This window comes from Phoca vitulina, unplaced genomic scaffold, assembly GCF_004348235.1.
Source record: "Phoca vitulina isolate PV1807 unplaced genomic scaffold, GSC_HSeal_1.0 scaffold3, whole genome shotgun sequence".
Classification (NCBI taxonomy): domain Eukaryota; kingdom Metazoa; phylum Chordata; class Mammalia; order Carnivora; family Phocidae; genus Phoca; species Phoca vitulina.
The window spans coordinates 4,903,505-5,047,683 of NW_022589706.1; the positions used below are offsets into that span (position 1 = coordinate 4,903,505).

General features: G+C 39.1%; 1 protein-coding gene across 3 annotated transcripts; it reads right to left on the reverse strand.

The window, feature by feature from the left end:
- Positions 1-2,183: 2,183 nt before the first annotated feature.
- Positions 2,184-95,878, reverse strand: RAB28 (RAB28, member RAS oncogene family). Of its 3 annotated transcripts, XM_032399931.1 has the most exons (8): positions 95,594-95,878; positions 90,914-91,010; positions 85,270-85,358; positions 72,812-72,941; positions 19,494-19,597; positions 14,569-14,646; positions 5,472-5,566; positions 4,109-4,195 (listed from the first exon to the last, which is right to left on the reverse strand). In XM_032399931.1, the coding sequence occupies exons 1-7, from the start codon at positions 95,666-95,668 to the stop codon at positions 5,477-5,479; spliced, it is 663 nt and encodes a 220-aa protein (XP_032255822.1). In that variant the 5' UTR covers positions 95,669-95,878; the 3' UTR covers positions 4,109-4,195; positions 5,472-5,476. The 3 variants fall into 3 exon arrangements, with proteins under 3 accessions (XP_032255814.1, XP_032255822.1, XP_032255829.1); XM_032399923.1 differs by lacking the exon at positions 5,472-5,566 and having other exon boundaries at positions 2,184-4,195; XM_032399938.1 differs by lacking the exons at positions 4,109-4,195; positions 5,472-5,566; positions 14,569-14,646; positions 19,494-19,597 and adding an exon at positions 41,783-44,921.
- Positions 95,879-144,179: the final 48,301 nt, after the last annotated feature.

Here is a 144,179-nt window from a genome sequence, read left to right on the forward strand (position 1 = left end):
GAAATTGAGTCACGCTATTAAAACAATTTGTGACATGGCTTGCTTGCTCTGGGTCTAGGTTTCAGGGACTGGGCTTCTCTCACTTCTTACCTCTGCCCCCTTGGCATCAGCTTTGGGACCTGGGCAGCCCCTCCCTTGGTGTCCTCAAGATGGCGCCCAATGTTGCTGAGAGCCATAGCCTTTCTCATTCAAGGCCAGTGGGCAAAGAGTAATCTGGAAACTTCAGGGGGTAGAAGCTTTTTTCTTTTTTTTCTTTTTCAGCAAACGTCCCCTCTAGTTTCATTAGCTTTCATGGAGTTACCCCCTCATTTCTGAGCCAATCCCTGAAGCCAGGAGAAATTAATATCCTCAGGGGTTCAAGCCAATGAGGATCCAGTCTTAGAGCTCTTCCAGCTCTGGCTGGAAACGGAGGGGGCGGGGCTCCACCAGGCAGTGAGGAAAAGCTGCTGGGAGAAGTGGTGGCATGGATGCCGGGGAGACAGCGAACAGACGTCTACCATGGTGCTCAGTAGGTCTGCATTTCCATTGCCTTTGAATCTTGCAATTGTCCTCCAGGAGGTCCAACATTATAGCAATCACTAGCATTGGCTATGGCCAGAAAACTTTTCTATTTTTAAATGACACACAAATTATTATGCTCCGTTGCATTGTTTCAGTGATCGACTTTAAAGGGCCCTGGCTTACCTCCTCCTGGAATAATAAAGCAGTCACAGGAGTTCTTCGGGCCACTCCAAAAACCACTCCAGAGCGGTTTGCCACACATAATAGAGGGTGCACTTGAAAGGCAGCATCCAATGACCAGTTCTGGCTGAAAACTTTTGCGTTTTTTGAAAGTTCAATAAGCACCAGAAGTGACCACAATGTGTTTGAAACTTTATAGCATGTGTCTTCAGGAGACAAAGTGCCTAAAACTAGATGGAAAGACTTGTAATTTTTTAAATTAAAAACTGTAGACAGGAGAGGTAACAGTCAAAGTAAAATAAGCATGAATCCTACATTTTTGTTTCAAAAATAAAACCCGAGGTATGGGGAAAATTGTAATATGGAATTCAGAAATCTGCTTTGGCCATATGCTCTATTGCATGTTCACTGTGCTGGCTCTCCTGGCCCAAAAGGCTCTCAATGATGGGTCAAGCTTAGCTGGGAAAGACATAAAACCGATGGGACCAAAGGCACAGGGTGGGAAGGGGGGCACATTTTCTATCCTCACCTTGGTGATCAGAGGGGAAACTTACCACCCCCGGCCTCTCTGGACTACACTACTGGTCTAGGTGGTCATGTGAGAAGATGGAAGGACCAACACTGACCATCACTACCGCCAGAAACACTCAGGCCTGGTCAACTCCCAGGAAGGAGGGCAGGTGTGTGATCTTCACAAATGGAAGGCAGCCTAAATCGGGACCCGGCCTTGTCCATCCTATCTCAGAAATGGTTTGTGTGGATCCTGGCTCTACCGCCTACTCAAGGAGGGAATTGGTGCACTCACTCACTCACTCTCAGCTTCGGCGTCCTCATGTGTAAAATGAGGGCAATGATACACCTGTCATAGATTGATGTGAGAAAAAAAAAACAGCTCATGTGACAAGTGCCTGAAAATGTCCAGGAAAAGCAACCCTACAAAGGCCATTCTCCCTCCTGCCCCTGCTCAGTCCCATTCAGTGCTCCAACCGCGTCAACACACAGCTGAGGCGCTTTGGTGTGATCACAGGCCTCTCGTAATTTCTCTGCTTCCTCCAGAATGCCCTGTAGCACTTAGCTCGTACAATCATATATATGTGATAAGTCATACCTGCAGTAATTGGATTAAGAAAAAGATCTGAAAATCTTCCAGTTTTCACATAGATGTAAAAACAACACAAAATGACCACAAGAGCATGGCCTCATCTCTTACTGAACATAAAATCTAGGGAAAGTTTAGTTTAATAGTAGACTTAATCAGAGCTTTTAAAATAGCAGCAACAGGGGCACCTGGGTGGCTCAGTCGGTTAAGCCTCTGGCCTTCAGCTCAGGTCATGATCTCGGGGGTCCTGGGATCTCAAGCCCACGGCAGGCTCCCTGCTCAGCAGGGAGCCTGCTTCTCCCTCTGCCCCTCCCCCTACTTGTGCTCTCTCTCTGTCAAATAAATAAAATCTTTTTAAAAATAATAAAATTAAATAAAATAGCAACAACAAATATTTCTCCTATTAGACTGTAAGGTCCTTGAGAGTTGAGTTCTCTTTTATTCAAATTTATATTCTCCTGAGGAACACGGGGAGAATATGCTTTCCCTAGAAGACGGGCCATCCTGTTAGGAGATGCCAAAAGGAAGGATAAAATGAAATACTTTGAAGGGCTTATCACTTTGAAAGGCATAAAAGGCTGCTTAATTGCTATAAAATAAAAAACACAGAAATCACAGTTAAAATTAAGATTAGACTTGCTACCTGATGACTACAGAAGTCACAATCTTTAAAATTTCTTCAACCTCAGATCACTCTCGAGAACTGGTGACCCCTGGCCTTGAGACAGAAGATTTCCTATCGGGTCTAGCTTTGATTCCATGTCCTCTGTCAAGTTCCTTTTTCTCTCCAAACTTCAGTTTCCCTAGCCACACAGGATATTAAATAACAAGTTTTCTAAAATCCCTTACAGCTGTAAAATTAGGTGTCCAAAATTTCTGCACATACTTGTGGCGAGTCTTCTCTGAGAAAGGCACGCTGCTAGGTGCTCCAGAGAGGCATGAAACAGAACAGACCCGGACTGTTCTCAGTAGACTCGTGGCTTGTTAAGTAATAAAACACGAGGACACAAATAACTGTGATTTGAGGCAAGAAGGGGTAATGACCATCCAAGAGGTACTCACAGGGAACTTGCACCATATAGACGAGGACTGGCTTTGTGGAGGGATGGCATTCATTCCTGCTTTGATGTGGCAAGGCCAAGCACAACTATGACCAAGATACACAGAGCCCTGCCCTCAGAGTGCCTAAAGGCTGGCTGGCAGAAGAGAGAATTCAGAGCGGGAGGAATTCCAGGCAGAGGGACCCATGCGTTAAGACAGGAAGGCAGAGCATCATAAAGCACACAGGAGTGAGTCCAGGCTCTGTGCAGAGGCAGACAGTGCACAGGAGATCAGGATGAGGAAGGGTAGAGAGGTAGGGTGCACCTCACGTGGCATCCCTGACACGCCAGGCTACAGACTTAAATCAGTCCAACAAAATCACCTACAACTCTAAGAGACTGAAAGCTTACTAATCGTCATGTGATCCCTCACTTTGCATCCAAATACACTTTGTTTACTGTAACTAAAAGGAAGACACCTGAAAGAAAATTCCCCCAAAAAAGTAACTGAGATAAGTTTATTTGCAGAAGAACATCTGAACATCAGGTACAGTGTGATCCACAATGATCCAACAACAGCCGTGACTCGTTCTGGGGGTGCTCTTATGCAGTTTGGAGGAAACATCAGCTGAACACTTACCAAACCTCAAAAAGCCGTCTAACCTGAGTATTACACAATACATAATGACCATGACACAGTAATAAAAATACAATAGCAAATACTCACTACTTTGTGAGCTACAGCAACAATATAAACAATTTAGGCCCTTTTTTAAAAAATGAAAAAAATAGATTACAGCTTTATTTCAAGCATTTTCAGTTGAATACAACTTTATATATTTTCACTCACAATAGACAGCAAAAGAATGCCTTCTGAAGTATCTGTAGATAAAATATATTACTTGTTTAAATGTTTGCACTCGGAAGTGCACTTTACCAGGTAGGAGTTCAGATAAGAGAATGAAACTGTGCTGGGCCAAAATCCTGGCTGCTGATCAAGACTTGTATAGTTTTCGTATCTGTCTAAAAAAGTTTACGTCGGAGAAAAAAGAAGGAGAACGTAAAGAGAACCAACATTATTCTTTTTCAGTGAAGCAGTCTAATGGATTCCAAGTGTGTCGTCCCGAAGTTGGATCCCATCCAGGCCGAGGAGCCAAGGGAGCTGGGAGGAAAGTGCTAACTGGACACTACAGAGATGGCCACTGATAACAGAGCTTCTAGAGGCCCCGGGCCACACGGGCTGAAGGGCCGCCAGGACCACTGGTACAAAGGTAAAGTGCGCTCACTGAACTGCACACATAGAGCTCCTAGGAGGGTTAACAGTTCTCGACAGAGGTTCCTGGTTGTAGTTTACAATATCTGCCTTCACCACCCTCTGTCATAAAAGAAAACAGAGTTATTATCAGCACATCAGAACATTTAGAAAGAGCTTGTTAAAGTATATTTTTATTTTCTGAACTGTGGTGAACTCCTGATGATAGACATCATAAATGAAGCCAGAGCTGATATTAAAAGAATCAATCAGAACAAACTGATGTAGAGCTGAGATGTTGGGGAGTGAGGGGCTTCAGTTTGTTTTTTGTTTTTGTTTTGTTTTTTTGTTTTTTAAGGATGGAAGAGCAATTCCTTTACTGAGTCTTCCCTGGTTTTATGACATTAACTTGATGTTACCACAAGTCTAACACAAAATTGACACATCAATAAGAAAAATTAAAGCCTAGTTATAATTTAAAGCAAATGAATGAGAATTAATCATTCACATACAATAATTCATAGGCAAGACTTCATAATTTCAAAGTAAAATATGTCATTATTTATTAATATTTAAATAAACCATTATACCCAGCCATAACTTTTTTAGAATGTCTGCAGCAATTTGTGAGTTAGTCAGAAAATGTGTAAATGTTAAATAGGAGCCACATATAAAGGAGAAATGTTTTGAGCAAACCAATTTTTAAAACTTTTCCAATTTTTAAAACTTTCCTCCCAAATCCCTAATTTACTTCCAGAGAGCTCACTATTGGGTTATGAATAATGACTCTAACAAAATACAGAATGAAAAATTTAGAAAATTACCTCATATTCATGTTTTTAAAATAATTTAAACCAAAAGACACTTCTAACTCTTCTTTCCATCCCTCTAACCCACACTTCAAGGAATATCTTCAATGATGAATTTAGCAATATGCCCTAAGTAATAATTTAAATTAAAACAGCTCCTTCACTGTTCTCAACTCTATTACTAAGTCTGCACACAGAAGCAGACAAAGAAAGGTAATTCAAGGCAAATTTTAAAAATACCCTTTCAATTACCATGCTATTTCAGGAAAAATGGGAAGGACTGAATAATGAAATAACTGTCTCAACTCTCCACTCCACTGCACATGTGATAAACACAACCATAAAGACAAATATGTTTGAAAGCAACTGAAATGTTATTTTAATTTGCTCCAATTCCTTGTTTGTCAGTCTCCTGGCAAAGAATCAATTTTTCAAAGTTCTAAAACAGGCCTTACAATTAACAATATTAACTCCCAATCATGTACAATAATCATTTGAACTTCTCTACTCATAAGGAATAAAGAGCAAGATAGCATCCACTATTCCCCCGCCCTCCTCCCCCAAATTGCAATCAATTTACCCATTAATACCTGCACTACTGTACTGAACAGATTCTACTCTGAGCAGAGTTGGTATGTCGATTATCTTCTTCCGGGTACTTCACTATTTCTGCCCTGACAATATGCTGCCAATTCCGTACAACATAAACAAGATGAAGAAGAAAGTGGGCAGGGGGGGAAGAAAAGAAAGAAAAAAAGGAAAGTATGTTCAATGACTGAAAATAGAAGGGAACATCAAAGCAGAAAAAGAAACAAACACATAAATTTAAACATGTCACAGAAAAAAACAGCAGAATATATGCATATAAAAGGAAAGAAAATGAATGAAGATCCATGAAACGTTATGCTTTGCAACTCTATTTAATTATTGAAATAGACATGTCTACTGAACCTTCCAGACAAGATGGGAGTTCTACTTTTGGTATCACAATTACACATTATACCTATAACACCCAGAATTTCAGAGGACAACAAAGAATTACAGGGATTTTCTATACTAAAGTGCAGTAAAAGTATTTAATTCCATCTTCTTCAACAAACATTACTAAAGATCTATGTGCCAGTCACTCTACACTGGGAATGCACGGTTGAATTACACAATCTCTGTTCACAAGGTGCTCTGGACTAAATGGGGAGAGAAACATGCACACAGCTAATTGCCATACAAGATAAGAGCTTTACTAGTGGACTCATAATATCTTGTGGGAAGAGAGGGGAAGGAGTAATTAATTTTCTCTGAAGGTGGGGAGTGGATGCATAAATCTGAGGAAGCCATGTGCCACTTACAATCTTTACACTTAATATCTATTACTTGTCAAAGACTTCTTTTTGATGCTCATTCCCTTGTCCCACATAACCCTCACCTCCATGCTTCCAAATTCCATATAGAAATGAACAAATCCAAAACACATTTTCTATCATTTAAGAAAAAGTCCTGACATACAGTATTTAAGCACAATAGCTACTGTTTCAAATATCTAAAGGAGTTTTGCTAAATAAAAAATCAAAACTACTTTGATAGGTTTTGGATTGCTATAACCCTTAGGATGAAAAGAGCATGTACAACAAGTATGTATGATAGCGATAACGTGCTCCCCTCAAATTTCTTAGACTTAAAATTATCCTCATTTTTTTTATGATTTCAAATATCTTATTTCAGAAAATCTTTCTTCATATTAGTATCTATTAATTAACACATATAGAAACACATATTAACATGGGCAGTTTTTTGTGATAGTATTTATAACGATTGGATAAACAACTGAGAGTAAATGAAGAGGATTCTATGGTATATTAGCCTTGGATGGGCTCTGCTCCAATTCTCTAGCAAGCAGCATTAACTTCTGGACAAGACTCATGATTTACTAGGCATTCAGCCTGATGCTATCAACAGAAGCATTACCAACTGCCACATGAGGTATTAACGTTGAACACCATTATCTGACCTCCCCAAACCTAACTGTTTCATGCCAAACTATGGGTTACAATAAAGAAAAGGGATTTTCATAATCAGTAAGCAACTCATTAATCCTCCACAATGTTGGTTTAAACCCTATCCTATAAACACAACCAGGTTACTGACCTGTGGTCAAGACATTTTGGTTGAAGTATTGACTAACATAAATGACTTGGATTTTCACCATTAATTTTCATCAAATTAATGAAGAACTAACAAGGCAACATCTTTCTTGGAGGCCTTGGCTGTGGTGACATAAAGCTTTGTACAAAGTTTCTGAACTGGAAGCCAGACTAATAAGGCTCTGCAGATTCAAAACTTTGCTTTCTATGAGGAGAAAAACATGATTTCCATGCCATAAACTTCATGGTGGTTTCATAGTAGTCAGCTTGTTTACAAGCCATTCATTGATGTTTTCAGAGAAAATGTTACCTACAAAACACCAACTTTTACTTGTGGAGCCACAAAGTACACTCTGCTATTATTCTCTGCTATTAGTTAATGGAGTGAAAATAAAGAAATGGCCCTAAGGGCAAAGAAGCCGTGTGGCTGAACACCGGCTTAACCCTTATTTTGTCAGAGTATTTATTTGTGAGTGGATACTGGAAATGGAAGCGGCAGCTATGCAGAGGGTAAGCAAGAAAGCAACCTGGGCGCTGGGGCAGGAAGGTGTAAAGAGTATAGAGATGGGCTCTCGGGAGGACACTAAAGATCAATTTGGCCAATTCTGCAACTGTGTCTTAATCCAGACAGTAGTAACACATTTGCCATTGCAAAAGTTGCAGTTTGTCATGTTCAGGATATGGAGTAAACATACCTTGAAGGCTTAAACACTCGTCAGTATCACTCATTCAAAGCTAATCACTGTTCTAGATATTGAAGACATTCAGATAAATAATACATAATCTCTGTTTCTGAGATGTGTAAGAGTCTAGCATGGAATACAGAGATGTAGACTATTAAAGAATATTATGGTTGATATATATTCAAACTGCAACAAAATTAGAGATTACCACTTAAAGCATGGTTATAGCATTTTTTTGAAGCATGGAACTTTGTACATAGTAGGAACTTAAAAGAAACTTCTTTTTCTTCCATATAATGTGTCCTTACATGCTGCCAGTAACTTTCATAACTTTGGGTGCATGTTACTTTAACACTTTGGTGTTCACAACCTCCTGATCTTTTTAAAAACACAAGGTTTATCTACATGGTCTCTAAAGCCCCACATTTAGATCTTGAAACTATATAAAAAAATAACTTTAAAATGTGAGGAGGAAAAGAAAAATATGGGATATGATATGGAAATCCATTAAGCAATGTTCAGTATCTGAGGATTAGAATAGTTTGTACAAAGCAAGTATGTTCTACAAGGAAGACAAGTGATGTTTAGGATAAGAAAGGAATCTCAGTGCAGTTTTCGTAAACAGATTGGCAAAAATGATAACGATTAACATCTAGGTAAGAAGAATCTAAGTTCCTTGTGGCTCCTTAAGGAAGGTCAATATTCAGATAAAGCTAAAGAGAGGGACCCTAGGATCGGGGGTTAAATGGGCACCTGAGCTGTACAGTTATGTGCATGCCTAATACACACCAGGCCCTGTGCTAGATGTGTTCATATACAGTATGAAAATATTCAGAGGGGACCTCAGGAATAATATATATATATATGTACACACACACACACACACACACACACACACATATTTTTTTTTTTTTAGCAAGTTTAGTATCTCAGACAGGAGAGAAATTTTTGTTTTGAGGAAACTAATGCTTACCAAGTTCAAACCAAACAGAAATTCATAGTTTATTAACTGACAAGTGAAAATGTCAAGGCTTAAAAATGCTTAAGAACTCTTGGGGCGCCTGGGTGGCTCAGTCAGTTAAGCATCTGCCTTCAGCTCAGGTCATGATCCCAGGGTCCTGGGATTGAGTCCCGCATCAGGCTCCTTGCTCAGGAGGGAGCCTGCTTCTCCCTCCGCCGGCCACTCCCCCCTGCTTGTATGCTCTCTCGCTCGCTCTCTCTCTGATGAATGAATGAATGAATGAATGAATGAATAAAACCCTTACCATCAAGTATATATGGCAAAACCTCCTTGCAATTCAGACTGAAAGAGACAAGACACAGGAGTATGCATTTTCTCCTTGGATTATCTGATGTATTACTGAAAAGCTGAACGCTACACCTCTGAGAGCATAGCAATTGGAAATTCATTTTTTTCCCTAAAGGTTTGACGACTTTGTAAACAAACAAAAAAACATGAACAATACGAGAAATGAGGACATTTGTTAACAACTAGTCCCAGCTTTTACACTATCTTAGAGGAGAACAGCTGGGGGAGAAAAGAGAACAGATAAATGATACAAATGCAACTACTGCTTAAATCGGGGACTCTGGACAAGGCATCTAGAGTGTACATAAGGAACAAACTAGGTTAGACTAAAATAGCAGAATCTCTTTATATAATCACTGAATGGAACCAAGACTATAACCTGATTATAAATACCTATGTCACAAACTGAATTACTATAGCATCAGTTTCCATGTGACTGGTGAGTCTACCAACTAGCTCCTTCTCCAGAAAATAATACAAACACTTTCAAATGTTACACCAAATTCCCTCAGGAATCTTTCAAAAAACACAGAAAACAAGTGTGCATTCTCTTTCCCTCTTTGCCTTGCGTCCCTGCCCCACTTCTTTTTCTCTCCCACTCTCTCACCAGTTAGAATGGCCATCATCAAGAAGAAGGCGATAAATGTTGGGGAGGATGTAGAGAAAAGGGAACCCTTTTGCACTTCTGGGGGGAACACACATTGGAGCAGCCACTATGGAAAACAGTGTGGAGGTTCCCCCCCCAAATTAAAAACAGAACTACCATATGATCTTACAATTCTACTTCTGAGTATTTAGCCAAAGAAAATAAAAACACTAACTTGAAGATATATGCACCCCCATATTCATTGCAACATTAGTTACAATAGCCCAAGATATACAAACCACCTAAGTGTCCATCAATAGATGAATGGATTAAAAAAAATGTAGTACATATATGGGGCACCTGGGTGGCTCAGTCTGTTGAGCGTCCGACTCTTGGTTTCAGCTCAGATTGTGATCTAATAGGTCGTGATCTAATGGATCATGGGATCGAGCCCCAAGCCAGGGTCTGCACTCAGCATGGAGCCTGCGTAAGACTCCCTCCGCCTCTCCTTCTGCCCTTCTCCCCACACACCACACATGTGCTCTCCCTCTAAAATGAATAAATAAATCTTTTTAAAAAGTGTAGTACATATATATACAATGGAGTATTATTCAGCCATGAGAAAGGAAGACATTCTGTCATTTGTGACAACATGGATGGACCTCAAGCATGTTTTGCTAAGTGACAGATGTCAGACAAAGACAAGCACTGTGTGATATCACTTATATGTGGAATTTTAAAAGGCCAAACTTGTGAAAACAGAGTAAAATGGTACGTGCCAGGGATCGGGGGTAAGGAGGACAAAGAGATGTTGTTTAAGGGTACAAATTTTTTTTTTTTTTTTTTTTTTTTTTTTAAGATTTTATTTATCCATCAGAGAGAGAGAGACAGAGGCAGAAGCAGGCTCCTTGCTGAGCAAGGAGCCCGATGTGGGACTCGATCCCAGGACCCCGGGATCATGACCTGAGCTGAAGGCAGAGGCTCAACCGACTGAGCCACCCAGGCGTCCCTAAGGGTACAAATTTAAAACGAATAGTAAATAAACCCTATAGATATAATGCACAGCACAGTGAAGACAGACAACAATATTGTATGATAATCATCAAACGTGTTAAGACATTAGAACTTATTATTCCAACTGCTAAAGAGAAAAGATAATTATGGAATGTGATAGAGGTGCTATCACTACAATGACAATCACATTACAATCAAAGTAACATGTCATATACCTTAAGTCTATCCAATGTTATATGTCAAATATATTTCAATTGAAAAAAGAACTGTGCTCAACACGGCTTGCTGGCTTGCATGTAGGTTCTTAGAAACCTCTTTTTATTTATTTTATTTTATTTTTTTTTAAAGATTTTATTTATTTATTTGACAGAGACACAGCGCGAGAGAGAACATAAGCAGGGGGGGTGGGAGAGGGAGAAGCAGGCTCCCCGCTGAGCAGGGAGCCCGATGTGGGGCTCGATCCCAGGACCCTGGGATCATGACCTGAGCTGAAGGCAGACACTTAATGACTGAGCCACCCAGGCACCCCAGAAACCTCTTTTTAAAATCTGAACTTTTGAAAATGTTTCCACTGAGAAATGTTGTTAATTGTGAAATCAGTAATTTAATTGGCAAAGGCACCAAATTCATCAGATTCGGGAAAGAAGAAGAGGCTTCCCTACACAAAGGATTCTGATAAACATAAGAAAAGAGGGCTTTTGTAATGTGAATTCATCTTCAAATGAATGAATTCAAAGTAAACTCCACCAACAAACTGAAGATTGAGTTAAGTGTCAGTCACATAATAAACAAGATGGGATGCACTGAAAAGGTAATGTGTACAGGGAGGGTAGAGGGCTATGAGGTTAACACATCTGATACCTCTTTAGTTAAAATATGCCTAGATGTTAAGTCCATCCCTAAAGTCAAGATAGTAGCTTTCTGGCTCTTGTGACTAAGAGTGACTAAGAGTGAGCTAAGAACATTAATCAAGCCTCCCTAAAATTTTGCCTTTTAAAAGTATCCAAGTTAGTCCATCTCTCTGGTGTTATTCCTGAACCTGAGCACAGTGGAGACGACGCAGTATACAGAATGCTTTCCCGGGGTGGCTGCCTGTGACCTACCAGCCACCTTCACCTCTAGGAGGGCCCACCAATCACAAGGGTTCCCCTTTCTCCATTCCTCTAGGAGAGAAATCTCAAAGTAATCTTGGACTTCTCTCTTTTATCCAGTCATTCCACAAGCCCTGTTGATTCTGCTCTCTTACATCCATTGTTTCCCTTCCGCCTTGATTCTGATCCTTATCACATGAAGGCAGTGTAATCTCCTTGTTTCCATCTCTTTCCCAACCAACCAACCACAAACACACACACACACACACACACACACACACACACACAACCATTTGATTAATCTTACCTAAAAACTGTTTTCATTTATTTCTCTGCTTAAAAAATTATTTCCCATTATCAATATGTTAAATAAAATTTATCAACTTGGTATTCATAAATCTCCATAATCTTTTTTCAGATTCCCTTCACACTACAATACAATGGTCATTTATTTTAACCAAACTGCTCTTCTGCTTCCAAAAAATAACCTAAGCTTTTCAGCTTGTTCATGCCAGCTTGTCTTTCTGCTATTCTCTTCCTCCCACTTCAAACTGCCCAGTAAATCTGCCCCTAACAGAGCAGAGTGGGAACACGAGGGGCACTGCTGTCACAAGCCTGAGTTCAAGTCCTGCCTCCACCACCGCCTAACCATACGTCAGTGGATCAAGTTACTTAACCTCCCAACAGTTTCAGTTTCCTGCCCATAAAATGATGAATTACCACCTGCCCCACAGAGTTATGAAGAAAGTTCAGGGGCGCCTGGGTGGCTCAGTCGGTTAAGCGTCTGCCTTCGGCTCAGGTCATGATCCCAGGGTCCTGGGATCGAGCCTCGCATCGGGCTCCCTGCCCAGCGGGAAGCCTGCTTCTCCCTCTCCCACTCTCCCTGCTTGTGTTCCCTCTCTCGCTGTGTCTCTCTCTGTCAAATAAATAAACAAAATCTTAAAAAAAAAAAAAGAATTTAAAAAAAAAAAAAAAAAAAAAAGAAAGTTCAATGAGATAACACAGTGCCTGGCACATATTTTCTTCACTTAAGGTAGTAACTACGCATCTTAAACTCCTTTAAATCTTCTTTAGACCCATCACTATGCCACATATATATGATCAATAAATTGTTTATTGTTTGAGAATCACTCATTAACTCTCTAATTAACCAGAGACAAACATCATTTAGAAAGAGAAACTAAAAAGCAGAGGAATCACTTGACCTCTGGAGTCTGCCAAGTTCTGTGCCATCAAGCAAGTCATGGTGATTTCTCTTTCTTGTAGACATCCTCTTAGGCCAAAGCCAAGCACAGCTCACCTTTGAACAACACAGGTTTGAAATGCACCAGTCCACTTATATGTGGATTTTTTTTTTATAAATACCACACTATAAATGTATTTCCTCTTATGATTTTTCTTTTAAGTAAGCTCACGTAGAGCCCAACATGGGACTTGAACTCACAAACCTGAGATCGAGACCTGAGCTGAGACCAAGAGTCAGAAGCTCAAACAAATGAGCCACCCAAATGCCCCTCCTAAGATTTTCTTAAAAACATTTTGTCTCTACCTTACTTTTTCGAAGGAATACAGTATATAATACATATAACATATAAAATATGTGTTAATCAACTGTTTATGTTATCAGTAAGGCTTCCAATCAACAGTAGGCTATAGTAGTTAAGTTTTGGGAGCATCAAATGTTACATGTGGATTTTTAACTGTGCGGCGGGCGGGGGCGGTGGAGGGGGAGGCTCAGTGCCCCCAACTCCTGTGTTTATCAAGAGTCAACTGTAACTATTTTTATTTGTCTGGGAGTAATTTATATGGCATAAGATATCTTAACACTGCCTGACCATAATAAGTGCTGAAATAAATGTCTTTTGAAAAATGAGAAATAAAAAGAGATTTCCAGAGTTTCAAATATTGTAATCAAGTCCTAGAAACAGTCACATCAGCATAAAAATTTTCAATTGATATTTGCTCTGTTTTAAAACACACACACACACACACGCACACACACAGTGACCATGAAAATAAGACACAGAACACTGAAAAAATTAAAGAAAATATAGGGATAGGAAAAGACAATTATATCTTTTTAGCTATATGGGATGGACATAGAGTGGATGGGATTGCGGAAAAATTTATTTATTTGTTGCTTCTCAGCAAACCAAAGCTTAACTTTAAACTCTAGGCTCTTACTCTGATTTTTCATTCTATCAAACATGTGAATTGGTGTACTATTATGGTGGTATTTTTAAATGCTTGATTGTTGGTATTCACATTTATTTGTCTAAGAATTATCTAGAAATAGTGAGAGAATTCAGAAATCTTCAATAGTTAATACCATTATCAAACTGTGTACTAAATTAACAATAAAAGAACATCAAAAATTAATATCATTACAGTGAGGGATGTTTTAGAGAACAGAGAACACAGACTTAAAGAAAAAATAATGTTTTACCAAAGTAAACATGGAGGATGCCAAATGGAATAAACTCTAAGATTAAACCTAGATAAATTGTTGGGATTTTGTATGAAATATAAAAAGAATATTGTGGTACAGTAATCCTGGAAGAACTTAAATAAGTAGGTACAAAACAATATGGTCAGCATCTTAACCCATTATTTAACCACTGATGAAATGTGTATTATATTAATCTCAATTTCAGGACAAAATGAAGTTTCAATGGTATCATAATTGGGCAAAAAGTTAACGTCCTCCATCTTCCACAATAAACACTGATTCATTCATACAATTCATTCCTAAGGCTTTTAGGGATATGTACATAGAATGCATAAATGTGAAAGGAGTCCATGGTGAAAATTAATGTCTTTTAGGAAATAAATTGTTTTTTAAAAATATAAAGTTCAATATAATCACCTGTGACTGTTCTATTTCTGCTTTGTTTAATTTGATTCCAAGGATTTCAGCAGCAACTTTCTGAAAACACAGGAAGACCTACATAACAAAAATAGGTTTAAATGATTTAGAATAGGCATGCTTAAGTTACTTTCAAATAAATTGAACTTTCTAAAAAATGACAAACATCAAGAATTGTGAAAATATGATGTACCAGGTTATTCCAAAAATAGCTTTGTCAAATACAGTAACATTTTAAGTGTAATAATTTTTAAATGATTAAACCATAATTTGAAAATCATGCAATTCACTAAATTGGTCTAAACATAAAGACATTTATCCCTAAAAATTTACATTTTAAATATTTTATTATATTTTATTAAAGATTTTATTTATTTGAGAGAGAGATCATGAGCAGGAGGAGGGACAGAGAAAGAGGGAGAAGCAGACTCCCCACTGAGCAGGGAGCCCAACAATGCAGAGCTGGATCCCAGGACCTGGGGATCATGAACTGAGCTGAAGGTAGCCGCTTAACTGACTAAGCCACCCAGGTGCCCCTACATTTAAAAAATTTTAACATAAGAGAATTAATTACAGATACCACATTTAAAAAAAAAAAAAAAAAAAAAGGCTACTAGCATAACAAACTCCTGAAAGTCCTGGGGAAAATAAATTAGTCTGTACTTTAGTACCAGGTTTTTCAGTGCCAATTCTATATTGGTCTTTTGATCTGGCTTTAGCCTATCTTAAAAGATCTTACCTTCCAACCCTTTAATAATCTTTGTGGCTTTTATCAATTTCAATAAATTCTCCACATCTCTTGAGCAAAACAACTTAGTAATCTTTATTTTATAGGTTCAGAATAAAGGAGCAGTATCCTGTTATTATTAAACAGAAATCAACAGTACTTTTCTATAAACAGCCTTTCATACATACTTAGCTTATACTGGGCCCACTAGGATTCCCAGGACTCCAAACCAGACACTGACTGTAATGTTATACTTACCTTTGCTTCATAAGTGTCTTAGCATATTGTTACCCCTACTTAGCTCATGATTACTTACTGAATATTTGCTGCAATTAATTTTGATTTCTTAAAAAAAAAATACATATCTCCAAAAGGCTTATGTCATTTATATCCTAAAAAACATTACATATGATAGTTCACTGATGGTCAACATTCAAGAAAAATAAGAAAGCTAGCATGGTGGAAAGGAGAGAAAGTGGGGGATTGTGAAGGAAAATAAGCAAAGAGATTAAAAAGGAGTGCAAATCACATACGATCTGGTAGGCTATGGAAGGACTTTGGCTTTTACTCTGAGTTAAATGGGAGCCATGGGAAGGTGGCTTGATGTGACTTCTATTTTAACAGGGTCAGTCTGATTGTTGTATTGAGTATTCTCACTACAGAAGATTAAGGGTACAAAAAGAGAAGCCAGCAAGGACACTAATGTAAGAGATAATGGAGGCTTGAAACAAAGTGGTAGCAGTGGAGAGGGTAACAAATAGTAACCAGATTCTGATATATCATGAAAGTAGAACCAACAGGACTTGGCAATAGACAGATGTGGGTATAAAAGAAAGAGAGGAGTCAAGAATAATTCTAAAATTTTCTCCACCTTAGCAATTAGTAGAAGATCTGCCAATTACTGAACTGGGGAAGACTACGGGAGATTTCAGGAGAGACTATCAAGAGTTCAGTTCTGAACCTGAATAAAATTGGGGCTGCTTATTAGGCATCCAAGTGGAGGTGCTGGGCAGGCAGTTGGAATATATGAGTCTGGAGTTCAGGGAAGAGGTCTGGTCAGAGCCCTGAGGCTAAATGAGGTCACTAAGGGAATAAGTTTAGAAAAAGATATCCAAGGGCTGAGCCCTAAGGCACTCCAATATTAAGAAGTTGGAGTGAGAGGGAATCAGCAAAAGGAACTGAGAGAGCTAGTGAGATAAAAGTAAACCAGGAGGTGTAGTATCCTAGAAGGTAAGTGAGGGAAGTATTTCAAAGAAGAGAGAGCGATTAACTATTTTATATGCTTCAACTAAGTCAAGTAAGATGAGGACTAAGAATTGACCACCGCGGGCGCCTGGGTGGCTCAGTTGGTTAAGCGACTGCCTTCGGCTCAGGTCATGATCCTGGAGTCCCGGGATCGAGTCCCACATCGGGCTCCCTGCTCAGCAGGGAGTCTGCTTCTCCCTCTAACCCTACCCCCTCTTGTGCTCTCTCTCTCACTCTCTCTCTCTCTCAAATAAATAAATTAAAAAAAAAAAAAAAGTTAAAAAAAAAAAAAAGAATTGACCACCGCATTTAGCAAAAACTAGGTCACTAGTGACTTTAATAACAGTAGTACGGGTTAAATACTGGGTGAAAAAGTCCAGGTGAAACTATTCAAGAGAAACTGCAAAGAGAAAACTGGAGACAACTCTTTCAAAACACATTCCACTGGAACTAGGGGAAAGAAAGAAGGCAGCAGCTAGAGAAGAATGTGGGATCAAGAGTTTCTTGTTTTTAAGATAAGGGAAGTCACAATATTTTGTATGCTGAGAGAATAATCCAGTAGACAAAAAAAAAGTGATGATGCAGGAAGGTGAGAGAATTGCTGAGCAATCAATGTTCATTACTAGGCCAAGAGAAATGGGACTAATGCACAGTGGAGGAGTGGGCCCTAGCCAGGAGCACAGAAGGTTTGTCCCACAGTAACCGTACAAAAGATATGGGAACACAGGCAGGGAATGAGGCGAGTGGGGGTAAATGTGGTGGCAAGAGTATGCAGTTATCTTCTGCTGACTTCAAATTTCTATAGAATAGGAAACAAGGTCATCAGCTGGGAGAATGAATGAGGAAATGATGAAGATCTGAGGAGAAAAGAGAAGCTATGAAAACAGTCATCTAGGTGAGAGGGAGTGATGATGGCCTAGGGACATGTGGTATAATTACTGAGCAGCATTAAGGGCCCACTTCAGGCTAGTAATTGTGAATTTTAAGTGAAACCTCCAGCATGCCTCTGCTTCTCTCTGATCATGTTCAAATGCCTGGGTGCCACCACAAAATAGTGGGGGCTTGGTTTAAACCAGAGTTAAGCTTTAGCCAAGTGAGTTTTATAAAGTCAAAGAGAGGAATGGGAATTGAGGGCATACGCATGGCAATGATTTTGAATGGCCATGAATTTAAGTTAGGAAAAGAGGAAAATGTGGACATGAAAGGAGGTTAGGGACATTAAAAAGGTGTTAAGATCAGCTTCTAGCAGGTCCTGCCAGGACTGCAGATTGACTGGATTAGGGCATTCAGGGGTATGAGCTGGAAAGACAGGAGGGTGGTCAGTGATTAGGATGGCTGACTGAGATAGGAGGTAACAGAAGAGTGATATAGTGATTTGTAATGACAAAGCCTGGGAGTGAGTGGCTGAGGTAGGGTGGAGGACAAACAAAGATACTGAAATCACTAAGAATCATAACAAAGGTAATATTAGAGAAAGTACAGTCAGGAGCTCAACTCCCCAGGTGATGAGGAAAATAACCTGAAGATGGAGATGACTAAAGTCTCAGAGTGATTCCACAAGAACAAACCACTTCAAAGCTGCATTTCAAAAGAAAATAACGAGGATTTTTAAGGATGGCTCAACATTAAGTACACAAAAAATATGGGGTGGTTAAAACACAAGCTAAAATACTGGAAGTTAAAATAATTTTAGGGGAACCTGGGTGGCTCAGTCGGTTAAGCTTCCAACTCTTGATTTCGGCTCAGGTCATGATCTCAGGGTTGTGAGATTGAGCCCTGCATCAGGCTCCGCACTGTCCGTGAAGCCTGCTTAAGCTGCTTAAGATTCTCTCTCTCCCTCTCCCTCTGCCCCTCCCTGGCCCGCTCACACGCTCGCTCGCTCTCTCCCTCTCAAAAAAATAAATAAATAAAATAAAATAATTCTAAATTGACAGTAGACCCCTAGGAAGATAAGTGACAACAGAAGCCCAATCTGCGGACTTATCAAGAGTATTGATTTTATGTATTTTTAAATGGCATGTGTGGGTATGTGCTCATGTTTGCATTACCTTGGGGGAAAGGGTTCTGATAATAATCAGAAAATAAATATTAAATTTGTAAAAGTTCAACCTTGATAGCAATCAAAGAAAGTCAAGCAGCAAGATACCTTTTTTTTTTTTTTTTGGCTTACCAAATTGACAAAGATTTAAAAGTAAATAAATAAATCCTGGATGTTAAAAAAAAAACACAGTGAAATGGCACAAATACAATGTTGGCGGTAGTATGGATTATTAAATCTAATTAAATCTGATGGATTATTAAATCTATTTAATAATATTAAATGATATGGCCAAATTTTCTGCACAAAAATATATTAAATAAAATTAAAACACCAAATTATTTCTATATTATGATCTTTATTTTTTAAATAAATATTTAGTGCAGTTAATAACCCTGGAGTGTCACTACTTAGGTTTACAAATCCTATCCCCACCACTCATTAGCTGTGCACCCTGGACCCCATTACATAATCTCTCTAGGACTCATCTACGGCACAGAGATAATGGGAGAAGCACAACGGAAGTCACAAAGCAAGCATTCAGTGAACGCAATCCGCTAGCAGCAGCAGCAATGGCATGAGTATTTGTGAGCATCAGAAAACCATAAGGATCATATGAGGTTGTGAATGGTCATCTCTGGATGCTGAGATAATGGGTGATTTTTATGTTCTTTCTTTTTTTTTTTAATTTATGTTCTTTTTAACTCTTGTACTTTTAAGTTCTCTAAAATAACCATAAGCCTATGTTAAATGAATTATAAATGTAATATAAACAGAATAAATATTATATCTATTTTATGTCTTCAATAGGAATTAATTTGTTCCAAAAGTTAAGCCTAGGAAGTGTACTTCCTATGAATATTATTATTAAACAAAAGATCACTCATAATATTCAGTATTCATTATTTTACTTACAGAGTCTCCTGTCTTTGCTGAGACAAAGTGGCTACTAAAACCATTTTCCTGGCAAAACCTTAAGTGTTTTTCAGGTTTTACTGTTCGCATATGCTCCAAATCAACTAGAAAAGTGAACAAAAACAGAGAACAAAACTTGATATCAGAGTCAATCAATACATTGTTAACATGTTTAAATTTGACTTACTTTATTATCCCAGCTTAGACACTAGCTGTGTCACCTTGAGCAATTTCTTTAACCTTTTTATGCTTGAGTCTATAAATCTAAAAACTGAGACTAACAAATATACCTACCTCATGGAAAGTTATTTGAGAGTGAATCCATGGACGGTGCACAATGACCAGCACATGAAAAGTGGTTGAAAAATGAAAGCTATCATTCTTATTACCTACAGCTTCAGGTATGCTGATGAGACCCAAAAAAGGTCTACTTAGCATAACATGCTTAAACATAATGATTATAGTTGACCCTTGAACATCGTGGGTTTGAACTCAGATGTGGATTTTTACAGTACAGTACTGTAAAGTACTGTAAGTACTCTTCCTTATAATTTTCTTAATAGCATTCTTTTCCCTGCCTTACTTTATTGTAAGAATATAGTATATAAAACACATAGCAAACAAAACATGTGTTAATTGACTGTTTATGCTATCGGTAAGTCTTCCAGGCAATAGTAGGCTGTTTGTGGTTACATTTTGGGGAGCCAAATGTTATACATGGATTTGACTATGCAAGGGATCAGCACCCCTAACCCCCATGTTGTTCAAGGGTCAACTGTAACTGAAAGTTAAGATGCACTTACCCAAGCATATTTAGCTTGAAACAATTTAATTACTTTAATAATTACAATAGTTCTGCAATCTTTATAAACTTTAATGTTAACACAAATACAGAATTAATTTTGTGCCAAAAGGTAGCTTTATTCTGTTGCATGTTTACTTTATTTGAAACCATGGTTTAATTTCACAAAGATACATCTCAGTTGCTTTCCAAACCTAAAGTATACATTTTGAAAGCACTGGGTAAGGGAATATTTCCTTGAATAGGTGTAGGTGCTTTAAAGCAAAGCATGGTACTCATGGCCAATACTGGTTTTATCCAGCACAGTCTATTTTTTTCAAATGTGATACTCTATTGGACAGTTTCTCTTTTTACAACACTACAAACCCTATAAGGGTGTTGACTCAATGCCGTCAAATTATAAGGCAAATATATTTGCAGGATTTAAGGACAACTAGGCTCTTTGAGTCAATATAGGAAAAAAAAACTTAAACTGATTTCCTGAGGAAGGGACCCAACTGACTTGTAAAAACTTGTAAATTTGCAAATCTACTAAGCCTACATAATAGTGGCAATTGATTATCAACTAAAAAATGTTCTCATACTACATAAAAGGCTTTATTTAAAATTATATTGAAGGTCTTTAGTTTGTAGGCTCAAGAGATCTTTCCCTAGGAGATTTTTGATCCAGTGGGAGATTTCTGAGTCTCATTTATATTGCTTAGCCTGGATAATATGGAGCTTTTTTCTTTTCTGGCCACAAGTTGCTGTTCCTTAAACATCACTGAGACCTTATTTACAAGAACAAGCCAAAAAATGTCCAGATACCACAGGCATCAATTTGTAGAAGACTAAAATAAAATACTAAGCTATTAGCACTGACATTTATACATCTAGTTTATCATAATATTGAGGCTAAAATGCTTTCCTAATTCAACATGAGTAAGAACAAATCATGTCACTAAGAAAATTACCCAATGAAATCACTATTCAATTAAAAATAATAACAAACACGAAGTTTGTCATTTAATACGTGTGCATTCATCTTTTCGAATGGAACAGACTGTCATTGTTGTGCTTTTTTCTTTCTTGTTTTTCCTCCTTCCCTCTGTCCACCAACAACCTAATTACTGCATACACTTATGTAAAGCAGTGGGGAATTTACTACCCAAGCAAAAGGTTTTTCCTAATAAAGATAACCATGATGGGGCACCTGGGTGGCTCAGTCAGCTGAGTGTCCGACTCTTGGTTTCAGCTCAGGTCATGATCTCAGGGTCATGAGATCAAGCCCCATGTCGGGCTCCATGCTCAGCAGGGAGTCTGACTGAGATTCTCTCCCTCTCCCTCTGCCCCTTCCCCCAGCTCACACACTCTGTGTCTAAAATAAATAAATAAATCTTAAAAAAAAAAAAAAAAAGATAACCATGAGAAACTAGTACTACCACTGGTCAACTGAAAACAACAACATTTATCCATCACACACTTATTGAGTACCTATTATATACCAAGCACTGTGGTAGGCAGTAAGAACCCAAAGATGAAAAAGATACAATCCAGGTCCTAAAAAAGCCACCACCTGTATTTTAGGAACATAAAAGACCCATCAGCAATCAGAAAAGTTATTTTAAGTAACTGAGATTCTGACAAAGGAGACAGCAGACATAGAATAGGCCCTCCCAGAACTTCACCACAAAGTTTCCCTCTGCTCTGTTAAAATTTAGTGAGCAATGTTTAAGAGGACTCAGTTACTAGAATACTTAAATCTAAATGATCCAGAAATATACATTCTGAAGATAAAGTTATAGTGAGACATTGGTAAAATCTTTCCTTTCTTCACCTTTAAGATCATCCTTAAAATTATTATCCAGTGATAAACAAACTGAGGGTTGCTGGAGTGGGGGGTGGGGTGGGAGGGATGGGGTGACTGGGTGATGGACACTGGGGAGGGTATGTGTTCTGGTAAGCGCTGTGAATTGTGCAAGACTGTTGAATCTCAGATCTGTACCTCTGAAACAAATAATGCAATATATGTTAAGAAAGAAAAAAAGAAGAAGAAGAATGTAGCAGGAGGGGAAGAATGAAGGGGGGGAAATCGGAGGGGGAGAAGAACCATGAGAGACGATGGACTCTGAAAAACAAACTGAGGGTTCTAGAGGGGAGGGGGGTGGGAGGATGGGTTATCCTGGTGATGGGTATTGAGGAGGGCACGTTCTGCATGGAGCACTGGGTGTTATGCACAAACAATGAATCATGGAACACTATATCTAAAACTAATGATGTAATGTATGGGGATTAACATAACAATAAAAAATTTAAAAAAATTAAAAGAAATTATTATCCAGTGATAATACATACATGTGATAACACTCTCATACATATGATAACACTCTATTATACATGTGATAACACTCTCACTGCTTTGATTTAATTTCCTTGTGTCCTTCAGTGAACCACATCATCTTTCTAGTTCTCATATTTTGTTTTTGAAAATGGAATAAAAATTTCCTAATAATGGTAATACATATTCAGACAACTACTGATAACACTTTCGTGCATATCCTTCCAATATCTAAACAACTGAAGGACAGAGGCATTAACATTGTACATAGCTGCAATTTCTTTTACCTCAAGCATACTACAACCCTGCTTAAACATGTCCTTAACAATTTCGAAGGATAACCACTTTACAGGTCATTCATTCATTCAGTTAACAAATATTTGAGTGCCTATTTGGCCAGGCACTGTCCTGGGTGCTGCAGATAACAAGGAGCTTACATCTTAATAAAGGCAAGAGACTAACAGGTAAAATACATAGTCAGAGACAACTGTAAGTGCAAAGACCCTAAAGGAAGATTATGTTTAGCAGTAAGAGAAAAGCAGGAGGCCAGGGTGGCTGAAATGAGTTAGCAAGAAAGGGAAACAGTGGGAAATGAGGTTTAAAAAGCCAGGAACCAGATCATACAGGGTGCATTAGCCACTGTAAGAGAGATGGGAAGTTATTGGGGGGGTTATGACAAAAAAAAAAAAAAGATGTAATCTGGCATTTTAAAAGGTTCATTTGGGCTGCTTTGCGGGGGATAAACTACAGAATCAAATGTAAAGCAGAGAAGCCACTGAGGAAGCTACTGTAAAAATCTAAGGAAAAAAAAAAAAACCCCATCAGAGAAGAAAGCAGAGCCAAGAGAGACTGGGTTGCAGTGATATATACATATTTTTTAAGTCCCTGGATCACACCACAGCTAAAGATAAAATAGTTATTGGGTTTTTCAGTTATGTGACACTATAAAATTCCCTCCATTTTTGGTAAAAAAAAAAAAAATCTGAAGAAAGAGAAGATGATAGTTTGGACAATACTCGGTAGCAGTAGAGATGGTAAAAAGTAGGGCAGATTCTCAATAGATTTCTGGAATAAAAAGTAAATTCAAAATGCTAACGGATTTGACGTGGGATGTGAAGGATTCAGAGAAATCACTTGAAGACAGTTAACCTGGATTTAAAAGGAGACACACTATGTTACAGGTTTTGTTCTAACCACACTCAGCTGCATGGGTAGAGGTGCTGAGCAGATAAATGTTTGCATTCAAGCAGAGAAATTACTTAAGTAATTAAGCAGAGAAACTGTACGATGTAAATTACTGAAAAGAGGGGCAGGTAAGTTGAAGATAGTAAACGTAAGGAAGTGATTATACTGATGGAGCATGAAATCTAAGTTGAGTAAGGAGGGGTTCAGGAAATTGAAAATTGTTAAGATATAATTGGTAACTGATGTTAAGGTTTTGTGTGGGTCTAAAAATTACTGGAGTTGAGTTACTAAAGCAGCTAAGCTGGAAAGACAGGAGACAATGGATAGACTGGGATACATGAAATTAATATCGGTATTACAGAGAGGGCACAGAAACTGATACTGACTAGCTCTTCAGACTAAGTATATTAGTGTAAGTTGGGGACAAGATGACTAGAGGTAAAGGACTCAAGGAACATGAGAGAGCAAGGACACTCCAGGTGGACACCGCACTTACCAGGAATGGTGACAGCAACAGTAATGGAGTGACTGTGACCCAGGAGAAATCTCTTTGAGAAATTCACAGAGTTCAGGCAGAGGTTGGCTGACAACACCAACATACACAAGTAGCTAGCTGGAGGGACATATAATCATTTGGCTTGATAATCAAATCTAAGGGTTTTAGGGAAGACAAGGATCATGGTCTGGAAAGAACAACATGGAACAAGGTCACCTATCCCACCTCCAGTCCTGACTGATAAGGTAGATACAATAGGGGAAAATCAACATTTGAAAGAGCTTCAGGAGGGGTGTTTGGCTGGCTTAGGTGGTAGACCATGAGACCAGGCGACGCTTGATCGCAGGGTCGTGAGTTCAAGCCCCACTTTGTGGGTAGAGTTTACTTAAAAAATAATAATAATAAAATAGAATCTAAGAAGAAAAAAAAGGAGCTTCAGGAGAAGACAGCATCATCCTTATAGGAGACAGACTATTCCAATAGAAAAGACAAGTGAGTATACGCATTAAATGGCAGAAGTTTTAAAACTTTTGTTCAAGGAAGATATTAAAAATACAGGAATTTTATTGATGTGGAAGGGCCTCAGAAATTAAGAAAGGATGGAAACTAGGGTCTGAAAATGGGAGGTCAGGGCTGTATAGGATAAGAACGCAGGAGATAAACCAATGATATCCATGTCCTAGGCTTTCTTGTGAAGCTAACATAAATGGGGATAAAAAGCACAAAGATGAAAAAATTCTAAGTCTATATTAGACAAGAAAATCCAAATTTTTTTATTGTCAAAACCAACTATGCAAAAAAAAAAAAAAATTACTTGGCTCATTCATCCTGATCTGTATATTAAAATGGAAAAGGAAAAAAAAAAAGTTGTCAAGATACTAAGTCTATCTGTCATGTTCCTAAAATCACATGATACATGAAATAGAAGTCGTATGAGAAGGCTAATTTTGGTTAACAACCTTAATTTTGATAAAACTTAGGAAGCTGTTAGAAAGAACAACCTGTACAATTTTTCATGTATTTTTAAAGGGGTGCCTGGGTGGCTCAGTTGGTTAAGCATCTGTCCTCGGCTCAGGTCATGATCCTGAAGTCCTGGGATCGAGCACCGCACTGAGTTCCCTATTCAGAGGGGAGCCTGCTTCTCCCTCTCCCACTCCCCCTGCTTGTGTTCCCTCTCTCGCTGTGTCTCTGTCAAATAAATGAATAAAATCTTTAAAAAAAAAAAAAAAAAAATCCCGCTTCTGGGTATATAACCAACGGGAACGAAAACAGGATCTCAAAAAGGCATCTGCACTCCCATGTTCACTGCATCATTATTCACAATAGCCAAGACATGGAAACAACCTAAGTGTCCATTAACAAATGAATGGATAAATATGTGGTATAGGGGCACTTGGATGGCTCAGTTGGTTAAGCATCCAACTCTTGATTTCAGCTCAAGTCATGATCTCACAGTTGTGAGATCAAGTCCAGTGTGTCGGGCTCCAGGCTGGGTGTGGACCCTGCTTAAGATTCTCTCTCTCCCTCTCCCCCTGCCACCACCCCCACTAAAAGAAAAAAAAAAAAAAAAAAAAAAAAAGATGTGGTGTGTATATATATACAATGGAATATTATTCAGCCATGAGAAAGAAGAGAATCTTACCATTTGCAAAAACATGGATGAAACCTGTGGGCATTGTGCTAAGTGAAATAAGACAGAGAAAGACAAATACTATATGATATAACTTATATGTGGAATCTAAAAAAGCTGAACTCAGAAAAATAGCAAAATGATGGTTACCAGCAGCTGAGGGTTGGGGGAAATGGGAAGATGTTGGTCAAAGGGTACAAACTTCCAGTTAAAAGATGGGTAAGTTCTGGGATTCTAATATAAAGCATCAAGCTGCTAAGAAAGCAAATCTTAAATGTTACCACCACAACAAAAGAAATGGTAATTATGTGAGGTGATGGACGTGTCAGCTCATGCCATGGTGGTAATCATTTATGCAGTATGTAAGTGTATCAAATCAACATGTTGTACACCTTAAGTCTATACCATGTTACACATTAATTATATCCCAATAAAGGTGAAGAGAAAAGACTCTAAGTGAAATAAACAATAGTATAGGATGTTAAATTTAAAAGTAGGGTATAAAATTGCCCATTTAATAAAATTCCTATTTTGTAAACATATTATAGATATATGTGCATAAATAAATAACGAAAAATACACTAGAAATTGTTAAATAACTTCTGAAAGATTTTATTTATTTATTTCACAAGCAGGGGTAGGGGCAAAGGCAGAGGAAGAGAGAGAGAATCACAGGCAGACTCCGCAGTGCAGCCCGACGCCAGGCTCAATCCCACGACCCTGAAATCATGACCCGAGCCGAAATCCAGAGTCAGACCCTCAACCGACTGAGCCACCCGGGTGCCCCTGTTACACCAATTTTTAAAAATTAGAATTGGGAAGAGTAATATTTTTAAATGACAGCTTTTATTTTGGACTATTTTTTCAAAGATGTTTTTACGGCAAGCAGCCTACACAGAGATAGTGCCTTCCTTGGGGATAAAGTATAAGTCTATCCACTGTTTGGTATAATAAAGACAGTACCTCCCTCCAGAGCAAAGCTGAGGCTTATTTGTAACCCATTATAAAGGATTTAGGTTTCCTAAGCTCAGGGTTCCTCAGCTGTGATAAAAACCCCTGCATGCATATCATCTATGTAGGCCCCCTCACACTGCCCTAGTGGAACTTAGGAGCAAGAAGAACCAGTGCAAACAGGGAGCTGACCTTGCTTGCTTGCTATGGTATGAGTAGAAGTCCTTTATCTCTGACCCAGGATCTCCTGCCTTTTGCCAGTGTCCACAGTGGTAGCAGCTAACTTGTTAGCTTGCAAGTAAGGTAAAATCTAAGATCCTTCACTGTTCTTAACACAAAGAAGAGTAAAATAGATATATAATGATAAGGTGGCCAGAGTAGATAGCCGTTCATCAACCTACACTGCATTTCTCAGCTTGGCTTGCAGTTTGGTATGGCCATAACACTAACTTCTGATTGATGTAATGAAGAAAGACGTGTGACATGCATCACTACTAGGCTTGACCCATATAAACCTTCCAGGTGTGGGTGCCTGGGTGGCTTAGTCGGTTAAGCGTCTGCCTCCAGCTTGGGTCATGATCTCAGGGTCCTGGGATCGAGCCCCACATCAGGCTCTCTGCTCAACAGGGAGTCTGCTTCTCCCTCTCACTCTCCCTCTGTGCTCTCTCTCTCAAATAAATAAATAAAATCTTTTTTATAAATAAATAAATAAATAAATACACCTTCCAGGTGTGGTAGTCCTTATTCTCCTTCTTCATGGTAACCCATGAAGCCATCTGTTGAAAATGGTGGTTCCAGAAAATCAAAGGAGTTTGTATCTGAAAGGAGGATGAGCCACTAATGATAAGTATTACCTGGTTTTGGTCTTTACATAAACAAGAAATAAATTTCTATTGTACTAAGATGGTGAAACTTTAGGAATTGTCTGTTTATAGCATCTAGCATTACCTTAACTAATACAGATTACCTAACTAACATAAAATATAGATCTACATCATTCTTGTCAACAATGAACCTCTTCCTGAGTATACACTGGGTCTTGAGTTATTAACTAATGATAACTTAAAGTTATAATTAGCAAGATAATAAAAATCTAAGCATTATATTGTCTCTTTGTCGTTATGTCATATTCAAATCAGTCACAAAATTAAATTACATTAAACAACCATAAATTGAAAAGCCTCTTTTGCATTTTTTTACTTACTAGGGAAAAATAAAAACAAAACATGAAATATTGGAGAAATGTCCTTTCTTTTGCCATTAAATGGCTCAAGTAATACATGGAAAGTTGTATGAAAACAAAAATGATTCTTCAACAATTATCAAGTCATGACCAATCTTGTTTTATTCATATCCCCACTCTCGGATTATTTTAAGAAAATCAAACACATTATATATTACTTCATCCACAAATATTTTAGTATCATGTATTCTTATCTTGTTTTGATTTTATTGAGGTTCATAGCTTTGATTTAGAAGCAACAAGTCAGAATTTTGAATCTAAAGTTGTCACTTTCATCGTTCATTTGGCCGTGCTAATTCCAATGGAATACTAACTCTACAAATTGATGTGATCGTTCAAAATTTATTCACCGGGTAACTTCCAGGATAAAGTGGCCTATATAAAGTATGTACAGACAGAGTTTATGAGTAACAGTAAGTAAATTATGTTTAATAAACAAGAATTCTAATAAAAGTCACATCATATCAAATATCATCATAAAGTTATTACAAAAAATTTATTCATACCCCAATAGATGATCTTCATTACTATTTTATTGATATAGATGACAGATTACATATGAGAAATCTCATACAAGAAATAACTTTTCTGTACTTCTCAACTGTTTGCAATAAGGCAAATATAGAAAAAAAAAAAAAAACTATGGTTCAATAATTCACCGATTTATGTGAAGAGGAAGTAAGACATGGTAAGTAAAGAATGCAGTTTCCAGAGCCAGACTGCCTGGGTTTGACTTCCTGTTCTATTACCACTTGTGGAATTTTGAACAAATCAATCTCTCTTTATCTTAGTTTTCTCATCTATAAAAGGGGACAACAACAGTACCTACCTCATAATGTTATTACGATAGATAAAATAAGTAAATATGTATAAAGCACATACAACGATGACTGGTAAATGATAAGGCACATAGTATGTGATTGGCACATACTCAATAAGTATTAGCTAGTGTTATTGTGGTTTGTCTATCCATTCATTTATTCATGAACTATTTACCCAGCACCACCTAAGTGCTAAATGCTAGGAAGGCTAAGAGAAACACATGTAGAGAAATATACAATGGAATTCTGAGACCAAGAGAACAACCGTGTTCTACATAAGACAAGGTACAACAGGAGAATAGAGAAAGGAAATTTCTAGAACTGCTTAGAGGGACAGGAAAGATCTCACAGAGAAGATGATGCTTCAGCTAACTACTGAAAGATGAGGAAAAAACCAGTCAGACAACCTTGGGGGTTAAGAGGATGTACATTCTTCAACAAAGGAAAATGTGCAAAAGCATCTGGAAGAACCTGGCTTCCAAGAGCTGGTGAAATCAGCAGGGCTGAGGCATGAGGGTCTTATATTGGGTGCTAAAAAGTTCATATGCATATAAGTAACATCTGCACAGCTCCACTTTTTTTTTTTTAAGATTTTATTTATTGGGGCGCCTGGGTGGCTCAGCCGTTAAGTGTCTGCCTTCGGCTCAGGTCATGATCCCAGGGTCCTGGGATCGAGCCCCGCATCGGGCTCCCTGCCCTGCGGGAAGCCTGCTTCTCCCTCTCCCACGCCCCCTGCTTCTGTTCCTGCTCTCACTAACTCTCTCTCTGTCAAATAAATAAAATCTTTAAAAAAAAAAAAAAAAAGATTTTATTTATTTGAGAGAGAGAGAGTGAATGGGAGGGAAAGGGAAAGAGAATCTGAAGCCGACTCCATGCTGAGCGCAGAGCCCAACACAGGGCCCAACCTCACAACCGTAAGATCATGACCTGAGCCGGAACCAAGAGTTGGACACTCAACCAACTGCGCCACAGCTACAATTTTCACCCATCTTACTTTACATATTCCAGTCCACGTGAGCAAAAATACAGGCACAAAAAGGAAATCCTTGTGAGTGACATACATTAAAAAACCTTCAGCCTTCCCCAGTTGGATTCAAAGCACTTCCATTCACTATACAGTAACAACTCCTTGTTTCTAAATTCAGAGACCATTCAAAAGAAAATTACAAATGATAAAAAAGGTTACACTCCTACAGATTTCATGAATATGGCATTTTTTTCTGTTCAGCCATTTTGTATAACTAGTTACCATAATCTATATAACTTTAAAAATAAAAGATGACAAGTTTTACACTTACACATGCAGCTGATTCTTTTTCCTCCCAAAAGCTGTTACAGTCCTACACATTAATCAACCTAAAGATGACTCAGATGAACTGTGTATTTACAAAAAATCACAGGTTACAAAAAAAGAAAAAAGTTCACGTACTTCTTTAAAAGAGGTAAAACAATACCTTAAGATTCATTTATTAAATAAATATAAACACCCATTATGTGTCAGGTACCGTACTAAGCACAAGCAATAAAGAACAAAATAGACACTATCCTTACTCTCACATTAACAAGGGAGAAAAACTGATAAACAAGTAAACACATAAATAATCAAGGCAATGAAACAATTTTCATAATCTGAAACTGGGGGGGCAGATGGAGAGTGACAGGAACCAAGACAGTAATAATGCCAGTTTTATATGGTAGCTATGGAAGACCTCTTTGATCTGAGATCTAAAGGATGAGGATAAGCCAACCAGGCTTAGAGGAGACTGGAGGAGAACAATGTTTCAGTCGCTGGAACAGGTGGGACAAAACCTAACAGAGGAAAATGACTGAGTACCACTGAGAAAAACCAAGAAGCATAGTGAGCAAGAGTAGGGATATGTAACATGAGGTATAACATGAGGATATTACCCAAATTCAGCACTGTGAAGCCCTTGCAGGGTTGTACCAATGGCACAATGTGATCTTGCATTTTGAAAAAACTACATTGGCAACTATGAGGAAGAAGGATGGGAAAGGGCAAAAACAGAGAGAAACCATTCCAGGAGACTTGGGAAGCAATCTAAACTCTGTTTCAAAATTTGCAAAACACTTTGGGACCACGTAACACTCCTGGCAAATAGGTAAAGCACTCATCTAATTCACACCTAAAAAACCAAGGCTCAGAGTGACTTAACCAAAGTCCCAATGCTAGTCATCAATAGCACCAGAATTAGAACCGAGCCATCTAATTCCAAATCCAGCTAGTGTCTTACAAAGAAGAATGAGCATCAGCTTTGGGCATGATCACTTAACAGTCTAACTTTTATTGAGAGTTTTAGTTAAAAGAATAAAGACATAAAAACTTGAAATGCTCACCATTATAAAAAAGTGAACTATTATATACCTGGTTATTACTTATTAGTACTTTAAAAGTATTCATTAATAACAATAAATCATAAAACTGAGCCCATCAGCATTATAAACTAAGATATTCTTTGCCTTAACACTTGATTATATAAAGTTCTTTACAAAGTACTTGCAGCTGTGCAAATTGTGAAATTACATAATGTTTAAAAATGATCCATCATGATTAGCCCAAATATGACAAGTAAAATACCCTTAATAATGTACTAAATTTGATTTATATGTGCTTAAAATATGTATATATTTTGACTTCTAAAACACACACACTAATACTAATTAGCCAAGTATATGACAACTTCCTTTTTTAAGTCCAGTTTGTTTACTGGCATTCAGGCATACTTATTCAGGAGCTCCACTGCATCTACCTACAGAATTACTGATATAATCAACAGAACAGCCTTCAAAGTTATAGTACAAATGTAATAAATAGCTTAAAAACTAGGTATATCAAATGTGTAATAATCAGACCTACTGATCAGACTTAAGTGATGAAAAATCTTAAGATTTTTAAAATCTGAAATACATTGCAATAGTATTTTTTTTTTTTTTTGGTCTGAGACTTTACGATATTCCTATTTTCCTAAATATTCATTTTCAACATGCTATAAAAACATATTCTACAACGAATATGACTTTTTCATCAAAACCAGAATGTATTAATATACGTTTTTACAAAAAGGGAAAGTGCTGTATGATGCTAATCATTATTAATGTCTATTCCCTATCAATGGAAAGAAAGCATTAAAAGGATATTTTGCTCTTCAGTTCATATATGATGGGAGAAACAGAATATTCTCTGTGAAATGACTGTAAAATATGTCTCTGTCTAACTTAAAGAAGTAAAAGCAAAATACAAATACAGCACTTGTACAGATTTTCACAGTAATTTTTAGGGTATCAAGGAAACATCTAGAGTGTTGATCTGGTTATACTCAATTCAAACAAACTACTTGTCACATTAACTACCTCCAGGAAGTTACTCCAAACACAAAATAAACTGTTTATGCCCCTACTCAGATAGATAACATGACAGATTGTTATTAGTTGAAGACAGATGAAATACATTAATTTGATTGTGAGCATGTGTTTAATTTTACCCTGCCATGCACACTCTCTAATGCTGTCTTTCCCTGATGACATAGTAAATCATACTGTATTAGAAGAATTGCTAATGCCACAAAATAAGTGACCAGAACTTGACTTTGACTCTGTAGATTCTTAAACCAACCTTCTTAAAAAATAGAGCTGCCTGAAAATCACTGGTCCACAGATAAAGAAAAAGGTATCATCAAAGAAACTACTTTCTAGTATAAATTTTAAAACCTCAGTGAAGTTTAACATTTTTCCTGTATATTAGTTTTTATATTTATTTATCATATGTCTCTTCCTTCCTTTTCTATTTTCTACTGTGTTTTATGTGTTTTGCCTTATCAATGTGTATAAGCACTTTCTCTAATAAGGACATTTGCCAGATTTGTTCCAAATATTCCCCTCAGGTTAGGATTTTCTTTTTAAATGTTTCATGATGCTTTAGAGACATAGAAATTAGGATTTTATGAAACCAAATACACTGATGTAATCAGCTCATTATTTAAGCCATGCTTATTTGGTTCTTTTGTTACACGCAGCTAAAAACAAAAGCAGGTAAGCACAAAAAAGCACATAATAGCCACTCACAAAGAATGTGTTGAATAAAGACAAAAATATTTTTAAGTTTTTAAAAGAAATACAGAGCATCAACTGTGTCTAAAATAATATACAGCTGACCCTTAAACAACACTGGGTTGAAACTACAGGTCCACTTACACGTTGGCCTTAATAAATATTTATTTATTTTGAGTTCCAGTTCTACTTCCTTTTTATTTAAGTAACCAAAGCAATTGACTTGGCACAGCAGAGGGAAGCTGGACTGGAGTGTGTAAGAGGCGGCAGTAGTGTGGCCTAACTGGGGGGGCTGGAGGGGAAGCAATGACTGGTCACAGTGGGCTCTCCAGACCCTAAATCAGGTTCAGCAGTCATGGCTGTGGGATTGGGGGCGCTAGAGAGGAGACCTCATGTAGTGATGTCTCGCCAAGTCCCAGAGACCTCAGGGATGGGGGCTAAGTCAGCTCCCTCCAGGGGCAGAGCCAGGGCGTCCCAGTCAGGGTCACGAGGCCTGGAAGGCATTTTTGAGCCCCAGTGGCTGCCCTGGCAGCTACAGTTTGCACCCCCAAACTGAAGCCACCAGAAGCCAATTCTTGCCGGGCCTCCTGAAAGCCGGCATCCGTGCCAGGGCAAGGAGTGGATCTGCCTGAGCGTCCCTATTCCCAGGACAGTGACGCTAGTGAAGAACAGGGCAGGCAGCAGCATGAGCACAGCTACAGCCGTGCTGGCCTTCAGCACCATCAGAACGGAGATCCAGCCACTGAACCCCCAACCTGGAATGCCTATTGTCCGGAGGACAAAAAACATCTTGAACGAAGAAAATAAAGAAAACAAAGAAACTGAATGAACTCCAGAAAGCCTTATACATGGGGCAGTACCAGCACACAGAGGAGCATGGAGTGAATAGGAGGACCCAGAGGACAGACAGCCCAAGCCTGGGCCACTGCTGGTCTCTGCAAAGCTGGGCAGGCGAGGACATTCAGGAGAAGAGCCAGAGTACTGCACATGCAGGGGTAGTAACGGTGGATACGGTCTTCGGAAATTCCTGGAGGATCTCCATGGAGATGTCCTGGACAAAGTAGGGCTAAGCTGGGCCAAAAAAAGGGCCAACCATTCTGTCAAGTAGCTGTGTTCCCTAAGGCAGCATGCTACAGCCCTCACTCTCTCTGGTCCAACTCCTCTGCCTTCCAGCTGAGCTGCTTCTGCCTCTTTGGTAGCGCAGCCGTGACTGCCGCAGGGGACGCCTGGTTGCTGGAGGAGTCCTAGATCTGACCTTGTGAGCTTCCAGGAGGACCGCAAGGAGGGAGCAAGGGTGAAGGCGACAGGGCAGGAGCAGGAGGCTCTTAGGCTAGCGGCAGCTCCCAGGGCTCAAAGAGTTGTAGACGTCAAGCGTGGCACACCGTGGGCTAGGTCGCCGCTGAGTTACACAACTGGGACCTAAGAGGGGTTGTGAAGCTCGCTTTGAGCCCTGTTGGCCACTGCAGCCGGGCTGCCCCCTACTGTCCACACCCTGCCACAGCGGTGGCAGCCACAGTAGCTCTTGGAGCTCCCTCCTATGTGTCGAGTTTTTTGGATAAATACAGTACAGTACTGTAAATGTATTTTATCTTCCTTACGATTTTAATAACATTGTCTTTTCTCTAGCTTACTTTATTGTAAGAATACAGCATATAATACATATAACATACAGAATATGTGTTAACCAATAGCTTCTGTTATCCATAAGGCTTCCTGTCAGCAGTAAGCTACAAGTAGTTAAGTTTTTGGTCAAAAGTTATATTCGGATTTTCAACTGCATGGGGGTCATACCCCTAACCCCCACATTGTTCAAGAATCAACTGTACATCCTTTCTTATTTTGCAGGAATACTATATAGGACTGAAAAATTAATAGAGTCTCACTTCACAGGAAGAATGAATATCACAAACGTGAGCAAGAGAAGCAAGACAAAAAGGAATACACATAAATGACAGCATTCATATGAAATTTAAAAAATGGCCAAAATAAATATTATTTAGTGAGGTATATACAGCTGATAAAACTGAAAACAACAGCAAGGAAAAGATCAGGACAAAGGATAATAGTTACCCCTAAAGTTAGCAAAATGATTGAGAAAGGCACTTCGTAGGCCTCTGGGGTGCTTGGCAATGCTCTATTTCCTAACCCAGGAAGAGCTATTCTACATCTTACATATTCTTATGTATGTATATCTCACTATATTAAAACTTCCTATTAAAATTATAATGATGACAATCTTCACTTCAAACCTAATTTTTCATATGCTCATAAAGAAGGGTCACTGTTGCAAAAATACTGATAGTGTTTTTCCCAAGGACCGCTATTAATTCTTTATCAGATCATATTCTTTTGACCTCCTGTATGTGCCATGAGCCTCGTGGATTTAATTATTTATCACCTGACTCTGCCAGATCCTTATTTGTTAATTACTTTGCTTCTAATAATTCTCCAACACTTTTACAGATTCTCCACATTATTACAAAATTTTCCTAATCACTTTGCACTGCATTTCCATTGTAGTCACATATATATCACAAACCCACATATAAGGATTCTGAAGCAATAATGAATATGAACTCTGTAGAGTCACCAGAGCAACACCTTGTAATTCAGGAGCATAGTGACTATTCTTGGCCTTTATCCTTCTATATACATTTTAGATATGGTTTGTTTAAACACCACACACAAAAACACCATCAGACTTTTATTGAAATTATGCTGAATCCATAAATCAATTTGAGAAGAACCTACATTTTTATAATATTCAGTCTTTGTATCCTTTAATGTATTATTTGTCTTATTTTATTTGGGTCTTCTTATGCTTGTACAATTTTCTCAACACAGGGATTTTCAACATAATTAATCATATCTGAGAATTTGGTCATTTTGTTTCTTCATTTTTAACCTATATGTTTTATATATATTTTTCTTACTGCCTTACAATAGCCGGGACCTCAAGAAGATTGTTGAACACAAGAATCGTGAGAGTAGACATCCTTGCCTTGTACATGATCTCAGGAGGAAAGCATTCATGCTGTGATACTCAATATGATATTAACTATGGGTTTTTCATAGATGCCATTTATCAGGTTGAAGAAGTTCCCTCTCATTCCTAGTTTGCTGAGAGTTTTCTTAAATCATGAATTAATGTTGAATTTAGTCAAACGCTTTTTATACATCTATTGAGATCATTAAATCGGTTTTCTTCTTCAGCCTACTGATATAGTAAATTATACTAATTGATTTTGAATACTGAATGAACCTTGCATTTCCAGGATAAACCCCACTTGGACATGATGTAGTATCTTTTTTATACTGTATATTGCTGAATTCATTGTTAGTATTTTGTTAAGGATTTTTTTGTGTGTGCATCTATGTTCATGAGGGATATTGGTCTGTAGTTTCCTTACAGTGTCTTCATCTGATTTTAGTTATCAGATTAATGCTGTTGCTGTGAACTGGGAAGTGTCATATCCTCTTTGGTTTTCTGGGAAAGTTTAAATACAATTGGAATTATTTCTTCCATACATGTTTATACGGTAGAATTCAAAACCATCTGGGTCTATAGTTCCCCTTGTTGAAAAGATTTTAAATTATAAATTAAATTTTTTTCATAAATATAGCAGTATTCAGTTTATCTATTTTCTCTTGAATGAACTCTGGTAGTTTGTATCTTTACAGGAATTTGTTTATTTAAGCTAAGTTGTCAAATTTATGGAAGTAAAATTTTTCTTAATATTCCCTTATTCTCCTTTTCATACCTGCAGGATATATGGTAAATTCCCCTCTGTAATTTATGTCTTTTTTTTTTTCATGCTCAATTTGGCTAGAGTTTTATCAATTTTATTGCTCTTTTTAAAGGACTAGTTTTTGGTTTCATTGATTTCTCTACTGGTTTTTTGGTTTTGTTTTTGCTTTTTTTTTTTTTTTTTTTTTTTTGAGAGTAAGGGGGTGGGGACAGAGAGAGAGAGAGAGAGAGAATCTTAAGCAGCTTCCACACCCAGCACAGAGCCCAATGCGGGGCTCGATCTCACAACCCTGAGATCATTACCTGAGCCGAAATCAAGAGTTGGATGCCTAAACAACTGAGCCACCCAGGCGCCCCGATTTCTCCATTGTTTTTGATTTCTACTTTTGCCTTACTTTTTCCTTTCCTCTCCTTGCTTTAGGTTTAATTTGCCCTTCATTTTCTAGTTTCTTACGCGGTGGAGGCTTAGATCATTGATTTTGAGAATTCTTTTTCTTTTCAAATATAAGCATTTAATAATGCTAACCACTTCTCTCTAAACACTGATATTTTAGCTGCATCCTATAAATTTTGATAAGCAGTGGTTTCGTTTTTGTTCAATTCAAAATCTTTGACCCACTGGTTACTTAGAAGTAAGCTGTTTAATTTCCAAATATTTTGGGATATTACAAATATCTCCATGCTACTAATTTCTAGTTTCATTCCATTATTGACAGAGCACATATTCAATTCTTTTAAATGTGTTAAGGCTTTTCTCATAGGCCAGAATATGGTCTATCTTGTTCAATGTGCACTTGAAAGCACACTTACTCAGCGGTTGTTGGATGGAATGTTCCATAAATGTCAATCAGGTCCAGCTCGTCGATGCTGTTCATGTCGTCTATATCCTGACTATTTATCTATAAACCTTACCAGTATTGAGAGAAGTACTGAAGTCTCAGCTGCAATGGTCTATTTCTCACTTCTGTTCTATCAGTTTTTGCTTTAAGTATTTTGAAGTTCTCTTTGTGGGTTTATAGACATTAAGGATTGTGGTGGCTTTTTTGTGAATTAACCCTCTGAATATTGTATTTTCTTTTTTTTTTTTAAGATTTTATTTATTTATTTGACAGAGACACAGCGAGACAGGGAACACAAGCAGGGAAAGTGGGAGAGGGAGAAGCAGGCTTCCCGCTGAGCAGGGAGCCCAATGTGGGGCTCAATCCCAGGACCCTGGGATCATGACCTGAGCCGAAGGCAGACACTTAACGACTGAGCCACCCAGGTGCCCCTGCTTTCTTTTTTATTTATTTTCTTTTTTAATCCCTGCACTAAATTCTTTGTTTATATTATTATTATTATTGCTACTCCAACTTTCTTTTGATTAGTGTTTGCAGAATATCTTTTTCATTCCCTTTGCTTTTAACCTAACTGAATCTTCATATTTAAAGTGGGTTTTTGATAGACAGCTTAAAAGGGGGTCTTGCTTTTTTATCCACTCTGACTACCTTTATATTTTAATTGGTGTATTTAGACAAGGTTTCGGCAAACTTTTCTCTGTAAAGGGTCAGATAGTAAGTCTATTACAGATTGTGGGTCATATGTTCTTCATATGACTCAACTCTGCCATTGTTGCGAAAAAACAGCCACAGACACAATGTAAAAGATGAGTGTGGCTCTCTTCCAATAAAACTATTTATGGACGATTTTCACATAACTTTCGGAATATCCTTCTTTTGATGTTTTTCCAACCATTTAAAAATGTAAAAACCATTCTTAGATAGTGGACTATACAAAAAGAGGACCCTTGCTCTACACTACTGGTCAAATCACTCCTCTGTCTAAAAACCTTTAGAGGTTTTCTATAGCTCTTTGGAGAAAATCTAAACTCCTTAAAACATTATCTCTGTTTCTCAACTCTCTTTGCCTTACACCCTAACCTTCAGCTGGGACAAATATAAATTTCCATTATATTTCAGACTGTTTCCTAGCTTCTAAGGTTTTACTTCAACTTGGACTGCTCTTTCTTGCCCTTTTCTGTATAGTACGTTCGTGCATATCCTTTAAGATTCTGTTTAGGTATTTACTTCTGCTGTCAAGTCCCCCAGTGTACTAAGCACATCACTCTATGACAACACCATCATACTGTCTCCCCCACCATTGTGCTTGGTACAGCAAAGGTACTCATGAATGAATGAATGGGTACTTTTGAATATGAGAGGAAATTGAATGTGTGCAAATATTTACAATAATAACAAATTCTAACACACAGTTGTTTTTAATGGTTATCCAAACTGATTTTAGAAAAAAAAATTTTAACCAAACTGATTTTAGAAAAAAAAATTTCTAATTCTCATAAAAACTGAAAGCATTTTCTTAATTATAAAATGCCCCTTAGACTTTGATATTAAACTATTATATAACAAACTCAGAAGATGGTGCTAGCCCAATATGTCAATAAGCAAGAAATAAATAATAAGACAACTATCAAAGAAAACACTTCCTCTAAAAAAAAAGTTTCTACTTAAGGAAAAGGCACAAATATAGATAATTCCTAACAGAAAACTTCCTTTGAAAGAGAAAAACTTTGGGCACCTGGATGGCTCAGTCAGTTAAGTGTCTGCCTTCAGCTCAGGTCATGATCCCAGGGTCCTGGGATTGAGCCTCACATCGGGCTCCCTGCTCAGTGGGGAGTCTGCTTCTCCCTCTAACTCTCCCTCTGTGCTCTCTCTCTCAAATAAATAAAATCTTTAAAAAAAAAAAAAAAAAACTTTACCCCTGAACCTAAGATTAAATGTAAAATTTAATCAATTTTTATCAACCCTTATTTAAGTATAGAAGAGTGATCAGTAATCTATAATGCTTAAAACGAGATCACGAAGAAAGAACGAGCTTAACTGCAAACCTAGAAAAACATTCATCTCCACTGACAAAGAATTCAGTTCACAGTCTCAATATATCAGTATATCAGGTTATAACTCTGTGGATATAAGTAGCAGTGGTGGGGAAGAAGATGGAATAAAGAATGAAACAAAATCATATAACCACCTTTGGTGTTCAGTTTTAAACCAAAAAATACTTTTTTACTGAAACTAAAATAGACAAATTCAGTTGGTAAGTTTTAACAACGCTCACTTGTTTTTTGTTTGTTTTCAGATACCTGCCATTTTGTTTTGGTTTTTTGTTAAGACTGAACTGACTGCTCTGTACTTTTAGGCTAGTCACAAATTACAGAAAAATTCTAAAGTAGGATTTAATAAGCACTCCTGAATATTTTTAAAACTCTACTTTCAGGTATTCATTTTCAAAAGATTTATCATTTTTGTGTAGAATATCTCTGTCTCCTAATGAAAATGTAAACCCATATTTGAGAAGTAAATGGCTTGTGTTGGAAGACTGAGTAAAAATTTTCCAGCTTAGGAGGAAACAAATGCACATAGTCAAAATCTCAAATCTAAGAATATCTGACTTAAAACCATCAGTCTTTCTTTTATTGGGGTATGTTACTATATATATATATATATATTCTGACTTTAAAATACTTCTTATTTAAAATTAAATCCCAGAGGGGCGCGTGGCTGGCTGAGTCGGTAGAGCATGCGACCCTTGATCTCAGGGCTGTAAATCTGAGCTTCATGCTGGATGTAGGGATTACTTAAAAATAATAATAATAAAAATCTTTAAAAAAAATTAAACATCAGAAATACATCTCATGGGGGCAATATGTTCTATGAAGCTGAAACAATAAACATGAGTTTACACTCAAAAGAGGCAAAAGAAAGCTGTCGGCCTATATGAAATATATTGTAAGTTAAAGAGACTACAGAACTAATAATACACTATATGTTAACTAAATTGAATTTAAATTTAAAAAAGAGAGACAGATTACAGAAAATCCGTCTAAAAACTACTGTTCTCATGTTAATGAATCATCTGATTCTGAAGAAGTCTTGACTGGCTTCTTTTATTTACTCCAAGAGAAACGCTTTTTAAGATTTTATTATTTATTTGACAGAGAGAGAGAGAAAGAGAGCACAATGAGGGGGAGGGGCAAAGGGAGAGGAAGAAGCAGACTCCCCGCTGAGCAGGGAGCCCAATGTGGGACTTGATCCCAGGACCCCGGGGTTAATGACCTGAGCTAAAGGCAGACACTTAACCGACTGAGCCACCCAGGGGCCCTGAGAAAAACTTTTAATAAGAAAAACTGTACAGCATTCCTTCCAATTCTATGTCAGTAATACAATCAGTATTTATGGATAAAATTCTGAGATTTCTTTATGAATATTGTAATCATGGGGGAGCAATGAATGGGAAACTACTGAACTCCGATTCCCATTTTTCAGAATACTCAACTCACTATTTGAAAAAATAAATGAAGACTACACCGAGAGAATTTAAAATGAATAAGCATTATAGCTTTTCAGGTGAGAACACTAATGAGAATTTTCCATTCCTCCTTTTAATAGCCCAAACTATCACTTTTTCAGTTCACTGGGATCTATTACTCATTTAAGTTTGACTCTTGGTTCACTGTCCCCCTTACAATAGTCAACGTTATAAAAGTCATCCTTCTTAGAAATAATCATAAATAGAAAAATAAGTAAACTATGGGGCATCCAATCAGTAGAAATTTTAGGTAGCTCTTCAAAATATAGCTTTAAAAAAAGTCTGCATATAAGAAAGACACAGAGACTTAAAACCTTAAGTGAAAAGAATATATATACAGAAAGAGATTAAAAGAATACATGTACATATTAACAACTGGTTGGTTCTGTAGAATTAGGAGTGATTTTTTTTCATAAGTTTCTGCAATTTCCAATTTTCTAAATCGAATACGCAATGATTACTCTTTACTCTAAAATCCTACAAAATATCTATTACAGAATAATGTAGAATAACTTTAGAATAACACTATAACACCTTAGAATACATTACACAAGTGATATATTTTAAATAATTCACTATGCTAAAACTTCAATATAAGACATAAATGTACAGAAAAAGTGATTTTTAAAAAAAGCGTATTAATGGCATCTTTGGCATCAATGGCACTCTAAAAAGTTATGAAGTTACTCCCCTAATATCTAGTAATATGTTTTATTAAAATTTAATAATATTTTCAGGTCTCCCCATTTGGTAGTAATCCATTCAACAATTATTTATTACATCATCTTTTAAATATAAGTGTCTCAGAAAAAAATAAGGCACTATAATAAAATCTCATTTGGGGCCAAAAGTGGCATCAATTAAACTGAATGGCTATAAACAATTCTATCAATTGCCAATAAAAAAGTCAACCTCAAAAATCAAAATATACTACCTCTGATATAAGCAATCATGATGAAAACAAAAGATATGCAAGCCAATTCCAATGAAGAACCACATGTCACTGAAACAAGCATTCCAACTTTAAAGTTGCCAAAAAGAAAAGTTTTAGGCCTGACTTTTTATTGATCATACCACATTACATTACCCGTCTATAGTATAATGCAAAAATATGTCTGAATATGGTTGTCAAACATCTCTCACTACACCTCTCCCATGTTGCTGATTTAAAATGACACTTCTGTCTTACTCTAATGGAAAAACTTCTTTGGGTTTTTCGTACCCCCGCCAGCTCAGTGTTTTGTTAAATGAGTCTTTACGGTAAAAAGACTTCAATTGTCTTTACAAGATTGTTATGTCTGTTAAATGTTTTCAAAACCAGTACTTAAGCACAATAAGGATTTTTTAATCCAAACTATTATTTAGGGTTCAAAGTACCATTGATACGCCAGATGAAATATTAAAAATGAGAATACAAGCAGTATTTTAAAAAAATAAAGGCGCCAAAAGTAGAAGGGGTAAAAAATTTCTGAAAGATAAAATGAGCTGATAGAAATAACTCTAAATATGGGACCTAATATAAAAGGTTTCTAGTATGAATCCTAGAAGAGTAAAGAGTATCAACTAGAGCTGCATCCAAGAAGCAGAACTAGTATGGGTGATAAAGCAGCATTTATTATAGGGTTAGACCTTGCATAACTGTGGAAACTTTCGGAGCAGCAGGTGTAGGCTGTTGCCTCTGCATCTAATCTTGAGCCTGAAGTCACTACAGGTCAGCCAGACCAGCAGTCAGGAAGGGAACTGGATAAAAACAGGAGCAAAGACAAACTGGAACCTGCAAAGATGAGCTAGAATGGATAAAGACAACTGAAATCTACAACAACAAACTGGAACCTGCAAGGACAACAGAAAGTGGCAATGACAAACTGGAACTCACATCTGTCTCTCACCAACTTCAACCTTGACGCCAAGGGTGAGTTATGGGAGAAGCCTGCATCCTTCCCTAGAGGGCTGGACACGCAGGACAAGTACTCAGAGATGCTGAAGGGGGAAATCTGCCAGGAGCTGAAGGAACTGCTGATCCACGTGCAATCCCACACCTACAAGGTGAGCTAACCAATCAGTGACACTACAAGAGAGCTGACACAGTGCCTGGTACTCAGCACCGACTCTCAGAGACAAAAAGCATGCCAGCCACTTCCTGTGCAATTGTCTCTTGTGACTACTATAACCAAAATCTGGGGAAACATTATCAGGTTAGCCAGGATGACCTAGCACAATGCCACCAGAGAGAGAAAACAGGTCAGTATCTCCACATAACCTCCAACTATTACAAAGGTATAAAGAGTGAAGAAGGACAGCTGTACTGACCGGTACATCAGTGGTAAATCCGTCTAAGGAAATTCCTTCTTAACTTCTACAATGGGCAGGGGACTCAGTTATCACCTGCCTATGTACCCATATTAGAAGCCTGACTTGTCCGTATGCCACAAATACTCTATGGTCAGGGTGAAATATACTGCAAGCCCTGAAGTCCATCCTCACATTCAAGGTAACAACTGCTGAGAAAATCCAATATTGACTATCATCATAAATTTAAAAACCCAGATCAGCTACTAATACTATTCAATTCTATCCAAGTAATGATATGTACAATGAAATGTTTAGGTGTAAAAAGCACTGTCTACAACTTATTTTGAAATGTATCAAAAAGTAGATGAACTGCTAGACTGATAGAGGGACGGATACATGGACAAATCTGTGATACAGCAAACATAGCAAAATATCCATTGTAAATTCTAGATCAGGGGTCAGCAAACCATAACCTGTGGGCCACATCCAGCCTGCTACCTCTTTTTGTTATGGTCCATGAGCTAATATCGGGTTTTACAATTCTTAAAGGTTGAAAATAAATGAATAATCCATGACATGAATGTGAAATACGAAATACAAATTTCAGTGTCTATAAAGTTTGACTGGCACACAGCCACATTCATTCATTTACATACTGTTCATGGCTGGTATCACACTACAATGGGACAGGTGAATAGTTGTAACATTTACCATATGGCTTGCAAAGCCTAAAATATCTACTATCTGAATCTTTTCAAAAAAAAAGTATGCTGACCCCTGCTCTAGACAATGAGTATGCAAGTGTTTACTGTAAAATTCTTTCAACTTTTCTGTGTGCTTGAAAATATTTATAATAGAATGCTAAAAAAAAAAAAAATCAGTATTTTAACTGATTCTACCTTGGCTCACTGGGAGGTCAAGGGAGATTCTAGATGATTTAAGTGCTGCAGTCAGCTTTTCTAAAACCTACCCAGAAGAAAAATCATGTGCTTACAGTTGCAAACAGAGAGAAAACTACTACCAAGACTCTCATAAACCTAAGAATCCTGAAGAGACACCTCTGTCCATTAAAACTGGATAGAAACATTCTATCCAACAGCCAATGTGTCAAAGTGTCAAGGCAATCTGACATCCTATGAAGTCGTAGGTCAAAGAAAGAAAAGAGACATCCTAAGAAATCAAAACATCAAGCCTGCCTCCATTCCCACTCTCTGTTGAAGACTGGTAGTTTCCCAGGGCTGCCATTAAGAAGTATCACAAACTAGGTGGCTTAAAACAACAGAAATGTATTCTCTCACAGTTCTGGAGGCTAGAGGTCAGAAATCAAAGTACTGGCAGGGCTGTGCTCCCTGTGAAGGCTATAGTGAAGAACTGTGCCTTGCCTCTTCCGGCTTCTTGAAGTTTCCAGCAAACCTTGGCATTTCTTGGCTTGTAGCTGCATCACCGCAAACTGCCTCCATCTTCACATGAATTTCTTCCTTAATTGCCTGTGTGTCTGTCCAAATTTCTCTTCCTTAAAAGATATGTCATTGGATTTAAAGTTAACCCTACTCAAGTATGACTGATCTTAACTTGATTATATCTGCAAAGACCCCGTATCTACGTAAGGTCACACTTACAGGTATTAGAGGTCAGGATTTCAATATATCTTTTGGGGGGAAAACAATTCAACCCACAACAAAGACTATTCTTCCTAGTTCACTGAGAAACTGGAAACAGTCAAGAGACTGTTCACCACATGTGTCACCAAATCTACAAATCAAATATGGTAAAAGAGGTGCGCCTGGGTGGCTCAGTCGATTAAGCATCTGTCTCTTGATATCCGCTCAGGTCATGATCTCAGGGTCATGAGACTGAGCCCCACATGGGGCTCTGTGCTCAGCACAGAGTCTGCTTGAGATTCTCTCTCCCTCTCCCTCTGTCCCTCCCACTCATGCTCTCTCTCTCTAATAAATAGATAAATCTTTAAAAAAAAAGAAGAAGAAAAAGATTCTCTCTCCCTCTCCCTCCCCCACCTCTCTCTCCCTCTCCAATAAATAAGTAAATAAAATAATATAAAATAAAATAACATGGTATAAGAAATTGCCTACACTCCTGTTACTATGAATCAATAAATGGTCCATGCTCCTACCTAAAGCCAAACCATTTATTTGTACACTAAATCCTATCCCCTTCTCAACCACTTAAATGACACCACTCCAGCAAGTCTAACATCTCTCTGCTACATCATCAATTTCACTTTACTCTTTCCTTTCTATCAACATACAAATATATTTCTCCCATCTGAAAAAAAAAAAATTTTTTTTAAATTCTTGACCAACCCCCCACACTTCCATTTCTCTGCTTTCTTTATAGAACACTCCTCAGGGGGCACCTGGGTGGCTCAGTCAGTTAAGCGTCCCAACTCTTGATTTCGGCTCAGGTCATGATCTCAGGGTCCTGAGATCAAGCCCCACGTCAGGCTCTGCACTGGGTATGAAGCCTGCTTTGGATTCTCTCCCTCTCCCTCTGCCCCCACCCCCCCCATTCACATTTGTCCATGCATGCTCTCTCTCCTCTCGAAAGAAAGAAAGAAAGAAAGAAAGAAAGAAAGAAAGAAAGAAAGAAAGAAAGAAAGAAAAGAAACTCCTCAGAAGAATAATTTATATTTATTGATTCCAATCTGGCTTTTGTCCTCACCACTTTACCAAAATTGATCTTATAAAGATAAATAATGAATTGCTGCTAATTCTAATAGTCAATTATTGATACTTCTTACTATCAGCAGCACTTGACATGTTGATTCCTCCCTCCTTGGAATATTTTCTTCAACTAGCATCCAGAATATCATACTCAATACCAAAACTAGATAACTAACACTTCTTTGAAATGTTCTAGAGGTACACTGAGATGTAGTACTTTAAGGCATTCTTTGAAATTACATCAATTTAGAACATCAGCAAGGTTGCAGGATACAAGGTTAATATAAAAAAGTCAACTGCTTTCGTATATTCCAGTGATGAATAATTGAAATTTGAAATTAAAAACATAATACCATTGGGGCATCTGGGTGGCTCAGTCGGTTAAGCATCTGCCTTTGGCTCAGGTCTTGATCTCAGGGTCCTGGGATTAAGCCCCGTGTCAGGCTCCTGCTCAGCAGGGAGTGTGCTTCTCCCGCTCCCTCTGACCCTCCCCTTATTTGTTCTCTCTCTCTCTCTCTCTCTGTTTCTCAGATAAATACATTTTAAAAATATTTTTAAAAAAATTTTTTAAAACCATAATACCATTTACATTAGTAACCACCCCCCAAATTAAGTCCTTAGGTATAAATCTAATAAAATATGTGCAAGATCTATACCTTGTAGAGAAAATGTGTATGTAGAGGAAAACTTAAAAACTCTCATGAACAAAATCAAATAAGAGCTAAATAAATGGAGAGATATTCCATGTTTATGGACAGGAAGACTTAAGATTGTCAAGATGTCAGTTCTATCCAACTTGACCTACAGATTCAATGCAATCCCAATCAAAATCCCAGCAAGTTATTTTGTATATATTGACAAAACTGATTCTAAAGTTTATATAACAAGGCAAAAGACCTAGAATAGCCAAAACAATCATGAAGGAGAAGAACAAAGTTAGAGGACTGACACTACTCAAATTCTAGACTTACTATAAAGCTCAAGTAATCAAGATACTCCGGTATGACAAAAAAAAAAATAGATAAACAGATAAATGGAACAGAAGAGAAAGTCTAGATATAGGCCCATATAAATACAGTCAACTGATCTTTAATAAAAAAGCAAAGATAGTACAACAGAGCAAAGACAGTCCTTTCAATAAATGGTGCTAGAACAACTGGACATCCATACGCAAAAATAAATGGATCTAGATACACACTTTATATCTTTCACAAGAATTAACTCAAAATAGATCACAGACCTGAATGTAAAGCACAAAACTATAAAACTCCTAGAAGATAACATAGGAGAAAACCTAGATGATCTTGGGTATGGTGATACTTTTCTAGATACAATACCAAAGGCACAATCCATGAAAAAAAAATGATGAGCTGACTTCAATAAAATTAAAAACTTCTACTCTGGTAAACACAATGTCAAAAGAATGAGTAGACAGGTCCCACACTGGCAGAAAATACTTGCAAAAGATACATCTGATAAAACAATGTTATCCAAAATATACAAAAAAAAAAAACTCTTAAAATTCAGTAATAAGAAAACAAACATTGAAAAATGGACCAAAGACCTTAACAGACACCTCACCAAAGAAGATATACAGATGGCAAATGGCATATGAAAAGATGTTCCACATCATATATCAGTAGGAAAACGCATATTAAAACAATGACATACCACTGTAACCTACTAGAATGGCCAAAATCCAGAACTCTGACACCAAATTCTGGCAAGGACGTGGAGCAACAGGAGCTCTCAATCATTGCTGCTGAGAATGCAAAACAGTACAGCCCCCCTTTAGAAGACAGTTTGACAGTTTCTTACAAAACTAAACACATTCTTACTATATGCTCCAGCAATCATGTTCCTTGGTATTTACCTAAATGAACTGAAAACATAGGTCCACAAAAAAAACGGCACACCAAAGTTTATAGCAGCTTTATTTATAATTGCTAAAACTTAAAAACAACCAAGATGTCCTTCAGTAGATGAACAGAAATAGACTACATTAAAAAGAAATGAGCTATCAAGGCATGAAAAGACATGGAGGAGATTTAGTGCATATTACTAAGTAAAAGAAGCCTATCTGAAAAGGCCACATACTGTATGACTCAAACTACATGACATTCTTGAAAAGAAAAAACTATGGAGAGAGTAAAAACATCAGTGATTACCAGGAGTTGGGCAGGGAGGGTAGGGGAGTAGAGGAAAAGGTGAAGCACAGAAGATTTTTAGGGCAGTGAAAATATTCTGTATAATATCCAATGATGGACAAATGTCATTACATATTTGTCCAAACCCAGAGAATGTATAATACCAAGAATGAATCGGGGAACTATAGACTTTGAGTGATATATGATATGTCAGTGTAGGTTCGTCAATTGTTAACAAATGTATCACTCTGGTAGGGTGTTAATAATGGGAGAAGCAACGCATGTGTGGGATCAGGGGGTATATGGGAAATCTCTGTACCTTCCCTTCAATTTTGCTGTGAACCTTAAACTGCTCTAAAAAAATAAGTCGTCTTTTTTAGTGATTTTATTTATTTATTTGACAGAGAGAGAGAGAGAGAGAAAGAGAGAACACAAGCGGGGGAGCAGCAGGCAGAGGGAAAGGGAGAAGCAGGCTCCACACTGAGCAGGGAGCCTGATGCGGCACTCGATCCCAGAACCCTGGGATCATAACCTGAGCCAAAGACGCTTAACTGACTGATTACTTAATAGTAATGTATTTTTTTAAAAAAAAGAATATCAGCAAGCAGTCAATTGATTCTGGAATTAAATAAACTTGCTTGGATATTACTAAAATTAAAGACTGAATCCCATGTAAAACTATGTCAACAAATGCTGTTTTCCTGAAATACTTCTTAGTAATATAACACAGATCTTTCCATTTCAGAAGCAAACATTAGCAAATTCAATCTCTAGCATCATGAAAAGCACTCAAGGTCCTATATTAAAGCTGTGTGTGTGTGTGTGTGTGTGTGTGTGTGTGTACACACACATTCAGTTGAGCAGGAGGAATTCTTAGAGAAAGCCAAATTTGATCCACATACATTTTTTCAAGATCTCGATGAATGTGGCATTATACAAGGATCAATAGACGCTTCTAACCTCTAGCAAAGTTCTTGGCTTCAGTAGATCCTAGCAGTTTTTTGGGTTTTGATTTTTTAATTTACCACATGTATACAGAGTTCTGTGGCAAGAAAAATGTGACAGTATGATAGTCACACTTTGGAGCTGAATCAATTCTAAACAATACAAATAAGTGACTATCCTCATAGGATATCACTTTGAGGTACTACTTTCCCCTTCTACTCCCATTTAACACCTACTTGTATTCTAGTAGTGAAATATAAAAGAAAAAGAAACTAAAGCTTAGGTTAAAAGCGAGATTTGATTTCAAATTTCACACTGATAACTTTAGCTTAAGTTTAGTGACTATCATATTAGTATCAAATCTATTTTCTCTAGAGATTAAAACTTGAGATAATGTTCAAACTGAAGAGGACAAAATTTGCCTGATTGCTGCTTCAACCTAGAGACCCTCTCTCTGACATCCCCATCTTTTGAAAAAATTCCTGTTAAGATTCCATAAAGATTCAGTGCAAAAAGCCTTATTCAGGAAGAGAGAGGAGAGCAGAATTCATCCTCTTCTTAGCCTCAGGTTACCATCTGGTCTCATCCAATCTGACAGGAATTCTGCACTATTCAGGAATCAACCTTGGAGAAGAATCTCTGAGGAAGGGAACCTGGCATGAGATGTCAATAGAATGAGGGCGATGAGGAAAAAAACTAAGGAACTCATAAAACCCCAAACGATACTTCATCAATATCTATGACTTTCTTATTCCACAGTCTTCACATGGTACTGATCCTTTACCTCAATCCCCATTTAATATCCACCTTCCCCTGCCTGTCCATATATCCAACCTCATAAATCCAACATTCCTCATAATTTTATGGCCATATCTTGAAAACTATCAGATCTTTAAGGGTAGGGACCATATCTTACTCTTGTTGTATTCCCAGTATTTAGTATGATTCCTAGGCAAAACAGGCCCTTAATAGATGTTTGCTAAATAAAAGCATATTACCATATTGCACTGATGAGATGATACTCATGTTATTCAACAGTGTTAGTCAAAATATTTGGCTGACCTTTAAAATGCTTATTTATTACTATTAGTCTTAGTAATCTTTACTCTCAAGATTATGATTAATGAGAATATTTTCACCGTATGGGTAACAACATGTACTTTTAAAGTTTGGATTTTCAAAGCCACTTCCTTAAAAAAAAAATTCAGTTTTTATGTTTTTAAATCATCAACATTGTCTTTCTCCTTGCTTTCCATGAAATCAAGATAAGCATGGTGTAAGAAAATGGCTCAGCCTCATGGTTGGTCCAAATGAATGGAATTCGCTATAGATCTGATATTCTGAAATAAACTGATCTATTTTAGTTTCTCTAATTATTTCTAGTTTTGAAACTCTCTTCATAAAAACAACTAACATAAAACGTTGGTAAATATAATCTGTTTTATTTGATTTGCGAATTTGAAAATACAAAACATTCTGAAGATATAAAATATTTGAAGACTTAAAACCCTTCTTAAAGTATTTCCAGTTATGACAGAATAACCTGGGACAAGATTTTCCTCCTGCCATAAATCACCAGAAAATTGGATGAAATATATAAAGCAGACATTGAACATCAGGCTGGATGATCCCTGAGAGATAAGATACAAATAAGGTGAGCTTTATAGTCACTCTTTCTACCTGGAGGTACTTTCTGGACCACACAAAGGGAAAGAAGAACTAAAAGCAAGCAGCACTGGCTCAGTGACTAGGGAAAACTGAGAACACAGTTCAAATAAATGGAAGCACTTGGGACTCTGTGAAGCAGGGTACTAGAAAGGACAACTCTACAAAGAGAAAAAGGTCCAGAAATCTTTATAAGAGTCTCTTTGAGCCTGTTCTTGAATACTAAGCTACACATATACAATGCCAAACTCCATGAGGCTGGGCAAAGAACAACTACAAAAACTCCCAGAAAAATTTCTGGGAGATAATTCAACTTCCAACCAACTACAGAGGAAGGAACTCATGGAATTACGAGGGCATTCACGGGAAAACACAAAAGTGTAACACCTTAGGAATGGAACTAAACTAGCCCTTAGAGCATAAGCCCTCTAACAAAGCTCAAAGACTATCAAGCTACAAATAATTTAAGTGCCTACCAAAGTACAAAAGATAACAAAATACAGCACTCAAGAACGTCCAAAGCCCAGGGGCACCTGGATGGCTCGGTCAGTTAAATGTCTGCCTTCAGCTCAGGTCATGATCCCAGGGTCCTGGGATCAGGCTCCATGTCAGGCTTCCTGCTCAACGGGGAGTCTGCTTCTCCCTCTGCCTGCCCCCCGACCCCCTGCTCATGCTTGTGCACTCTCTCTCTCTCAAATAAATAAATAAAATCTTTAAAACAAAATGTCCAAAGCCAAAAACAAAAACAAAAACAAAAAAAGTCCAAAGCCCAATAAGGGAAATATTACATATACAAAGAAACAATAAAATCTGAGCAATGTTAGGGGGGAAAAAAACCAGAGAAACAGGTCCAGAAATAATAAAAATCATGGGTTAATTAACAAGAACTAATGAAAAATTCACTAGAGAAGTTCAATAGCAGATTCAAGCAGGCAGAAAAAACAATCAGTGAACTTGAAGATAGGTCAATTGAGACTATTCATAATCAAACTGGAACAGAGAAAAAAAATGATTGTCCCCACAGATACAGAAAAAGCATTTCACAAAATCCAACACTCTTCCACGATAACAATATGACAGGGATATCTGCTCTCATCATTTCTGTTCAATGGAAATTCTAGCTGGGGCAATTAGGCAAGAAAATTAATTAATTAAGAGGCATCCACATTGGAAAGGAAGAAGTAAGATTATCTCTACTTAGAGATGACATGATTTTATATGTTGAAAATCTTAAAGAATAACACATGGAAGACTATTAGAACTAATAAATTAGTTCAGCAGGTTGTAGAATATAAGATCAATATACAAAAATCATTTACATTTCTATACACTGGCAATAAACAACCCAAAAATGAAATTAAGAAAAACATTTCCATTTATAATAGTACAATAGCATTAAAAAGAATAATATATTTAGGAACAAATTTAACAAAAGAAGTGTAAATTTTATTCTCTGAAAACTATAAAACATTGTTGAAAGAAATTAAAGAAAAACTATATAATTGGAAAAACTTCCCATGTTCATGGATTGGAAGACTTAACATGGTTAAGATGGCATTACTCCCCAAACTGATCTACAGATTCAATACAGTATGTACCAAATTTCCAGCTGACTTCTTTGCAGCAAATAACAAGTAGATCCTAAAATTCACATGGATAGGCAATGAATTCAGAATAGTCAAAACACTCTTGAAAAAGAAGAAGAAAGTAGGAGGAATCACGCTTTCTGATTTCATACTACAAAGTAATAACTCAATGTGGTACTGGCATAAGGACAGACATGAAGGTCAATGAAATACAAGCAAGAGTCCAGAAATAAACCCATCTATGGTCAATTGACTGTGACAAGTGCCAAGACCATTCAGTGGGAAAAGAATACTTCCAACAAATTGTGCTGGGACATACACACATGCAAAAAAGATGAATCTGGACTCCTATTCACATAACAGAGAAAACTTATTCAAAATGGATTAAAGACCTAAACTAAAGAGCTTAAACCATAAAACTCTTAAATGAAAACGTAGGTATAAATCTTCATGACCCTGGATAGGACAAGAGTTTCTTAGATATAACACCTAAAGTCTAAACTACCAAAGAAAAAAATAGATAAAATAGATTTCATCAAAGTTTAAAACTTCTGGTATCAAATGGCATTACCAAGAGAATGAAAAGGTAAACTGCAGAATCAAAGAGTTACAAATCATATATCTGATAAGGGTATTATATCCTATAAAGAACACTAATAACTCAACAATAAAAACACAACCCAATTTAAAAAATGGGCAAATGATTTGAATATACATTTCTCCCAAGAAGATATGCAAATACACATTAAGTACATGAAAAGATACCTAACATCATTAATCATTAAGGAAATGCAAATCAAAACCACAATGAAATATCAGTTCACACACATAAGGATGGCTATTAAAAAAAAGAGTATAACAACAAATGCTAGTAAGGATATAGAAAAATTACAGCCCTCATACAATGCTGACAGAACTGTAAAATGGGGCAGCTGCTTTAGAAAGCAGGAAAGCAGGTTGGCAGTTCCTCAAATATGACCCACAATTCCATTCCTAGATATTTTCCCAAGAGAAATGAAAACTTCTGTCTACACAAAAATTTATGCACAAACATTCATAATAGCCAAAAATTAGAAACAACCCAGGGTCCATCACCTGATGAATAAACAAAGTGTGGTAAGATATATCCATACAAAGGAATATTATTCAACCATAAAAGAAATGAAGTAATGATACATATTTTAACACAGAGTACCTTGAAAACATCATTATACGTGAAAAACCTAGACACAAAAGGCCACATATTTCATGATTCCATTTATAAGAAATGCCCAGAATAAGCAAACCCATAGAGACAGAAAGTAGATTAGTACTTGCTAGGGGCTAGGAAAGGGAAAAGAGCAGTGACCGCTAATGGGCAAAGAGTTTCTTTTTGGAGTAATAAAAATGTTCTGGAATTAGACAGTGGCGATGGTTGCATAACCTAGTGAATATACCAAAAACTATATACTTTAAAATGGTGACTCTTACGGTATATGAATTATATCTCAATACAAGAAAAAGATCGCCTAGGGGCACCTGGGTGGTTCAGTCAGTTAAGCATTGCCTTAGGCTCAGGTCTTGATCTCAGGATCCTTGCTCAGCGGGGAGCCTGCTTCTCCCTCTCACTCTGCCCGCCGCTTCCCCTGCTTGTGCTCTATCAAATAAATAAAATCTTTTTAAAAAAAAATCCCGTAACTACAGCATCCTAAAATTGTGAAAGTATAAAATGGTCAATAGTCTCTTGGGGTGATAAAAAGTATTTGATTCCTATTTTACCAATCTGAATGAATTCATGGACAATGAAACTTGAAATCATGCATACAAAACTCCCAGATCCTCTCTTAATCCTCAAATTTTTCTCCAGTACAGAACACAATGAATAATGCCATCAAACACAATTATCTATGCTAAAGCACTAACTGTATCTCCATCCATTTCTCTCTCTTTAGCAAGCATAACAGAATATAAGGTAATATTTTATGTATACATATATGTTACACTACATATATATCACACATTACATATATATCTACTTTATTATTACATCATTTGTAACACAGAGCACAACTAATCACATCAAGTGTGTCATGACTGCCTTTATTGCACTTCTATGATTCTTTGAGATTTATTTCTAACATATTAAACATAATGGTTCTATTTTTGGCTTAACTGAGTTACTCTCATTCCCCCAAATTCAGATGTTGAAGTTCTAACCCTCTTATTCCTCAGAATGTGACTGGGGAGATAGGGCCTTTAAAGAAGTAATAAGGTAAAGTCAAGGTCATGTGGATGGACTCTAATCCAAAATGACTAGTGTCCTTATAGGAGATTAAGACCCAGACATGCAGAGAAGAAAGAACATGTGAAGACAAAGGGAGATGACTGCCAACTACAAGCCAAGGAGAGGGCTCTCAAAAGAAAACCTTGATCCTGGACTCCTAGCCTCCAGAACTAGGAGGACATAAATTGCTGTTGTTTAAACCACCCAGTCTGAGATACTTCGTTATGGGAGCCCTGGCAAACACACACAGGCTCTAATATTTTTCAGTTATTTAGATCTCCTTAGCATGGAAACAAACACCAAAATAAAGAAGTGGAACTCATATTTCAGGAAACTCTAAAATGAGTTCTTTGGAGACATAAATGTGTAAAGGGGCTCTGGACATCCTTTCCAAGAAGCTGAACTATTTCTGTTGCAGCAGGACTTCAGAAATAGTAAATTCTGCATCCTAAAGCAAAAGTTGACTTCCTACTAGCTTTTTGTGTTCTGGTACATGTATACATGTTTGTTTAGTTGGGGGATTTTTGAATTGCAAAAGAGCCAACAAAAACCTCCCAAAAAACAAGAGTCCAGAGCCTGATGGATTCCCAGGGGAATTCTACCAAACATTCAAAGAAGAAATACCTATTCTCCTGAAACTGTTTCAAAAAATAGAAATGGAAGGAAAACTTCCAAACTCATTCTATGAGGCCAGCATTACCCTGATCCCAAAACGAGGCAAAGACCCCATCAAAAAGGAGAATTACCGACCAATATCCCTGAAGAAAAGGGATGCCAAAATTCTCAACAAGATCCTAGCTGATAGGATCCAACAGTACATTAAAAGAATCATCCACCAGGACCAGGTGGGATTTATTCCTGGGATGCAAGGGTGGTTCAACATTCACAAATCAATCAATGTGACAGAACACATTAATAAGAGACAAGAACCACATGACCCTCTCAATTGATGCAGAAAAAGCATGTGACAAAATACAGCATCCTTTCCTGATTAAAACTCTTCAGAGTGCAGGGATAGAGAGAACATTCCTCAATTTCATAAAAACCATCTATGAAAAGCCCACAGCGAGTATCATTCTCAATGGGGAAAAGCTGAGAGCCTTTCCCTTAAGATCAGAAACACGACAAGGATGCCCACTCTCACCACTATTGTTCAACATAGTACTAGAAGTCCTAGCCTCAGCAATCAGACAACAAAAAGAAATAAAAGGCATTCAAGTTGGCAAAGAAGAAGTCAAACTCTCTCTCTTCCCAGATGACATGATACTTTATGTGGGAAACCCAAAACACTCCACCCCCAAATTACTAGAACTTATACAGCAATTCAGTAATGTGGCAGGATACAAAATCAATGCACAGAAATCAGTTGCTTTCTTATACACTAACAATGTAACTGTAGAAAGAGAAATTAGAGAATCGATTCCATTTACAACAGCACCAAAAACCATAAGATACCTTGGAATAAACCTAACCAAAGAGGTAAAGGATCTATACTCTAGGAACTACAGAACACTTATGAAAGAAATTGAAGAAGACAAAAAAAAGATGGAAAAACATTCCATGTTCATGGATCGGAAGAAAATGTCTATGCTGCCCAGAGCAATCTATACTTTCAATGCCACCCCAATCAAAATACCAATGGCATTTTTCAAAGTGCTGGAACAAACAATCCTAAAATTTGTATGAAACCAGAAAAGACTCTGAATCACCACGGAAATGTTGAAAAAGAAAAACAAAGCTGGGGGCATCACACACTGTCTGATTTCAAGCTATATTACAAAGCTGTGATCACCAAGACAGCATGGTACTGGCACAAAAACAGACACATAGACCAATGGAACAGAATAGAGAGCCCAGATATGGACCCTCAACTCTATGATGGTTAACTAATCTCTGACAAAGCAGGAAAAAATATCCAATGGAAAAAAGACAGTCTCTTTAAAAAATGGTACTGGGAAAACTGGACAGCTATATACAGAAGAATGAAACTCGACCATTCTCTTACACCATACACAAAAATAAACTCTAAATGGATGAAAAGATCTCAATGTTAGACAGGAATCCATCAAAATCCTACAGGAGAACATAGGCAGTAACCTCTTCGACATCGGCCACAGCAACTTCTTTCAAGACACGTCTCCAAAGGCAAGGGAAACAAAAGCGAAAATGAACTTTTGGAAAAAAAAAAAAAAGAAAATCAACTTTTGGGACTTCATCAAGATAAAAAGCTTCTGCACAGCAAAGGAAACAGTCAACAAAACAAAGAGGCAGCCCACGGAATGTGAGAAGATGTCATTTGCAAATGACACTACAGATAAAGGGCTGGTATCCAAGATCTATAAAGAACTTCTCAAATTCAACACCCAAAAAACAATCTAGTCAAAAAATGGTCTTTAGACATGAACAGACACTTCTCCAAAGAAGACATACAAATGGCTAACAGACACATGAAAAAATGTTCAACATCATTAGCCATCAGGGAAATTCCAATCAAAACCACATTGAGATACCACCTTACACCAGCTAGAATGGCAAAAATTGACAAGGCAAGAAATAAATGTTGGAGAGGATGTGAAGAAAGAGGAAGCCTCTTACACTGTTGGTGGGAATGCAAGTTGGTACAGCCACTTTGGAAAACAGTGTGGAGGTTCCTCAAAAAGTTAAAAATAGAGCTACCCTATGACCCAGCAATTCACTACTGGGTATTTACCCCAAAGACACAGATGTAGTGAAAAGAAGGGTCACATGCACCCCAATGTTCATAGCAGCAAAGTCCGCAAGAGCCAAACTGTGGAAGGAGTCGAGATGCCCTTCAACAGACAAATGGATAAAGAAGTTGTGGTCCATATATACAATGGAATACTACTCAGCCATCAGAAAGAATACCCACCATTTGCATCGACATGGATGGAACTGGAGGGGATTATGTTAAGTGAAATAAGTCAAGCAGAGAAAGACAATTATCATATGGTTTCACTTATATGTGGCACATAAGGAATAGCATGGAGGACATTAGGAGAAGGAAGGGAAAAATGAAGGGGGGGAATCGGAGGGGGAGACAAACCATGAGAGACTATGGACCCCGAGAAACAAACTGAGGGTTTCAGAGGGGAGGGGGTGGGGGGATGGGTCAGCCCGGTGATGGGTATTAAGGAGGGCACGTACTGCATGGAGCCCTGGGTGTTATATGCAAACAATGAATCATGGAACACTACATCAAAAACTAATGATATACTGTATGGTGACTAACATAATAAAAAAAAAAAATTCCATATGGATAGATATCCTTGAATTGGCTCAAAACTTAGCTGTAACAAAATGGAGAGAAGTGAGGTACTTTGGAGGAAAACAGCTGGGCTCAAATCTTGGCTCTACCCGCTCCTAGCTATTTAACAACAATCAATCTACTCTGGGATTCAGTTTCCTCAGTCATAAAGGGAGATCACTTAGCATGATGCCTGGCACATAACTGATGCTCTATAAAAGGGGCCATCATTTCATCATTGTATTTAAACAACTCAGCATTAGCCACAAGGAACAGTAAGCTATTTACCTAAGCACCACTGTGTGTGTGTGTGTGTGTGTGTGTGTGTGTGACCAACAGGCCAAGTCCTATTATCTAAGTTTTACTGTAACTTAAGTAATAAGGCCCAAATAAAATCAAATTGACACAAGAGCTTATATTGCTTTGAAAAATAGTAAATACTTGGCATAGACTCTATTTAATGACTCAAATACCTAAGGAGTCAAGATTTCTGTCAAATTCTCCCTAAATACACTATCTTAAAATGTTACATTTTGCCTGAAATTCAGTCCTTCCATTTATGTATCCAAACCCTACTAGTTTTGCAAAGACTCAGTTTAAGTTCCACATTCCTCTTAATCCTTAGGTGACAATTTTTCCCTCCCATTGATACAACAGTACTAAATTATATGTTGTCTTTCCTTTGTACTTTTTATGTAAATCTTACTTCCACAACAAGACTTGAAGTTTCCTGACAGTAGGATTCATAATATATGTGCCTAGGAAGCAGCCATGTGCTCACAGAAAGAATTTACTACTTTATGGACTGACTGTGTTAAGTAGTTATAATGAAGTTTGCTACTGCCTTTCTATGTACTTAATTTAAAGGTATTTCAAAATAGGGAGAACACAACATATATAGAACCACACGCAGATTTGAAAGCATCTTAAAGAATCACCTAATTTAGCCTAATTAATTACCTAATTAATTCTTTTAAAGTAATTATTAGATAAAATACAGACCACAATAACATTTTTTTTATGTTTTCTTATTTTTCCATTGTTAGCAATATATCTCTTTTACAGTCTACAGCAGTTAATCTCTACCAGTCCCTGAATGATAATGAGAATATATTTTCACAGTAGCAACTGGTGACATTTCAATAAATCAATGTGCTGCAGTGATACCTAAATAAAAGCTTATTTCACTATAATGATGCTTCCAGGCTTCCCTCAAGTCAGGTGGTTACTTGCAGTTAATGATCTGTGACATACCACACAAGTAGTCCTAAAAAGACTTATTATCCACTGCATGTGCAACAATATTTGCTTTATGGATGGCTACATGAATGAAGACATTCAATGTAACTGTAAAAGTAAAATCAAAAGAAAACTTACAAGTAACATGTTTTCTTTAAGTAAAAGGGCTGTGACCATTTTCCATTAATACTTAACCTTTTGCTGGAGCAGTGCAACCACATATAACGCTCAAATCCATAAAGCCCAAGAGCTGTTCTGGGTTAATGCTAATTAACTGCCCCCAATCAAAAGAGCAGTAACTTTCCAAAAATGTGAGATCATCAACCTCTATTGTTGACATCAAAGTCATATCACAAAGCTTAATGAACAATAAAAAAGACAAATATGCTTTATATATGTTAAGAACCTATCTTTTAACTGAATGTCTATATACCTATTCAATAGAAACATGCTGAGAAAAGAATTATGCTGCACACAAATTTGCTGATCTCAAACAATACTCTATCTTTCATAGCTGCCAGACTTTGCAAGCATTCACATGTTTACCATTTATAATTTTATTTCATTCACTAGACTCAGCTTTTGTCCACCATATGTCCACTGTGGATTAACTATTCCCTCAGGTACAATTAAGGCCTTTCCATTTGTTGTAAGAAGAGGTAAGTATGAAGGACACAGCCAGAAATAACATTTATACCTCAACCAAAAACAGAAGCACATTGAAACTCAAACCATGGTTTATGCAGCATCTTTTTTTTATTAGACACATGTCTACATAGCAAAATAAACTTGAGATAAAAATTCATGGCAACTGCACACCAGCTTTCACCATTGAGATTAGATATCAAAATCATATCACCTCCACCAAGTTTAAATAATTTTTCAGAAAAATATATTTCTAAAATATAAGTTAAATGAAGGCTAGGTTCCAAACATTAATAATAACTAAAACTTTAATCATTATCTATGTATTTCAAGGACATTTCACACAATTTTTAATGTTTTTGATTTTTAAATCCTTAAATATATACACATATATACTTAGCAATACCTCCTCCCAATATCCATAACTAGAAGACAGAATTTGAGGAAGCAGTGAGAGACACAATAATAAGAGCTAACACATATAGCACCTGTTACATACAGGCATTGGTTTTAGGGGCTTTATAAATATATACATAACTCTTTCAACAACCTCCCTATAAAGTAGGTGCTATTATTATTCCCACTTTACAGATGAGAAAATTGAGCTACAGAGAGGGTACCTTACCACAGCCAACAATTAATAAATGAGCCCATATCTGAACTTAAGTGGTCTTACTTAGAGGTCTGTGCCCTTAACCACTTCTCTATACTGTCTCTCTGCATTGATGATATGAATGTGCCAGAACATACTCTAACATAAATATCCATAAGGGAAAATACAATTTCTCATCTTTTTAAACTAAAATTATGTATGAAAATTAAGAGATTAATTAGAGTTAGGACTTGGTTTTCAAAAGAACTATGTGTGTAACATAACAGGTGTCTTGCATGGTCTGATGTGGTAGTGACTCATAAGCACAAAGTGAGTCTGTAAATATTAAAATCCTCTTCCAATTGAAAAATCTAGGGTCAATTTCCTTACACCACACACAAAAATAGACCCAAAATGGATGAAAGACCTAAATGTGAGACAGGAGTCCATCAAAATCCTAGAGGAGAACACAGGCAGCAACCTCTTCAACCTCAGCCACAGCAACTTCTTCCTAGAAACATCACCAAAGGCAAGGGAAGCAAGGGCAAAAATGAACTATTGGGACTTCATCAAGATAAAAAGCTTTTGCACAGCAAAGGAAACAGTCAACAAAACCAAAAGACAACCGACAGAATGGGAGGAGATATTTGCAAATGACATATCAGATAAAGGGCTAGTATCCAAAATCTATAAAGAACTTATCAAACTCAACACCCAAAGAACAAATGATCCAATCAAGAAATGGGCAGAAGACATGAACAGACACTTTTCCAAAGAAGACATCCAAATGGCCAACAGACACATGAAAAAGTGCTCAACATTGCTCAGCATCAGGGAAATCCAAATCAAAACATCAATGAGATACCACCTCACACCCAGTCAGAATGGCTAAAATTAACAAGTCAGGAAACGACAGATGTTGGCGGGGATGCGGAGAAAGGGGAACCCTCCTACACTGTTGGTGGGAATGCAAGCTGGTGCAGCCACTCTGGAAAACAGTATGGAGGTTCCTCAGAAAGTTGAAAGTAGAGCTACCATATGACCCAGCAATTGCACTACTGGGTATTTACCCCAAAGATACAAATGTAGGGATCCGAAGGGGTACATGCAACCCAGTGTTTACAGCAACAATGTCTACAATAGCCAAACTATGGAAAGAGCCAAGATGTCCATCGACAGATGAATGGATAAAGAAGATGTGGTATATATATACAATGGAATATTATGCAGCCATCAAAAATAAAATAAAATAAAAATGAAATCTTGCCATTTGCAACGACAGGGATGGAATTAGAGGGTATTATGCTAAGCGAAATAAGTCAGTCAGAGAAAGACATGTATCATATGATCTCACTGATATGAGGAATTCTTAATCTCAGGAAACAAACTGAGGGTTGCTGGAGTGGTGGGAGGTGGGAGGGATGGGGTAGATGGGTGATAGACATTGGGGAGGGTATGTGCTATGGTGAGCGCTGTGAATTGTGTAAGACTGTTGAACCACAGACCTGTACCTCTGAAAAAATAATACATTATATGTTAAAAAAAAAAAAAAGAAGAAGAAGAAGATAGCAGGAAGGGAAAAATGAAGTGAGGGAAATCGGAGGGGGAGACGAACCATGAGAGACTAGGGACTCTGAGAAACAAACTGAGGGTTCTAGAAGGGAGGGGGTGGGGGGATGGGTTAGCCTGGTGATGGGTATTAAAGAGGACACGTGTTGAATGGAGCACTGGGTGTTATACGCAAACAATGAATCACGGAACACTACATCAAAAACTAATGATGTAATGTATGGTGATTAACATAACATAATAAAATTAAATTAAAAAAAAAAAGAAAAATCTGGGGTCAGAGTTGTACAGAAGCCAGAAAAGTATTATTTTCACTTTATCATCTCAGAAAGTCTGTAGTTCCATTTTTCACTGAGATAGAGAATTAATACTTTTCTAGTCATTCATAACAAGTATCTATTGAGCACTTCCTGTGTGCAGAGACTAAGCTAGATACTAGAATGACAGCCATGAACAAGGCAGTAGGCATTCATGGAGCTTCAACTGAAGAACACCTGTATAACTGCAGGAGGGGAGAGCTTTACTCTAAAAAAGGTGACCTTTTTTAGAAGAATCACACAGTTTAAAAAGCGATAAATAGCTAGTAATTATTTTTTAAAAAATACAAAACATAAAAATAAAGAGAAGGTAAAATGCAGCATATTGACAACTGGGGAAAAAAACAAACAAACACAGAAACTACCTAGTATTCTGTCCTAGTCCTCTTCTATTTATTTGTTTCTCTCAACACTCTAAAGAGTTTAAGATTTGGGAAAGTCTTCACAGATTGCTTATGTTCTACTTTTTCACTAAGTCAGAATCAATGCAATAGATTGAAGATTAAGGAATGGAGATGACTCATTCAAACTTGTATCTAAAAATAGAACAAGTTCAAAAACAATAAAAAGACATGCATTTTATGTCATTAGATATTTGCACACATACCCTATGTCCTTCTCTTCCCATGAACATAAAACATGCTATATCTCCCATTCTTTAAAAACACCACCACCAGAGTTCTGACCCACATTCCCTCCAGCAGCTGCCCCATTTACCAACTCCCTTGTAGAGTGGCATTACGTACACACATCGCTTCTATTCACTGTCTACAATTCATTGACTTCCCTTCTCTCTTCAACTCACTCTACTCAGCTTTCACCCACACCACTCCAATGAACCTCTTTGCCAAGGGCAACACTCATCGCCTCTATGTACTTAATCTAATAATCATTCTTGGTCCTCATCTATTGATCACCCCCTTCCTAAAACACCTTTACATGTGGCTTCCAGGATACTTCACTCTCAGGATTTTCCTCCGATCTCCACTGGCCACATTCCAATTCCTTTGCTGATCTTTCTTTATTTCCCCAAACTTTAAAACATGGCTATAACCCAAGGATCAATCTTTGGACTTCTTCTCTTTTTATACTCACTCCTATGTAAAGTTCACCCAGTCTCAGGATTTAAATACCATCAATATGTTGTTGACTCCCAGACTTTTATCTCTAGACCTCCTCTTGCCCCTGAACTCCAGAGTCATATATCCAACTACCTATTAAATATCTCCACATAGATGATTAATGTAAGTACCTCAAACTTAACATGTCCAAAAGCAAACTTGTGATCCTCACCCAAAATTGTTCTTCCTGCACTCTTTCTCAAGTCAGTAGATTGAACTTTAGCCTTCCAGAAGCCTAGGCCAAAAATCGTGGCATTATCTTACCTCTTCTCTGCTCTAACTCCACAACCAATCTATGAGAAAATCTATCACCCCTAGTTCAAAATGTATCCAGAAGCCAACTCCTTCTCACTACTTCTACTTGCCATCACCCTATTCCATACCACCATTATTTCTCACCTGGATTATGTCAAAAGCCTCTTATCTGTTTAGTTTGCTTCCATGCATACCCACTATAGTAAATTCTCACAACAAGAACTGTAGTGATCCTTTCAAGTTAAATCACTTCACTCTGCTGAAAACCCTTAGTGGCTTTCCATCTCACACAGAGTAAAAGTTGAAGCCCTTACAAAGGCTTTCCTGATCTGTCCTCTTCCTAGACCCTTTCCTCTTTATATCTTCATGTCCTACACGATTCTTTCACTGACTATTCCCTACATATAGCTACACACACTGCTACAAACACAAACACACACACACACACACACACGCCTTCTTGGAGTTCCAGAGGGGGGAAAAAAACAAAATACCATCTCACTACTCTTCCTACTCTTCCCTCCTACTTGGATAACTCCAGATATCTCTGTGGCACTCTCTCTTTCTTCCTTTATCTCTTTGCTCAAATGTCATCTTCTCAAACTTTCCTTGCTACCATATTTAAAATCTTAACACCTTCTTCCACGTCTTCCCCTTTCTCCCTTCCCTGCTTTACCTATACAAAACTTAGCATCATTTAACATACTATATATTTTCTTATTCATTTATTTACTGTCTTCCTCTACTGGGACCAGGCTAGATGAAGGCAAGAATGTTTGTCTGTTCATTTCTGTATCCCTAACACCTAGACAGGTATGTGGCTCAATAACTAATTGTTAAATGAAATGAATGAATGAGAGAAGACATAGAAAAAAAAAAAAAGGAAATACCTGCTGAACTGCCTTATTTATACTGCAAAACTAGACATTCAAGTGAAATTTTAGGAAATAATGTCATAGAAAATAAAAAGTAAATTCTAAGCTCAAGAAAATTTTTAAATTAAAAAGAAATGCTATTTTTAGAGCCCCCCAAACACTCCAAAGTTGACAGTATTTCCAAGGTGTGCCTAGCAAGTAATAAGAATTCAATAAATCTTAGCTAGTTATTATTATTACTGTGATTAGGTATATGGACCTATCCATGTATAAAGAAAATAGATTCTTAATAATCTAACAATTCAATAAAATGAGCCTAAGAAATCATTGCAAAGATAAGAGGACAGGGTCTACAGGACATATAAAGTTAAAATTAAACTCTCTTAAAATTATATGGTAGTAAATATGTTCAATTAAGCAGACTTACTACTAAACATGTTTGGGTCATCATATTTTAGTAATGGAAGGTGCTTATGATTACCAAGTATAATCCCTCATTTTATGCACGAGGATGATCCTAAGTGATTAAGTAAATTGCCCAAGGTGACGTAACCAGATAAAATGACAGCCCCAGGACAAAAGCTAAAGTTTTCTGATCCCCACTCTAAGTCTTCCTTTAAACTGTATTGGATTTGTTCCACAATCACTGCAAATAAAATTAAAATAAATTATTAAAGAGGCCTAAATTACATTAATGAAAAATTTAAATTGCTTTTTCACAAAGAAATCTGTTTTTATAGCTATAAATTTTTTTAAAATTTATAAATTTTATAAAGCTACACATTTTTATAATTGTAACTTAGTAAATTAAAATTAATATTTAATATTTTCTTCTAATTTTTAAAATCAGAGATTTACATAAAAGAAAAGTGGATGACCTTTCTTTAGCATTTAATAAAGTTTCTCTATCATGAGAAGAAGAAGATGAACAGAAATTTCATAAACAGATTGTTATGACAGAAATGCTTATACAATTCCCCCAAACAAACAAAACCAAACCACAGAAACCTTAATGCTTCTCAGGCTAAGGACATTATAATACTGTCAAATGGTTTGAAGGAGGCTATCTAAAAAAAAAGTAATTATGAAATGACATAATAACATCACTGCAACAACTGTCCGGTAAAAAGTGATTTTGATAAGTGTTATGAAAAAGCACTCATTTGACATTTTCTTCCCCAATAAGTATCAGTCCAAACAGCAGTCTGAATGCAATCCTATGCATTTAATTTGAGGAAAACTACTCCACCAACTGAACTGGAAATACTATAAAAATGTTCTGAAAGTACAGCAAGAGTGTGAAGTATCATGCTAAAGAACAGCTTTAAGAGTGTATGTTAAAACACTCTCTCAGTACACAGACTACTGATGCTGTCAGAATCAGATGCTCTCAGCATCTTCCAGTAAATAAATAATCATAGCTTTAGTGAACAAATTTACATGCAAAGAGAGAAAAAAGAAAAAAAATGAAGCAATAGAAACAAAAATATAAAGTCCATCTGAAAAGACACTTGGACCTGATACTTTGGGATTACTATTCCCAGAACAAAACAGAACCAAAGTATTAAAATAAATGGGCAAGGAGGCAGAATGTTTTAATTCACAAAGTATAAACAGAATGAACTTTTCAAATTCTCAAAAGAGTTTCTGTTCATGCTTTATATAAATAATAAACTCTCTTAAGCAAACTGTTAATAATTACTCACTCGTTCACTTTGTTATAATATTGTAGATGATAACTTTTATAGAAGTTGATATGAATCCTTCAAAGTAGGAATCAAAGTAAATGTTACCTACTTCACATTTTCTGCTCTCCAGATAACATTAGAATTTTTGAACACTCAAAAGAATCACAGGATAAGCAAGCACCTTTGTGTAAATTTCCATGAAGTTTTCCAAGCTGAATATATAACCATTTCTTATACTCCTCTTACACTAAGAATAAAGAATAATCTTTTAAAAATTTTCTGATAATTTTATTGAGGGCATCAGTTAAATTTTCCAACTTGAAATTTACTTGTTCTACTAATACATTTCCATTGCGTTCAGGGAACACAACTACAGAGTACATTAAAATGTAACCTTTGAACCTCGCAGTGTAAAACATCACTTCCTGAGCAGAGATAGCACTCCAAGAACAATCAATCACTGTTAAGAAGAATATACACTCAACATTGTTAATTAGTGTTGATGCACTCTCCTCTATGCCCTCATCTGTCATGAAGATTGTTTAAAAATCTGAGTTATTAGTCTTTATTTGGGAAAGGATCTGGTTAATATCTTTAAGAGCAGAAATCATTCATCCATCCACTCTATCCCAGAGCGTGATAATTCCTACCCCCAATACAAGTTACTGATAACCACCACCCCTCCACTAACTAAGAAGCTATAAATCAGGAAGAGGGCAGCTTCTATGCAACCCCTGTTAATTTCTGTTTACAATCTATCCAACTGAGAATGTTAGCTAGTCAGGGGAGAAACCAGCTGATGGATCAGATAGTAGGAAAACATAACAGCTTAAAGATAGAAAATAACAAAATGACAAATTAAAATGCCCTGTGCTTATAAAACATGGATTGAATTTAAAATTAATCTTTAAAAAATTAATATTCCTCAATGTTCATTTCATTTTAATGGGAGCTTTCCTAAAACACTGAAAGAAAAATTAAAACTGTAACTTTAATATAGATGGTTTCTGGAATTAAACACAAAAATTAAAAAAAAATAAAAAGTCAAAAGCGTAGGTTTCTACCATTACATAAAAATCGCATTAGGAAAAAGGAAAATTCTTAATTCTTTTATATTTAACTTAAAATCATGATATAAAATCTACGACATTTTTTCTCATACATGATCCAGCACAATATAACTTCAATATACTTCCTAAGAAACTCTCTGACATATTCACCAAGGTGGAATTCAGTAGGCCAGTTGGGCCCGAAGGCCATCTAACAGATTCCCTGTATCTACACATGTATTTTTCCTCATTAAGAAAAGCATTTTCCCTTAATAACACATCCCGGGCCATAAACACTTCTGATTTCAACGGAGTCTTCATGAAAAGGCTTTTATTCATTCATTCAGTATTCATTCATTCAGGCACTGTTCTCAGTGATCAGGTCTTTAGGTTTCATTGAGCTTAGATTTTAGTGGGGAAAGACAGACAAGAAACAAACAAGAACAGCATCAGATGGTACTGAAGTTCCACAGATAAGTGAAACTGAATGTCCTGAGAGAAAGGGACTGCATGGCCTGTTTACACTGAGTGGCCAAGAAAGGGAACTCTGAGGAGATGACATTTAAGATGAGATCCAAATGATAAAATGGAGCCAGTCAAGCAGAGACCAGAAGTATTTCAAGCAGAAGAAACCCTATGGTACAAATTAAGTTAGAATGTTTTAAGTACAGAAAAAAAGACAAGTGTGCCTTAGCATCTAGTGGCAAGGGAACACACAGTAGAAGAAGAGGTCTGAGAGGCAGGTAGGAGCCCGATCACCTAGTGCTTGGTAAATTTGGATGAGGAGTTTAGAATTCATTCTAAGTGTGATGAGAAAGCACTAGAAGAGTCATAATAACATGATTTGCCATTTGGGAACTGGGATTGTAGGAGAGCAAAGCCAGAAGCAGGAGGGACAGTTAGGAAGCTACTGCAATAGTTCACATGAGAGGTGATGGTGTTTTAGGCCATGGCCAGGTCCACCTGTAATAAGCCCAGAAGCAGACATAAATAGAAAACCCTGAGGCTCCGCGGGGCAGTCTCTGATCAAGTGAGAGAGCAAGACTTTCAAGGCCAGGAAATCAGGTACCAGACCTCGTAGATCTGGCTCCGTGAATTGCAGAAATTGCCTCAGATGGCAATAGAATGGTTTCCAGGTGCCTATCAGTTGTTTCATTCCACACTGGGCTGCAGACACCATCAAACTTCAACAGAACTTCTGTAAGTTCACAGAATAAGTAGATGACTTTCCCTCTTTCCCATTTTGGAAGTTACCTACCAGGAATTTATGCTTACCTTGCTAGGGAAAAGTAGGGCCTCCCATGAAGATTTGGACATAATTATACTTATTAATCCCAACAACCAAACAGAGCAAAAGAAAGGCATTCAAATTTTTAGAAAACTTGAAGGCAGCTAAGCAAAAGAATAAAATTAAGACTAATTAATTAAAGGTTAAAATTAAGGTTAACAGGTCCCTATCACTCCTTAAGCACTCTTTTTGTCTCAACCTTTGTGCAAATGAACGTCTAACTGAATACACATTGCTAGCACTCCAGAATGTTTGAACTGAATTGCCCCACCCATCATATGGTACGAGAAGTGATCGAAAAAGAACAGAAAAAACAAAAACCCAAGACATAAGATGATGACAAAGGGATTCTCTAGGAACCTTTACCTCCAGGCCACTTTTGTAAAATATCTGTTTCAGCTCTACTAATTTGTAATTTGTGATCATTCAAATTGAAGCTACAGTCAGTGTTTTTAAAAGACTATTATGAATGATAATAATGATGATGATAATAGTTATTGAGCACTTACAGTATACAGATCACAGGCTAAGTGCTTTCCATGTAATATCTCATTTAATCTTTAAACCAACTTTACCAGACAGCAGCTATTATCCTTACCTCAGATGAGGAAGTTGAGGTATCTAGATACAAAGTCTGATGTCACACTGCTGTTAAGTGAAGAAACTGGGCTTATAAAAGCAAAGCATGCCGAAATTCAAAGCCCTATGATCTTTTTTTTTTTAAAGATTTTATTTATTTATTTGAGAGAGAGAATGAGATAGAGAGAGAGCATGAGACGGGGGAGGGTCAGAGGGAGAAGCAGACTCCCCGCCAAGCAGGGAGCCCGATGCAGGACTCGATCCTGGGACTCCAGGATCATGACTTGAGCCGAAGGCAGTTGCCCAACCAACTGAGCCACCCAGGCGCCCCTCAAAGCCCTATGATCTTAACCATAACTCAATACAAATTTAAATAGTATAGGAGCGCCTGTCAGTTAAGCGTCTGCCTTTGGCTCAGTTAATGATCCCAGGGTCCTAGGATAGAGCCCCGAATCAGGCTCCCCGCTCAGTGAAGGTCTGCTTCTTCTTCTCCCTTTGTGCATGCTCTCTCTCTCTCTCTGGTAAATAAATAAAATCTTAAAAAAATAAATAAAATAAAATCTTAAATAGTACAAAGAAAAAATACTAACTAGTGCCTCAGAGCCTTTCAGAATAGAATACAGACTAAAATAAATTTGTTTTAAGCATTATACACTGAAATAATTTAATTGTTAACAATTCTATTTCATAAAAGCAAATCCCTTCCTCTACTGGCTACTTCATTAACCTATTCTAGTTATTCATTATATTTAAACATAGTAAAACACAATTTTTAATAAAAATAAACCCATAATTCACCCTTACCTAAGACTAGCTTCAATCCTTAGCCCAAATTTCTGTGAGTTTACTATATTTTAATAAAAAACAAATGATCTTTGGGGTGCCTGGGTGGCTCAGTCATTAAGCGTCTGCCTTCAGCTCAGGTCATGATCCCAGGGTGCTGGGATCGAGCCCCGCATCGGGCTCCCTGCTCTGCGGGAGGCCTGCTTCTCCCTCTCCCACTCCCCCTGCTTGTGTTCCTGCTCTCGCTGTCTCTTTCTCTCTGTCAAGTAAATAAAATCTTAAAAAAAAAAAAAAAACTTAAAAAAAAAAACAAAGACACACATATGCACACTCCCTCTCCACTTCCTCCCTTTCTCTTCCTCCCTCCTTCCTTCTCTCTCTCCCTCTCTCTCCCTATACAGAAATTTTCTGTCTATCCTATCCTGCTAAATTTTGGCTAAAAGTTGGCTACTGCTGGGGTGCCTAGGTGGCTCAGTCGGTTAAATGTCAGACTCGTGATTTCAGCTCAAGTCATGACTCATGGGTTGTGCGATCCAGTCCCATGTCTGGCTCCTCACTCAGCATGGAGTCTGCTTGGGATTCTCTCTCTCTCTCCCTCACCGTCTGCCCCCAAGCCCTGCTCGCTCGCTCACACACACACATACTCTCTCTAAAATAAATAAATAAATAAAACCTTTTTAAAAATGAAATAAAAGTTGGCTACTGCTGCCAATATTTTCATAGCCTATACATACATCTTTTCAACATATACTTTCCATTTTGCAACTTTCTAAGTTGCAAAGAACAGGACACAATGATGAGTTTTAAAAAGCACATTTAGGTAGAAGATGACTCTCTGTAGATAAGGAACATGATAATCCAGTTTCAGATGTCTTCCCATCATGTTTCTTTTGCTTTGCCTTTAATCCACATGTAAAATCTTTGCTTTTTAATATAATTAAAAGCAGAAGATGAGTACAGACTACTATACTAATGTAACACCAACTTGGAAACACAGATTTCAAGATCTTTTATTACATGACCATATGAAATCAGGCCAGTGACAGATTATGCAGTAAATAATATCCAGGAAAATGTTCATTTTATAATCTCTTCATTTTACAAATGTAACATTCTGTGTGACTGCATACTTTATTCTATGATCTCATTCTGAGAGTATTATAAATACAAGGAAGGGGTTAGAGCTAAGCCAAAAGCTAAAAAACTCAACTTCTTATGCTATTAAATCTCAAACATAACACTGTAATAATTTTTTTCATAAATTCATATAACTTATATAAATGTTTGTTTTTAAAAATTTAGGAATGGCATCACCCGCACTGTCCAATAGCCTCCAATCTGATAGGACCACATAAACACATAATGTATATAATTATGCACCACTACACCATTACTCCAGATGGTAGTCAAATTATGTCTTGAAAGAAATGAAAACAAGTCTCAACCCCCATCCCTTTCTTACTCTATAATTTCCTAAAAGGTGATGAGAAACTGCTAATAAAGCACAAACATTTAACCATAATACAAGCCAGTGCTTCAGTAACATGGTAACTAAGAAATGATCTCCTAAAATGAAAAGCTGCACTCAGAAACAGAACCTAAGGTCATCAAAACTTTTTAAAGGAGAATTTCAATGAATTTAAAAGCATCTGATTCATTCAATTAGAAATATTTACAGAACAGAAGAGCAAAATTAAACTAAAGCTTTAAAAAACTATATCTTTTACCCAAGACATCCATTTCATGATATATAATACTATCTTCTAAAAAGGTATTATAAAATTTCTATTTTTAACTCTTCAGAGAAATGGTATCCACACCTGTTTTGTAATGATTTTAAAGTAAGGCTTGGATTTATTAAATGTTCATCTAAGTGTGCAAAATCACATAATGAAGAAATCTTGGTTTAGTCCTTTAGGAAGTACTATTTCCTAAATAATTACACAGAAAAAAATGCACTATACTTTTAAAGACCTTTGGAGAAGATAATTCTCGTGGTAGTATACTTGGGTATTGGTTTAACAACGCTTGTAGTCAGGAAACTGTTCCTGACCTAAATCCTCCATGGTATAATTTAAATTCATTTTCTCTTTTTCTGACCTCAAATAGTTGTAGAAGATTAGGTCATATCATAGTATTTTATATATTTAAAAACCCTTATTAATGTCTCCTTTTCCAGGTAACTGCATTGTAGGACTATGAACCAACTAACAGTCCCGTACTAAATTCAGTCTTGTAATTTTATATGCTGTATATCATAGCCCAAGAGACAGATCTCAAAAATTACTTATCCACCATTTTTACCAAGCACTACTCATCCCCCAATACACTCTTTCTTAAAAAAAAAAAAATTATCTACATTTTAGAACAAACCCCAAAAATTTAGAAAGAGAAGTTTATGAGAGATGTGAGCAAGGAACAATGCACACAAAATTCCACCCAGACAATGCTTTCTTTCCTAGAAAAGGGGACCATTTAATGAAATCTCTCTCTCAAAATCTCTGGGGCAGAGCTGATGCTGTAGTGCAGTATCATAAAATCTGCAGCTGTGTTGCTGTTCTTAATAGTCCATGCTGCTTCCTCAGACCACAGGAAGCCAAAACACACAGGGTCAGAACAGAACTTACCTGAACAGGAACTGGCCAAACCAGCAGAGCAGTTATGACAGATCAAGCATCAAAACTGTTATTGAAAAGATTGTATACATCTTTAAAAATGTTCTCCTCCAGCAATGTACTTAGTCCAGGAAAGCTGTATCTTTTATGTTTCTAAACATCAACATTTTTGTAGGAATAAAGACTACGGGATAGGCAAATAAATTACTATACATAAATAAGCATTAATAACTTACTTTTATTGCCCACCAAGGCAACCACTGGCTGAGTTTCTGACTCCTCGCTCACTTTCTTCACCACAGAATACCAGTCTTCTAAATTCTCAAAGCTTTGATAATTTGTAATATCATATACCAAGAGGATTCCCTGTCACAAAAGAGTTACAGAATCTTTGTTAAGATACCTGGCATATGCATGGTCAGTTACAATGAATACAAGAAAACTGTATCATAGAGTTGAAAAAGCTGCAAGGTCTACAATCCTGCCTGTAACTTTCATGAGGTCAAACATGTAAACCTTTCAATAAATAACCATCTGCTGCTGCTCTTTTTAAATATTTCAAAAATGGAGATTCCATGACATCCCTTGATAGTCAATTTTAGTGTTTTAACACAATTTTCTTTAAATGAAATAAGTCGATTTCCTCTTTTGGGCCTCTGTGCATTTGGAGAACAACATGAGAGTATCCTCCTCATAATAACCCTTCATGTACTTGAAGATAGTTAAGTAACTCCTTTACTGTCCCCTTTCCAGAATAAACAAACTCAATTCCTTAAACTTGCCTCAAAGGACCTATTTTCTATCCCTTTAATCATAGTTGTTGGGTTCTTCCCAGGACACACTACATACAGTTTTTTGACATCCTCTTTAAAATGAGCAATGTAAAACTGGACATGATACTGTAATAAGAGCCTGAACAAAGCCAAATATAACAGAGGGATTGCTTCCTGCCTCTTATATATCATGTTCCTTTTAATATATCCCATTATTTTGTGTGGGAAGGAGAAGTATGTACACACACAAATATAACAGTGCCACATTCTTGATTCTCATCCAGTTTGTGGTCAAACACTTACTACAAAGCTCTGCATACAGTGTAAGTCTGGACCCTAATAGCATTTATGTCTCCCTCTTCTTTGGTTGTAATCATAAGTTTTAACTACATTTTTGTACCTACTATGTATCTAGACATATATTTAGATCTCTTCATTAGTCCTTACAACAATAATGCAACACTGGTATTCTTATTCTCATTTGACTAATAAATAGAGGTTACAATAACCAAGGTCATACAGCTAGGTAAGTGATGAAGCCAGATATGAATCAAGAGCTGAAAGAATATGAATTCACTCTATAAGCACTTGTCTGCCAACTATATACCCAGCATTGTGCTGGGTCCTATGGGTATAAATTCCAAACCTCCAGAAACTCACAGTCTTGCAGCAAGGCCAGGCACATAAACAGACAAGTACAGAACACAAAAGTGATGGCCAGTGATATGCTGGTAAAGGTTAATCAACTGGCTATTGTCGTGGTGCGGGTAGGGAATTACAGAGTGGGATTTGTAGCATTTGCCTATTTCTGTGGGGTAAATACTCCCCTAGGGCCATTTTCAAGCTACTGATGTCACTTCACTGAATAGAACTGGGTAGGACACTACCATATTGCATCTGCACCATACAGTTACACTAGACATAAATAATTTCAAGAAAATAGATAATAACAAAAATATATGTTAAAATAATTAGCAAAGGATGCATTTGAGCATGCATCTTTGTTTTTAGTATAATTTATGCATTTATATATAATTTTTAATCATGAATGTATTCAACAAAGGGCTCACAAAAATTCCCAAAAATTTAATAACGGACTTTCTCAAGCTAGTTCCAGCACACTACCCTGACAGCTTTCTAGCACCATGCTCTTTTAAATTACACTGGCTCCCAAGTCACTTATCTTCTCTGGGTCTCAGGTTGTTTGCCTCTAAAATTAGATCACTGGAAGTAAATGGTCTCTAAAATCCCTTCCAGTTTAAATATTCTATAATTTTTATGCAAAATCATTTGTCTGATTTATTTTGATAACTTAGACACCTATTTCTGTCTTCCCAAATGCCTTGAAATAATGCCCAACACAAAATTATTTGAAATAATCAGCATAAGTCCACTTTTCTTATTAAGAATAATGCCCCGGGGCACCTGGGTAGCTCAGTCAGTTGGGCATCTGGCTCTTGGTTTTGGTTCAGGTCATGACCTCTGGGTCATGAGATCAAGCCCTGGAGTTGGGTTCTGCGTTTGGTGGAATCTGCTCGGGATTCTTTCCCTCTTCCTCTCTCTCTGCCTCTCCTGTGTGCACACACATCCGTGATCTCATAAATAATTAATAAATAAATAAATAAATAAATAAATAAATAAAATCTTTTAAAAAGAAAAGAAAAATGCCCCAGAATTGGCCTTTGAAGAAAACTAATCTTCAATCTACTGATTCCACCTCCAGTTGACTTGAATGATACAATATATTGTGCTACAAGAGCTCTGCCCTGAAAGTCAGACTGCTGCTGGACTGCAGTCTTGGCCCGACCATCTACTGATCTTGAGCAATGCTTCTGTCGTCCATCTCTGTAACACTTGCCATGTCTATATGATTATGTGAAGTAATAAAAATAGACTTATTTAAAAACTAACATATTACATAATTGCTGGGAACTTTTTATTATTCTGAGTGAATAAGAATCACAGTTTCAACTAATGATGTAATGTATGGGGATTAACATAACAATAAAAAAATTAAAAAAAAAAAAAGAATCACAGTTTCAAGGCAACTTTGAGGTAGTTTTTACACTCATAGATTGAGCCATTGACCTATGATGTCTCTTACACCTTAAGATTTTTGGAACTCTTCTAAATCAACATATGAAAATCTTCATCTCAACATGGATCAATATGTGAACATGATAGAATATGCAAATAAAACATGGCCACTATCTCTTTATGATCAGTACTAGACCAGAGCTATAGAATAAAAATTAAATACTACAGGGTTGTGTGGGTGGCTCAGTCAGTTAAGCCTCCTACTCTTTATCTCAGCTCAGAGTCATGAGTTCAAGCCCCACACTGGGTTCCATGCTTGGCATGGAGCCTACTTTAAAAAAAATTGGGGCACCTGGGTGGCTCAGTCAGCTAAGTGTCTACCTTCGGCTCAGGTCACTGTCCCAGGGTCCTGGGATTGAGCCCCGCATCACGCTCCCTGTTCAGCAGGGAGTCTGCTTCTCCCTCTCCCTCTACTCCTCCCCCCGACTTGTGCACTCTCTCTCTTCCTTTCTCTCTCCAATAAATAAACACAGTCTTTTTTTAAAAAATTAAATTAAATACTACAAGAGTTGGTAAACTATGGCCCCAAGGTCAAATTCAACTCGAAGTCCATATTTGTAAATAAACTTCCATTGAAATACAGTCATACTTATTTGTTTAAGTATTATCAATGGCTCTTTTTGTACTACAACTGCAGAACTGAGTAGCTACAACAGAGATAGTATGGCTTGTGAAACCTAAAATATTTTCTATCTGGTTCTCTAAGGAAAAGTTTGCCAATTCCTGATCTAGATCAGTGTGTCCAGTATTTTTCAGAGAGCAATACCTATGAATCTTCCAGAACTCATAAGAAAGGCAGAAGGATAAATGCCTTTCATTAATCTAGCTATCCACCAACCCAAACATCTGTTCATAAACCCCATTCTCAATAACACTTAATGTAAAAAACTATGATTCCATCTTTGCTCCTAACATGACAATCTTTCATCAGTTCTGACCTACACCAATGTGGTCAAAATCTGAAAAGGGAAAATGAGAAAACCAAAAAGACATTAAAACACAGAAGTGTTCTAGAATTTTCAGTTTCAACTCTGACCTGTAAAAAGCCTGGAAGTCATCATGTCTGTCCTTACAGTAAGAAAAAATCTAAACAAACTAAAAATCTATGATTTTTCTTGGGCAAAACAGAGAGCTGACTTTGCAGGGTAATTCACCACCCTGAAATCTGGGAGCCAGGTGAATCCAAAGAGTCATAGCCAAAATGTGCTTACCTGGAGCAGAAGCTGCTGTAGCCAGCAAAGGGTAGGAACACTTAAATGGTAATTCTGATAAACTGCTGGAGACTGCGTGTGATCCACTTTGAGAATGAAAAACTCCCAGGTGGGAGTACTCTCACACTTTCATGGATTTTACCTCCAGAAACTCTATCAGATCTTTTTGGTAAAGCATCAAGAAAGATCCCCCACATGGCTCTGACATGGTGAGGGAAAAGTTAACCACTGTAAAATACACCCAGAGTATTATCCATTTAAAATAAAGGCATACTGTCCAGGAAAAAAGCTTAATCAGTGTCTTATATCACATGGGAAAGACAGTTCCCATCTCCAGCCCCTTCTAGCCATCCTGTCTCACCTAAGTGGGAAGAGCTAATAAACACCTGTAAAGGTCACAGCCCAGGGACACAGGCCCACTATAAGGCTGTGACTTAATCATAAGAGTATAGAATGCTTCCCTGCCTCCATACTTTACCACAACACCAACTGGGCTCCAGCATAATAGTAGCATATTACATTTGAAAGAGCTGCAAAACACAAACTTCAACTGAGGAAGAATTTTTTGAGATACCCAAAAAGACAAGGGAGAAAAAAACAAGGACACTAGAGGAATTGGATGTCTCTGGTACCTAGAGCCTCAGCAAAGATTAAACACAGACCAATTCCTGGCCAATTAACATAAAACCTCACACTAAAGGCCTATTACCTGAGTTCTTATTAATGTATACATATTTGCTTTCAAAAAAAAAAAAATATTAGAAGGCACACTAAAAGGCAGTTTGAAGGAAAAAGTAAGCCTTAGAACCAGACTGAAATATGACACGGAATTTGGAATGATCAGATCAGGACTTTAAAACACACTATGATAAATATTTTTTAAAAGGTTCCAATGGAAAAGGTAGACAATATACAAGAACTGGTGGATAATGTAGACAAAGAGATGGAAACACTAAAGAATAATGAAAAGGAAATGCTAGATATCAAAACCACTATAACAGAAATGAAGAATGCCATTGATGGGCTCATCAGCACACCAGACACAGCCTAGGAAAGAATCTGTAAGCTTGAAGATAAGGTAATAGAAATTTCCAAAAGTAAAATGCAAAGAGAAAAAAGAATGAATAAAACAGAACATCAAAAACCTATGTGACAAAAAAAAATAAAAAAAAAACCTATGCGACAATTCTGAATGGTGTATCATACATGTAAATGGACTACCAGAAGAATAAAAGAGAATGGAACTTAAGAAATATTTGAAGTGGGGCGCCTGGGTGGCTCAGTCGTTAAGCGTCTGCCTTCGGCTCAGGTCATGATCCCAGGGTCCTGGGGTCGAGTCCCACATCAGGCTCCCTGCTCAGCGGGAAGCCTGCTTCTCCCTCTCCCACTGCCCCTGCTGTGTTCCCTCTTTCGCTGTGTCCCTCTCTGTCAAATAAATAAATAAAATCTTTTAATAAAAATTTTAAAAAAAGAAATATTTGAAGTAACAATGGCCAAGAAATTGCCAAAATCAATCAAAGACACCAAACCACAGATCTAGAAATCTCAGAAGACAACAAGTAGGATAAATACCAAAAAAAAAATCTACACGTAAGCACATCATATATTCAAACTGCATAAAACAAAACACTAACAGGGGCACCTAGGTGGCTCAGTCGGTTAAGTATCTGACTCTTGATTTCAGTTCAGGTCGTGATCTCAGGGTCGTGAGATCTGCATGGAGCCTGCTTAAGATTCTCTCTCCCTCTCCCTCTGCCTGCCAGCCTGCCTCCCATTCCAGCTCACGCATGCTCTCTCTCTCTTAAAAAAAAAAAAAAACAAACAACAACAACAACTAAGAGAAAATCTTAAAAGAGGTCTGGGTGAGGGAGGGGTTGGTGAGAGGGAATATGTTATCTAGAGAGGAACAAGGATAAGAATTACAGAGAACTTCTTATCAGAAACCATGTAAGAAAAGAAAGGAGTGAAATATTTAAAATGTTGAAAGAAAGGAAAGGACCAATCTAGAATTCTATATGTAAAATTATTGTTCATAAGTGAGGGAGAAATAGACTTTCTCAGATAAACAAAACCTGAGGGAATTCATAGCTAGCAGACCTGCCCTGGAACAAATGTTAAAAGAGGCTCTTCAGGGATAAAGAAATGATATGGATGAGAAATGTATTTGTACATAAAGAAAGGAAGATGGGGCGCCTGGGTGGCTCAGTTGGTTGGGCGTCTGCCTTCAGCTCAGGTCATGATCCCAGAGTCCTGGGATCGAGCCCCGCATTGGGCCCCCTGCTCAGCCAGGAGTCTGCTTGTCCCTCTCCCTCTGCCCTGCTCCTGCTCTCTCTCTCTCTCAGTCTCTCTCTCCCTTTCTCAAATGAATAAATAAAATCTGAAAGAAAGAAAAAGTATCAGAAAAGGAGTAAAGGTTAAATAAAAGCATTTATTTTTCTTATTCTTAGTTGATCTAAAATACAACTGTTTAATAAGAGTAAGAACGTATTGAGTGATTATAGCATATGGGCAAGTGAAATGAATGACAGCCACGTCATAAGGGATGGGGGGATGAATTAAGAATATGCTTTTATGAAGTATCTGAACTATACATGCAAAGCAATACAGTGCTATGTGAAGGTGGACTTAAACTAGTTAAAAATATATATTGGAAACTCCAGTGCAATTGCTAAAAAAAAAAAAATGTGTTCATGTATAATTGATATAATTGCTCAAATAAAACAATAAAAGTGAGAAAGGTTTAAAAGAAAACAAGAGACCAGCACAAGAAATAGAAAACAAATATGACAGAAATTAACCAAACTGTATCAATAACCACTTTAAATGTGAATGGTCTAAATATACCAATTAAAACTACACATTGCCTACAGGAAACTCACTTTAAATATAAAGACACAAATTAAAAGTAAAGGGATAGAGAAATACCATGCTAACACTACTGAAAACAAAACTGGAGTATTCATATTCATTTCAGACAAAGCAGACTTTGGAATAAGGAAAGGTATTAGGTATAAAACCTGGCATAATAATAAAGTCAGTTCTCCAAGTAGGCGTAACAATCCTTCATGTATATACACCTAACAACAGAGTATCAAAATATGTAATGCCAAAACTGATAGAACTGTAAACCCACAGATCCACTAGTATTGTTGGAGACCTGAACACCCCTTTTTCACTGACTGATACATTAAGCAAGAAGACAATCAGTAACTCACATGAAACATTCACCAAGACAGACTACATTCTGGGCCATAAAACATACTTTAACAAATTTATAAGAACAGAAATCATACCAAGCATGTTCTTAGACTACAAAGGAATTAAACTAGAAATCAATAATAGAAAGATAGCTGGAAAAACTCAAAATATTTGGTGATTAAACAACATGCTTTTAAATAACACATGGGTCAAAAAAGAAGTCTCAAGAGAAGTTTTAAAGTATCTTAAATTAATAAAAACGCAACCTATCAAAACTTGTGGGATATAGCAAAAACAGTGCTTAGAGGCAAATGTATAGCATTGAATGCATATATTAGAAAAGAAGAAACATCAATGATCTAAGCTTCTACTTGAAGAAACTGAGGAAGAACAACAATTTAAACTTAGTGAAAGCAGAACAAAAAAAATCATAAAAACTGGGGCGCCTGGGTGGCTCAGTCATTAAGTGTCTGCCTTTGGCTCAGGTCATGATCTCAGAGTCCTGGGATCGAGCCCCGCGTCGGGCTCCCTGTTTGGTGGGGAGCCTGCTTCTCCCTCTGCCCGCTGCTCCCCCTGCTTGTGATCTCTCTCTCTTTCTCTGTCAAATAAATAAATAAAATCTTTAAAAAAAAATCATAAAAACTAGAGCAGAGATCAACAAAATTTAAAAGAAGAAAATAATAGAGAAAATCAACAAAACCAAAAGCTGGTAAACCTCCAGCCAGGTTAACCAAAAAAAAGAGAGAAGGGAAGAGAAAACTCAAATCAATGAAGGGCCATCACTATTAGTCCCACAAACATTATAAGAATAGTAAGGGAGTAATATAAACAACTCTATGGCCAAAAAGTTGGTCACATAGATGAAAGGGATCACTTCTCTGAAAGACACAAATGACCAAAACTCCTACAAGCAGCCACTGAGCCCCGCCAAGGCCTCTACCCACCAGCTGCAGCACACCAAAGTCAGACCTCTAAGTACTCACCTCTTTAGGAGCCTGTAACACAAGCACCCTCAAAGCCCCGAATCTCTCACCACATCCATCAATCCGGACCTCTTCTGACTGCTTCCAGAAAACTATCAGAATCTTCTCAGCCACAAGAAAGTATAACTCCCTCAGAAATGCAATACATCTTGGCAACAACTGAAGCAATCTACCAGGAACTGCTAGAAGTAATTTTCTTGGCAATCCTGTGGCCATCGAAACCCATCTCCATGTCTCATGTCCCTGATGCATTTTTATTACTTACCTACCTGCCGTTCATCTCTCTCCTATGTCTCTTCCCCACACCGCTCTGTGCTTGCTCTTCCCAGTTTACCCTCCAACTGCTCCTCTTCATCCCAAATCTTTTTGCTATAACTTTTGGAATTCAGATTTCAAGTTTAATACATCCTTCTATATCTTCAAATTCTTTAGTAAAGATCCCCTATATTTTCTATACCTTAACTTCATTTTTCCCCCTGCAATTCCCAGAAGACACTATCACCCCTTCTCTTTATAAACCTCAAAACTTTTAGTAAATATTACATAAAGTTTCTTCATACAGTATTTTGTTTTCATCTATTTCACTTTTCACCATATCTAATGAACATGATGAACCATTAACCAGATAGACAGCATTTTCAAGGGAATATTGAAGTCTCAAAGGACAATACCTAAGTACTGTAAGTTATTCCATAGATTTAGTTCTGAAATTTAACAGGCACAGTACATACACAATTTTACCTTCCACAAAATGAAAGTTTCCCAGTTCCCGTAATGCAGGTATTTTTCTTCCTCCCTGATTTGTACAACAAATAATCTACTTTAGCTTGTAATTATATGTGGAAATGGGTTAAATCATATAGATCGTACCACAGTCTTACAACATATACTTTGCTGCATAAGTACAACCTGTAAGAAGAAACACTAATGCGAGAGGTCTGTATAATCAGTTATAAGCTGGCAAATATCCAAGTAAAAAATGCACAGTAAAAGATAGCAGAGGGTCTCAGAGAGTCCAGTTTTGCGATGCGCTCTCTCCCCAGCCGCTCTACAGGCAACCAAATCCCTTTGTTGGTGGTTAACAGGCGGGCCCATCTGTGTGGGGCACCGGCACACAACAGTAGTTATGTTCTGCCTCACAAGTGACTACACTTCATTGAGTTTATGCTCAGTAGGGCAGTGTTTGCAAACCACTTAGATTCCAGGACGGAAAGAGCTACAAAAATGAAACACCCAGTCCTTCTCTGAGGTTTGTTATTAGCCTCTGTTAGCCACAGGTTACAGGGCACTAAACACTATGTACTGTGTGTTTGCTTGTAACCACTATGAAAAATAGCCTATAACATCTTTCTGAAGACTCCTAGAAAATTTTAAGTTAATTTAAAATCTGGGAATTTAACTGGGAAATACTTCAATTCTTAGAACTGGTTCTTGTCAAAATACCTCACTAATTCTTTCTTGGGTGTCAATCCAATTTTGTTTCAACCAACGCTATTCAATAGACGATTGCTAAAGTTAACGCTACTGGGGGGAAAATGTGAACAGGGTAAAATAATCAGTGCTATTTGAATCTAAGTTCATTCCCAGCCTACCAATAAGCTTCTTAATGTTAAGAAATGCTTTAAGAAAAATAGACTCACTAACTTAATTGCCCAGATATGTATAAGATAATTCTTTCTATACACAATACCTAAGTTAGAGAACCTAAGCCAAAATCCTAAATAACACATTAAACTGATGTCCTCAAAACAGCCTATCCAAACATCATTTCTGAACAATATCTATCCTGTAACATGTATACCAAAATGCAAAGTATTCATGAGATGAGCAATATAAGCATCTATAAGAACTCTAGAAATAGTATAGATCCACTTTGAAGAATAATTATATGACTATATAATATGAAGTTATTAAGTATATTAAAATGCTACTGGTATGTTTTTGAAAGCAATGTTTTTGAAAAGTAACATTTCCCCCAGTTTATGGTAGAGAATTGTAGTCAGAGCTTCTCTGGCCTAGACAGAAAAATTTACATATATTTTACAAAAGAAACTATTGGTAAATGTACTTTATGTATTTTGCATAAGCTAATTTAGAATCTCTGGAAAGCAGAGAAAATTTATTATATTTTCATTAATTTATGATAATTCATTTTTATCATCTCAGAATTTGTAGTTTCCTGGCACAATTTCATGAAAATGTTCATGAAATTCTCAGAAATACTGTACTTACATCGTTGTTCAATAAAACAAGGTACAGTCCTATAACATTCACAGAAATTGTAAAGTATAAACAATACAAGGCACCATCCAAAGAAAAAAATGTCATATGTACCTTCAAAACAGAAATCTTATTTGACAAGTTTATAAGAAGGAATATGACACGCTCTTTCTCACAACATATGAGGGACATCAGAAGAGAATACACACATTTTACTAAACTCAGGTTCTCTCAAAAAAGATGAAAATTTTTTTAATTTCTACAAATTTGACTAATAATGTCTGCTGATTTTAAGCAGTTACATAATGGCATAAAACACTGCAAAAAAAAATGATTTAAAAGAACAGCCACATAACATTGTGAATGCACTAAATGCCACTGATTATATACTTTTACAATGGTTAATTTTATATCATGTCAATTTCACACCAACCTTAATTTTATACATAATTTAATATTAATAAATAAATTTATATAAATCAAATAACAAATTTTTAAATGATGAAAAGGTAAAATTAAGGGAATCCAAATCATGAGCATTATATACCCTCAATTTTTAGTGAAGAAAAATTTGTCAATTGAATTTTATATTATGTTTTGCCCTAAGATTCATAAAATCTTCCCGTTCTCCACTAACTCTAGATAAATCTATAAACAATAAAATTTACTTTATTTGATGTTCAGAGTCAAATGTTGTAAGAAGCTTGACTAATATAATGTTTATTTTTTTAAAAAATCCAATATGTACCCTTGAAGGTAGACTTTAATGGACAAAGAGGAAAGAGATTACTATTTTCAAAACCCATTTTACCAAATAGGTGAGCAAAACAAAGAACTGTGGCTTCCCACAAATCTCTGTCCAGCAATTTTTCTTTATCTTAATATCTACTTTGAATGTAATCAGTTTAAAACAGAAAAAAACAACACACAAAAAAGCCAGACACAAAAATCTGAGACGTATCTTTTAAGAGAAAAATGAACATGCATAAAATACCAAATCATGTGGTCACAAGTGAAAATGCTAAATGAGTAGAAAGATTTTCCAGGAGACAAAGAACAATGTAGAAAAGGCATAGAAGTATTTCTAAAAGCCAGATCTATATATCAATAATGCAAAAAACAAAACCCTAGGGCCTTCACACTTGATTCAGAACCATATGAGCTTCATTTATCCTTCTCTGAATGTTTTAGAAAATAATTCAGAATCTATTTTCCATCCAAAATTAAGGCAATGGTATCTGTCCACCATCACACGTCATAAAGAACAGTGCTTAACATTCTGTCTTTGTCTCCTAGACTCACTTCTTAGAAGCAACATAGTTCCACAGAACCAAGGTAAGACTCTTCCATTTAAAACATTAAACTCCACTAAAGACCTAAAGAAGGATTATGACTATTATGCCCTCTTTCGCTTCATGATGGTGTGAAAGACACACACTAGAGTGGAAGAAAAAGCAAAAATAAACAGCATGTCAATAATTAACTTTTTGAAGTATATCACTATCATGCAGATTTTTCATTTGCATAATAATTTAACAACTTATAAATTATGTCTATATAAGCTCATGTTGCCAAAAAATTTTGTCAATTATTCAAGCAGTTTTTCTCCATCTACATAGATATTCTTCTGAAAAGACATCATTATGTTAAAATATTATATGTGCTTCATACATACAATTGTTCATAGTTTGCTGATACAACATATTGATATGTACTAAATCTGAAGAATTATAAATATTTAATAAACTAATTCATAGCACAAAAATATATAAATACGCTTTCTGTCCTTACAACTTAAAATGAAATTAAATTTTCCCCTTCTATATTTTTCATTCAGTTGACATATTCTGAAAGCAGTCACTATAACCAAATCAGCTAATAAATATAAAATATCACCTATCACTGCATTTATTCAACTGCTGACAATAATACCTAGCAATATAAGGAAGCATAGGAAAGCTATTAGCCACACCAGTTCCCTGACCCAAATCATTCCAAACATAATTTGGGGAGGATGAAACCAAAGGATTAGCACAAAGATAAAATCAGTCTCTGTACATATCAGATAAAAATCAAGTTAGAGAGAGAGAGAGAGAGAGAGAGAGAGTATGTATGTGTGTGTGTGTGTGTGTGTGTGTGTGTGTACCCAGTTGTATGTGCTTGTGAGAGGAGTATTTTCAGTACTGGAATAATCATAGAATTTATGTCATACCTGTGCTCCATAGATATATTTATCCAACATCTTGCCTCCTATTGTCTGTCCTCCTATATCCCAAACTTGAAGAGTAACATTCAGGTTCCCTTGAATATAAAAACAAGAATGCAGAAAAGGTAAGTAACAAAATAACAACTGGATACAGTTTCAGAGAACACTAAATCACAATGATACACTGTGGACCTAATCTGCCTTTTATTCTGCATGCTCATATGGTCAGATTATTTGGAACCGTGAAATAATGTTGTCAAAAGAAATCATAATGGGGAATTTAGATTTATACTTTTACCCCATTTCTATAGAACCATATTTATAATCACCTTCAAAACAAAAAAAAGCTTTAATTCATACACTGCTTAAAACTTAAAAAAAAATAGTTTTCTTAAACAGAGAATAGGATGATAGAACACTTGTACGGGGGGTAAAAAACATATACTTTAAAAATAAAAATAGAACTTTATATACTAACCTACCCTATAGCACATAATGAATTTTACTGTAAACTCTAAACTCTATAGGTTCTAATACTCACAGATTAATAACAGACTACAAAAATGGACCCAGAGTTTCAACTCAAATTAATGGGACTTTTAATATTTAAATGTCACCTAGTATATGCAATAGGAAACATAATTTTTAAAACTACATGTTTTCAAATTTAACCTATAAAATATAAACACATATGACAGCCCTCTTGAGAACAGATGTAGGATACATACCCAGTATATCACTAAATATTATGATGCATTTACTGTTAAAAGCATTTCCACTGAAACAAATCATAATATGTGCTTCAAAGCCTTCATAAAATGGTGGAACAAATCTTCCCCATACAAGCATTATAAAAGCATTTAAAAATACTAAAAAGCAATCTTTAAAATTCTTTTGTCTATTTTGCAAACTATTTGGCTGATACAAAAATTTATGAGATAAGCTATTCTCTCTTATGAATGCATAACCCCAGAAGTTAAAGACCACGTCCAACGTACTTTTTAGTTTAACATTTCAAAGTTATTTCTCCTAATAATGCAGTTTTCTCCAAAAGTAGACAAAGTCTCAATTAGTATCTTCAAAATGAGCTCCCACACTAAAAAATGGACCTGTCTGAATGATTTGCAAATCAGAAAAACTCAAAATAAAAACTTAAGACACTAAAAAAAGTTCTCGCTTCAAAAACAATAAAAAAGATTATGAAGACATGAATTTTTATGCCAATGCCAAAACACTAAAATCAGAGAATGTTAGTCACACCATTCAACTGAAGAGCAAATATAACACTGGATTAACCAGCTAAGTTTTACCCTTAACTCTAAGTTTTGTTGGGTTTGTATTACAATCTTTCCATTATTTTGAGGTAGGTCTGTTGCATCTGCCAACGTGCAAAGGATTTACATGAGGAACTTCCATTAGCATTAATGAGAGCTTCTGAAGTTTATCACCCGTCATCATTCCCACATACACACCCTTTCAACGCTCACAGAGTAATGACGAAAATGTTCTTAGAGCTCTGTGAAGACGAAAACCAAAATGTCACAGACTAAGTAAGACTTATCCAACAACTGGGATAAACCCACTTACTTAAAAATCTAAATTTTTCAAGTTTCAAAACTCAACTCATTCTCCTATGATGGTGTCTCAAACTAAGCAGGTGAGAAAAGACTAGTAGTCGTTAGCAGTATGTTAAATCGCTTCAGAAGCCCCTAGATAAACAGGCAGTACTCTCTTCATTTTACTTGCATACTCTTTACAGTCATTTGTTTACTTCAAAAACACCAGTGCTTAATAATATTAACTTTCTTACAGTAAGATTGTAGGCAACACTTAATATAAGGCATTTAATCCCATTTTCTTCAAGGCCAATAAATCCTATCACTTAGCTTTGCATCAAGAAATATAAAGCTTTTCTTCCTTTAAATTCTGATAGTCAGATCCAATCTGAATTAGTTATTGTGAACACCTTAGCTACCACTTTATGAACATGATATTCATGTTTCCAAATCCTCACTACATCATTTCAAGACTAAATCGTTTATTTAGTTGCCTCCCATCTGAGAAGTTTGCATTTATATTCCTGTGTTGCAGGTATTTTTTAAATTCATACCTTTCTAAATAAACACTGTTTGTTGTTGTTGGCTTGTTTTTTCAATATTCTAGTGCCTCAGAAATAAAAAGTTATGCATTACTGATAACCGACAATGCTAGCCAAAAAAAAAAACCACTTTTGCTATCATTATAGCTTCCACAAATGATACTAGCTTCATAGTTATTCCGTATGTCTAGAAACATGTTTTTAACTTCCACATTTGAATTTTAGGCTTATTAACACATAAAAATAAAAATAAACAGGGGTTCTCTCTTTGGGAAACAAAATCACATAAAGATGGCATTCCGATCAATATTCATTTTAGTTTCCCTAAACATAAATATATCAAGTCTCCATGTATGTTTTCAAAATGACATACCTAATAACCTACAAAAATAGAATTCAAATAATCAATACTGTAAAATTTTTTAAAAATCAAGAACCCATCTAATATAAATTTCCCACTAATAAAGAACATTAAGGAAATTGTCAGCAATCTAATCTCAAATGCAAAATGCTACAGAATTCCTGCTCCCCGGTAAGAAATGACATGTAACCAGGGGAAAAAAAAATAAAATAAATGAGGTGACAAAATACAGGTAAGTTGCTTTTGGTATGAATCAAAGCCACCAAGAGGATTCAACAGTGACCTTGTAAAAGTACACTTGGTGCCTTGGTTAACCTTACTTAAAGTGCTGCACAGTCAAGATGGAACTAAAAACACAAGTCTGCCCACTTCTTGTACTAAAGACTTAGAAATCCTTTTCACAGTAGAACGCTGTTTACTGGACTGTACCCACAAGCTTCCTGAAAGTATTTTGACTAAGGCTCTTAAGAAGCTCTATCAGCAGAATCTCTGACTAACAGATACACTATTTTAAGCAGTAAACGCTGCACAGTGGTTGCACCCAGACTATACAGCACACCGGAACGTGAAATATACTAAAATGGATGAATATTTACAAAGTAATGACCTTGAAAACTTGCAGGAAGAGAATGTCAATAGATAGACAGGAGGTATTCACCTCTAACAATCTGAATGGACAGAAGATTTACTAGACAGAATACTTAACAAACATTAGATTCGCCTAGTATGCTCTTTACAATAAATTCAATAATGCTGCCTGTAATGTTTTAGCAAATGATACATATATTAATCATCCTACATTTGACACTTGCAATGAATTAAAATTAAGGTTAAAATATACAAAGGATATACTGTGAACCTTGTAATTTATTTATCTCCTTTCTTAATATACTTATTAATTATATAAAATGAAGTTACATTAAAACAATTTTTTCTTAGCAAAATTTCTAACATAATTTTGAGTCCATGAAGTAACATAAAACCAACTGCCTTTAAAAAAAAAAAAAAAAAAGAGAGGGCACGTTCTGCATGGAGCACTGGGTGTTATGCACAAACAATGAATCATGGAACACTACATCAAAAACTAATGATGTAATGTATGGTGATTAACATAACAATAAAAAAGTTTTAAAAAAAGAATTTTTTTCTGGAATTCTACCCATCAAAATAAAAACTTAGTCAGGAATTCATTAAAATATACATTCACTGAGAGTATAAATTTCCTAACGTCATTTTTAATATAAGTACTTTCTAACTCTAAATTATTATACTATAAATTTTGATTTCAAAAATACCAAATATTTTTTACAAAGTAATCAAAACTTTAAAATGGGTAGTATTGTGCAACAGATCAGAAATCATCATATGTATATGTCACCTATATAAAATGTCCAAAACCAGTCCTAAAATATTTTTCATGATTGAGTGGTGCTTAGTCCTATATTTAAGCCTTTGAACTAAAAAAAAAAGTCAGAATAACTAAATATTAATGGTACAGAAAGCTGATGCTCTTGCTAATTAGCATCAAAAACAATAGTCAATAACTAAATACATATATTAAGGTTCTCTATGTACAACTGCCATCTCTGAAAAAACTGTTGCAAAAAATAAGCTTTCAGCATGTATATTATATGATTTGTGTATGTATTCTTCTAGTGACTGCTATAAATACTCTGAATGTAGCATTAACCCATACAAATGAGAATAATAAAAGTAAAATGAGATTTTTCAGTTTTGAATACATTAAAAGGAAATACAAATGAAACAAAATATGCGTATGTTTCTCATTAAGCCTCTTGCTGAACAATAACTTAGTAATAGAAAGTTGGAATTCGGGCGCCTGGGTGGCTCAGTTGGTTAAGCGACTGCCTTCGGCTCAGGTCATGATCCTGGAGTCCCTGGATCGAGTCCCGCATCGGGCTCCCTGCTCGGCAGGGAGTCTGCTTCTCCCTCTGACCCTCCCCCCTCTCATGTGTTCTCTCTCATTCTCTCTCTCTCAAATAAATAAATAAAATCTTTAAAAAAAAAAAATAAATAAATAAATAAAAAAAATAAAAAAAAAATAAAAAAAAATAAAAAAAAAAAAGAAAGTTGGAATTCTTTTCTCATACTGTATCTTTCAATTTATTTTTCATTGGTTGCTGAATACAGACAATCACAAAATATAATAGAGCATATTACTAGTGAGATATGCAGAATACCTTCAATTACTAAGAGTTTTCATTAGCTGCTCTAAAACTTTCCTGGAGAGCTGTCTGATAGATGGGGTGTTTGAGAGGTTAACGTATTTCAATAATATTGGGATTTATTAAACCCCTTCCCACTGTATCACTCACACTCCAGTATATGAGTCTGACACTACACTTGCAACCGTTTTTATTCAAATGTGTTTCCTCAGAGAGGAGAGGGATGGACTGGTTTAGAAAGTCAATCAAGATAAACTGCTTTTAATAAAATACTTTAAACATATAATTTAACCATCACAAATGAATGGACAGAGCATTTTAAAGCCCCAATTGTTCAGAAACTAACTTAAAACAGAAACCACTCTCTTTTTGTTATTATATCCCTGTATTTCCCACAAAATGTGCTGTAACTGGCATCTAAATAGTTTCTTTGCATGGTGAACTGAAACATCTTGAATGCTCAAACTGTATTTTTATGAGTGCCTAGGGACCCTAAATTTTAGTGGTCTATTAAATGCCAGCGATTTCATGCTGCCTTGCATAAAACAGCATTCACATATTAGAGCACAGGGGTTCCATAGCTACATTATACTTCTGTTCCAACTTTCTCTCGAACAAAAAACTGAAGCAGAGGCTAATCAAAATAATATTTAAAAAAAATAATCCTTTCCAGTCTTTTCACATTTAGTTTATACAATATCTGTTTGTAATTGTATAGCATTTGATTTTTTTTTAACTGTTTAGAATTTTATAAGCAACTATTGTTTATCCTTGAAAAATGTGTGGAGTGGTCAAAAACAGCGGGAGAGTGGGGGAATATATAAACTTTTCTCTCACACCCATGGACAATATGTCTTCATGGGAGATCCTGATGAAAGTTAACCTCCCTATGATAGTTTATGATATATTTTCATGCAGAAACAACCCCCAAATTTATTTTACATATTTCTGCTATTATTGTAAGATATGTACAATTTTCTATGTTAAGATTTTTTATTCTCTTACCTGGCAACGTTATCCTTCTCAAAAAGAAATCCAGTCCTATAGTTTGTTTGTACTGTTTCCCAAAAGTTTCTTGAGCAAAACATGTAGCTAAGGAGGTCTAAAAAAATTGATGCATAGAATATCAAAATTAATGTCTTTGTTTTAGAAATGTAAACATAAAATCATTACTAACCTTATTAAGTAATCTTAGTATTTATACTACCATTAATCCAACAAACAATTTTAAGCAGTGCTAATCAGTTACAGAGGGGGGAGGGACTTAACACTCCACCAGGTAAATTTCACTTGACAACAGCTATCAGTGGGGACAACAGACTAATCTGTTAGATCTCTTTAAATCCCCTGAATAGTCAAGCTCCTTCTCCTTGCTGGAACTGAGAATTTGAGATTTATCAACAAGAAAACTAAAACAACATGACTAAAGATCTGACTCCTATATATCCATATATATCAGTTCAATACAAATTTCAGAGAATTCTAAGCTTCATTTCTGAGGTTAAATACTCTGAATATTTATGCTCTTAGCCAATAATAAGAGGTACTAATTAAAAAGGGGAAAGCCCATTCATATAATTTTTCCTTTTTCCCTACAAAAAAGTACCTTTAGATGTCTAATTTTTCTCTATATTAAAGATGTTAAATGAAAATTATCCTACAGAACGACTGTGATAATATTTATCTTTAAAATCAAAAAGTCAGTATTTTTAAGACTAATATTAAGCAGGCAAAAATAAGTATTTTCCATCCAACAACCATAAAGATTAAAAGTCACAAGAATATTATAACCAGAACAGATATACATATTTCTACATTTTTTTTAAATAACAAATTAAAGTTGTATTCAAAACTCTGGAGTACCATTTCCTGTCAAAGCAGAATAAAAATCATTCTGGAAACAACTGAAATAACTCAATAACTTAAAAGCTTCTTAAACATTTTAAATGCACTATTTGTAAACTTCACGAAAAAGAAAGGCAGATTCACGAAGCTTTTATGCTCTTTAAGAAAGACTACCAAAGTTAAGTGAAAATTGCCTTTTTTTTATTTTAAAAGTTAAAATTAGACATCAACTCCCAAAATAATGAAAACTTAAATTTCCAAGATAGCTTAGTATAATTAATTATTACATAAATGCAGCAATGCAAAAGAAAACTTGGCCAAATTTCAATTTCTTCAAACAAAAAGAACTAAAATTCCTTTTGACACAAGAACCATATTTTTCACACAAATGACAATCTGCACACCCTAACCAATTCTTTTATTATTTAAATACTCAGCATTTGTAATAAATTTCTAAGATATGTGGTCAAATATTTATTAAGCACCCTAAGAAAGATGTTCTGCTAGGCACTGAGAAATAAACTCACTACACTCAAATGAAAATTTGTTTGGCTTCCTGAAGCATATAACAATAATATAAAAACTGAGAGATTGGATTAAAGAAGGTAAGCATTCCTTTCTAAAACTTTTGGTTTTTCATTTAGCTTTATTTATGCCATTGTGCTTGTTTAACTTAGAGTACAAAATCTTCTGTTAAGAGGTTCAGAGTTCCAGAGAAAAATAATTGCCACTATTTAACTATTACAGATATTTCAAAATGTTTAATATAGGGATGGTAGATATACTTTTTTAAGACAAAGAGAAACTCAAGGCACATGTAACATTAGCATTGTGCCATTTAAGGTAATTTTTCACTTTCATGTAAGGTTCTCAAAGTTCAGTGTTTTTATATTAATGAATATTTTTAGAAATTCAAAGGTTCTTTTCTTGGAAACAGGACTTCGAGATTCTGAAAGCCCTATCCTCACACTTTTGAGGCAAACATAAAGCTAGGATTTTTGATGGTAATAAAGTATAATCTGTCAAAAGTATAGGCCCATGGGAACACAGAATATTAAAATGTGTTCTTATACCATCTCTGGACATACTATAAAATTAAACAGAGAATCAACTCAATCAGTGGTAGGCACTTCCTCTTCAATTCTCTAGACTTTCTGCCCTCTTTCACACTTAATAATTTCTCACAAGTCATTATATAAATACCCTTCTTAAACAATTATGAAGGGAACAATCATCTATCATATGTGAAACATCTTTATCTGATCCTTTATATTGTTTTGTTTGGTGAGCTTCTGCTAACAATTTTTACCATACTACATTTACTAATACAAAAAAAAAAGAATATTTTGCCTCAAAAAAATCTTAAGAAATATGTAATAAAATCAAAAGTATGAATCAAAACAGAAAGAAATAGAAACACATGATACTAGGAGGAGGAGCTAAATTTCTCTTGGAGAAACTATTAGTGATTATCTCAATACTCGATTGCTTCCATCAATGTGTATTTAAATGCCATGAGTTAAAACTGACAAGAAAAATGAATGCTAGAAAAAACAGCCAGGAGTTCAACTAGTACACAAATAAGAATGAAAGAGAGGCTGAATTCATAAAAGGATAGTAAAGGAAATAGAATGGGAATGTTGGCAGCTGCCAATAACTTGAGAGCTGAATAGGGTATGGAGAAGAAAAAAGCTTGATACACAAATAATGAAAAAAGGTTAGGTTTCTGATGTTCGTATCTGAAAATCTCTGGCAGAAAATGCCTTTACAGTTTTAAAAGAGATTAGTCAAGATGATAAAGACTAAATCAGAACACCATAAAGAGTTATCACTCACCCTTTTAAGCAGAATGATAGTCCTAATTCAACAATATGGAAGGGAAAAAAAATCATGCCCTGTCCTACACTAGATAGAATTTTAGACAGAAATGAAAAACTGTAATTATTCACACTAAATTAGCAACAAGAAGAAAACATAAGAAGGGCTAAATAAAAAACCCAGAAACAAAATTATGAACAAACTTCATCTGAGTAACACATGTATGAAACTAACTAATAAATACTGGTAGAAATGAACAAAAGTTTAAAGAATTATGATAGAACATAGATGGTAATGGGCAATTTTTGTCTCTTTTAACAAGTGTATTAGTGCTACAGATTGTCATTGTAATTTTAAACAGGAAGTGAATTCAGTTATGAGTTGACCATGAAAGGATTTAGGAAATGAAAAATTAGAAGGTATCCAAAAGAAAACTGAATAATAAGAAAACTATGCAAATATACCTTAAAATTTTTATTGAATAAGAATGTTAGAAACAATGCTGATTTATTTAAAACAATTGAAACACTCAAAAAGTTGCTTCCCCAAAACCTTTTAAAGGTAATCAGAGCATCTTAGGTTGTTTTTTCTCAGCTATAAAAATCAGTAACAAAATATCATCCTGGAAGGCAAGAAATTTAACAGAATGCTCCAAATTTTGCATATGAATGACACCTCTCCCAGGTGCCCTAGGAACTCAAATCTCAGAACCAAAGACTGCAGCAGCTTTGCAGGGCCAACTGCCAGGGAAGATGCAAAGAGCAGTCGTCACCAGAGACCGGGGTCCAAGCTACACCAGTAAGACGGATCGTGAAGCCGGAAACTGGTAACAATAACAACCTGCGTTTCTGAAGACTCTGGCTAGGAAAAGGGAGGGAAGAAGAAAGGACACAGACTTTAGCAATATTCCCAGAAACAGTGTTGGCGCCTTGGACAGAAGCGACAAGTGTGAAGAAGACACCCCGGGCAGAGGCTCCTCACTTTATTTGGGGGGTGGTCACTGACCCTTTTGAGATCCCATGGACCCTCCCCAAAGAGCAAGCACCGAGATGATCATGTCCTTTTCAAGAGCTCCACAGCCCAGAGTTAAAAACCCCAGCCTAAGAGGTAAGGAGACTGGCTGTCGGATATTCTCACGCACTCGGCCTCATTTATTCAGTCGACCGTCACCAAAGACTAGACTCTGAGCAAGGATCCCCTCGGTCACGACAGCAGCTCTACTCTCAGCATCAGCCCCAGTTAGGAGCTCGATAGATACCTGCTGAATGAATGCTTGTGCGGACAGGTGCTGTGCTTCGAGCAGTGATGAACAGGTATGATGCTATAAAACAGCAACTAGCGTTTATTGAGTGCACACCATGTTCCGAAAGCTTTATGTGGATTTTCACATTTAATGTGTATTTGCACACTTCACCCTTTGAGGCGACCCCTATCAATACCTACCTTACCGCTGAAGCACAAATAGGTTAGCAATTTTGCCCTCCAACGTCCCGACCAGTAAGTGATGGAGCCCCAGTGCTCACCCAGGGCATTCGATCGCAGGGCCAAGTTCTCGGGAGAGCAGTGTCGGTATGAGAACCCGTAAAGCGGCCGGGGTGCGGGGATGGGGGGGCTCGCGGGGGCAAAGGCAGAGTGTGACCTGGACTAAAGTAAAGAGGTAAGACCTTGGCGGATCTTTGCCGTCCTCAGAGGCGAGAAGCTGGAAAGCTTCCCAGGAGGGCGATGCTGGCTCGACTCGAAGAAGCGGGAGTTCGCGATCCAGGCAGGGAGTTGGGAAGTGACTCTTTTTTTTTCTTTTTATTTCTTTCTCTCTTTTTTTTTTTTTTTAATTTAAGAAGAGCTGGACAGCTCTCGTCAGCCTACACCAGCGCCTACTCCGTGTCTGGCCCCAGGCCACGATCAGGCGGGCCCCGGCCCTGGGGGAATGAGGCGACGCCGAGCGGCGGGGAGGAGGCGGGGGTTTGCCGGGGCCGCGCCGGGGTTCCTGCAGGCCGGGGACGGCGGGCCCGCTGGAGGACTGACCTTCCCGGAGGTGCCGTCCCCCAGCACGACGATTTTCAGTTGCCGGTCCTGGCTCTCCTCCTCAGAGTCCGACATGGTGTCCCGGGAACCAGGCCCGCTCCCCCACCCCCACCCCGAGGTAGAGGGAGGAAGGGTAGGAGGGGGTCTCCGGGGGCGGGGGAGAGGAGGAAGGGCGGCAGTGGGGGCAGCACCCCCCGCCCCGGTGTCTCAGCGGCGGCTGCACGTATCCGCGGTGAATCACTCGCCGGGCGCCATCTTGCCCACCTCCCCTCCCCGGCGCGCCGCCCCGCCCCCCGCGCGCTACGTCGGTCGCGCCCCCCCGCCTCTGCGCCAACCCGCGCGGACGCGAGCCTCCCTAGCAAGCCGGCCCATTTGCGGGCCTGCGATGGGGGAGGCGTTCGAACTGCGCAGGCGAGTCGGGCGCTGCTCTCGAAGGGGCAGCTGTGAAGAAGAAAAACAAAATATATCATTCAAACCCGGTAGGAAAATGGGAACCAGCAGCATTCAGGCGTTCTATCATATTCCCGTGTTTCCATCACCCCCTGTGAAGGGCCCTGAAGTGAATGGTTTAGCTGGTGGGGGGGCCTTGACGCCTGGGCTGCGCGCCACGGTTGCCATGGAAGCTGGGAGTTGGAGGAGCGGCGGTGGGGCGGGGCCTGTCTCCGGGCGGCCGGCGAGCCGGTTGCCAGGCGCAGCGCACACGGGAGGGGCCCCTGGAGCGGGCGGAGGCGCCGGAGGTCGAGCCTCGGGAGGAGCGTGGGCGCCGCCGAGGTTGCTGAGGACCGTTCTGCCTGCGGGGAAGCGCCGTAGTGGCCTTCAGTTTAACGGAGTTCTGGCGCTGCCTCTTTGTTTTGACCTCTCAAACCATGGGTTCTCTCGGCAGAACGACAGAATCCGATGGTTCATTCATCAGGCAAGTAACCTAGAGCAGCAGTTCTCAAAGTGTGGTCCGGGGAACTCGGGGGGGCCCCAACAGAGTCCAAATTATCTTCATAATAATACAAACATCTTTTTTTTTTTGCTTTTTTTTTTGCCTTTTTCGCCATTCTCTCCCGAGTATCAGTTTTCCAGGGGATGCATGATGTATATGATGACATTACTCTGGCAGTTAAGGAATCATGTGCTTGTTATAAGGTTCCAGACATTCCTTAGTATTAATTTCAAAGCAGTAATGATAGCTATAACTTACATAAACAAAAACTCTTTGTTTGGGGTCTACAATGATTTCTTAAGAGTGTAAAGAGGCCCTGAGCCCAAAAAGTGTAAGAATTGCTGTACTGTCTTAGTCCAGTAGAGCAGGTAAAAGATGTCACAGAAAATGTCAATAGAGATAAGTTCTACAATAATAGTGCCAACCTACTACGCTTGTCTCATGTTAATTACTTCACAGGGATGATCACTGTTCATTCCTCATGAGAACCCTAGAGAGTAGATAGAATTATCTCATTTTACAGATGAGTGAGCTTGAGGCACAAAAAGCTTAGCTCAGAGGCAGTGGTCCTGGAAAGAATGTAGGAAGTAGAATGGGAAAGCAGTACAGTTTTAAGAAATGCCCAGCCCGAGAGGGAGCACTGGCGTTCCAATCACAGACCTGTGCTTACTAGATGTGTGACCTTGAACCACAGTTACCTGTAAAACAGAGGTACTACCTCCTTCATAAGGTTGAAAATTAAATGAAGTAATCAATGTAAAGTAACAGCACAATGCCTGGCGTATACTAGTGACCCTCAGTAGGTGTAATTATCCTCTTCATCATCATCAGTAGATATGGTCCATGTTGGAGCATCACTGCTTCCTAGCCATGTTACCTTAGACAGGTTCCTTATGTAGATTACATTTAATTATACATTAGTAGTTCATTCTCCTCCTTACATATCATTACACATTAATGATATGCCCCATGCATATAAGCATGTATATATTATGTAAGCCAGCAGGACCCCTATGTATTATCGTGCATTAGTGATATAACCCCTGCACATAAGCAAGTATATACAATTATTAATCTTGCATAAGACATTAAGTTAACCTAATCTCCAGTAATACTTAAATTGGAATGCACTTCACTTATCCAAAAAAGACCTTGATCATCAAGCTTCGAGAAAACAGCAATCCTTACACAAAAGTGTACCTCTTCTCGCTCCAAGCCCGTAACACATGAGAGTTCCTATATTAAAACTATACCTGGCATCGAGTTCTTACTTCAGGGCCATATAACTCTTTACTCCTATCCTACAAATCCTCTCAAACGGGACATCTAGATGCACTAATGACTAATCAGCCCATGATCACACATAACTGTGGTGTTATACATTTAGTATCTTTTTATTTTTAGGGGAGAAAAGCGGTATCACTCAGCCATGATCGTAAAGGTCTAGCTTCTTCATCTGTAAGTAGGGTTAGTCCACAATAGTACCTACCCAGTTAGTATTACTTCTCAGTACTTTCCCTACTCCCAACCACCACCGCTAACAACTCCCTATGTTACCAGCTCTTTTAATGAGGATCAGTAGGAAAAAATACCTGGAAGGGTTTTGCAAAGTTCTTTGTAAATGTTAGCTTGAGGAATCTGTTTCTAACGAAGACAGATTTAACCTCTTCTTGTCCATGAAGGGAGTTAATGTTGCAGAAATTTGCTTTTCCATTTGTCCTTAATGGAAATGGTTATGTAACCCAGTTCTGACCAATCAGACAGAAGAAGAGGTCCTTTGGGAGACATCTGGAAAAGATTTTCCTCCCTGATTGAAAAAGAAGAGGAGCACCTGGGTGGCTCAGTCAGTTAGGCATCAGACTCTTGATTTCAGCTCAGATCATGATCTTGGGGTCATGAGATCAAGCCCCAGGTCATTGGGCTCCGAGCTGCGCACGAAGCCTGCTTAAGATTCTCTCTTTCCCGGGCACCTGGGTGGCTCAGTTGGTTAGGCGACTGCCTTCGGCTCAGGTCATGATCCTGGAGTCCCGGGATCGAGTCCCACATCGGGCTCCCTGCTCAGCAGGGAGTCTGCTTCTCCTTCTGACCCTCCTCCCTCTCATGCTCTCTGTCTCTCATTCTCTCTCTCGCAAATAAATAAAAAAAAATTAAAAAAAAATTTTTTTTAAAAAAAAGAGGGGCGCCTGGGTGGCTCAGTCATTGGGCGTCTGCCTTCGGCTCAGGTCATGATCCCAGGGTCCTGGGATCGAGCCCCGCGTCGGGTTCCCTGCTCCGCGGGAAGCCTGCTTCTCCCTCTCCCACTCCCCCTGCTTGTGTTCCCTCTCTCGCTGTGTCTCTCTCTGTCAAATAAATAAAATCTTTAAAAAAATTTAAAAAAAAATAATAAATAAAAAAAATTAAAAATAAAAAAAAAAAGATTCTCTCTTTCCCTCTCCATCCACCCCACCCCCCCCCCCGCACACACACACACATGCTCCCTCTCCCTCTCTCTTTAAAAAAGAAAAAGGAGAGATGGAGAAAGAAATATCTCTCCCTCCTTTCCCCTGCTGTCATTATTTGGGTGAGGACATAATATTTGGAATTGCCACAGACTTCCAGGCTTCTTGTTATGGGGCACTTTGGCTACATATTCCATTACTTGCAGATAGAAACATCCCAACTGGCACAACTGCTTTGGCCCAAAACTAGATTTAGCTGAGGTCGTAAGACTGATTTTCATGTGTGGTTTCATATGAAGGGAAACTTAGAAGAAAACTTTGCATTTTCCTATCATTAATTTCCTAGACAACTGCTCTGATGGAGAGACATCATTTATTTGGATACGGATTCATCCTGGGCAGTGCTGCTACATGAAACAGGCCAATTGCGTTATTTTAGGTGACCATATTTTACACATCTATGGCAATATTCCAGGTTGAAAATTAGATTTGAAGACTTGGAGCCACATTTGTAAATTAAAAAGAAAAAAAAAAAGGGTGCCTGGGTGGCTCAGTCAGTTAAGCCCAAGTCTGACTTCAGTTCAGGTCATGATCTCAGGGTCCTGGGATGGAGCCTCATGTCGGGCTCCCTGCTCAGCGGGAAGTCTGCTTCTCTCTCTCCCTCTGCCCAACCCAGCTCCCCGACTCGTGTGCTCTCTCTCTCTCTCTCTCACAAATAAATAAATAAAATCTTCAAAAAAATATATTCCTCTTGTGTAGAAGAGCATGCTAGCTAGCACTGAAAGCTTCCAGTATGGTGCATTACCTTTCTAAAGAGAAATAGAGCTGATCACAGAAAAGGAAAATGTGGAGCTTATGTAAAACACCCACAACAGGGTCATAAACTAGGGAAATCTTTTTCAGTGGTCATAAAACCAATAAATTAACAAAATGCTTAAAGACAAATTCCAGAAATTTCAGGAGATTAGGGTTCTTTAGATATGAAGAAGTAAAAGTACTTAAATTAAGGATCTTGAGATAGTGAGATTATCCTGGATTATCGGGGTGGGCCTTAAATGCAATCACATGTACCCTTATAAAAGAGAGACAGAGGGAAATTTGACCCAGACAGAAAAAGAGAAGGTATTGGGCCACAGAGGCAGAAACCAGTGACGCAGCCACCAGCCAAGGAATGCCAGCCAACACCAGAAACTGGAAGAGGCAAGGAAGGAATTCTCCCTCTAGAGCCTCTGGAGAGAGTGCAGTTCTGTCAACACCTTGACTTCAGCCCAGCAAACACTGATTTAGCATTTGCAGACTGCAAAGCTATGAGAAAATAAATGTTGTTCTAAGCCACCAAATTTATGGTAATTTGTCACAATGGCCACAGGAAACTAAGGAGAAACACAGAAATACCATAAATCAACAGGAAAATTTTAGATTTGGGTAAAAAAAGAAAAAGAGTAAAACAGTCAATGGATGGGATAAAGAGTAAAACTATCTGAACATTTTTATTTATCACTAAGGTGAAAAAGAGTAAGTGAATCAACAAGTAAACTGATTTCAAAACCACCAACCTCTGCTATCATTTTAAATCCAATAGTCATCCATTAGTTTTCTGTCATCTTTTTAAATATTTCATAATTTTGAAGATGCATACCTTAGGATTAAAGCCCCAGTGAATATGGATTTGGGAAAAAAAGATAAAATATTGTTGAGTAAGGCAGAATAATGGCCATGCTTTCAGTTCATGCACTTGGTATTGCTGTGTTTCTGCTGAAACACAAGAAAAATATAGAAATGATCCATAGGATGTATTGATTGAACTCCTACAGGTCAAAAATGAATAAATAAATTAAATAAGGCTCTCTTCTTGAAATTCTCTTCTCCTTTGGTTATACAAATACACACACACAGATATACGTGTGTGTACATGCGTGTATGCGTGTGTGTGTGTTTGTGTTTCATGCATTGCATGTGCATGTAACCACCACCTAAATCAACATATAGTACAGTCCAGAATCCCAGCAGGCTCCCTTGTGTCATCTCTCAGTCACTAACTCCTCAAAGGTAACTGCCATTCTGAATTCTAGCACCATAACTTAATTCTACCTGGTTTTGAATTTTATGTGACTAGGCTCCACACAGTATGTGCTCTTTGGCATCTGACTCCTTTCACTAAATATTGTCTGGGAAAGTCATCCACGGTATGTGCTGCAGGGGCTTGTGCTTTTTCATTGCTGCATACTACTTACTCCATTATATGAATTAACCACAACTTATTTATCCACTCAACCTCTGATGGACAAATAGATTGTTTAAAGTTTGGCGATATTATGAATTATGCTCTTTAGCATGCTTCACCCCTCCCCCAAAGAAAACCCCAGTCCACAAATCACACTCTTCTCACACACACGCACATGCTCACACACATGTGCATGCACACACACACACATTGTCCATCTACATTTTACAGCCTTGAGGTGGCTGGGCCGTTTCATAATCATGGAACTGGTTTTTGGATATACTTTGTAACATCTAGATTTGTTGATTTGCTCCTGGAGTGGCTCATCCATTGTATCTAGTTGTCTCCACTGAAATTTCAGTTTTCATACAGTGTTTTGTTCAACATTATAAACATGCCAGTTCCGCACAAACAGATTAAGCACACTTTCACTCAAAACCTCCCTGACTTTCTTAAGTGGCAAATGATGTTAAACTACATCCAAAAGAATAAACAATGAGGAAACTTAAGGGAAGGGGCAAGAAATGAAAGGATCAACAGACAACATAATTTTTCTAAAAGACACTATTTACAATTGCAACTATATAATGCAATACCTCGGAATTTATCTTAAATATGTATATGGAAAAAATTACAAAACATTGAAAGACAGTAAATAAACACTAAATGATCATGAAATATCCCATGTCCATGCATAGAAACACAATATTGCAAATAAATCAGTTCTACAAAATGACCTATAGTGTCAATGCAATTCTAATAAAATTATTCATGGAATATTGAAATGATGCATTTGGAAGGCAAAAATCCAAGAATACTGAAGATATTCCAGGAAAAAAAGGGCAAAGAATTTGCTTTACAGATACCAAGACTTTGCATCAAGTTATAATAATGAAGATACAATGTATTTATTATTTCAAGGATAAACATATTAACCATTATAACAAAATGAAGAGCCACAAAATTGACTCTCATTTACAGGAAACTTTGATATTTGACATAATATATATGATAGCACATAAAAGGGTAGTAGTTAGAAACCACATAGAAAAAGAAATGAAATTGGAATCCTACATCTCCTCTCTCTCTCCCTCTCTTGTTCTCCTCTCTCACAATTCCAATGGAATGAAGATTCTAAATGTGAAAAGCAAAATTTAAATAATTTGAGGTGACTATCTTTCTTATCTTGAGATAGATTTTTTTTTTAAAGATTTTATTTATTTATTTGACAGAGAGAGACAGCAAGAGAGGGAACACAAGCAGGGGGAGCGGGAGAGGGAGAAGCAGGCTTCCCGCCGAGCAGGGAGCCCGGATGTGGGGCTCCATCCCAGGACCCTGGGATCATGGCCTGAGCCGAAGGCAGTTGCTTAACGACTGAGCCACCCAGGCGCTCGAGATAGATTTCTTGAACAAGACACAAGGAGTTAATCATAAAAGATTATGTATTATACATGTTTAAAAAAAAAAAAAGAAAATTACATTAAAATTAAAAACGATTCCATGAAAAGATACCATAAAGAAAGGGAAAGCAGAAGTCACAAACTGGGGAAAATATTTCTAACACATAAAATTTACAACCAATTGATATTCAGAATCTACAAAGAACTACAAATCAATAAGAAAACAAAAATCCAGTAGAAAAATCAGCAAATTCATTAGAAGGTGTTTCACAGAAAATGAAATAGACAATAAGCTTATGAAAAATTGTCCAACCTGGAGGTGTCTGAGTGGTTCAGTCAGTTAAGCATCCAACTCTTGATTTTGGCTCAGATCGTGATCTCAGGGTCGTGAGATCAAGCCCAGTGTGGGGCTCTGTGCTGAGTGTGAAGCCTGCTTGGGATTCTTTCTCTCTCCCTCTCCTCCTGGCCCTCCCCACTCATACATGCTCTCTCTCACTCTCAAATAAAATAAAATAAAATCTTTTTAAAAAGTCCAAAAGTATAACCACAGAAACACACACACACAAAGAGCTCAGTGAGATACCATTTCATGCCCAGTACACTGGCAAAAATTAAGAAGTCCAACAGTATCTTTATCAGTCAAGAAAATAGAGGCCACATAGTTGTGTTATCAGAGAGAATTTAACATAGGGAATTGGTTACATGGTGTCGAAGGACTGAAAAAAAAACAAAAAACAAAAAGGAAACACTGAGGTAACACCATGTCAGTTACTTCAGGAAGCAGTCACTACCACAAGACCCCCGAGGACAAGGGAAGAGGTCGGGAGTTGTCCTAACATTGAGGCTTGAGGGAGGAGGCCTGGGGAGCTGGGATCCAGACCACTGCCTCAGGGCTGCTCTGCTTCGGGACATAGAGGAAGAAGCCAAGTAGCTGAGTCAGAATTCTGAGGACGGAGTTCCCCTGGCTGCTACTGGCCATGCATTAGAAGGTCTGCACAGGGGCTCCCCAGAGCTAGAACTCCCTGCTGAGACCAGAAAACTGCTCCAGGGGTGTGGGGTCTCCACGGGAGCACACTGAGGCTGATTCTAGGAGTGTGGAAAGAAGTGGGAAGCTGGAAAGAACCAGCTTCTCCTGCTGAGGTGAAATGCCATTGTTGGAAGAACATTGATAGGACTACCCGAAAAACGGTGGGTGGAAGCCCCGTCTGCCTCCTCTCTAGTACCTTCCAAACTCTCTCTAGTAACCCCCCCGCTCCCCCGCCATGGGCAGAAACTAAAAGGAAGCAAGCGAGGAAAAGAAAAAAAGGGTCAATATTTATAATATTGAGTGTAAATAGGTCCTGTAAGCATCGCATAAAATTCACCCAAGTCAAAAAATTAAATACTGGTAATTTGTGTACGTAAAATTTTAAATATCCGTGTGACAAAAAGCACCATCAGGATCATATAAGCTTCCAGCAAAAATAGGCTAGATGGTTAGGACCACTCTTCCCACTAAGGCAAACTCAAAAAGCTAGCCATAATATTTTTTAATCTGTTTGAAGTTATCAGAGAGTTTCCAAAGGTCTAAAGGAGAAAGGAAGCCCAAAAAGCAGAATCCAGCTTGGGGGCCACTCTCCCCAGGAGGTATCTGCGGATTCAAAGATAGGTACGTAGTGCTCTCAACATCCTCCTAGAGCTGGGAGCAGAGCGCTGAACAAACATCACAGTTAAGCACACATCAAGGATGGTAGACCAGGGGCGCCTGGGTGGCTCAGTCGGTTAAGCGTCTGCCTTCGGCTCGGGTCATGATCCCAGGGTCCTGGGATCGATCGCCGTATTGAGCTTCCTGCTCAGCGGGAAGCCTGCTTCTCCCTCTCCCGCTCCTCCTGCTTGTGTTCCCCTCTCTCGCTGTGTCTCTCTCTGTCAAATAAATAAATAAAATCTTTAAAAAAAAAAAAAAGGATGGTAAACCAGCTCCCATCTTTTTTAAGACCCTGAAAAGCTACATTGTAGAAGTAAGGGTGACTGAACCAGAAAGAAATCATCTCCACAGAAAGTAAAGTCAATTTTTGTACTATCTCAGTCCCTCATGGGACTCACGCGACTGGGGGTTGTTTGTGCCCTAAGTGAACTACCAGAAGCAAAGCCATATCCTCTCTGGAGGAATATCAGATTATCTCTACAATTTCCATAATCAATTTCTGGCACTCAACCAAAAGCTTGGTATATATGAGGAGCAAGACTCTATGACTAAAACTCAAAAGAAATGATGAACTATAGAAGTATACCACCAAGATCCAGATAATGGTGCTGTGGAACGTGGTCTTTAAGTAGCTAGTATGTGTAAGGGTTTACATGACAAGATTGAGAATTTTGTTAGGACCAGATGGAAAGTAGCAATAAAAAAATATAATGACTGAGGGGCGCCTGGGTGGCTCAGTCGTTAAGCGTCTGCCTTCGACTCAGGTCATGATCCCAGGGACCTGGGACCGAGCCCCGCATCGGGCACCCTGCTCCACAGGAGGCCTGCTTCTCCCTCTCCCACTCCCCCTGCTTGTGTTCCCTCTCTCACTGTGTCTGTCTCTGTCAAATAAATAAATAAAATCTTTAAAAAAAAAAAAAAAAGATGGTCTAAAAAAAAATATATATATATAATGACTGAAATTAACCCAATGGGTAAGTTTAATAGCAGGTCAGACATAAAGAGAGAAGAAAGGTGTAAGTCAGAAGACAATATCCACACTGAAAGACACAAAAACAGTGGGATAGAAAATAGAGAGAAGACTATGGAATATGTTCAAAATATATAATTGCAGTTCCAAAAGATATACTTTTTCTTGATTCATCATAAAAGTGGCACTCCAGAACACAGAAAAGGACTCTCTTTGCAATAAATAGTCCAGGGCCAATTAGATATTCATATAGAACAAAAATGAATCTTGACTCCTACCTTGCACCATATTCAAAAATCAATTCCAGATATTTTGTAAAGCTAAGTCTAAAGCAAGAAAGCTCTCTGGGTGCCTGGCTGGCTCAGTCAGTAGAGCATGTGACTCTTGATCTCAGGGTTGTGAGTTCAAGCCCAACTCTTGATCCCTGGGTCATGGGTTCAAGCCCCACATTCAGCATAGGGCTTACCTAAAAAAGATAAATAAAGTAAGTAAGAAAGCTTTAAAAAAGATAACACAGGGAAGTATTTTCATGATCTTGGGCTAGGTGAAGATTTCTTAAAGAAGACACACAATAAACCAACCTTTAAGGGAAAAGTTAATTAAATGAATTTATATTTTAAAATTGCACTCATCTATATATATATACAGATAATAGTAAATAAATAGTAAAATTACATCTAGAAGAATAAAAACCATGTTCTTAACAGCCATTGAAAGTAATGAGATTATCAAGAACTATCACTTTCCATATTATACATTTCTGCAGTGTATAAATTTTTTATAGTGAGCATGAATATAATCAGAAAAAAAAACATGAAAAAATATATCAACGACAACAGAAGACTAGTTAGCTACAGTCCTTTTCACTGTGGGCAGATGAGGACTGTGCGATGTGGTAAGTAGATTCCACGAATATAGAAAACCTGTTAGTTTCATAATCATCTAAGAGCCTTTGTTTGAAAAGAAAAAAACAACACCTTATTGCTGGCAACAGAACCCCAGGCTGGTGCAATTTCCAGCTGTCCACAGTTCTGCCTCATTGCTTAGGGATGTGCTTCACCGATTCCTCAAGCATAGCTCCAGACAAAACCAAAAATCTGTAAAGCAGGAGAGTGCTCAAATCACCTCTACAGCTGTGAAAACCAGACCTATCACAACTTCCCAGTGAATCCGACATGGTTAAATAAGGTAATACATGTAGACATGTTTTTGAAAAAGAGAAGTTATGGTACAAATGCAAAATATTATTTGAAACGTGGTTGCCGGAGCTTTGGGGATGTGAATTTCCCTGATCATCAAGGACCAGCACAGAGAAGCCAGTGATTTTAAGGAAACTCTGCATTTCCAGATTTCATAGAGAGTAGTGACATAATATCCTTACTTTGATCCCTTCTGAAACCGTGCTTTCCACAGCTCTCCTCTAGAGTATAACTGCTTTACCGGGGGTGTCCCTTAGCTGTCTGGGTTTCCAGCTTATCTACTTTGTTAAATTTAGGTTTAAAACATTCCAACAAGCAAGATGCTATTATAAAGTGTTGTCTTAACCTTGGAATAGCATTTCCCAAAAGTGTATTCTTTGGGACACTAGTCCCATGAATTCCTACTCAAATAAAGTTTAGAAGTGTCTGTAGCCACCCCACGTTTGCAAAGTGATGGTGCCCTTGAGCACAGCATACTCTGAGAAATACTGAAGAAGACAATCTCTTTGGACTTTTTAAACCCCAAATTGCCCAAACTTATTTGACCAAAGAACCCTTTTTCCAAGTACTATTTAGAACTAAGTTTGCATAAAACATTATATCAGAAACTCTACTTTTAAACTAAAAAATTCCAGGAGAGAAATCTTAGAAGTAGTTAAGACACTGATTTCCAATACTTAGATCCTTATTGCAGAAAGGTTCACATGAAAAAGGCCTCAATTCTCCTACACATATCAAGAGTTCAGTCTTACTATATAAAAATGCTTTGACTCAGAATGTATTTAAGGATTTTCCAGTGTCTTAGGTGTTATTACTAAAATAAATAAATTAGTATCATGAGAACATGAATTGCTGCTTGAGCATAGTGGTTAAAGTTGTAGCCTAGATTCAAACAAATATGATTTTCACTTGTAGTCAAGTTTATGACCCTGGACAAGTCATTTAAATCCTCCGAGTTTCGGGGCGCCTGGGTGGCTCAGTTGGTTAAGCAACTGCCTTCGGCTCAGGTCATGATCCTGGAGTCTCGGGATCGAGTCCCGCATCGGACTCCCTGCTCAGCAGGGAGTCTGCTTCTCCCTCTGATCCTCCCCCCTCTCATGCTCGCTCTATCTCATTCTCTCTCTCAAATAAATAAATAAAATCTTTTAAAAAAAATAAAAAAATAAATCCTCCGAGTTTCCATTTCCTCATCTATAAAATAGAGACTATAGTAATAGTACTTACTTCATAGGGTTATTATAAAGCTTATCAATAATACATATACAGGGATGTCTGGCTGATTCAGTTGGTAGAGCATGCAACTCTTCATCTCAGGGATGTGAGCTCGAGCCCCACCTTGGGCATAGAGATTACTTAAAAATAAAATCTTAAAGGGCACCTTGGTGGCATGGTGGGTTAAAGTGCCCGACTCTTGGTTTCAACTCAGGTCATGATCTGGGGTCTGGGGTCAAACCTGTGAGGCCCCATGCTAACCGGGGGGGAGGGGGGGCGGCAGTCTGCTTGTCCCTCTCCCTCTGCTCCTCCTCACCTCAAATAAATAAAATAAAATCTTAAAAAAAAGAGTAAAAAAAATAAAATCTTAAAAAGAAAATATATATACAGTGCTTAGGACTGAATATATCTATGTTAGGACCTATTATTGAAGCATTTCATTTAGATATCAAGTAAGCCCATTAGAATATAAATATTCAAATGAAGTTTGCCAAAAAACAGTCACCATGGCAAGTTATACAGTTAAGTCAATGATGCCAATATTTTTCAAATATCTTTTTTTTTATTATTATTTGACAGAGAGAGAGATAGCAAGAGCGGGAACACAAGCAGGGGGAGTGGGAGAGGGAGAAGCAGGCTTTTGCGGAGCAGGGAGCCCGATGCGGGGCTTGATCCCAGGACCCCAGGATCATGACCTGAGCCAAAGGCAGACCCTTAACAACTGAGCCACCCAGGCGCCCCTCAAATATCTTTTTTGGAAGGTGAGCAAAGAGAGGGAATAGCTTTCTGACTAAATATGGATAAATTAAAGTTTGATGTGACACGTAAGAAACATTCTCCTAAAAAAAATAATTTAACTGAATTCAATAAAAACATGTGATATAGGCTCTGTTTACACAAAGCCATGGATTAATACTACACACCGTGTGATGGCTAATTTTCGAAATCTGAGGTTTCCTGGAGAAGATATTCTATCTCAAGATGGCAACATAGAAATCCTGCCTATTTCCAGTCTGTCAGCCTACCTTACAAATTTCAGATTTACCAGTCTCCCACAATCACGTGAGCCAATTCTTTAAAATCAGTCTCTCTCTCTCCATCTCTCTCTCTCTCTCTACACACACACACACACACACACACACACACACTAGTGGTTCTGTTTCTCTAGAGAACCCCAACTGATACATGCTATAAGGGATACAAGATCAATTATGACTTCATTGGATTAGAGGTATACTTTCTTTGCAAATAAAATAATCTACAAATCTCTATTTTTTTGAGCGCCCATCATAAACCAGATACCTTATGAGGAATTTAGATGTACATCATCTAACTTCATCCTCATAATGATCCAAGTAGACCTTAAACTATTATAAATTGCAGTTTGTAAATTGCTGTACAGAACATAAGATCCTAAAAGAAGGGGCAGAAAAGTAGAAAAAAAATAAAGCAGGAAATAGTAATAAATAAATAAATAACTCTGCAAATCTGTTATCATTTTGAGGAAATATTTGTAGTTATCTTGGACTGAGCCTCATTAGCTTTTTCCAAAGAAAGTTTAGTTTTTAGATAATGGAATGAAGCATACCTTTCCGTAATTACTCAGCCCTCCACTAACCCATGGTAAATATACAAAAATTATTTAAGGATATATACTTTAAGGATATATACTAGGAAATTATGGAATGGGCTGAGAGGCACTGAGCACGGGTGTACATGGGTGTACAGCTCTACTTATTACTAGTTTGGAGGCCTTAGGTAAGTCTCTGAGCCTCAGTTTCATTACTCATAAAATGGAAATAAGAGTAAGCACCTCATAAGATTACCATGAACATCAAACTAAATACCAGTATGTTAAAGAACTCTATAAACTATACGGGATGTGCAAACCCTTGTTTTGGTTAATTTGAGCTTTCTATTACAGTTTCTTCCGTCTGACAGTTTATTATAGCAGAGATGGACTTGCAAAGAAGCTAAATTTCTGTGTCTATCGGTTTTGCAGACTATAAACTCTATGAAGTCCTCCCAACACACAACCAAAAACTTTCAAAAATGAACACGCTGTCTTTAAAGAACAAATGGAACTTTGAGAAATGAAAACTGCAGTCATTGAAATTGAACTCCTAGTGAATGGATTCAGTGGTACATTTGAAACAGCTAAGTAACTGGAAGGTGGGTATAGTGAAATTATCCAGAATGTAACACAAATATTTCAGAAGATTCAAAAAAATGAAAGAGGGATTAAGACACGTGGAGAATAAGATGAAAAGGTATAACATTCAACAGGAGTCGGAAAAGGACAGGGTAGAGAAGATGCAGAAGTGACATTCTGCAAGGCAAAGGCGGAGGATTTGCCAAATTAATGAAGGGCATTAATGTGGATAAAGAAAACACAATATACTAAAGGGAATAAAAGAATTGTGGTAAAACTTCATAACCTGCCAAAGACCCCCAAAAAAATGGTTTGCATGTTATATTCTATTTGCCAATAACTATTTATTTCCTTGTAATCAGGAAGGGCAAAATAATAATATGCCATAATGATACATTTAATTGCTATTTTTAAAGCATTTGGAGTTTTTCTTGTGTTTCAGTTTTTTTCTCTCTCTCTGTATCAGGCCAATTCATTACATGCTGGAACTCATACCACAAAGCATTTTTGCCAACTATTTATGTTCTTTTCTTACTTAGGTAAAGTAAATCCCATACTTTCTCAGTGGGGTTAAGGTCAAGACTCAGAGGGGAGCCACTCCTTCCTAATTAGTTCCCCAGACTCCTCTCTTTTTTTTCCCCTTTAAATGGCCACAACAGTTTAGAAAAATGTTTGGAGTCATAATCCTCCTGATAAATGAATCCTTGATCAAGCAGCTGGTTTCCAGAAGGGACTCCTTGCTGTGCAGCAATTATGTTGAATCTGAGCTCTGGTAGTTCAGGTCACAGCTGAAGTACTTGAGGGAAAAATACCTGTCTCGGAGCTCCACTGAATGATACACTAAGCTAAGAGACTCCAACTTCTCCTCTCCAAAGCCCTCACTCAAAATACCAATTTTTCTTGTGAGCAAATGAGAAAAATACCTTACTAATACGAGTGCATGTGAAGATCCTCTACTGGTGACCCAAGGTGGAGGGACCATCCATGCTCTCACAGATCATGGCAATGCAATACCTTATCCTGAAAATCTTGAAAATAATTTACTATTTAGATAATGCACTTAATTCTTGAGCTATTGAATAGTGATCTATGGATAGTGGTGGCGTAATAACTATTAGCAGCACCGTATTATCTCCTGAGACTTTCTGGGTTTAAGTCATTCTAAAGGGAAGTATTTCTAAAAACAAAGTTATATCTCAGACTAAGAAAAGAAGGCACAGGAAATTACAAAAGGCTACATCTTAAATACTATAAACAATGACACACGCACACACACAAACACACGCGTGCACACACACACAAACACACGCGTGCACACACACACAAAAGCACACAGAATTTTTACCTGAGTACATGCTGAATGAATAGATTTCAGCTACTTTTCCATAAATCTTACAGAGTTATTTTCCCTCTCTGATTCTCCTAGAATAACAAAAATACCGTCTTCGTGTTCCATGTGAAAGTATAATCCTACCTTATTTTGGTACCGTCAAAAATAACAACTTCAGAGTTGATTTGTTTTCGCCAAGAGACTACTCAGCTGTCAGTGCGTCTAATAAGAAACATACATTTCCGTGAGACTGCTATGACTCCACCTTTACCTTAATTATAAATAAATAAATAAATAAATAAATAAATCTTTCTGGGAAAAAACCTCAGAGGCATTTGAGAAGACAATGGATTCACTGTGTGAAAAGAGATGATGATCACCCATATTCATTTAAAAAACAAGAGGTTCACGGAAGAGGTTTGCAACATACAAAAAAGAGAAAGAATTAATAATAAGAATAAATAAAGAATCCCTACTCTATTAGTTTTCTAGGAATGTCATAACAAATTGTCCCAACAGAAATTTATTGTCTCACAGTTCTGAAAGCCAGAAGTCCAAAACTAAATTTTCCATAGAGCTGCACCCCCTCTAAAGACTCTAGTGGAAAAATTTTTCTGCTTCTTTTGTTTCTGATGGCTCCAGGCAGTCCTTGGCTTGTGGCTGCATGATACAGAGAGAAGCAGAAGAAGGCCATGTAGAGAATCCACCTTCCTCCTCTGTATGTCTCTTAGAATGACACTTGTCATTAGATTTGGAGCTCACCTAGATAATCTAGAATGATCTCATCTTGAGATCCTTAACTTAATAACATCTGTAAAGACACATTTCAAACAAGGTCACATTTATGGGTCCCAGAGGTTAGAATCTGGACATATTTTTTTAGGAGCCACCTACTACACCTATCAATCAGACTTCTAGTTAAAATAGTTCTATAAACTTTTGCTTTCAGGCAATTTCCTATACTGTGTACATATAAAATTGAATAGATAAAGCATGAAAATAGAATTCAAGATACAACCCGTGTTGCATCAGAAGATTAAAGCCATAGACAGAACTGAAACTACAGGCATAAGTGACTTCAGGTCCCGAAAAGATAAAAGAATTTATATCTTTCAATATTAGAGAGACCAAAAGTGCATTCAGCAAGAGTCCATATTAATGATTTTTTTTAAAAAACTCTTAGAAAATGAGGAATAGAAGGGAACTTACATAATCTGATAAAAAAATAACTCTCAAGGGACGCCTGGGTGGCTCAGTCGTTAAGCGTCTGCCTTCAACTCAGGTCATGATCCCAGGGACCTGGGACTGAGCCCCACATCGGGCGCCCTGCTCCACGGGAGGCCTGCTTCTCCCTCTCCCACTCCCCCTGCTTGTGTTCCCTCTCTCGTTATCTCTCTCTCTGTCAAATAAATAAATAAAATCTTTAAAAAAGAAAAAAATAACTCTCAAAATCTTCAAAACTCTTACAACCTTCATCACACTAAATGGCAAAACTATTGAAGCATTCCTAAGTTGGGAATAAACAAGAATGCTTACTATTCAATACTTCAGGTGGAATAAACATTGAAAAGGAAAAGGCAAAACTGTCTCTGTAGATGATATGATCAACTATATAGAAAAGTCAAGGAAACATTCTGATAAACTTCTAGTACTAAAAAACTTATAGTACTTAAGCATTCTAACAAACTTATAGTTCATTAAGGTTGCTGGATACAAGATCAACATACAAAAACTAATGGTATTTCTTTTTTAAAAAAAGATTTATTTGTTTGTTTTAGAGAGAGAGAGAGAGTGTGGGAGCAGGGGGGAGCAGCAGGGAAGGGAGAGTGAAAACAGACTCCCTGTGGAGTGCAGAGCCTGATCTCCCACCCCAGAGATCAAGACCTGAGCCACAACCAAGAGTCAGATGCTTAACCAACTGAGCCACCCAGTCGCCCCTACTAATGGTACTTCTAAAGACCAGCTAAATCAAGTAGAAAGTATAAATTTAAAAAAACACCATTCATAAGCAAACACAAAAATTGTAAAGGTAATGAGGAACAGAGGGTGTTCAACAATTTTGTTGAGAATATTATAACAGATATAAAAAAAATCAATATCATTGAAGAAATAAATGAAGATATATACTATATTCATAGGTAGAAAGACTCAAACATTTTAAAAATTTGTTACTATAAAATAGACCCAGATCCACATAAATTCTACCCAATCTCAATTAATTTTCAAACAGGTTTTAATGTGGTACTTGACAGGCTGATCCTAAAATTTGGTAGTCAAGTAATTTTGAAAAAGAAAAACAAGTTAAGCAGACCGTGTGGAGGGAAAGGCACAAATGGGACAGAATAGAGAACCCAGAAACAGACTCATACATACACTAAAACATGTAACTTTAAATCAGCAAGGAAAGGATGAACTATCTAGTAATTGGCACTTGGACTATTGGATATTTATTAGGAAAAAAAATAAAGGTTCTATCTTACACTATAAATAAAAATAATCTACAGATAGAAAAATCAAATTTTATAGTATGTTAGATAAAAAAAAATATAGAACATATGACTTAGAGTAGGGAAGGACCTCTTAGGAGTAAAAACAAAATGACAAAGGAAAATTTTAACGCTCTCCTTAAAATTAAAAAAAAAAAATCTTTAGTTCAATAAAAAGACACTGTTAACAGGGGTGTCTGGGTGGCTCAGTTGATTGAGCATCTGGATCTTGATTTTGTCTCAGGTCATGATCTTGGAGTCCTGGGATCAAGTCCCACATCAGGTCCCTGCTCAGCAAGGAGTCTTCTTATCTTCCTCTGCCCCTCCTCCCACTCATACTCTCTCTCTCCCTCTCTCTCTCTCTCAAATAAATAAATCTTTTTTTTTTTTAAGATTTTATTTATTTATTTGACAGAGAGAGACACAACGAGAGAGGGAACACAAGCAGGGGGAGTGGGTCTGAAGCCCACTGAAGCCCGCTGAAGCCACCCAGGAGCCCCTAAATAAATCTTTTTTAAAAAACACTGTAAACAGCCCCGCTGTTTTATGAAGAAAATCTGCTTGGTATGTTTAAAGAGCTAAAAGGTAAGCTTGAAAGCTGGAATATATTTGCAGGAAAGAGAACTTTATTAAAAACAGCATAGCAGATATAAAAAAATCAAATAGTATTTCTTAACATGAAAAGTAAAATAATTGAGATTAAAAACACAACAAAGAGATTTGACACAGATGATAAAAATTTGTGAATTAGAAAACAGTCCAGGGTGCCTGGGTGGCTCAGTCGTTAAGCGTCTGCCTTTGGTCCAGGTCAGGATCCCAGGGCTCCACAGGAAGCCTGCTTCTCCCTCTCCCACTCCCCCGGCTTGTGTTCCCTCTCTCGCTGTGTCTGTCTCTGTCAAATAAATAATAAATAAAATATTTAAAAAAAAAAAAGAAAGTGATAAATATGTGGGTAAACAAATGAACATTGAATATATAATCATAATAATCATCATCATATCTTACAGAATTTAAAAGGGTAGGATTAAAATACATGACAATAATAGCATATAAACCAGGGAATGAAAGGCATAAATAGAGTAAAGTGGTGTCAAGTCATGATGAAGTAGCACTTATCACAGAAATATAAGGTTGGTTTGACACAATAAAATTAAATAATATCATATATTACATTTAAAGATTAAAGGAAACAAATTATGACCATCTCAATAGATGGAGGAAAAGATTTTAATTCAGTAGAATTCAACATCCTTTCATGATTTTAAAAAAATCCTTTTAGGGGTACCTGGCTGGCTCAGATGGAAGAGCATGTGACTCTGGATCTCAGGGTCGTAAGTTTGAGCCCCACATTGGGTGTAGAAATTACTAAAATAAATAAATAAATAAACTTTAAAAAAAAATAAAAACGAAAGATAAAAAAAATCCTTTAAGCAAACCAGAAATAAAAAGGACTCTCCTATTTCGTTAAAGGGATTTACAGAGAGCCTACAGCAAATATTTTTTTAAATTTTTTATTAACATATAATGTATTATTTGTTTCAGGGGAAGCCTACAGCAAATATTGCACTTTGTGTTAAAATATTGAAAGTTTCTATTTGAGGTTGGGAAGAGGATTCCCACTATCATTGGTATTATTCATTGATATACTGGCAATCTTACTTAAGCAACTTTTTTTTTAAAGATTTTTTTTAATTTATTTATTTGAGAGAGAGAGAGCACACAGCGGGGAGGAGCAGAGAGTGAGAAGCAAACACAGGGCGCTGTCCCAGGACCCTGAGCTAAAGGTAAGGACTTAACTGGCTGAGCCACCCAGGCGCCCCTTACTTAAGAAAATTAACTATGAAATTTAACAACAAATATGTGCTATTTATATTTTTATGTAAAATCTTAAGATACAAAATACAAAATTTTTAATTCTTAGCTTAAATTTTAGTGCCCCACCACATTCATATTATAACCCATTAATGAGTTGGGACCCAGCATTCCAGCTACTGTTGCCGCATAACGAATCACCTCAAACTAGTGGCAGGAAACAAGCACCATTTTATTATATTCAAGGTTTCCGTTGGTCAGGAATTTGGGCAGAGCACAGCAGGGGTGGTTTGTCTCTGTTTTGCAATGCCTAGGGCTACAGCTGGGAAGAATCAAAGGGCAGAGAATGACAGAAAGGCCTTGGGTCTGGAGTAATCTGCAGGCTTCTTCATTCAATGCCTCGATCCTACGCAAGGGTGACTTGAAGACTTGGCTCAGCTGAGGCTGTCACGGGAGCATCTACTTGCAGCCTCTCACTGCGTCTTGGGCTCCTCACAGGATGGTGGCTGTGTCCCCAACGGAGAGCATCTTGAGAAGGTGTGACCAGAAAGCATGCATTCCCAAACACCTAGACAGAAGCTGCAAAGCTTCTTCTGGCGAAGCCTCAGAAGTCATAGGATGCGATGTACTGTATGGTGACTAACATAGCATAATAAAAATAAAAAATAAAAAAAAAAAGAAGAAGTCATAGGATGTTACTTTTGCTGCATTCAACTGGTTGCAGCAAGTCACTAAGGCAGGCCTGTGTTCCAGGGAGGGGGATTACACTCCATGTATCCATGGAGGAGCGGCAAGCACAGGCTGCAGGAGAGAACCTAGAAAAGGAGACATTGTTGCTGCCCTTTTTGGAAGATACCAATATCCACAGTTTGAAAAATATTTGTCTACTGAATAATGAAACATGTATTTACACACAACCCATTTGGGGCTGAACTGTTTCCCTCCACCACCAAAAAGAAAAAAAAAAAAAAATTGAAGTCCTAACCATCCAGCTCCCTGCCTCCTCCCCACCCCCTGCTGCACCTGTTAATGTGATCTTATTGGAGATAGGATCTTTGCAGATGTCATCAAGTTAAAATGAGGTCATTGGTGTGGGCCTTTAGTCTAATAAAACTGGTGTTCTTATAAGAAGAGGAGAGAGCAAAGAGGGAACACCATGTGAAGACACTGAGAAAAGAGACAGGAGGAGGCCACTTGAAGACAGAAGCAGAGACTGGAGTGATCTTGCTATAAACCAGGGAACGTCTGGAGCCACCAGAAGCTGGAAGAGGCAAAGGAAGATTCTCCCCTAGAGCCTCCAGAGAGAGCGTGGCCCTGGGGACACCTTGATTTTGGACTTCTCACCTCCAGAACCTTGGGAGAATAAAATCCTTTTGTTTTAAGCCACTCCGTTTGTGCTACTTTGTTACAGCAGCCCTGGGAAACTAACACACAACCCCTCCATTTTTTGACACAAATATGGTATACACCATTCTACATTTTACTTTTTCATTTGTAAGTGCTCATATGTAGTCAAATTTAAATGTAAAATCGGCTTTGCTTCTTCCTAACGTTTTCTTCATCTAAAGACATAAATATTGTTATCAATTCACTTCCTGAACACTTTTACCTGATAAACACTGGATTTTCCTTTCCATGCTCATTTCTTTTCTCTAGTGATCTCTAAGGGAATGTGTGAAATGGTTTTCCCTTGGCATTTTTCCTCTTCCCACCGCAATCATTAGCCAAATTTGTACGGTTGCATGTAACAAAATCAAGCTACTTTCCTGTCCCACTCTAGAGAAATCTTCATTATTTACCTCATTTTATATCACTTCAACTGAGCCAATTCTACATGTTCTCTAAAGGACTATTGTTTGCAAGCCAACTTCTGGCACCAACATCTTTAGTTAAGATTTTTTTATCGAGGGCACCTGGGTGGCTCAGTCGTTAAGCGTCTGCCTTCAGCTTAGGTCATGATCCCAGGGTCCTGGAATCGAGCCCCATATCGGGCTCCCTGCTCAGCAGGGAGTATTCTTCTCCCTCTCCCACTCCCCCTGTTTGTGTTCCTTCTCTCGCTGTGTCTCTCTCTGTCAGATAAATAAATAAAATCCTTTAAAAAAAAAGATTTTTTTATCGATATATAATTGACACATAACATCATATTAATATCAGGTGTAAAACAAGATAGCCACCACAATAAGTCTCGTTATCATCCATCACCTCACATAGCTGTAATTATTTTTCTTGTGATGAAAACTTCTAAGATCTACTCTCTTAGCAACTTTCAAATACACAATACGGTATCATTAACTATAGTCACCATGCTGTCCATTGCATCCCCAGGACTTACTCATCGTCTAACTGGAAATTGGTACCTTTTAACCCCCTTTACCCATTTCATCCACCCCCACCTACCACTTTGGGCGACCACCGATCTGTTCTCTATCTATGAGCTCTGTTTCTTTTTTCTTTCTTTTGTTTAACTTTAGATTCCATATTCCACATATAAGTGTGAGAGCACACAATATTTTTCTTTCTCTGTCTGACTTATTTCACTTGGCATAATGCCCTCCAGGTCCATCCATGTTGCCACAAGTGGCAAGATTTCCTTCATTTATATGGCTGAGTAATATTCCATTGTGTATATATATACCACATTTTCTTTATCCATTCATTCATCAACAGACACTTGGTTGCTCCCATGTCTTAGTTATGGTAAATAATTCTGCAATGAACATGGGGGTGCATTTATTTTTTGAGTTAATGTTTCCATTTTCTTCACATAAAAAACCCAGAAGTGGAAAACTCTTTTGATTAAAGTAGTAAAATGTGACTTGAACTAGACTTAATTTGTTATCAGGATACAGGAGTGTCTTATAGAAGAACCAAAGGACAAGAATGGAGCTGAGCCTTCCAGAACACTTTAAGCAAGACCTAGAAATCCATAAGGAAGACAGAATATTCTGCCTATCTCTCATATTTATTTCTCTCTATGCATATAATGTATTTCCCTCTAGTTAGCCTGGTATTCTTTTCTTCCTTGTCTGGAAGACAGCCATGCCTCGGCTCCTGAGCTTACATTATTGTAATTCCAATTGCATGCAGAGATGAATTCTCTGTCTCTGAATCCCAATTCCAAATTTCTGACTGGCCCATTTGGGTTAGGGGATCTATTACAAGTCTAATCAATGGAAGCTGGGGAGCAGGGTCACTAGACAGAGTCCCTGATAGGGGAGGACACTTACCTGAGAAAGGGTGAGAGGAAGCTGTCTTGAATTGCATAGTCCATAGGGAACAACTTGACAGAAATCCCTTCAGACTTTCTTATCCTTCAAAGTTATATTTCAACCTCCTTTCTGCCCAGGTCCCTCCTGTTTGTCTTTTCTAGGCAGCACGCAGGGATCCTCTCTTCATTTGCCTTCTTCCTGATTTCCCTTAGAACTTTAGATGTCTCCTTCTCTATCCTCTGAGCTCTTGGCACCAGCCTATGTCTGCATATTCGGGTTGAGTGGGTTGTGGGCAAGGTTGGGAAATGGGAGAGCATCACACGAATCTCTGCATTATCCTAAAAGATAGTCCTATCCCTAAACATGGTACGCCAGTGAACAAAATTTCTCCATCCTATTATGTCTATTTATTAATGTTTATCCTCTCTCTTCCCAAAAATGACTTAAGGAAGCTCCTCTCATCTCTGCATCTCCCCCTTCATTCCTCTTTTTGCACCTTTCCTTCTAGAATGATTTCTGTGCAATGCTTAGCCTTAAATGCTTACACTTAGTCTTAAAAATTACAGGAATCCCAGATCCTGTTGACACTCCCTAGTTCTGAACATTATTTCTCGTCCTGCTTCTGAACTTCCACGTTCATATTTTGGGAAGTCAGGATTAGGCAGCATGAGAAGCTGACCCTGAATACGGTTGTGACTGAGGCCTCAGCCCACTCCACACGGTGCTCTGGAGCTGGTGTGGCTCTTCAGAGTTGTCTCAGATTGAAAGAGGAGAGCCAGATTTTTGTGTTCTTAAATCAGCCAATCGCTCACCATGAGACACTCTCTGGGAGGGGGCATAACCTTGGCCAGAGCAGTCTCCTGCAGCCAAGGGCAGTCCTCTGTGAGGAATGCAGCTGTGAGCTGCAAGAAGCCGCTGCCCCAGCCTCTGAGGAGGGGAGCGTTTGCAGTGAACAGAGGATTCGGCAGAGCCTCCGAGGGGCCACCATATATGGTGTCACAGAAAAGTCATCGAACACTAATCTGGAGACCTGGGCTTTGGGCCTGGCTTTGCCAAAACTGTGGGTCCTTAGGCAAATGAGTCCATCTCTATGGACCCTGGGGGCCACAATTACAAAATAAGAGGATTTCGACACAGTCCATACTTATTTACTCCAGAGCAATAATCCCACACGTATGTAAAGAGGGGCAAAGGACATGGTTATAATAATGAAACACTGGGAGGTGCTTAATAGGATGGATTTACAAGCCTCAATCAAAGAGAATTAGATATATCTATATGTACTAACATGGAAAGCTTTTTAAGTAATATTACAGGGTGAAGGGTTGCATAAAGAAGTAAGGTATGATTCCATTTATGTCTGAAATAAATCACATAAAACAAAATGATGTATGAAAATACACTTGTGTCTGGGGGCACCTGGGTGGCTCAGTTGGTTAAGCGACTGCCTTCGGCTCAGGTCATGATACTGGAGTCCCTGGATCGAGTCCCGCATCGGGCTCCCTGCTCGGCAGGGAGCCTGCTTCTCCCTCTGACCCTCCCCCCCTCATGTGCTCTCTCTCTCCCATTCTCTCTGTCTCAAATAAATAAATAAAATCTTTAAAAAAAAAAAAAAAAAAGAAAATACACTTGTGTCTGGAAGGACCGATGCCAAAGTAACATCAGTAATCACCCCTGGGAAGGTTCTAGGATTGAGAGGGATGAAGGGAGAGTAAATTATTTTACTTTATATAACTCATGTATTTTTAATAAATCATATATTACTTATGTAATTTGAAATAAAAAAGAAAAAAAAACATGAAATAGGTTAAAATAAGGCGGCTGAATGTGAGCCTTGAAATTCCAACTCTGACATTCCATGATTTTAAGGCCACTTGTCCATGTTCATTCCATCTCCTTCCCTTGGACAGTGATCTACCCAAATATTGGTAATCCTAACAAGACACAGTTGACCTTGGCAGTAGATCCAGCAAGAAGTGATAAGGCAAGATGAGAAACCAGAAATAGAAATACTCTCAAAAGTAACTGCTTCTCAAATTTAAACATATTAGCTAAGGAAAACTTAAGAACCATCTGACTGATAGGTACTCCATACTTAACTCTAGTCTTGATTCAGTAGATGAAGCAATAGCAAGAATTATTAAAATTGGAACAGCTTCACGTAGGATGTTAGCTGATCCACACAGGTCTTGAAGAAAGGATTTTGACTTTTAATACAGAAAGGACAGTTAGCCTCCCAAGATGTGATTACTATCTTGGTAATCGCAATCTTCAAAGATGTCTAAATTATTATCATAAAGCATTCTTGATTTCCACCACTTTAAAAATGAGCTGTTGAAACTCTGAGATTAAAATAACTACTTTACGTCATCCCTTAAAGTACCCTAAAAGCAAAATCTTTTGAAGAAAGATTCTATGCACTCACCAAATAATGTTTATAATTTAGAAACGCTTAAATGTCTTCTAATACTTACACATGCACAGTGTTGAAATTCACCCTTCACTACTTTGATCATGTACAGAACATCCTAATACTCTCAGAAATTTAGTCAAAGAAGGGATGACTGTCTTCCCTCTTTCTGCCAGGATGGGAATGTTTGGGGGGCAGGGAGGAAGGCTCCCTAAAGTGAAGAAAAGGGTCAGACCCAATTAGAACTGCAAAGGAAACTTCGAAAGGACGAATGCCATTAGCCCAAACTGGAATGTGGCCAAAACACGGGGTAATACTTCAACTCTTAGAAAAAGTACCAGGGGGATATTTAACAACCCCAGGTGGCCCAACGCCTTCTCATAAGTCTCATCAGAAAAGTCACTTATGGCAACACTATTCACCAAGGTAAAATAATATTATTTGACAAACTGCATATTCAAGTACTATGTTTAAATTCTGACATTTGTCAGGTTATCATTTGAAACTATTTCTCTATAGGACAACAACCAGAGAAACAAAATGTTTCTGTTAAATAGTGGGGTTAGAACATAAGAAACAATTGTTATTTAAATCTAGCGTCAGACTTTCCTTAAATCAAACACCAATCATCATTTTGTCCAGTAAACTGAGCCTTGATGCACACATGTTTTTGATTTTCCTTCCAGGTTTTAGAAGTCCTCAGGACATTTTAACCAAGATTATATTCCCCACAATATTTTCTCACTGTATGTTTATTTTATATGACTTCAATAGGGTTTATATTTTCCATAATGTCCATGAGAAGGAGCTTGGCTAGTTTTTAAAAAACGCATCAATTCACATTGTGAAACATTAATATGATGCACTTTCTTATACCCTTCTTATCTTTCTTTTTCTCTCTTTAATTTCTTTATTTCCTTTTAAGCACCCACCCCCTCTTTTCCTCTCTTATCTCCCTCCCTCTCTCCTAAGGTTGCCAGGGAAACATTTTGTGAACTGTGATATAAAAGCGGTGGAAAATGCAAGCCTGTTAAGTGACATAACACATCCATTCTTGAATCCTGCAAAGGATATTATGTGAGCAAATGCACATAGTGAAACCCGAAAGAGTTTCCCGTTTTAAAATGCTGAATGCTTGAGAGCTCTGCTTTTACCTGCTGTGATTTAAAAGGCTAGAGGCCTCATTTTGAGCCACTAAAATTCAAAGTGACAGAAACCTACAAATTTTTATTGCTGTGCATTTAATAAAATTTACATTTACAAGCTGTCAGTTTGAAATGTTGAATAACTGGTACTTTCGCATTCAGAAGAGCAGATTTGGTTGTACTGGGGGTTCATTACTACCTACTTACACGTTCTTGAAATGCTCAGAATAATCCTTCAATCTATGACTTTTGATATCTCTTAATTCAACACTGCACAAAAACACCATTGAGCTTGCAGTAAGGTCAACAAAAGGAATTTATTGTGCTCCCATAAAGCAAGGCATAATTAAGAGCCCCCTTTCTGCTTGTTTTAATGTGCTAATACGAGAACATTAGAACCAAGGAACAGCCAATTGCTAGGTGTCTGCAACAGCTGCCTAGGTTTTTAGTAATTTACTTACTCAATTATGTCGACTCTCTTAAATCCACAACACTGGTGGGTGGTAAGGTAGAGGGATAATAAAAAAACATAGAGTAGGAAACGCCTTTAATGCATGTTTTATGTGCATCTTGGGTAACATTTTTTGTTTGTTTGCTTTTGAGAACAAGAATTAAAGATTGTAACTTTAGGAAACTCAGCACAGGAATAACCATGCATGGGTTTAAGACACCTCTAAAAATTATGACATGTCTAATAATCCTATGATTATGTGGTCTGTTCTGAAAAAGAATATTAAACCAAATGTTTGACTCAGTATTACAAAAACAGATTATCTAATGGCTTCCAAGGGGGAAATATGAGAAAGACCATTCATAAAGTTCCTTAATAGTAATAAATTACACACACTTCCTTATTCTCCACGTAAATGGAAAGACAAAGAGAGACTCTGAGAGAGAGGATGTGTTCTCACACTTTTACAAGAGCCACACTGTAATAAAGTCTCTTAAAATTGTTTGTTATCGATATGAATCTGATATTCTTTCGAAGTGAACACCAGAAAAATGCACATTACACTTGTAAAGTATCTCATTTTTTTAACATTCAAAGAAGCCTTGAATGCCAACCTCAAAGTCTTCTTTTCTTTTTTTTTTTTAGAATGCATTTCTGTTATATGCAAATCAAAACACAAACTGGGGGGGGGGGGGGGAAGGCCCAAAGTGTAAAATTCATCCTGATTTACCCTGGCATTATTCAAATACAAAAAAATTAAATTAGTGAACTAAATCCAAATCACTGACAACAATGTAAATTCAAATGACCTCATTTTAAATTTTCTTTAAATTATCTCTTTGTGTCATTCATGTAAAAGGACATATCCCTACATGTCAGTATAAATTGATGCTTGGAGGAAAAAAGTAATTATCTTCAAATGTCAAAATTTACCTAGCATGCATCACCTATTTTCTTTTCAATTTAAGTTCCACAAAATGTCTTTGATAAATCAAATAATCTCCATGTTACAGCTCAAAAACTGCAAAAGAATTTCCAAATACCCACCTACTAGTTTTGATTGCATATTAGATATCCTTAAGCTTTCCTCCCTGGAACTTTGCCTTCTCTCTTAGACAAGGAGACATAATTTTAAAAGAAGAAAGAAGAAAAAATACCGTATTTTAGTCATTGTGTTTAAAATCATTTTTATCTTTTGCCTCAAAGAGAACATTTTTTCATTTTGGTCTCAAAGGAATTGAAGGTATAAAATATTATACTCAATTAAGTCCTATACAATATTATGTTCAGTAATGCAGGTAACTTGCTAAGGTTTCAAAAGCAATTTATGCCTCATTTTTCTTTTTAGTTGCCAGCAGTGAATTAAACAGTTTGGAAGGGAGCCTATGAAACTTTGTTTTTAAAATGAAAAGTGAAACCTGAAAATGGCTGGGAGGCTACAAAATGACAGAAGAATGTATAAAGGTCATCTTTTCTCTTTTTTATTTTCCTAATAATGAAGTCACTGAGCTAGAGGGACCCACTGAGTTTTCACTGTGCAAAGATCACTGAACTAGCCTCTGTCTGAATTCTGTATGTCCAATTGAGCCACTCGATTCTGTGCTGATAAGTCTGTTCTGCAAGATTACACCCTGTTCAGAAAATATAAACAAATATCGTATCTCTAACAGAGCAAAACAATTTCACCTCTCAAAAAAAAACACCTGACAATATAATAATTTCACGGTAAACACACCAGTGTTACAGTTTAGAGTTTTTAAAAAAAGGCTCTTTTGCCCTCATTCATCAGCTCAGAGCAAGCTCAGGCTGAACATGAATACTTACATGCTGTCTCTTCCTCAGACACTTAGTTTCAATGTCTGCTAAAATGCTAGGGTTATTGGTGTAACGTATGGATTGAATATATTGGGTCTATATTAGTTTACTGGTTGCCTTCAGATAACTGAACTCTTAGTAACTAAAATAACACCAATATTAATATAATTGTATTTACTAACCTCTTGCTCCACCCTCCTGCCTGGCATAAGTGTTGGAATTACAAGTCAGACGGCGCTCAGCAGCAATCTTCAAGAAAATTGCTTTAAATTGACCTTCATTAGCGCTCACAGCACTGAAAACAAATCCAAGTGCATGCCTTATGGAAGGTAAGCCAGTAGCGATAGCTCCCTATTAAAATGGCAGCACGTTAACCTGCTCAGCCCGCATGCACCACATTCTATAAATACGATAAAATAAAGAATCTTTAACCACAAAATAATTCTGCTATTTCTAAGTATTGGGACAATTAGGACCAAATTTAAAATTCCAGCCTTCGATGGTGTGTATGTTAATTCCAGTTTACTCTTTTTCCATTTTAGAGAATTGGATATTGCAACTGAAATGTTAAATTCCCTTTACATGGTATTGTTGCTGGTTTATAAAAAATCAATACCACGCAGTAGCAAAGAATAAAGAAACTTAACCTTTCAGAAGACATTCAAACTTATTTAGATACCAACAGCAAGAAAACAGATTTCAAAGTGAAGAAAAATTCTTCTGTTTCATAGCTTTGCTTTGAAGAGCATGCTCTTTCTTGACATCTGCATAGTAAAAGGGAGTTTAATTTCCTTGGTCAACTATCCTTTCTGAAAATCCTGCATTGGCAGACTTGGAAATGGAAGGAATTTTTCCTGGGGATTAATTCGCAACTCTTCTTAACACTCAAAATGCTGAATATCTTCAGTACACAAGCCAGGGAATTTGGCACTTGGAGTTACACTTTTTAGCAAACAAATGTTAAAGAAAAATGTTTTCAACAGAAAGAGGCCATGTGAAGTCTGTCAGATATATGAAATGGTCAGATATGAAATTGATATACATATTAACTCTGCCACTTGAGCTCCCTCTGGTTTTCAACTTGAAAAGATTCTACCATTTCATCCTTTATTGGCATTTCCATTTCTGAACCTTACCACTGGTTTTGTTCCAAAAAATAACATTTCAAAACAGAACAGTAAAGTAAAACATTGTAGGCCTAGCAAATAAGACCACCTTCTGGAAAGCCAGGTAATATTTCTCAAAGCCTAAGTTCATAGCCAATTCTTTCATTTCAACTTGAACCATTTAATTTAGTAAACATTTTTTTTTAGTACAAGTTTCTGTGAATTCATGTCTGTTCAGTGAAACATGGCTACTCCTATCAATGGAGGAAGTAGCTTAGAGTAGTGGCTAAAATTTGGATCTTAAAGTCAACTGATCCCCCTTCCACTTTTTACTATCCATACCACTATAAGGAAGTTAATTATACTCTCGAAGGCTCGACCTTTTCATCTGCTAAGTGGGGATAATATCAAAGATTTTCATAAGAAGGAAATGAAATAATGTTTGCAAGGCATCAAGCATAGTGCCAAGCACATGGGAGTCTCTCCAAAATGGTAGTTAGCTCCATGCTCGGCTTGATCATTTTTAAAAATTAAATAGAATAGTTTTAGACCAAAATGGTCAGTCACATCTTTTAAAACCTTATCAATACCCAGCTCAGATTTCAATTGACCTATCACAGACTGCTTATATCTACCAGATAAAATGTGAAAACTTGGATCATTCATAAAATATTCCTGCCTCCTCCACACACACACATAAATGTCAAGTTTTTCCATCCAAAATATCTGGCTATCTGTTTCTGTAAATAGGACTTAAAGAGACAAATAACATTTTTCACTTTTCTCCAAAGCCTTTTGCCATCTTAAAAACAACTGTGTTGTTTCCCTTCTCATGTCATTTGCATGTAAACCAAATTGTATTTTAAACATTCATTTCAAGATTTATCTTGAAGCTGACTTTGAAATTTTTTCCCATTGTCCACTGTCAAGTAGAATTCTCAAGCCTTGTTCTTTATTCTAATTCCAGATTCAAACAAGCTACTGTTTTTGCTAGAGTCTTGATTTTTAAAGAACTGTATGTGTGTGTGTGTGTGTGTGTGTGTGTGTGTATTTGGAAACTAGGGGTATATAGTTTTTTTTTTTCCTTCTCTTACAGACACAAGTAATTCTTTTTCAAAATGGGTAATATAAATTGACTCTCTTACATTGCAACACCTACCTATCAGGACCCAAGATTCTTTATTTTTATGCCAATCTACCTGTTCTTTACTGGGCAACCCATTTCTAGAGCTCTAAGTATCTTATGAAAATTATTTTCAGTTTTATGATTACAAATAAAGGAGTAGAGAAACCCACAGTAAAAGCCGTAGGTGGTTCACTGTCTACACGGGGTGTGACAATTATTTCAAACTCATTTGCTCTAAAGAGAGGAACTGGGTATCCTGTTAAGGGGGCAGGGAAGCTTCAATTTAGGCTTCCTATCTGTAAGGTAAAGTTGGGAGGACAGCCGAGGCAAACCAATGGCAAAACAAAACAAACCAAAACAAAACCCCAAACACCACCTCCAGTATAATGATGCACTTGCCACATGGTCTCTGAAGAGAGGACTGACTTCAGAAAGGTGCCCAGGCCCAGTTTCCGGAGGAATCAAGAGCTTTCTCCTGTCCCAGGGCCTGGGCCACTGTGGGGGTGGCAGCTTTTAGGCATCTAGGACATCACAGATTTCGCCAGCTTACACCTAACCAGGCCATTTTCTACTTGCCTCCCTCTGTCCGTGGAGGTGGGGACGCAAGAAGTCAACGGGAGTTCAGGGCATGTGAGCCTATGTAAAGCAAGCCCATACAGCCCAAGCAGGCCCATAAAAGCCAGGAAATGAACAAGTTCAAGTTCTCATAGTGTGTTAATGTGCCCACAAATGTACCTACTTTATACATTTAACAGCTCATGTAGTAATGAAAAATGCCATGTAGAACATATAGCTGCATGTGCAAGGTGGGGTAATTAATATGCCTATATGTGCTCCCTAATTGTTTCATTCCCTGTATTTTTGGTTAATGTAACACTCTGCAAACTTTTATATAAATAGTTTGTGTTTTATATGGAATTCCAAGTAAAAGAAACCAAGGGGGAATGACGAATAAGGAAAATTCTAATGGTATTCTTACTGAATTTCATTAGCTCAATATTCTACCTTATTTTTTTCCCTATAAACTGCCAATACATTGACACAAAATTTTCAGTGACTAGCATGGTCACTCAGCAAGGCCATGGCCGGCTTAGGAAAAGAAAAAGGAGAGGCCCTTATCTGTCTGAATTAACATTTCACGTTTTCTGCCATTTCTCAGCCAAACCATCTTTGTAAAACAGCCAAATATCAAGTTTGACATTTGAAGTCCAAACATGTTTGAGTTGTCAGTTGAAAACTGGGGAAGCGTGGGATAAAGGGCTGAATTTTAAGGTTTTCACTATTACTAGTGAGGTCTGGGTTTGGGTTGTTTTTCTAGGAGAACCCAAAGGCAACTGAAGATGTTTTTCCATCAATTTTTTCATAAGCATTTAAGCTAAAAGGAAAAAAAAAAGTGGAAAGATGGGAGGACACGGTTTTCTTTGGGGGAAGGAAATTAGAAGTCACCGCAAATAATTCACCTGGATAGGTAAAGGGGAGCAAACACTGTTTGCTTGTGAATCCCTGACAACTTCATTGCCTTGTACCCAAGGGAGGAGGCAGAGCCTCTCGCTTCATTTCAGACCAGCCGGGAAAGGGCTTTGAGAAGGGAACTGGGGAGGGGCACGTTCCAGGTGTGGGCTGAGCTCGGCACTCGCCAGCAGCCTCCGCAGGTGGCTCTCCTTGGCAGCAAGGCCAGGCGCAAACCGGCTTTCTTGGGAAGCCTGACATGACCCCCGCCCAGGCTGGCAGGAAGCGACGCTCCTGTCCTCTGCAAGGAGAATGGGCCTCCGCGAGTCGTCTGCAGCGGGGCCCAGTCTGCTGGTGTGCTTCGGAGCAAACCGCTGCAAGACCCGAGTTAGGAAAAACTCGACCCCACACTCACCAGCTGGTGACTGCCTCCCACCTCCTCACCCCCCAAGTTGGCAAAGCCCTCGTCTCCGGATTGACTGTCGGCCAGGACGCTCGCCAAAGCTCTCGGGGCTCCAGCAAAGCGGCAGCGCGTGGCCTCTCCCTCCCCTGCCGGGACCTGGGGACGCCCGTGCTGCCCCGGCCCCGCACAGCGTGCACCACGAGACTCAACCGCGCGACAGCTACTCGGAGGCAGAAGGGGGCCGGGGAAACTGAGGCTGGTGGCGGCGCACTGACGCTGCAGACGGAGCGGCCTTGCTGGAAGAAGTGGCCTAAATGCACAGTCCTGGTCCCAGGTCCGACTCTCAACTGCTAAACTGTCACCTCCCCGAGGGCGGATCTCTGGCTGTCCCTGTGTCCCCATGCCCCCGGCACCGTGGCTCCCAGGACAGGCTGACCGACCTAGGCCGGACTGCACTGCACGCGCCTACCAGCCCGGCAGCATGCGGCGTCTCCCTGTGAGGTCCCTGAAACCACGTGCACCAGGACCACCCGTGGGCTAAAAGTGCGGATTCTGGGCCCCACCCTCCCCCAGTGAAACCAAGCACACTCTCCGCTGAATTTTTACTCGCGCTGAAGTTGGAGGCTTGCTGGACCCTGACGGACCTCAGCCTTTTCCTTTCGGAAGCGCCCGTAGCCTCGCAACCAGAGAGATACTATCAGCCCCATCTTACAGAAGAAGGACCTGCAGCACAAAGAGGGGTGGGGGCGCCCAAAGCCCCATGTGGGCAGCGGCCCTGCGCGGCTGGGGCCGTGCCCGCTCTTGCGCTGTCCCGCGGAGCACTGGGCTGCTAGGATTTGGGAGATTCCCCTCTCCCGCTCCTGCTCCCGCGCCTGCCGACACTCCTCCACCTTTCCCTCAACCTCGACTGCTGGCGTTCCGGGGCGTTCCAGGGGCGGGGAAGGAGCGCCCAGCTTGAGGGCAGAGGCTGGTTCACCCAACTTCGTCCTGGGGAGTAGGGGAAGGACTGGCCTGGCCGGTGTCTTTGCATGGGGGCCAGGTGACCTCCGTGAGAGCCCGGGCTGCGTCCCTCAACCCCATCCCACCCAACTAAAACTGCGCCTGCGGCGCCTACCCGGTTCCAGTCCACCCTCGCCGGGTCTCCGCCCCCCGCCGGGTTCCACTCCACTCACGCGGGGCTTACACCCCTCACCATCCTACCCCACCCGCGCGGCTGCTCCAGACACCACCCTGGGACCGGATTCCAGGCCTAACCCGTTTAGCCTGCGGTGTTGGGGGAACACGGACAGGATCGCTGCAGCCGCTGGGCACCCCCCCACCACAGGCACACACAACACACGCACGCCTACAGCTATACACTCCCGGCTCTCGAGCCTCGGCCTCCAGCATCCTGGAAGGGCGCAGTGTTGGCAGGGGGGGCGAGGGAAGCGGTTAGTCGGTGGTAATCGGGTGGCCTTCCGACTGGAGCTCTCAAAACTTAATCAGCGTCCTCTGTGCGCCCTAATTCACAGAAGCTCATGCTCCGCTTGGGACCGAAGGCCCCGGGTATTGCATCAGGCTAGTGGCCCTGTTCCAGATCCTGGAGTCCACCAGGGAGGCAGAGGAGAAGAAACATGTCAGTGTGGCCTCAGACCCCTTCCAGCCGGGGTGTAGCTCAGCAAGTCTGTCTGCCTGCTCATCATGCCTAACGCGTGGGTAACAATGCCTTCCTCTCTCCACAAATATTCGGAGAAGACTATCAGATGTCAGGCAACGTTCTGGGCCCAAGGCACACAGGCAGAAAGCAGCGTAGAGGTGTGGTTAAAGACCGAGCCGACAAGGTTCAAGTCCAGGTTCTATTGCTTGGTTAACTATAGGACCAGAGAAAAATTCAGCTCTTTGTACTTCAGTCCTCATAGCTGTAAGCTGGGGATGATAGCAGTACCTCCCTCATGGAATGGATGTGACAAATTATCGAATGGGCATAGACAGTTTGCCAGGGTGACTAGCCCCTGTGGGAAGCTCAACAAATCGTGAGCTGTCATTCCCGTGATCCCGCTTCAGAGTGCAGCGTGATACCCATCAGTCTTGACAATAACCTTTCCATAAGGATCAGAAGGAAGGGATGCAGAGGGGAAGAACACAGGGAGGAGCCTGCACGCTGGGCGCTAGCCAGGAGAATGCCAACCCTCGGCCCCTGCCAACAGGACCGGAAAGCCCAAAGCACAGAGATCCTGCTCGCTTTCCCATACCTCAGGGTTCTGGTTCACACGAGGCGATCCAGCAGTGCGCCCGGCTCGCGGCCCGGACGAGGTGCCCCAGAACTAACCGTGGCGCCGACGCAGAGCCGCCCAGAGGAGCTGCAGGTGCTGCGCCCACACAGTTCATCCCGGCCTCCCGGAGCAACAGCGCCGGGCACCGCGGAGCGGAGCCGGACAGTTGGAGCAAGTGCCACGAGGCCCCCGCTTCACTTCTTCCGAAATGAGTTGCTAGATAGCCTCAGATCTTAGGGAATTCCAGTGGAAAAATTCTCTCAGCCTCAGGATGTCCTTCAGTGAAATGGACAGAAGTTGCACCACAAGCCTCTTAAAGGTTCACTTGGGAAGGCTTAAAAATGCACGGCGAGCCTTCCTGTGAACAAGTCCCCAAAGGTCCTGCTTAGGCCTTTTTACTTCAGGCATTTATGATCTAACTTAATAATAGGGGCTCCCATTTTCCAGGACTGTGTGCTAGGCAATACATTGCCAAACACTTTACTTGCTCTAATTCTAAATCTACAAAATAGGTGCTGAAGCTTTGTGGACCTTTTCAAACCTGCAGGCATATTGAAAGTGATTCCTAAGATCTAGTAAGTAATCAGGATTTCTGATCAATTGTCCTGCAGAAAACGAGTCCGTGAATCCCAGATGAATTCTGACCTTCCACTGGAGTTTTGTGAAGGATTAAGTAGCAAGTGCCCCTCTCTATCAGACTTTACCCATCCTGCCTGCCCCACCCACAGACCTGAGGGGCTACAATAGGGATATTAGCCTAGCATTTTTCTCTTTAAGAGTGGACTGGGCGGCCAGGGGCAGCTAGCACCACGGCCTCACAGTGTCTCTTCCAGTGATCCCAGCATCCAATCTAAGTCAAGAGCCTGCTTGTTCTGACAGAACACCTTTAAGACAAACTTCCAACTGATCCCAAGCCTCCACAGCCCTTCCTGTTGGGAAATTCGGGAGTCTCTGCTGCTAAGTGGAAGTTATTATCCTTCTTAGAGAGGTGGCAAGCTGGCTCAAAGAGGCTGTAATGGGTGCAAAAGCCACACGACTGTGAGTGGTCATGTCAGCCTTGAACTCAGGTCCTCTCTAAAGTCCTTGTCCCTGAGCAGTCACACCCAGTTACCAGAGCATTAAACAATTACGTCACCTCCCTCTATACTAGGAGTATAAGTGTCTGTAAGGGCAGTTCATAAGAGCTAACAATATTGAATTCTTACTGAGTGTTAGGCAGTGAGAGAAATGCTTTACATCTATCTTTTAAAAATCATTTTACACAACAAGAAACCAAGGCACAAACAGATTAAGTATCTATTAGTTTAAGGTCACCTGGCTAGGAAGTGGCAGGGCTGAAATTTGACATCCAGGCTACCCTCCAAACCACCAAGCTCCAGGCAACACTTAAAGAATCTCTTTGCAGGGCTCCTTAAGCTCTCAGTGAATGGTAGCCTCTATATTTGTTTGTTTAAATCCAAGCAAAGACCTGAGATTCCTTCACATGTGAGCCATGGTGTCTTTGAAAATAGCTAACATGTATTGATTGCTTATCATACCCTAGGCACCAGGAACTGAGCACTTATATACCAGGCACTATTCTAAGTTTTAACACATTTAATACTAAGCAAACCCCTATGAGGTAGGTTCTATTCCTATCCCCAATTTACAGATGAGCAAACTGAGGCCCACTGTCATACAACCAGTAAAAGGCAGAGTTGGGTTTGACTCCCAGGTACTCTGACTATAAATGACTCTATACTGGATGTGAAAGTGTAAGATCCCTCTGCTTAGAAGCTTTTGCACCACTATGTACCATCTCTTTTCTTTTTAATCAGAGGGATGTCCTCTCTGATGGAGTTTCTCTACTGAGCTAAAGCTCTACCAGCCCAAAGGAAAGAGGAGGGCCACCACCCCCAAACTTGGCCTCAGCCTCTAAATTGGTAAAATGAGCAGTCGATGCAGCTCTTGTATGTTTGAGGCTTGCAGGTTGTTCCTGGAACCTGAAGGACAGGATGGCTGGAGGGGCTCTCTACAGCCTCTGGGCACGTCTTTATAGGTAAGGGTGGGTCAGCTACATCCCAGGGCTCTTTGCATACTCTGGGGGTTACCAAGCGCTTTCAAACCCACCCTTCCATTTGTGTCTTCCATTCAGGAAGGTGAAGGGAGATCTGTTACTCTTTAACTTTTAATAAGAAACCAAAACCCAGAAATCACAGTGGACAACACCCACTTTGCCTTCAGGCTGGCCCGGGGCATGAACAAACAAGCTCCCGATTGTACTGATAGCTAATTACCTTCAGCCTTCCTCCAGGGAAGCCTCAAACTTATTCATGTCTAAAAAAATGTATTCTTTTTTTTTTTTTTTTTTGAAGATTTTATTTATTTATTTGACAGAGAGACACAGCGAGAGAGAGAACACAGGCAGGGGGAGTGGGAGAGGGAGAAGCAGGCTCTCCACTGAGCAGGGAGCCCCAAGCAGGGCTCCATCCCAGGACCCTGGGATCATGACCAGAGCTGAAGGCAGACACTTAATGACTGAGCCACCCAGGCGCCCCTAAAAAACGTATTCTTAATACCTTTCTTTTTCATCACAAAGGCTGACTTTGGGGATGGGGTGGGGCAGGTGTGACGGAGAAGTCAGCTGCTTCAGCTTTTACACTGTTTGGCGCACCTGGGCCATATCCTCTTCCCACTCCCTCCCTGGGCATCCCCAAAGTCGTTGGGTCGGAAACAGTGGAGCTTCGGCAGTGACGGAGTGTGGTCCACAGCAGACCCTGGAAGGGGGGGGGGTGCCCGGTGTGATGAGACCCGCGGGATCCGTGGGGCAGAGGCCAGGCGGTAGGCACAGCTGGGAGCCAAGTGCACCGGGGCAGGAGCACGAGTGGCTGGGATGGGGCAAGGTGGAGGCGGAGAACCGCACCCTGCTTTCAGACCTTGGCGTGTTGGGTAGTTTTGTTTTGTTTTCTCTTCCCCAGTTGTTTCCGGAGTGGTGCGTGGTATGGTTGACCCTGCTGGGTCTACGCAGCTGCTGCGCGCTTAACCCGAGCGGTGTCTGCAAACTCAGGTGGTTCCTCCCAGAGGAGACTTCGCAGAGAGCAGCCAGGGCTTGTCCTCTCCTGGGCCCTCGCGCCACCCTTGGCTCAGGACTCCCCGTGGACGACAGATAACCTCTGGGATTCACCTGCACCCCCCAGGAAGCTCAGGGTTTCCTTTCACGACTGGGTTGCGTTCCTTAGCAACAGTAGCGTCCCCCCTTTCTTAGCAACAGCAGCGTCCCTTCCCACCCCCGCGGAAGTGGCACAGCGGCTTCTCGGGATTGCTGGAATGGAGCCCCAGCCAAGGTTGGCACCTTCCCAGTGCCTGGACAAGAGGCCTCTACCAATCTCCCATTCGTTTTCGTAGGTGGGTATTTTCACCCCCGTCTTACAGAGAATGGATCTGAGGTTCTGTGACATACGTCCAAGGCCCGGCTAGTAAGTTCTGAGCAGACGCTCCTCTCGTCCCTTGGACCTTCGTGCTTCCCTAGAACAAAGTGCGTCGGTCAATATCAGGCCCCTCAGGCCTTTGTGATGAGCCACTGTTACTGTTGAACCTCTGGAGGAGGGGCTGTATCTCTTCACTTCTCTACCCTCAGGGTCTCCCTCAGACCCACGCTTGAAACGGGGGAGATGAGAGAGCGCAAGGGAAGCTACTCTTGAAGCAAACTGGCGAATGCTGGCCGATAGCGGGGTACGCTGGGTCCACCGGGCCTCTAAAGTGAGCAACACCTGAGACGTGGAAAGGAGAATCTTGGTTTCAGCTTTCTGCCTCCTGGCCTCAATTTCTTCACAACCCGAAGTGGGAATAATAATCTGCACCCGGCTGGTATGAGCGATGAATGTGAGTGGTCAAGGTGAACTGCCATCAGTCTGGAAAGCGGTCAAGAGCACGGGTTCTGGGCGCGACTCCATCTCTACCAGCCCGGTCTTCTTGGACAAATTACTTAACCTCTCTGTGCCTCAACTTCTCCCTCTGCATCAAGCTTACCACAAGCGTCCCTAGAAAGATTTGCCTCACTGGTTTTGAGGCTTGCAAATAAAGGAACAAGCCAGGTCTCCCTTTCTCGGGCTGAGGGACACAACAATCTCCCTGCTCCAAACTCCAGAGACGGTTTTGAGAAAAACTTACCCTCCAATTACCAGCCCTGACATCTTGGACAAGATGCACTCCCCTCTTTGCTCCTCCGTGTCCCCATTTGTAAAGTGGGTCCCTAAAATGCATGTCTCTGAGGCCCCTGCCAAGTTCCGGTTTTTGTCGTTGGTACTGGGGGACCTCATGTCGGAGGGAGGGCCCGGAAGACTGAGGAGCCAGCAAAGACGGATCCATCCCTAGGGCCCCTCCAGCTCCACCCCTTTGGGCGCGGCTGAGCGGGTGGGTGGAAGCACCAGCCACAAGATCTCTTTGCCCCAGCGGGGAGGGAGAACCGTGGGGCCCAGAGTTCCCGCTGCCACATATGGTCTGTGGATTTAGGTGTCAAAAACCGGAGAATTAGAAATGGTAATTTTCCGTCATTATGGCTGAAACGCGATCTGTCACAACAACTGGAACATGTCTCCGCGCTAGCGAAAATAATGTTCGTGATTAGGAATCATTACGCATGTCAAGCCGAGTCCATTAAGTTGTAGGGAGAAATTAGGCTTGACGGGCGGAATCAAACTACAAATATACAGCCCTCGCCTTCAGGCGGCCGAGCAGCAGCCCTGGGGAGGAGGCGGGCCAGGGCCGGGTGTTTTCTTAATAGGAAACTGCCCAGAGAATTAATACCCCCTTTGTCGGTCCCCATGGGATTCCTCCGCCTCTTCCCACCGCCCAGACCCCACCCCAAGGGAGGGAGTGCGGCGCGGAGGTGTCGCCCGCAGTAGCCGAAAGCTTTGAAGTCCCACAGGCCGCCTGGGTAAGCGCCCTGCTCACTGCTTGCAAGCTGTGTGACCCTGCCCTAGTCACTTGACCTCCCCCCTGAACTTGGCTCCCTCGTCTGTAAAGGAGAGATAATCCCATCCACTTCATGGGGTTCTCCCGAGGCTTACATGAGAGCAAATTTGGTCACTGGAGCGCACTAGAAATCCTCAGACCCGGGAGATGCCGTTTCCCTTCCTGGAACACCCCGCTTTGGGCTGCCCCCCCACCCACATGCGCTGCTGGGGGTGTTGGGGGGGATTGGTGGCGGGAGCTGAGAGGCTCGTGCCAATGAGGCGCTGAGAAAAGAATCTAGAATCTCTGAAAATCGCAGAGGGGTAACCTCAGAGCAACCCCCGTGCCTTGGGTAGCCCATGTACTCCCTTCCCTATCACCCTACCAAAGAAAAGCGTCACTGAGTCCTCCACCCTGCCTCCCTGGGCCTGCCCCAGCCACCAGCACAGAAGGATCGATGCTGTCACCAGGAACCACACTGTTGGAAAAAGAAAAGGTCAATGGTCAAGGGAGCCAGGAGTAAGAAACCTTCCTTCTCAGTTCTCCTAAGACGAAAGGGCACTTTACTATCTATCCCCTGATATCCTCTGTACGGAGTTTGGGGAAAATTCTCCCCCTTCTGCAGATGAGGGATAGACCAGTGTGAGCCTAGGTAGGCTGGTTCCTGTTCTGCCATGGACCCACATCACCTCTGAGAGCCTGCCCTGCGCCAGCCACCAACTCCACATCTCGATACTTCCTTCCTGTGGGGAAACTGAGGGTCAGAGGATAGGAAAGTCAACCAAGGGCCTGTAAGCTGGGAGAAGTGGGAGCCAAGCCTGCTCCTCCTCCAAAGCCTTAACACCACTGCCATTTCCACATACACCTCCATGGCCCACCACCTCCCTTCTCTGGTTCTCTTTCCTCCTTGCTACTGGTTGGGGAAATCCCGCCTCTCAGAAAAGTGGTGAAAACAAAATGAGCTAAGGAGGTAAAACATTTAGTTTGGGCCCTGACAGAGCATACTCTTTCCGGGGCCTCATTCTTCTCCTCTGTGAATGGGATCCTCGCAGCTGCAGCTCTGCGGTGGGGAACAGAACAGAAATCTGGCCAGCGCGAGTACTTTGGAGCCACACAGTCTGGTTCGAACCCCATCTCCGCCAGAAATAGCCACAGCGTACGGTCGATCCCCAAAGTGGGATAATAGTAATGGAGCTGCCAGGAGGAATGAATGAAATAATTCAAGGAAAGCACTTAGGGAAACAGATTAAGCGCTAAATAAAGCACTGATTACCAGAGCGGCGATTGGCCCGCGCAGGCTTGGAGGGCTGCTGCCTGGCCGAGGAGAAGCTGCCCCAGCCCCCTCCGGAAACTTCTCAGCATTTCAGCAGCTCCCGGTGCTAGGGATCGGGAACTGGGGCACCAATTCCCCAGGGCTCCTGGGTCCTGGGGATTTGCCTCCTGGACCCTCCCGCGGGCCAGGGGGAGATGGAGGGGTTGTTCAAAAGGGAGGATGGGCAGGAGTGCCCGGCACTGGGAGCTCCCCGCCTATTCGGCCTATTCTCCGCCTCGATGCACATTCAGAATAGGGCGGACTCAGAGAGGGAATTAAACCAAGGGACACGGCATGACAGAGACTTAGCCCGAATAGAGAGACCTTCTGATGGAGTCGGGCAAAGACGCGGCCCTAGTGATCAGCACACACCAAAAGCGCTCTTACAAATATTTAACCTCCTTGGGTCTCCTGGGGGGGCTCAGTCGGTTAAGCAGCTGACTCTTGATTTCCGCTCAGGTCAAGATCTCAGAGTGGTGAGATGGAGCCCCAGAGCCCCACGTTGGGCTCCTATGTAGGAGTCTCTCTCTCCTTCTCCCCTGAAAAAAATTAACATTCCAGTGACCTTCCTTGACTGACCCTCTCAAATGATACCCCTGCTTGCCACGTGCTAACCCACACTTACTTTGTTTTCCTTTTGGCACTTCTATCCCTGTCTCCCACTAGATGGTAAACTCCACCAGGGTGGGGCCTTTTTCCTCTGTACCCCTCGCACAGAGTAGCAGCCCAACAAATATGCTGAATATTTGGATGAATGAATGAAAGAGGAAAGAGAGAATGTCAGACAGCAGTTCCACACAAAGATTTTTCTCTTAAAAAAAAACTCCCTTTTTATAATTCCCCTCCCAGCTTTTTGAGGCTTCCCTTTGGCCCTACACCTATGAAGGGTGAGACCCCAGTTCTCCTCCCTGTGTATCCTGTGGTTGTCTTTCCGAGTGTGTTCTGCAGTTCCTTCTCCAGACTGTCTCATAAAGCAGGACACCAGCCTCTCACAAACACAAGGACCAGCACGCGGGGGAGGGCCTTCCCTTAGGCAGCACTGCCCAGAACAATTAGTGTAAATCAAATAAATAATACACATCTTATAAAATAATTATTTTAAGAAACTTTTCTGCAGTTATTGTGAACAGAAGAAATCAACTGGAGGGGGCCTGGCTGGCTCAGTCCTAGATCATGAGACTCTTGATCTTGGGGTTGTAGGTTCAAGCCCCATATTGGGTGCAGAGACAACTTTAAAAAATAAAATCTTGGGGCACCTGGTGGCTCAGTCGGTGAAGTGTCTGCCTTTGGCTCAGGTCATGATCCTGGAGTCCCAGGATCAAGCCCCAGTCCCCCAGGCTCCCTGCTCAGTGGGGAGTCTGCTTCTCCCTCCCCTCCTCCTCCTCCCTCTCATGCTCTCTTGCACTCACTCTCTCTCTCTCTCTCTCAAATAAATAAAATCTTTTTAAAAATAAAATATTTTTTAAAAGAGAAAGAATCAACTGGAAAGCAGTTGGTGTACTTTTTTTTAAACCTTAAAAGTCTATATGCTGAATTTATTTTAAAAGCACAATTGCAGTTGCAAAAAATGCACAGAACATGTTGCAGCCAAGGTTTCCAATGAGGGTTAACTGTTCTTACTGTTTTGGTTGTTTTTATAATCACTCAACACTTCTTGTCTACCCCTTACCATGTCCACAGATAAGTTTCTTTAAATGGTAAATGTCTTTAACTTGGCAAAAAATATTATCAATTAGGCTGTGAGCATTTCATGGTGCCTACTGCTCAGGAAGCACTCCATTCTTAGAGGACCCTGTCTTTGTGGGGGTGGGGGTAATTTTCCATATTTTCAGCAGAGCAACTCCTTTTGGGTCTTCATCAACTGTCTGGTTCCAAATCCATGCTCTGTTCCCAGGGGGTTTTTCAGGAGGAAGCTTTTAATGCCTTCCCTCCTGGAGAATCAAAAAGACCTCCTGATTGAATGCCTGGGTTCAACTTCTCCAGCTGAGCTCTCCTGCAACACCAGCTTCTCCCTCTTTGGGGCTACTCATGGAACCAGAACTACTAGCCAGTAGATTCAAAGGAAATGGGCTGGAGAATCCATTCATGAAACATAAGACACTATACAGTAGGAATTTTTCATCTAAAAACATGTGAAGTGGTGCCTGGGTGGCTCAGATGGTTAAGCATCTACCTTCGGCTCAGGTCATGATCTCCAGGTCTTGGGATGGATGGAGCCCCACATCGGGCTCTCAGCTCAGCAGGGAGTCTAATTCTCCCTCTCCCTCTGCCTCTCCCCCTGCTTGTGCACTCTCTGTCTCTCTCTCCCAAATGAATAAATAAAGAATCTTTAAAAAAATTTAAAAAATGAAAACATGTGAGTGCCAGACCCTCAGTTGGGAATCCAGAGACCTTGAGCCCTTTGTCCAAAGCAGCTATCCCAACTAGCAGCACTGTGTTTAGGTGGTGATCATAAGCCCACACGGGGAGGAGGTGGGTAGGACCCTGAGTTCACCTCAAGGTCTATAGGTGAAGCAGTTCTGCCCAGTGCCACTGAGGCCCAGCACCCCTTAGCTCAATCCCACCACCAGATCCACCACAAATACCTCTCCAAGGGTATCCCCATCCACCAGGCCTCTGTGGGGCAGCTGACGCTCTCCACACCACAGCCGATGTCCAATTTCCAAACTGGACCATGCTCCCACCCCACCCCAGCTCCCACTCCCATATAAACCAGAAGCACAATGTTCATTCAGGACCATGTTTTTTTTCAGTCCTCAGCTGGTCAGGTATGATGTACATTTTAATAGGATCAAGTATGAGATGATGAGATGATTTGGCAAGTTTGCTCAAAGCTAAGGTGGCACCAGGAAGAATTTGAGCCCGAGGCCTGAGAGCTTGACCCCGAGACATAAGGGGCTCTCCCGCTCAGCCACCCAGGACTGGTGCCCAGCAGGCCAGGAGAAGAAGAAGACCTTGATGAGGTTTGAAAAAGCTCCACTGGCCCTTCTGCCCTCTGCTGGCTTCTCAACAGGGCCTGTGGATACGCACTTGGAGCCTGGAGGGAGGGATGTGGTGGGGGCCGACAAGGACAAAGCTGAAGGATTCTGATCCTCATTCATGAGTGCTTCAAATATGTATTCAACATAGAAGAGCAACAGGCTCCGTGCTAGGCACTTGGGGCCACCGTGGGGGCTAGCCATCCGGGCCTGTCTTCCCAGAGGTTGCAAGGTGAGGTCAGACAGCTCTAGAGCAGGGCACTGAACCCAATATTACTCATCACTGCAGCAAGTAGGTGGGACAGCTTCAGGAGGGACGTTTAACTGAAACTTGTCAGGAGGGTTGACTCAGGGAAGGCCTGAGATGTGTAAGTTGAGATTTGAAGGGACACGGGAACTTGGGCAGGCTAAGTCTTCCCATTAGCCCAGTTTTTCTCTCACCTGCCCTGTGTCTGCTCTTTGTCACCACCTTATATGTGTGTGTGTAGCTTCCTTTCCCACAGTTGGGGGTGGGGGACAAGAGCGTCGCTCAAGTTCCCCCAGAGGGGCAGCATCCTGGGCCTCCTCAGGGAGGGATTCCCAGAAGTCAGTCACCCTAGTGACACTCCTGCTCCAGGTCTAGGACGCGTGTGGACCAAACCCATGTCGGCCCCGCGCCCGCAGAAATACCTGAGACACCTGCACAGGAGTGGAGATTTTACTATTTCAATCCTCAGAGGAGTGTCAATTTCACTGACGACCATTGCAAAAACACGAGCAAAAATGTAGTAGGGCGGGACAAAACCCCAGACCCGAGGGTTCCGTGGGGACACTTCGGTGCCGCATTGGGTCACTCGAGCTCTTTGGCGACCTCTGACCCTATGTAGCCCTGCATCCTTCGATGGCCGATGGCCGCAGACTCTCGGGCTGAGCGCAGCAAAGCATGGACCAACGGGGGACAGCGAGGCCCTAAGAGAACATTGTGGGCACAGCCCGGCAACCCCAGCCTGGCCAGGGCCCTTTGCGCGGAGGGCCGAAGCCCCCGCACGGCAGCGTGTTTGTCCTTGCGTAAAAAACCCCGAAAACCCCGCCGAAGAGCTCAAGAGCTCCACCGCTCCACCGGGGGAGGCCTTGGCCCGCACAAGGGGAGCCATTCAAAAATGTTAATAAGCTTATTAAAATAATCGGCTTTACTGGCTCTTGTTTTACAGCCTGCTGCCCACCCTTGGTGGACCATGGGAGAGAAAGTACTAGTGGCATTATTTTTTTTTTTTCTTAACGCGTTTTCCGTCCAAGGTCAGGGGACTCTCCGAGGGCTCAATGCGGACACCGATGCGGAACAGCCTCAGGTCTCTCCCCTCCGGAGCGCGGTGAGTGGGGAGACGTCCGAGCCGAGGACCACAGCTGCCCACCCAGGCTCAGGAAGTGGACAGAGGAGGCCCAGAGATAATAGTCTTGGAGAGACCTACGCTGAGGCAACTGGGGGACCCAGCTCCTTTTAAAAAATAAAGCAAAACAACCCTCCCTCCAAAATCTGCTCACGAAGGGCATGGCTCATTATTTAAAATAGAAAGGCTTTGTCTTTTACCTCCACTCCAAGCCAGAGGTCAGTGTGGACTCCAAACATTACTAGGGTTAAGGAGCATCTCACACTTTTTTTTTTTTTTTTTTTTTTTTAATATAGGTGCAGAGAAGAGAAGTTAATTGCCTAGGATTCGTCAAGTCAGTGGGAGAGCTGCCTCCAGCCGGTAGACTCAGGCCCCAGGTAGAATCACTTAATGATCTTGGAGACCGTTGAGCCCGATTTGACCACTTCCCGCCCTCGGATGTGCTGGCTGCAGGGAGTAGCTCTCACCTGGATCTCCCAGACGTCCAGGACCGCACCCAGCGAAGGGACAGGGCGCACGCCCAAGTCGCAGGAGCGCTGCTCAGCCGGGTGGCCTGAGTGTGACGACCAGAATTGGGCCAGGCCGGGAGGAGAAGGACTCACCGAGAAGCCCCCAGAAGCCCCCAAAAGCCCCCCTCACGCCAGAAGCTCTTGTTGCAATTGCGGAAACAGTAAGGAGTGACGTCGGCACGCTGAAGACCGTGAGGCCTCGGCAGAGACCACGCGCTCTGGGCTCCGCGGGCGCACTAACCCCTGAGCTGCCGGGCCTCGCCGCGCCTGTGGGCGGGGCACCCAGGGACAAAACGCGGGTGCTTATGGGAGGCACAGTGGAGTGAGCGGGCTCCAGGCGGCTGGGAGAGGGAAGGAGGCAGCTTGTCACGCACACTCCCGGCAGCATGCGGGAAAGGATGAGCGTAGGAGCGAGCTCACCTTGCCAAAGGCTCCTGGCAAGGTGATGCCTCCGCTCCCGCAGCTACTGTGTATTCCCTTTGAACTTGACCTTCCAACAGGAACCGGTAAGCGCTATTCGCTTGTGCAGCGGATTCCGGGTCAGCCTCGGATCCGCCAGAAGCCAGGCGCCCCGTCTTTCCCTTCCCCGCCTCAAAGCAAAAAGTAACAGTAACAACAGCGCTCCGGGCGGGGTGCGGGGCGGCAGGGCCGTTTGCCAGTTCTCATGCCCGCAAATTGCCCCAAATTTGGACGTTTGACTTTTCCTTCGTAGGTGGCATAACCTCATATACACCCAACATGTTTGAAAGAAGTTCATCGTTCTGCTTAACCTGGACTCCATATCGGACCACCCCGGCTTGCAAGGCCCTGGGAATCAATCTCCTTTTATAAATGTTTTAATGATTTGAGCACCCCGGTTTATGTTGAATAACTTCTATGTGTAACTACAGAAAAAAAAATTAATTTATTACATGATGTAACCATTTACAATATAACACAATTTTTTTGCAACCTGTTTTGGCATTTCTTCATTTTAAAAAAAACATATTTTTCAGGAGACTTGAAAACTGGCCGAGGCCCCGCGTCTCTACCCCTCTAAGGGACCCTTCGCTGAGCACACCGCAGGTCACTTGGAAACTCCTGAAGGGTGCAGGAGTTCAAGAAAGATTGTTCCAGATCAGCCTACTAAGCATTGCCCAGAAATTAATAATAATAATAATAATAATAATAATAATAATAATAATAGTGGCAACGGTAGTAGTAAGTCCATACCAGCTAGCTGTACAGGGCTTAACGGTTTTCAAACACACCCACCCTTAGTAATCCAACCACCCCAAAGCCAAACCTGGAGATGCTAGTTCTAAAGGACCATCTATCCACGCTGCCGGCCTCAAATACTAAAATATGCTTCTGAGCTTTGAAAGACCCTGAAAGGCCTCTTTATGGCCTGTGGCTTCGGGCACAGTTTACCCATCTGTAATATGGAGGCCATGTCCACGCTGCTAAGGCGGCCTCAAGAAAACGCTGCGCAGCAGGATGCGGAAGCACTTTTTCACGTGTAACGTCCTAGACAACCGAACAACCGAACGTAGTTATAGATATTTGTTGTTGTTGTGTATTGTTTGGCTGCTCGTCCGGGCCGCCCTCGGATTAGGAACCTCAGCTCCTGCTTCCTTCGAGGTTCTGGGCGCGGCCTTCCCTCGCGGCCAGGGCTTGTGCAGTAGCCACGCGCCGCTAGCGTGTGTAACTACCCGCTCTCAGCGCTTTCCGACTTACAAAGCGCTTTCAAGCATTTGCTGGGTCCTGCAGTCCCCGCGCAGCTCGGTATGATTCCCAACTAAGATTGTTAGCCGGGTGAGGCGGTGGCCCGCAAGTCGAGCCCCGCAGGGCCTGGGCAGCGGGGCCCCAGCGCGGGTCTGCCTCGCTTCCCTCCTCGTCCTTTGAGGACCAGGAGCTGCCCCGCCAGTATTCAGGTTTCGGGGAGATGTCTAAATTTCTCGCTGCCTAGGCTCCGTTGGCGGCGGCAGCTTTCCCCCGAGGCAGAAGCCTTTTCCGTCCACCTAGTTGAATTCCGTTTGCTCGCGCGAGGCTGGATTCTACCTTCTCCTGCCAAACACCGATGAAACCTGAATGGAGTGGCCGCCTGGCCAGGACAGAGGTCCGGCGGCCGGCTGGGGAGTTAGAGTCAAAGGATCCCCGTCCCAAGGGATGTTTGCCGGCTTTGGAGGATGTCTTGCTTCTGTGGGATGCTCGGTATGGTGCTTCCAGGCTTGCCAGTTTCCGGGTCTGCAAAAGCTCCCCCGGGAAGCCCTCAGACACCGCCCCTGTAGGGGCCAGCCCCTCT

Excerpts from the sequence above, each read along its gene's own strand:
- RAB28 (XM_032399923.1), bottom strand. The coding sequence starts at position 95,668 with ATGTCGGACTCTGAGGAGGAGAGCCAGGACCGGCAACTGAAAATCGTC. Across the intron at positions 72,942-85,269 it reads AATATATCTATGGAGCACAG|GGAATCCTCTTGGTATATGA; the intron begins GTATGACATAAA and ends CTTTTGTGACAG. Across the intron at positions 4,196-14,568 it reads CAGAAATAGAACAGTCACAG|AGGGTGGTGAAGGCAGATAT; the intron begins GTGATTATATTG and ends CTTTTATGACAG.